General features: G+C 36.7%; 1 protein-coding gene, 1 non-coding gene and 2 pseudogenes across 2 annotated transcripts; 3 read left to right on the top strand and 1 right to left on the bottom strand.

The window, feature by feature from the left end:
• The first annotated feature begins 22,054 nt into the window (after positions 1-22,054).
• Positions 22,055-22,987, top strand: LOC132351805 (malate dehydrogenase, cytoplasmic-like; annotated as a pseudogene).
• Positions 22,988-34,182: 11,195 nt separating this feature from the next.
• On the top strand, positions 34,183-141,649 carry WWP1 (WW domain containing E3 ubiquitin protein ligase 1). Its single transcript, XM_059901670.1, has 25 exons — positions 34,183-34,382; positions 58,625-58,719; positions 67,792-67,882; positions 76,756-76,894; positions 77,540-77,664; positions 86,813-86,950; positions 87,048-87,114; positions 90,158-90,342; positions 96,215-96,551; positions 105,690-105,785; positions 107,138-107,312; positions 109,197-109,251; positions 109,337-109,421; positions 109,555-109,683; positions 114,226-114,301; positions 114,409-114,480; positions 117,203-117,291; positions 121,320-121,479; positions 125,353-125,486; positions 125,578-125,718; positions 126,442-126,562; positions 131,893-131,997; positions 134,515-134,611; positions 135,033-135,105; positions 140,956-141,649. The coding sequence occupies exons 3-25, from the start codon at positions 67,813-67,815 to the stop codon at positions 141,053-141,055; spliced, it is 2,769 nt and encodes a 922-aa protein (XP_059757653.1). The 5' UTR covers positions 34,183-34,382; positions 58,625-58,719; positions 67,792-67,812; the 3' UTR covers positions 141,056-141,649.
• LOC132351736 (eukaryotic translation initiation factor 4B-like) lies at positions 63,626-66,246 on the bottom strand (annotated as a pseudogene).
• On the top strand, positions 72,144-72,253 carry LOC132352141 (U6 spliceosomal RNA). Its single transcript, XR_009498608.1, has one exon. It is a non-coding gene; the product is annotated as a U6 spliceosomal RNA (small nuclear RNA).
• Positions 141,650-144,179: the final 2,530 nt, after the last annotated feature.

Below are 144,179 nucleotides of genomic sequence, written 5' to 3'. Positions count from 1 at the left end.
CAGGGTACACGTGAGATAGATTTCAAACACTTCTCAGTAGTCCCAAAGGCTTTGTAAATTTACTTGCATAATACTATTTGCAACAATAAATAATGTTAATTGAATACATTCTATGTAGCAGTGTGCCAGCCCCCTCACATGGGTAGCAGATTTGAAGTGAACAGTCAAAAAGCTCTCAGACGCTCCAAAAATGTTTTCATTCATTTCTCTAGAATTGAATACAAATTAGTCCATAAGTACCCATGTCCACTAATTGAGGAAAAACATAAATTTGCCCAATCAAAGTAATTCCAGGCACTTTTGGAAAAGAAGTAAATTCAGAATTTAATCTCAGTGCAAAATTTCAACCTCCCTCTTGATCTCATCTTTTCCCTGGTAATGATGTGACATAAAGATGGACCCAACCCAATGCCTTCCTATGGTGCTCAAAGGCCTCCACTAGGAAAATATAGTTTCTCTATCCTGGTCTTCAGGCTTTCACGTTATTGTCTGTATTACAGATGTTAACTTTCCATTTGGAAATTTAAAGATAAGCAATACTTCTTAATTCTAAGCTGAATCCTCCATCTCCATACTGACTCTAATAATGGAAGCCCAGGACAAGTAGGTAAATCCCAGGAAATACCAAGAATGAAGAAGGTCTCTGTGTTAATACTGCACAAGGATTCTTTCATTACACATGCATTATCATACTTAAACTTGTCCAAGTTTAAGTGGCTAGTGAGTAAAAAGTCTGGGATTTTCCTCAGAAGGGACTGACTGCAGAGCCTGAGCAATTGCTTGCCCCTATTTATACTGTCATTCAGAGGAACAACAAAACCACCATCGACTATTAACCCCTCAATTTTTATGTCATTAAGTTCAAAGATCTAACAAAGGTCTAAGACACAGAAAATCAAAAAAAAAAAGAAGAGGAGAAAAATATGCTATCACGTGTTATTCTTAAAGAGAGACCCTAGGTAGATGCTAAAATGCGAGACCATGGAAACCTTCCTGTCGAGGTGAGGTGCTCTTCAGGGGTTGTATCCATTTGGTGAGAAAAATCTCTGGGTGTCTCTCATACCCCTGCACTTGTGAGCAGAGAACCACTGATGACTTTTGCTCTGGACAGTCTTTTCAAGGATGTATGTATAGCAAACAGCTTTGGAGGATAGAGATGGTGTCTCCCTCTAGAGAAATACAGGTTTGTTTATTGTCAAATATAATAATGTCTTCCTCCAGGGCAAAAATTGGGGAGGTTTGCTTGCAATGTATTAAATAAGATACAGGTTTCTTAAGCTTGCGCTTTCAAACTTGTTGCATGTGCACCATCTACCTGAGCCACTCTACTTCCCTTGTGACTTTGGGAACAAGGGGAACAGACATGAACATGAAGCTTATGCTGCTTTTTGTGCTGTGAGTGATAAAGTACTTTGTCTCTGATCTGGGAGTCTCGTGTCCTCTGCCAGCAGCCATGAAACTGGCAGGCTAACTTGAAAGTAGGATAACATCTCAGAGTCTTCTCAGTTCCTGACACTCATAAAATCCTGATCTTGCCTTAATGTAGCACTTACTACAGTTGACCCTTGAACAACTCAGAGGGTTAATTCGTGTATAACTTGTAGTTGGCCCTCTGTATCAGCAATTCCTCTGCATCTGTAGATTCAACCAACCATGGACCATATAGTACTGTAGTATTTACTATTGAAAACTATCTTGATATTATAAGTGGATCTGCACATTTCAACCCATGTAGTTCAAGGGTCAACTGTATAATGCTTTCCTGTTTTGTCCTATTAATATCTACCACAGGTTATGAACTGTTTGAGAATAGTGTATCAGGCTAAGTTGTTGTGTGGTAATGAACAAACTCAACTATTAGTGACTTTAAACACTGGAGTACTCATAAACATTTAACAACAAGCTCTCCAGGAGTAAAAGTCTTGATCTGTAGTATTTGTCAATTTTCATAATGTAAATTCTCCCACCTTGGGCAATGTTAAGCTACTAATATGGCATCACCTAATGCAGAATTGGGAGGAGATGAGTACAATCATTTCCTACAAGCCAGTACAAGCCAACTCTAGCACACCACCACTGGATTTACAACAGCAAAGGCTTATCTCTTGCTCATGGTACAAACTCTTTGCAGTTCAGCTTCAACTTTGCCTAAGGTCATCTTCATTTCAGGGTATAGGCTGAAAGGGCTACCCTTATCTGGGACAGATCAATTTGAGGCAGAGGGAAAAGAGTAAGAGTGGAGCCAATTGTTCTGTTCAGAATTGATGTAAGTCACTGCTACTCACATTTTCTTGGCCAAAGCAGATTACCTGTCAAGATAGATCCAGTAAGGTAGGCGCGGCAAGTATTCTGACACTAATGCAGTCTACAATAAAGTGGATCATGTCTTATTTCTTCTTGAATCCACACTACCCAAGACAATACTTTGCACATAGTGCTAGGTTAAACAAAAGGTTAGCTAAAGTCTTAATGGTAACCTTAGGAGGGTAGGCTAAAATGTTTGCTGTAAGACCAGCTAAAATTGTGATTTGAACTTTGTTTTCCCTTTCCCCAATTGTTTCCCAGAGGTTTATACAGATAATCTCTGAGGAACACGGTATGTTTGGTAGTTAAGACTACTAATGTCTTAGAATTCTAAGTTCAAAAAAATTTCTTGAACCCATACTTTGAGTCAGGTGTTGTTTTAGAATTGTGAATAGATGGCAATATGAAGAAAATAAAGTTCTTGCTCATATTGAACTAAAAATCTATCAGGAGACCTATCATAAACAAATAAACAAATATAATACGCCATTTTGTGATAAGTTCTATGAAGAAAAATTACAGATATTTTAATGATATTTTTTAACCTGCTTTTATGAATATTTGTGAACCCACAGCAAGAATACAAATGGTCTTTGTTTAAATTAGTAGTTAAATCTTTATTTAGCAAAGAATATGCAGTTGCACAGATTTCATAACATGTATAATTTGTGAATTTGATGAAAATAATCTTCCTGCTTATTTTTACTATTTTGATCACTAATTAAATCTTCATTAAATAAAGAATATGCAGTGTGTTTTCATGAATTTTATGTGGGTTGTGCTTGACTCTCACTGTTTCTAGTTTTTAAAATTTTAAGCAGTCTGTCTTTTTGGGATATTTTCTATTTCATTTTTCTTTTCAGGTTTTTTTATTTGGGGTGCTCTATTTTGTATTTTTAAACTTCTGTCTTGCTTTCAACTTGTCCTCATTCTCATTGATCTAAAGAATAATATATATATATATATATATATATATACACATACATATATACATATGTGTATATGTACATGAAATTGTATTCAATGTGCTCATGGTTTGAATATATATTTATCCAAAAATATAATTAAGTAAATATAAAGATTAAAATTTTCATTCATGTTTTCAAAAGTATTATTTTTTTCTAACATGCTTAGAATTATCTATTAAAATTAAAGGGCAAAGTTCAAATTGTGACTAAAGAACTTCAAAATTTTTAATTACATAAATAAACATTTGAATTTCATTTTCAAAATTTTAATTAAATCTTATTAAATTTTTGTCAAAGAAAGAAAACTATTTGTAGTTATACATTTTATCCCTAATTGCCAATGTAAAGATTGATATTGCTTCAAACGTTGTGTTTAGACCTACTTACATACAAATTTCGGAGTAAATATAAATTGTTTAAAAATGTTCCTCAACCCCACCTGCAATTATTGTTCTTCAGGTCCCAAACAATTTTTCTGAACCATGAATCTAAACAGAAAAAAGATGCAGGGCACACTGGGAAACAGTACTTCATTATGCAAGAATTTTTGGTATTCACGCTATCTGAAAGGATTTGGGAAGTTAATTATTTTGTCTTTTCCCTTAAGTTCTTCCACTGCCTTTTGAAGTCATGTCACTCTCAGATGTTGGCAATAGCACAATCCACAAATATTCACAGCGTTTTGAAGACATAGGTAAAAAATGTAAAAAGACATTTCCCTGGGGCCTGTACAGTGTTAGTCACAAAAGTTTATGTTTAGGATGGGGCTGTGCTGTGCCAATGCTGAGAAATGGCTCCTGAGTGACAAAAAGGTTACCTGTGTGTCATCTAATGCATCTATTTTTGTGTGTTTTTGTAATATGTGGGCACCTCTAAAGCATGGAACCATGTAGTGCCTTGTAAGGAATGGTAAAAGGTCTAGATTTTATTTTAGATAGAAAATCTTTGGGGAGTATTGAGCAAAGAAATGACCTGATTTTACATCAATTTAAAAATTATTTTTCTGAATGCAATGTGAAGAATAAATTGTAGGAGAGCAAAAATAGAATCAGGGAGACCAGTTTGAAGACTATTGCAATGGTCAAGTGGAAAATGATGGTTTAGACAACAGGGATGAATGTGATAAAAGTGGTCTAATTCTGGAAATATTTTAATGGTGAAGCCCAAAGGATTTGTTGACTCATACCTCCCCACTTCTAAGATTAACTTTTTTCACTTTGAAATGGGGCCCTATTAAAATTGGACTTATATGAAGATTATATATGGTAATCTATGTAAAGGTATTCTCATGAAGCCTAGATATAATAAGCATATAATAAATATCAGTCATAAAATTACTTTTAAGGTATTACCTAATAAAATCACTTTTCCCAAACATCCTCTTCCATGCCTTTAAATTTTTGCACATTTATATTTCTATAATTAGGAACCCATTTGATCCTATTCTTTTCCTGTCAAAATCTTCCTATCTATCAAGGCTTTGCAGACCAAAAACATTTTCAGTCTCAAAGGAATGAGCATAAAATACTGAAAATGGTAGGGAATAGGTTGGTGTTTGGGGGACAGGAAATCTTCCTCTTCGCAAGCAGTTGCCTATTCCACTGACTACCTGCTAAATCTGAAAATGACTATTGAGTACTACAGAATACTATTTCACTAGCAATTTATTAATTTTTTAAAAAAAAATTTCACCTGTATGCATGAATAGATCCATAAAAATAAAAACTGATCTTCTTGTCAAGAGACTAGTAATGATCTTTGCCTAACTGCTCCAGGAACCATCTCACCTCTCTACTGAGAAAATATTTTGTACTGAACTACGGAGACCTCATATTGAATAGGGTTTATGTACGATACACAATAATACGCTGGAAAATTAGACCTAGACTATATTATCATTATATGTTCTACAAATAGTTGAGTTGTAAATAATTCTCCATATTGAAATTCTGAATATATTCTTTCAATATCATAGAGCTAAAGTTGTCTTTTCAGAGGACAAATTATAAAGCCCATTAAATTCTAAAACTGGTTTCTCAGTTTTAACAGTCTTATCATTAATTATGCAGTCCAAAGGGGATTTGCAAAGAGAAGATAGTTTCTCAAAGCAATTAAGCTGATGTGATCATCAAAATGGTCGCCACGATAGTCATTACTGATTCAGCTGTGGCTGAAGAAATGGGAACTCTGAACTTTGTGAATAATGAAAGCAGCTGGCCCTTTTGGCTAGCAGTTCTATTCAGTTTTGTAAGGAAAACACAGGAATCAGAAAGGCACTAAATTCTCAGGCAGAAACACCAAAAAGAATGACCCATGTTATTGAAGGGATAACTCTAATAAGAGTAAGACAGACACAGCATCTGCAGGGAAGAAGAAAGATACATTTGAAAAGAATTACTCAGTGATGTATGCTTTAACCTATTTCTAAATGATTGCAGGAAATTCTGCTCTGATAACAAAGAATATTGCCCTCTATGTTCCATTGCATTGAGTTGCATTAATTGCCCCTCCCTAAGCATACATAATATCTTGTGTCTAACTTCGTTAATGCACTATTACTGTGTCATAAATGTAGATTTTTATCTATTTCTTCCACTAGATTGTGAACCACTTACTAAAATAGGGAACATTAAGAAAGGTCCTAATAGGGATGTGAGTGGTTCCGTTCCGAACATGTTAAGTTTGGGATGCCTATGAGATAGCAGCCTATCTCACCAAAGGAATAAATATCTGTCGATTGACTCAGCCACTAATGAAAATTTTATTACTGGATTTTAAAGCTAATTATTTCATTCTGCAACTTAATAAAATTCATTCTAACTTCTTGCTTTCAAAGAAAGAGATCGTGTGTAAAGTCGTCATACAAAGTAGATATCCTCTTAATGACTACAAAACTTACTTTTGTTAACAGAATGCTATTTTTACTTGATTACACCCTCTAAGGAAATATGTATTCCCAGAGTGGCAGTGTTCATGCTAATAAATGGAGTCCCACTATTTCGAGAAGTGCTGGGCCAAGTTTGGACTCATTCAAGCAATCTTCTAAGAATGGAAAAGGAAATTGGGAGGAAGGGAGGCTGACTCAGCATGAGGCCCTTTGTTAAAGTAAACGCGTGCTGTACACATACTGAGCCACATGGCTGCTTTTCAAAAAGCAAAGTACAGAGAGAAATTTCAGCTGTTTCCTGAAAATATGCTCACTTACACTTCCTTGAGAGAGAGAGGTTTTATTACCTATGCGAACTGAGGAGTTTGTTTATTGGGAAGAAAGAGACAAAATGGGGGTGGGGGGGAGGTGCCAGAGAGTCATCTCAGAAGCAGGCTGAAAAGGAGAAAGCATTTGAGGCTGAGGGCTTGTTCAATGGGAAGAAGTAGATACATATTCTTCTCACCAGAAGGGCACGGTCACATTTTTTCCTCTTAGAAAATTTGTTAAATCAATTGACAACAGAATTTGGGTGTGGATGGCCTGGGAGGTCAGTGTCAGCTGTTGACACCCAGTCAAGTTTTCTAAGTATATTTAAAATGCAGACATTTTAATCAAGGGCTGTCAGGATCACCAGAACTTGGACTGTTGTCTAGGCCCTTGGCCCTCGACTCTGTCACTGAGTTCATGGACTTTTGTTTATTTATTCAATAAATATTTACTGAGAACATACTAACAGCTAAGCATTGTTCAAGGTGCTAAGAACACAGCAATGGGGGGAAAAAACAGATTAATATTTCTATTCTAAAGGAATTTACATTTTACTGGGGGGAGACAGAAGGTAAGCAAATAAGATTTCCAGATGGTGATAAGTACCATGAAGAAATTAAACTAGGGAAATGTGATAGAGAGTGACCTTGACATTCAGTAGAATGAAATCCTCTCCAAGGTGCCAGGCTGGCACCACTGGGGTGTGAACCATCAGAGCCCCTATGGGGATCATGGACTATTCAAAATCTGAGTCTGTGCAGAAGACGGCACGTTCATCCCTCTTGGACAACAGCTCTGAAGGCCCCTGACTGGTCCTTACTTTGTCTACAAAAGGCTCTTTATGCTCTAGAAGCAGGAATGTTGTCAAATACTCTGAGCTGCTCTGAAATTATAGGCCTCTTTTAACAAATGCTCTTGACTGAAATAACTACTCCCTCCAAGCATGCCCTGATTTATGGCCTCTTTGTTTTTCCTTTTTTTTTTTTTAATTTTTGAATTTAATTTTATTTATTTTTTTATACAGCAGGTCCTTATTAGTCATCAACTTCATACACATCAGTGTATACATGTCAATTTCAATCGCCCAATCTTTGTTTTTCTTGACTGCCTTAATATTGTTGCTATCAGATTCTATTTAACCTTGAGCCTTGCCTCCTTTTTCTACCACCATACCTACACTATCCTGCTTGTTTTCTGCAACAAGCAAGATTGCCTAATCCTCTCTAGGGCCTAACTCTAGTTTTAACTTGGATGAAACATGCTGCTGACAAGCCCCACAATAATGACATCCTGGCAGAATCTGGTCTTTGTTTTCCCTGTGCCAGCATCAGGACTTTTGCCAACTGGCCTATTCTCCAGCAATGCCTTTTAAATCTATACTATCTAGAATATTTTGCCAACTGAGATTCAGAAGTTATGCTTTGACAACTTAGTAGCAAAGGGTTCTGAATAAGACCAAACGTCTAAGACTGCTAGTTGGCAGAGAATAACTCTACCTATCAGTACCAAAAATGTCAACTGAGAGGTATAGCCCTGGGCACAAGAATTCAAAGTAAGTAGCAGAAGAGTTTGAAGAGTTTGAATAAGCAGTAGGGTTTACCGGAGCTGTAACATCAAATCTGTGCCAAAATGGCTCCAGAGCAGAACAGAGGCTCATATTAATCTGAAGTTACTCAGGAACAGGAACTAAGAGCTTCGTGAATGAAGCCTGGCTTCATTAAGGAGAATGAAATGGAGGTAAAGATAGAGAGATGCAGAAAAGAGACATAGTGCTGCCTGAAGAAAAAAGAAGAGAAAGTAGCTTGTCTGAAAATTTTTTCAGCATTTATGAAGCATAGTGGTACTGTTTGCAGTTGGATTATGGAGGTTCCCACATAGCCTTCAAATAAACTCCCTATTCACCTGATCCATTGGAATATCTTTCTCAGCTACCCAGGTGAATGACTTTGTAATGAGAATCTACAGAGCTATTTTAAGGCACCTCAAACTCTTTGGTAAAGCAACCTGACCCCTGGCCTAATAAGTTTTGGATAGGTATTCCTATGCTACCTTTGCTTCCTCTACCTGTGTCCATAGGTATACTTCTCAGACTGTTGACATTTTTGGCACTTATGTGTAAAGTTTTTCTCTGCCAACCAGCAGGCCTAGAGTTTAGATATCTTATTCAGGACTCTTTACCACCAAGTGGTTAAAGTATAGCATCTTAACATCAGATTCTCTTTCTGAGAAAGAGAATCTTATTGGCCTGACTGAGCTTTGGGTCATTTTAATCTGGGTTGTCTGTCTAGTCAGCTGTGGTGAGCCCCTGGGGTTGAGGACCTTAAGATTCTGTGCTAGGATTTCCTTATATGGAGGGCAGGGTGAGGGAGGCAATGCTTAGCAGACAGGACCAGTGAAGCTATAAAACCCAGTCACCACTCACAACTGCCGATGAGGCCACACTCTGTGGGCCAAAGCCTATAAAAAATCTGGTGCTTCCAACTTGTACAAATGTCCAGTGTTGGTATCGAAAGTAGTTCTAAATTTGTGTACTTTCCAAAGGTAAATCAGATTGTAGACATGCTAAAGGTAGACATTTTGTAAATCTTAATTTAATAGAATTTGTCTAACTAAGCAAGAAGTTGTGAAGTAATGGTGAACAAGACTGTGAATAAAAAATAGTTTGTAAGGGGCTAGAAAATGGCAGCAGGCTTCCTTGCACTTGCATGTGCTGTTCTCCTCCCTAGAATGCCTTTCCTTCCAACATCTTCTTGGCAAAGTCACATTCATTCTTCAAGACCTAGATTAACCATCACTTCTAGGAAGCCTTTTCTGATATGGTCCACTTTCCTCTTTCAGAAAAAGGTAGTTTCTTCTTTGATCAAAACAGCAACGTGCACCTTGTTTCATCCTTCATTGCAGCAATTCTCACACTAACTTACATGTGCCGCTTTACAACACTGTCTGCAACGTGACTTTAAGTCCTTCGAAGGCAGAAACAGTGTCTTATTTGACTGTTGGCATCTAGCTCAGTGCCTGAAACAGAGCTGGTGTTCAAGAAGTGTTGACTGAATGAGAGAGAGTAAAGGAAAGTATGACATTGATCTGGCATAAGGGTAGTCTGAGGAATGTTCCAGATAATCGAGGTTTATACCTTTAGCAATCAAAACTTTTTATATGTTTTATGAGGACAGAAATCTTTAGAAATTGTCTTTACAGATTTTTGTGCCTCATTAAACAAAATGAAACTATAATGAATACTTTGTAATTTATTCAGACTCCGTTTTATGAATCAATTATACTATAATATGGTCTCAAGAAAGCTTAGTTCAGGCTCCACCTTCTCCAGGTAGCCTCCTCTAACCCTATGCCATCAGACGTCACTAGATACCATCTTATATTATTCATAGAACCCCTCTGTATACTGCTTACAATATGTTATGGAAATTATCTATCTGTTCACGTGATTCCACTACTTCACACGGTCACACATGCTGTGTTTTCCCCATTAGAGAGTGGGCAGCTCTGGACAGGAGACCACATCATTCATCTTTTCATTGCCAGAGCCAAACAGAGCATAATAGGTATCCAACAAATGATGAACTGAAATGAATAGCATATCACATAAAGAGGGTTTTGAAAAGTGTAGAACTGTTGGTCTATATCCTAAATTATTCCCAGTTTTTTCTGTTTTAATAATATTAAAATTTTTTTATATTGCTTCTTTTATCCCTTCCCTATTATATCATGTTACTTTATCAGATTAACTATCTCAAGAAAGCCACCTCTGTCCCTTTTACCAATTCAATGACTTCCAAACTTTTTTGACAACATATCTTGATCAGTAGAAAATATTTGAACCCATACTTCTATTAAATGAGGGAGAGTAAATTTGTGAAAAATTTACAAACATTTCTTAAATAAATTGCATACATGTATCATTGTATTGATTTTTTGTGTACACTCATAACTCTAAGCCAAAAAATAATAATTGAAAGGAAAGGTTAGATAGCAATGAAATAAATATTTTAAAACCAACATGACATTTTATTGTGTTTATTAATAATATAAACATTTTTGTTCTTGCTTGGTGAAATCATCTTATTTTAATCTTCATATAACATTTGGTGATATAATATTTTGAGGGCTTGGGGTCTAAGTTCAATTGATTCAATGCTTAATTTTAACAGCTATCATAGATGAAAAAGATACTTCAAAAATATGCTGATACAAATGGATTAAGTGCATCATTATCCTTAGTTACTAAAATATGAAATTCATGTTTCATTCCCAGACACCAATTACGCCAAACTTGTTGAAATTCAGACAGGCAATTCAGTTCACCTTGATGTCACCTTGATGTAGACACTGGGTTAAAAAAAAAAAAAGATTAACAAAAGGATTCAAACTCTTCATTTGGAAGATGTTAAATAGTGTAGAAAATTCTATTTGAAAAGTTTGCAACTATAAACAGTCTTATAGGTGACACACGTATCCTTTTTCAGCCATAATGTCACATATTAATGGAAATATTTCCAAACATCTGTTTTCCAAATATTCTCCATAATATCAATTTTTCCCAAAATTGTTTACTTACTCATTCACTGTAAAAAAAGTTCCCTTTGTTTTAATGATGTGTAAAGGGTAAGTGTGCTTGTTTTTATATATCTGCTGAGTTGTACTCTGTCATCAGTGAAAAGGTCAACACATTTTCAGCACTAATCTTTTTGTAAATGAAATGCTTAATTTGTCTTTAAATTCAACGGCTCCTTTAAGTATTTTTCAATGAAATAACCAGTGAAATTCTCTGGTAGCAAATATTATCACTGTTATTCCCTATCTTTTTACAAAGTCTCGTAAATATTTGATGTCATTTTAAAGAGTTGTGTTCTTTTGAAATTAAAAACATCAGTGTTGATGTACTCCTGACTTCAATTTCTCTGACAAAAAACTTGCCTATCAATGATGCAGTTAAGATTTCACGTATGGAAACATTATATTAAAATCTGTTTAAATTTTTTTAATTCCATCAAAGCAGTATAACATATACTTCCCATAAAACACTTTTTTAAAGAAGATCAACAAGGATTCTCTTACTGTTGAGAATTTATCTTCTTCAATATATTCTTCCTTTAGAGGCACAAAATTGTGATCAATCATGAATTTTCTTTCTGAAATGCAATCTAGCAAATATATTTTGAGACATGGTAGAAATGCTGATAGATCCACTCAGTTCTAACACTGCATAAATTCTAATGCTACATAATTTGTTCTAATGACTGTTTCTCAAAGTCTTCAGAAAAGTTTCTATGTATCTTCCAACACTGCTGACAAAGGACTACGTATTAGTTTGTGGTTTATTGCTTCATTGCTTTTTTCAGTCTTACTCATGCTGGAAGGAAAACAGTTTTCCAAGGGGTCTTTTACTAATAAGTAAACTTCTAAACATTTGTTATTAAGTTCAGTGAAACTTCATTAAATGCCAGATTGAGTAACTCTTGTCTTTGAAAATTTCTGAAAAACTTGTAAAAGATTGTCCTTATGCTTTGGATGCTTGGTTTTTTTTAATGTCTTGTTAATCATGAGCACATCTTAAGGCACAATACATGCAGATAAGGATCTTTGTTAACAGTAACAACAAAAAATCCACATTTCAAATGGTTTCATCATAACTTTGAATCTCGGGGGAGGTGGCTTTTTGTTAGATCTGATTAGATCTTGTTTAATAATTTGGCTGCCAAAAAGCTTATTCACAAAAAGAAGTGTCACAGCTAAGATTTTCTTTTGTGTTCAATTGTGCTTGCATTATTAATTTTATCTGCTATTTCTTTGAGGGAATTTTTTAAGCGACTTGTCCATTTCATGAAATTTAGTTTAGTTAAAACTTAAGGCGGCCCCTATAACTCGCAATGCCTCACAGTGAAGGATTGGAAGGAGGTATCCCTTTGTTCTGGAGGATGTAATTTCCACTTTCATTTCCATGTGATACCATGTCAAATACTAATACCATACATCTATGGGCTACAAACTAATGGTTCATTGTCAATCTTTTTTATTAAATGTTAGTAAAGGCTACTTTCTTTTTTAAAATTATTTTTAAATAAGTAGAAGTTATAATATTTTCTTCCCAAACTACTACTATTACTACTACTAGATTGTCTTGTGCTCCCTTGAAGTACACACACCCTGCTTTGGAGTAACTGTTCTAATGTTTGGTTGAAAGACAAAATACGCCAATCCTTTAAGAGATTTCCATCCATTGAAGTCCTAAGACTTGCAGGATCTTCAGCATCAGAATGCATCATTTATTGTTTGGTGTTATTTTCATTTTAAGTATATTTGTCTTATTGCCTCAGCTAAATTATAAGCAAATTGAAGGCATGGAATACTTCTTACTCTTCTCTTTTTTTCCCTCATATTACCTAGCACAATACTTTGTCTAGAAGATATAAAATACATATGTTTTCTTGTGCTAAATTGTTTTTAACTTCTCACATGCTATTGTATTTTTGTCCTGGATTGCAATTTCTATAAGGGAACCTGTTCCTTGGATTCCCCACATCTGCCACATAACTTACATGAACTTTAAAAAAAAAATTTATTTATTTATTTATTTATTTATTTAGCTGCATCGGGTCTTAGTTGTGGCTCACAAGATCTTCTTTGCGGCATGTGGGATCTTTCATTGCAGCACGCGGGCTTCTCTCTAGTTGTGATGACTGGGCTCCAGAGCGCGTGGGCTCAGTAGTTGCGATGTGATGGCTCTCTAGCTGTGGCGCACGGGCTCTAGAGTGCGCGGGCTTAGTTGCCCCATGGCATGTGAGACCTTAGTTTCCCGACCAGGGATCAAACCTGCGTCCCTTGCATTGGAAGGCAGATTCTTAACCACCGGACCACCAGGGAAGTCCCAACTTACATGAACTTTTAATAAATATTTGTTGACTAAAATCAGATAACCAAATAGATTTGGCCAATAACCTCATTTTATACAGAAACTAAGCCAATAAGCTATAGATCAGTGCTGTAATGGAATGCTGAACAGTACAATTTAATGGTAGACAGTATAAATTACCTATACCATTCCCATGAACATTTCACTCAATTAACAGATGTGTCATCAAAAGAAAAATATGTACATCTTCCCACAAAGAGTACATGTGCTTTTGAGCAACAGTATCAAGATAATAATTAAATGATAAAAGGCAAATTCTATGAAGAAATATTTATTTATTCCTTCATTTATACAATCAAGTAATGTTTATAGTGTGCTTTCCACGTGTTACATATTAATTATAAATGTAGTATAATAAAACAGAAAGCAGAGAACACAAAGTAAAATGTGATAAAATACACATGTTATATAATCATCATGTAATAATCCATATTGAATAGAGGCTTAAAGAAGCTGTTACACATTCACATAAAGCTATTCACTTTTGTTTGTAAACTCAATGTGCTTGTAAATTCTTTGTTCAATATTGGCCTGTTTACCTCACTGGACTACATGCTCCACTGGGGCCCAGAGCAGGTCTGAACTATTACTACTCTTCCTCTAGTGTGTATCACAATGCTGGCATATAATCAAGTGTTCAATAGGAATATATAGAATGATAAGATAGATGGATGTATGGGGAGAAAACAACAGCAAGAGTTGCATATATTTTAAAATCCAAAAATAAGGATTATGTTGTACACCCTAATCTTATACAGTGCTGTAAGTATGTAAATTATATCTTAAAAACTGAAAGAATAAATGTGGGGAGAATTATAAAACTGAAGATTAAACTATCTTTATTGAAGACAATTTGAGAAAGATAAATTATTCAAGAAAATAAGTCTTTATGAGTAAATTTAAAAGAGTAATTTAAAGATAAATTTCTACTAGATTTTGGCAGAGACTGACACATTTGAGAATTCAGTCACTTGCTCAACATATAGGTATTGAATCCATATGAAGAGCCAGACACTGTGCTGGGTGCTGAGATGCAGGAGAGAATAAGATAAACTTGGTCTCTGTCCACATGGCATTTACAGAAATCCAGAAGATACTAAAAGGCTCAAAATTATTTTCCTAACATGTGATATAAAACAAAAACTTTATTACCAAAAAATAATTGCACAGTTGACAATATGAGCAAATACCTAACAGGTCTTTAATTATATTTTGGCAAGTATAACTCCTGATCCCACATGACGTTTTGTGGCTTCCAGGATAATCCATGTTGTTCCACCCTCCAGGTCATTGTTCATACCCTTGCTGTTTGCTGGAATTCATTTCCACCAAGGCCCATCTGTTACTTGTCTAAATCTATTCACCCTTTAAATTTCTCAAACACAAACACAGCCCCCCATCCAATATCTGACACCCCCTAGACCACCACATGTTTGGTGTGAATGCCTCATCACTGTGCTTACCATATTGAAATTGTGATTTATTTGTCTGTCTCTTTTCTGAACTCTAAGTTCCTCTAGGACAGAGGCTAACTTTCACTGATTTTGTATTCTTAATGCCTCGTACATAACAGGTGATCAATAAATGTTTGTTAACTTGAACTGAAGCCTCTGTGTCTTCTATTTATAAACCTATATCTGCCTAATATAAGAGCAAAGACTTCACCTGACAGCCTGTTTTCCAGATTTCTTTAAAAGTCATCTACAATCTATGAGACATCAGGAAAGGTCATAACTGAAAGCATTCACAAACTTGATTACATTCTCTTTCTTTTCACCCACAACTTAAATCCACATGAGAATTTGAGGCAGAGAATGTCATTATCTCTACTATCCTCATCACATAAAATCCTTAACTTCTTAACACTTCAAATACCAAAAGACTGCATAACGAGCAAAGTCAGACTTCTTTTTTGGCAAGTCTAGTGTCTAAAATGCTGCCATAGTACTGGAGGGGAACATTCTCTGGTACCATAACTCTTCCTGGGGTAGTAAATGGGCTTTTTCAGAGACAGAAGAACACAAAGAGAGATATGAACATATGAAAATATCTACCATCTTCGGCATCTCAAATACACAGGGAGTTCCCCTCATTGATTGATTGCTATTTTGGCATCTCGGTATTATCTATTGCCACAATAGTGTCTCATAACAAACCATCCCAAACTCAGTTAAATGCTTAAAATAACAAGCATTTATTTTGTTCACCACAAGTTGATGATTTTGAATGAGTTTAGCTGAGAGGTTCTTCCGATCTCAGCTGGATTTCCTCACATATCTGGGGGCCGGCTGGCAGTGGGCTGATCTAGGATGGCCCTAGCTGGGACGTCTGGAACAACTCGGCTCTCTTCCACATGCCTCTCACATTCTTCCTGCAGGCTAGCCCTGGTATGTTTTCAAAGCATGGCAGGGGGGAATAGTGAGCAAGCCCAATCACGCAAGAGGGTAATAAAAAATCATTTGCACTTTTCAAGTCTCTGCTTGTGTCAGGTAGGCTAACATCCTATTGCCCAAACCTAGTCACATGCTCAAGCCTAGAGTCAGAGTGGGAGGAAACTTTAAAGTTACAGGACAAACATTGTGGATTCATAGAGGCCATTAGGTGGAGTCATTAATAAAACCAATCTAAGGACACCTGGATTCCTGAACCTACATGACACTAAACTTTAAAAACCTGTTCAGGAGAATGCTTAACATTTCCACATAATGAATTCTGGATACTTCAGAAAGTAGAGTTCTCTAAGAAATATACTACAGTGTTTAAAATTTTTGAATTTTTATTTGGAATTTGGCACTCAGTTTCACAAAGCTACAGATTTAAATATATATATATATATATATATATATATATATATATATATATATATATATTCTCCATCTGAGGTACACTCCTCAAATATAAGGGTAAAGGAAAGCTATGCAATAATAACAATGGTAAACTGAAAGTTTACCAAATCCAGCAAAGTAAAACTGATTAAGACAAGTAATACAGAGGGTCCAATAGAGAAAGAAATAGGATGTAACAGAAAAAAATTTAACCTACACAGTGTGCACGTACAAGCATGCACATGCATACACACAAACACACAAAAAAGTATAGGCAAATCTTTGGAATGAATACTAAAACAAACAAAAAAACCCAAATGAAAACAAACAAACAAAATCCTGGAAAATTGAATCTAGCAATATTTTAAGAAAATAATTGCTTTAGTTGGGTTTTTTCAGACAGTAAAAAGTCACATGTAGGTAATGTCAGTTGATACAAGGGGATATATGTAAAAACAGTCTGCCAACAGTCACGTGGTCAGGTTTCCTGAGAAACTGGAATGCCACTCAGGATGCATAGGTGCTCAGTGTCTCTGCAACTTTAGTAATGCAGCTGCGGGTCCCGGTCATCCTATGATCCCTCAGCCCCAAGTACCTGTTGCTTTTTACTCCAATTCTCTTCCATATTCATGGCTAAACATCTTTGCTTCTACAATGACCGTTTCATTCCTTCTAGAAACTAGAAGTTTTATTTCACAGCCACTTCCATCTAACTGTTTTTACTTTTACCTCATGGTTTCTGATTACTGCTTCTTTCTGTGAAGCTTCTTTGTTTCCATGCTATTCTGTTATCTGTATCTCTCTCTGAGTGTCTGGTACTACACTTATCTTCCAGGAGACTGTTGGCAGACCACATTCCAAGGCATGTCTTCAGCTGCAGTCTAATTTAAAAATGAGTGTCTTTGGGTTAAGAACCCATCACTGCTCTGCTCAGCTGTTGTCAAGTGTTGGTATTATTGGGCAAAAAAAGAATCTCTCAGTTGGGAGTATAAGTATTACAAGCACTCTGAGACCTCTCAGACAGGGGTAACCTAGTTGTCAAGTGCTTTCCGTAGACCATTTAATATAAAAACCACTACAAACAAGAAAAGGCTAATACAAGAATGCAAGGACAATTCACTATGAGAAAACCTATTTATATAATTCCAAGGTGTGTTTTTTTAACACCAAGCAATTCTTCCATTTTCAGCAGACACTGACAGATGTCCTACAATTTAACTCAATTCTGACACTGTCTACCTGGAGATAGCATCAGATCCCATAGGTCAAGGGCTCAGTCTTACAAGACTGTTCCATCCCCCACTTCAGACGCCAATCCCAAGTTCAGGTTGTAACCTGTGTTGTGACTATAGATTGGAGGTTCCCATGACCCCCTTCATAGGTTCAAGTAATTTGCTAGAGTGGCTCACAGAATTCAGAGAAACACTTTACTTATTAGATTACTGGTTTATCATAAAAGGATGTAACTCAGGAACAGCAAGATGGGATACATAGGGCAAGGCTTGGGTAAAGGTACAGAGTTTCCATGCTCTCCCAAGCATGCCACTCTCCCCCCATCTCCACATGCTCACCAATCTGGAAGTTCTCTGATCCCATCCTTTTTGGTTTTTTTACTGAAGCTTCATTAGCTAGTCATGATTGATTAAATCATTGGCCATTGGCAATTGATTCAACCTCCAGTCCCTCTCCTCTCCTTGGAGGTCAAGGGGGTTCCAATTCTCTAATCACATGGTTGGTTCTCCTGGGAACCAGGCCCCATCCTTGGGTGCTGTCCAAAAGTCACCTCATTAACATAAACTTAAGTGTAGTTGAAAGGGGTTTCTTGTGAATATCAAGAAACCTTTTTGCCTTATTGCTTTTTTTTCCCCTTTTTTGTCGTGCCACATGGCATGCAGGATGCAGGATCTTAGTTCCCTGACCAGAGATTGAACCCGTGCCACCGGCAGTTGAAGCATGGAGTCCTAACCACTGGACCGCCAGGGAATTCCCCCTTTCTCATCTTATTACTTAGGAAATTCCAAGGGTTTTAGGAGCTCTGTGCCAGAAACAAATGAAGACCAAATATATATTTCTTATTATAAATCACAATATCTTAATAATACATCCTATACATCAATACAATACATTGACCATCAATGGTCAAAAGGGAAAAATTATAGATCATCTTGAAAGATATATTGAAAAAGGCAATTAATGTACTAGTATAGATTTAATATTATTTTATATAGTTTTCTGGTAAAGTTCTTAATCTGGTGGATCTCTATAAAAAAAACTATAACATTTTGCTGGGGAAATACAGATAGATGTAAACAAATCCCAAGAATACTATATTCTTTAATGACAAAACAGAAGTGATAGTGAAATTAAAGTGGAGTTACAGGTACCCAGGAAGATCTGAGTGGAGCTGTGATCCAGACCTGTCTCCTTCCTGAAGAGTCCTTGAGTAATATACATACAGGAAGAAAGGACAGAGCAGAGCAAAGTAACAAAGTAACAGTTTATTATTAGGGACCTTCCCCTTGCCACTAGTCCCCGAGTGTGTTCTTTTCCCAACAACCTGGCCCACCACTATGCTGTGTTGATGAAGAGAGGATTGGTGAAAAGAAGATAGAGAGAATAGAACAGTAATGATATCTAGGCCTGCTCAAAGGAAGCCACATTTGTACACTGAACTTTGAACACTCTGTCACTATATCTACATTCAGCATCCTGGACCTCCACCACACACATTAGTTGTTTTTTTCAGGAAGTAGTAGGAAAGAGGTGATAAGATGACAAAGCAAAGAGAATCAACTCAATAGGATTATGGTTAGAATTGCAATGAACCTATAGATTGATTTGGGAAGAACAGTGCAATTGCAATCACAATCCTGATGAGTTTTTTTTTTTAATTAGACAAAACGACTAATAAAACTGATAACAACAGTCATGTGAGAATAACCAAGAAAATTTTGGAAAAGGAGAGTAGTAATGAGGGATACTTCCCTAAAGGCAGCCTGTACACACACCCTTACACAACCCTATGGGTTGTGTTCAGCCCCCTGTTATGACTGGTCAGTTCATTTGTTCTGATTGGTTCATATTTGTGCTTTAGCAGTTGTTAAACATTTGGTATATCAACCCTCCTTATGGGCATTAAGCCATATACTATAGTGATAGTAATTAAAAATGTAATACTAATGGATGCAAAAAACAGAAAGGTGGATGAAATGAATAGAATAGATGGCCCAGAAATAAATTCTTGTTTAATGGGATGAAAAAAAATTTTTTTAACATTTGGTGCCAGATTTCTCTTGGGAAAGAAATCATTTCATTGAGAAAGATATCTTAATACATTGCATAAAGGTAAAAGGTGAGACCCTGGGGGCTTAGGTTGGAAGAAGATAATGTAACAAAGAGATAGACAAACCACTGTGCTCAAAAAATTTTTTTTAACTTGTATGACAAGACAGTGAAGAGAGGAAGAATCACCATGCTTGTAGAGAGAGGTGGCCAGTGAGAAGTTCCTGACTGTATGTTGGCTGAAGGCTTTTTGAAAGCAGGGAATTTCTAAAGACTTTAAGTTGTTTGCATTGCTGCATGCAAATCCGCTTTGTCTTCCTCTAACTGTGAGTGAAGAAGGCTACATACAAAGAACAACTTATGTGTGTGAGTTTTTTTTGAGGGGGTAGGGTGTTGAGAAGGAGTCCAAGGAAAAGAGTCTTGAGATTCACGTTTAGTGTGGGGCAGAGAAGACAGCAGCCATGTGGGATGAGATATGTGTGAAAGCAAAAGTTAATTTGAAGCTGATTCACACAGCCGAAGAGGCCGTTGAATAGATTCTCTCAAAAATTCAGAGAAGTTGTAGGAAGGAGGAAAGGAGATTGGACTTCTCATAGGATGTTTGCTGAGTGGTTAGAACCGGTTTTCTTTAAATATCAAAGGGTGGACCAGCCTCAGCTGACAACTGATTTAACTAGTACATGTAGTAATTTAGCCCATGATTTTTTAAAAAAAAGAAAAGTAGCCTTATGAATCAATGGGAAAGGAAGCATATAAGAAAGAAAGAAGCCACCTTTCCTTATTGGTTCAGCTAGAGAAGGATGGAGTCTTATCTGAGTTTAATCAAAGTAATTTGTATGGTCAAAGGATCATCCATTAAAAGTTATACAGCTTAGCACCTATAGTGTGTCAGGCTCTGTCTTAGGCACTGGTGATACAGCAGTGAACACAGTAGACAGAACACCTGCTTTCAAAAACTTTCTATTCTGGAGGATAGAGACAGACATTTTGAAAGTGAGTGGTATAGTTCTTAATGATGGGCTATTTTTGGTATGCTGAAAAGTATACTTTGAAAGCAGAGGATATGAATGAAGAGAACTTCAATGGTCAGCAAAATGACATGAAAAACTACCTTAAGGTAACAGTGGAGATAGCCTTGAAAATTAGAGAGTAATTAATTCATGATTTAGAGTAAGGGTCAGCAAACTCATCCTGTAGAGGGACAGATAGTAAATATTTTTGGCTGCCATTCAGTCTATGTTGCAACTACTCAACTCTACAACTGTAGCTCAAAAGAAGCCACAGACACTACAAAAATGAATGTGCTTGGCTCTCTTGGGATAAAACTTACAAAAACTGGTGGCACAGTCTGCAAGCCATTGTTTACCAATTCCTTCTCTAGAGTCAAGCTTGCTGTACTCAAACTTGGCTTCACCTGTTACTTAATGTATGACCTTGTACAAATTACCCCAATTCTCTAAGCCTCATATTTCATAAGAGGAAAATAAAAGTATTTGTCACAGTTCCTGGTTCATAATAAAGTCTCAAAAAAATCTTAGCCATTATTACTATGTTTTATTGTGATAATAAAACAGCTACTGATAATAAATTTTGTCCTTGATAAGTATGTGTGTGTGTATATACATGTGTTTGTATACATGCATACATGGAAACATATGCTTGTGTGAGACTGATCTAACATCCACTTTCCAGACTATGAAAAGATTAAAGAGTGTGGAAATAATATTGGTGAAATGACCACCAAAAGTGAAGGTATTGGAGTTTTCATGGCAGAGTAGTTTTGAGTACCAAGATCACCCCACCTTCTGAGATCATTCTACTGGATATGGAGGACCAAAAACTAACATAGATAGAACTTCTGGGGCCCCAGAGCATTATTTTAGACAGAATAACTTATGCTTGGGAATTCTACTGTTGCTGGGGCAGTAGTAGAGGAAGACTGAATGGATACTAAGGTGAAATTAACCCCCTGAGTTGATATGACAGAAAACATAGTTTGGGAAGATCACTGAACTTTGTAGAGCAAAGAACTGGAGAGGAGAAAGCAACATGAAGAATGAGACCCAGAATCCTGCATAAGAGTCACCATGAGACTGCTGCTGAATACTCAGTGACATATCATAGGGCGAATCCTTTCAAGACTACATAAAAAATGGACCAGGAAGCTGTAAAGTGGATGATTCTCAAAGCCCCCAAAGAACTTGGAGATGTTTGAGTTCTGGCCAGCCAGAACTAGGAATATTCCATATTGAATACCCAGAGTACAGTGTACTCTAAATCAATCCACCAAAAAAAGCTTAAAAACAAGACTTAAAAGAATCTAGCCAAGGCAGGTGTTGAAATTTTCCATGCAGTTCCCAATCATGTCAACAGTGTTTTTAAGGGTTTTTGTCACAAAGCCCTTGAAAACAGAAGGCCCTCGACTACAAATTCTGAACAAATCAGAGTCCTTGCGACTGGAGCAGCTGGTCAAATTGCATATTCACTGCTGTACACTATTGGAAATGGATCTGTCTTTGGTAAAGACCAGCCTATAATTCTTGTGCTGTTGTATATTACTCCCATGATGGGTGTCCTGGATGGTGTCTTAATGGGACTGCAAGACTGCCCATCCCTCCTGAAAGATGTCATCACAACAAATAAAGAAGAGATTGCCCTCAAAGACATGGTTGTAGCCATTCTTTTGGGCTCCATGCCAAAAAGGGATGGCACAGAGAGGAAAGATTTACTCAAAGCAAATGTGAAAATCTTCAAATGCCAGGGTGCAGCCTTGAAGAAATATGCCAAGAAGTCAGTTAAGGTTATTGTGGTGGGAAACCCAGCCAATACCAATGGCCTGATTGCTTCAAGTCCATCCCCAAGGAGAACTTCTGTTGCTTGACTCTTTTGGATCACAACCGAGCTGAACTGCTCTGTTAAACTTGGTGCTAAATTTGATGTGACTTCTGATGATGTAAAGAATGTCATCATCTGGGGAAACCATTCCTCAGCTCAGTATCCAGATGTCAACCATGCCAAGGTGAAACTGCAAGGAAAGGAAGATGGTACTTATGCAGCTGACAGCTGGCTCAAGGGAGAATTCATCACGGCTGTGCAGCACTGTGGTACTGCTGTCTTCAAGGCTTGAAACCTATCCAGTGCAATGGCGGCTGCAAAAGCCATCTTGTGACCACATCAGAGACACCTGGTTTGGAATCCCAGAGGGATAATTTGTGTCCATGAGTGTTATCTCTTATGGCAACTTCTATAGTATTCCCAGTGATCTGATCAATTCATTCCCTGTTATAATCAAGAACAAGACCTGGAAGGTTGTTGAAGTTCTCCTTATTAATGATTTCTCAGGAGAGGAGATGGAGTTTCTGCAAGGGAACTGGCAAAAAGAAAAGAAACTGCATATGAATTTCTTTCCTCTGTCTAACTAGACAATCATTTTGATGTTACTAAGTACCCCAACAATGAAGAATCTAAATGTTGTCTTTGACTCTAGTACCAAATAATAATAATGCTATACTTAAATTACTTGTGAAAACAACACATTTTAAAGATTGTGTGTTTCTTGATACAAATCTGTGACAGTTTATCATCATGGTGTTAGTGCTGCATTCTAAATCAAATATGTATTCAAAAAAAATCTAGACAATTATCAAGTAATCTAGCTAACAGAACAAAATTTCAGTTTAGCATCCTTTAAAAAAAAAGATAAAGAAACAAAACCCAGAACTCAGCAAGCTCACACTTATGATGTCCAGCATGCAATTAAAATTTACTAGACATGCAGAGAAGCATGAACATGTTTCTCATCCCAGAAGAATAATGTAACAATAGAAACAAACTAGGAAATGATATAAATGATGGTATTAGCAGACAAGAATGACAAAAGAGCTATCGTAAACATGTTCAAGTATTTAAAGGAAAATATGAATGTAAAGAAGAGGAAAAGAGAAGATTTTTTTAAAACACCAAATGTACTTTTCTAGGGTTGAAAAATACAATATCTGAAATAGGAATTTTACTGGGTGGTCTTAATAGTAGATTAGATACTACAAAAGAAAAAAAAATCAGTGAAATTCAAGATATAGAAATCGAAAGTATCCAAACTGAAATGCAGACAGGAAAAAAAGAAACCTCTAGAAATAAACAAGTTGAAATATCAACAACAACAAAAACAGAACCTCAGTGGCCTATGGGAAAAAATTAGTAGTAATTATTTAAATTATTTTATATATGTTTAATTACAATATATGTAATTGGAGTCCCAGGAGGAGCTAGAAAGAGGAGGCAGGAAAAAGCATTGGAAGAAACAGCAGCCAAAACTTTTCTAAATAAAACAAAACATAAACCCACAATTCAAGAAGTTTATCAAATCTTATGCAAAGTAAATACATAGCAAATTACACAAAAACACATAATAATCAGGTCGCTCAAAACCACTGATAAAGAAAAAAACATTCTAAAAGAAGTAATAACAACAAAAGGTGCATTATTACAAAGAAATAAAAATTACTTCAGCCTTTTCATCAGAAACTATCCAACCCAGAAGACAATGTATGGCATTGTCAAAGAACTGACAGAAAAAAAGTGATCAAACTAGAATTCTTTTTCCAGCAAAACAATTCCTTTAAAAAATGAAAGGCGAAATAAAACTTTTTGGGCAAATGAAATCAGAGATATTTATTGCCAGTAGAACTTTACTACAAGAAATATTAAAGGAAGTCCTTTAGGATGAAGGAAATTGAAATCAATTTGTAATTCAAATCCACACAAAGCAGTGAATATCACTGGAAATGGTATGTAAAAAACTTCTTTCGTTTTTAAATTTTTCAAACGATAATTATTTAACACAAAAATGCTAAGAATATATTATAGACGTTATAATATGTGCTGAACTTAAAATAATTATGACAACAATAGCACTAAGAAGAGGAAGGGAGAAATGGAAGTATACCATTGTAAATTTCTTACATTAAACACAAAGTGGTGTAATATTATCTGGAGTTAGACTGCATAAATTAAAGATGCATACTATAAACCCTAAGATAACCACTAAAAAACTACTAAGAGCTACAGCTAGTAACTTAATAGTGGAGATAAAATTGAACATTAAAAACTACTTGTCTAATTGAAAATAAGGAGGAAAAGAGGAAAAAGAAACAAGATGGTACAAATAGAAAACAAAATTTAAAAGGTAAATGGCATATACCCTGAGAAAACCATAATTCAAAAAGAGACATGCAACCCAACGTTCATTGCAGCACCATTTACAATAGCCAGGACATGGAAGCAACATAAATGTCCATCAACAGATGAATGGATAAAGAAGATGTGGCACATATATACAATAGAATATTACTCAGTCATAAAAAGAAATGAAATTGAGTTATTTATAATGAGGTGGATGTACCTAGAGTCTGTCATACAGAGTGAAGTAAGTCAGAAAGAGAAAAACAAAAGCCGTATACTAATGTGTATATATGGAATCTAAAAAAAAACAACAACAAATTGGTACTGATGAACCTAGTAGCAGGGCAGGAATAAAGATGTAGACATAGAGAATGGATTTGAGGACATGGGGTGGGGAGGAGGAAGCTGGGGCGAAGTGAGAGTAGCATTGACATATATATACTACTAAATGTAAAATAGATAGCTAGTGGGAAGCAGCAGCATAGCACAGGGAGATCAGCTGGGTGCTTTGTGATGATGTAGAGGGGTGGGATAGGGAGGGTGGGAGGGCGGCTCAAGAGAGAGGGGATACAGGGATATATGTATGCATATGGCTGAAGCACTTTGTTGCACAACAGAAACTAACACAGCATTGTGAAGCAATTATACTCCAATAAAGACGTATTAAAAAAAAAAAAAAGGCAGAGATTGTCCAGACTGGCTAAAATATCGAGGCTCAACTAATGCTGTCTACTAGAAAACTACTTTAAATATGAAAACATTGAATCATTAAAGGAAAAAGATGGAAAAAGGTACCACACAAACACTAATCATAAGAAATCTGGAGTGGATATATTAATACCAGAAAAATTAAATTTCAGAACAAGTAACTCTAACAGAGATTAAGAGGGAAATTATGTAATGATAAAGACTATATAGCAATATTAATGTGTAAACACCTAATAATATATCTACAAAATACATGAATTGAGAGCTGACAGAACTGAAAGGATAAAAAAGTACATCTAGATTTATAGAGATTTCTTTATTCCTCTCAGTAATTGATAGAACAAGTAGACAAAACTCAGTAAAACTATAGAAAGCTTGAACAATACTATCATCCAACTTGACCTAATAGCCATTTATAGAATAATCTTCACTCTCTCCAGCAAAAGAATACACACTATTCATGTGCAAATGAAAAATTCACCAAGAATACTGGGGGATAAAACAAGTATCAATAATTTGAAAAGATAGAAATGCTAGAGTATATTCTCTGACCATAATGGAGTTAAATTAGAAAACAATAACAAAAAGATATCTGGGAAATTCCCAAATATTTGGAAAATGTACAACAGATTTCCTAATAACTCATGGGTCAAAGAAGAAATCACAAGGACTATCAGAAAATATTTAGAACTAAATGAAAATTGAGATAAAATATATCTAAATTTTGGAGGTACATCTAAAGCAGTGCTCAGAAGGAAATCTGTGCTCTAAATGTTTATGGTAGAAAAGCAATGAGATCCCAAGTGAATAATGTAAGCTTTCACCTTAATGAGCTAGAAAAAGAAGAGCAAATAAGTCCCAAGTAAGTACAAATGTGGCAATAATGAAAAAAGCTGAAATAAATAAAAGAGGAACAGACAACAGAATTAATGAAACTGAAGCTTCTTTTTTGAAAAGATCAATCAAATGAAATACCTTTAACTAAGCTTATCAAGTGAAAAAGAGAGAAAACATAAAATACTAACATTAGGAATAAACAATGAGACATCAGATATTAAACAAATGTTAAAGAATAATAAATATTATAAATAACTTTAGGCAAATAAATCTGACAACTTAAATGAAATGGAAAAAAACCTTGACAGACACAAATTTCCAAAACTGGCACAAGAAGACATAGAAAATTAAATTGTCTTTTATCTACAAACAAAATTAAATTCATAATTTAATTTTTCTCAAAAAGGAGACTCCTAGCCTGTATAGCTTCATTGATGAAAGCGTTCATGTAAATCAACCATACTTCAACAAAAAGTAAGTTAAAAATTGAAAAAACCTTTCAAACCTTTAGGAAATAGATAATAAAAATCTTATACAACTTCTTCAGAAAGTAGATAAGGAGCTTCCAAACTCATTTTATTGGGCCAGACTTACCCTGATAACAAACCTAGAAAAAGACATTACAAGAAAACTACAGACCAGTATTCCCAATGAACTTGGATTTCTTAATATATTTTAAGTTTAGCTAGTAGAACCCAGCAACCTATAAAATGTATAATACACCAAGAACAAGTTTGGTTTATCTCAGGAATGTAAGGTTGGTTTAATATTTGAAAATCAATCAATTTAATCTATCATCTCAACAATCTAAAAAGGAAAAAAAAAACAAAAACAAAAACATAAGATCATCTCAGTAGATGCCCCTTGAAAGCATTTGGTAAAATTTAACACTCATTCATAATAAAAACTCTCAGCAAATTAGGAAAGGAAGGGAACTTCCTCAACCTGGCAAAGGACATATGCAAAAAATCTAGAGAGAACATCATATTTAATGGTACAACACTGAATGCTTTCCCTTAAAATCAGGAACAAGGCAAGGATGCTCTTTCTTACTGCTTCTGTTCAGCATTATACTGTGTGTTCTAGTCAGTGGAATAAAATGGGAAAGGTAAATAAAAGCATACAGAATGGAAAGGAAAAAGTAAAACTCTCTTTATTTGCAGAGGTATGATAGTGAACATGAAAACTCCCAAGAAATCTATAAAACACTACTAGAACTAATAAATTCACTAGCAAGGTCTCAACACACTCGGCCAATATTAAAAAAATCAAGTGTATTTAAATATACTATCAATGAACCATTAGAAAATGAAATTAAGAATCCATTTACAATAGCAGTAAAAGCATAAAATACTTAAGGATAAGTATATGCAATACCAGTACTATCAAAAATACAAAACATACTGGGCATGTGCCCAGAGAAAACCGTAATTCAAAAAGACACATGCACCCGAATGTTCATTGCAACACTATTTACAATGGCCAGGTCATGGAGGCAACCTAAATGCCCATCAACAGACGAATGGATGGGGAAGTTGTGGTAAATATATACAATGGAATATTGCTCGGCCATAGAAAGGAACGAAATTGAGTCGTTTGTTGAGACGTGGATGGATCTAGAGACTGTCATGCAGAGTGAAGTGGGTCAGAAAGAGAAAAACAAATATCGTATATTAATGCATGTATGTGGAACCTAGAAAAATGGTACAGATGAGCCAGTTTGCAGGGCAGAAGTTGAGACACAGATGTAGAGAATGGACATATGGACACCAAGGGGGGAAAACTGCAGTGGGGTGGGGATGGTGGTGTGCTGAATTGGGCAATTGGGATTGACATGTATACACTGATGTGTATAAAATTGATGCCTAATAAGAACCTGCAGTATAAAAAAACAAACAAAACAACTAATACTAAACTTTCATTGGGTTATTTGTATGGAAATATGTTAATATAAATGTTTCAGACATTACATGAAATTTCTAAAAATCTTATATTTGTATTTGTATGGAAATATGTATGGAAATATGTTAATATAAATGTTTCAGACATTACATGAAATTTCTAAAAATCTTAAAAAAAAAAAAAAAAACATTGCTAAGAGAATTTAGAGGAGACCTGAATAAACTGAGATCTATACCATATTCATGGATGAGAAGACTCAGTACTGTTAATGTGTCAGTTCTTCCTAAATTGATCTACGTATTAGCAATCCCAAATTCCTGGAGGTATTTTTTCAAAAGTAAAAATTAAATAGCTAATTCTAAAATTCATGTGGAAATGCAAAGAACCTGGTAGAGTCAAAATCATTTTGAAAAAGAACAGATTTGGAAGATTTACGCTTCCTGGTTTCAACACTTTCTAAAGTTATAGTAATCAATACAGTGTAATAAAGATAGGCTTATAGTTAAATGGAATGGATTAAAGAGTCCAAAAATAGACACTGAGTTTTCACCAGAGTTGCTAAAGCTAGTTCAGGGGGGAAAGGACTGTCTTTTCAACAAATGGTGTTGAAACAATATTATATCCATTTAGAAAAAAATTAACATTGACTCTTTCCTCATACCTTATGCAAAAATTAATTTGAAATGTATTATAGTCCCAAATGAAAAAGTTAAAACTAAATTTCAAGAAGAAAACATATTAAAAAAATCTTTTCTCTATAGGAGTAGGTAAACTTTCTTAAATATGTCATAAAAAGCATGAGTCACAAGACAAAGAGTTGATAAATTGAACTTTGGCAAAATAAAAACTCTGTTCTTCAAAGGACATTGTTGAGAAAATGAAATGCGAGTTTAACTGTTCCTGTGTAAAAAATTTCTCCAAAGCCTAGTGACTGAAAACTACAATAAACAATTATTATCTCTCACAGTTTTTATGGATTAGGAATATGTGAATTGCTTGGCTGGCCAGTTCTGGCTTGGAGTGTCACATGAGATTGCAGTCATCTGAAGGCTTGACAGAGGCTGGAGGATTCATTTCTAAGATGCTGCATATGGCTGGTAAGTTGCTGCTGGCTGTTTATCAACAGGTCTTAGTTCCTCTCTGCATGGATATTCCCAAAGACATTCTCTAGAGCAAGCAATCCAAGAGGGCAGGATGCAAGCTACAATGACTCTCGTGACCTAGTCTTAGAAATCACATGCCATCACTTTCACAATTCCTCTTGGAAAATCTGACATGGGTCCGCTCTAAAGGGGAGGAGACTGTATAAAAGTATAGACACTGGGAGGCCAAGATCAGTGGGGTCCTTCTTGGAGGCTGACCACCACAGCAAGCCACAGTCTGAGAGAAAAGATTCACAACAAATGTATCTGACAAAGGATTGGTGTATAGAATACACACCGAAGAGACAAAAACAATTTGAAATGGACAAAAAATTTGAACAAACACTTCGCAAAAGAAAATATACAAATGAGCCATAATCACATGAGAAGATGCTCAACATCATTAGTTATCAGAGAAATAGAAATTAAAACACAGTGACTTACTGCTACACATCTACTAGAATGGCTAAAATCAGAAAGGACTGACATTACCAAGTGTTGGAAAGGAAATAGAAAACTGGAACTCCCATACATTGGTAGTGGGAATGTAAAATGGCACAACCACTTTGGAGAGCAGTTTGGCAATTTCCTATAATTAAATATATGCTTACCATGTGACCCAACAATTCCATTCCTTGGCATTATTTACCCAAGAAAAATGAAAACATATGTCATCACAAAGACCTTTAACCCAATGTTCATAGAATCTTCAGTCATTATAGCAAAAAGCTGGAAACAAATTAAATGTTCAGCAAAAAGACAAATATAAAAAAATTTGGCAAATCCATACAATAGAAATAATAGTCAGCAATAAGAAAAGAAGCAACTACTGCTACACAGAACAACAGGAATGAATCTTTAAAGTATGCTGAGCTGAAGAAGCCAGACACGAAAAAGTGCACACTGTCTGATACCATTTACACCAAACCTTTGAAAAAGTAAAGTTATTCTCTAGTGACAGAGAGCAGATTGGTGGTTGCCTAGGACCAGGGGTAAAACACGGTAAAGCAGCAACCAGATGAGCAAAGGATATGAAACAAGTATATGTGAAAGAAAGAAAGTTTAAGGTGCAGGGAAAACAGGTTAGTGAAGGTTTTCTCATCTTCAGCATTATTGCCATTTTGGATCTGATAATTCTTCGCGTGCGCGCGCGCGTGTGTGTGTGTGTGTGTGCTGGCCTGTGCACTGAAGGATGTTTAGCACTCTCTGGCCTCTACCCACAAAATGCCAGTGGAAATCTCCCCCAGCTCCCTAGTTGAGATAATCAAAAATGTCTCACAACATTTACAAATGTCCCCTGGGATACAAGATAGTACCCAGTTGAGAACCACTGGGTTAGTGTATTTATTATGTGTTGCTGCATAACAAGTTATCCCTCAAATTTAGTGGCTTAAAACAATGAACATTTATTACCTCACAGTTACTATGGTCAGGTATTTGAGAATGATTTAGTTGGGGTTTCTGGTTCAAGGTCTCTAATGAGGTTGCAGTCAAGATGTCTGTATTATCCAAAGCCTGACTGAGGCTGGTGGATTCACTTCCAGGAGGGCTTCATATACATGGAGATTGGCAGGAGGCCTCATATCCTTGCTGGTTGTTGGCAAGATATTCAGTTCCTTGCTATGTGGGCGTCTGATAAGGCTACTTGATATGTCTTCATGACACGGTAACTGCCTTCTTCAGAGCAAGTGATCTGAGAGAGAGTAGAGAGGAGCCACAATACCTTTTTAAGACCTGCTCTTGGAAAGTACATACTGTCACTTCTGCTGTATTGTATCCATTAGAAATAAGTCACTAACACACTAATGCCTTTCCTTATGTAATCATGTGTGGGAGAAGAGAATGAACTCAGAGTAATGGCATTGCAATCCTGTTTCTACTTGAGAGTAAAATTCTGATGAAAGAAAAAAAAAGAAATAAGTCGCTAAGTACAACCCACATTCATTTGAAAGGGAATTAGACTCCACTTTTTGAAGGGGGAGTATTGATGAATTTGTGGGCATATTTTAAAACCATCATAGTTGGAGAAAGATCCTTTAACAAATGAGCTGGGGGAGACCATGAGCTCTTTAGAGAAAGAAAAGGTAGATCATCACACCAAAATAAATCTGAAAGGATTAAGTTATTTAATGGATAAAGCAAAATTGTCAAACATGTAGAAAAAAGTAAAGGCAGATAAATGACATGATCTCAGGATGGCAATGAAGTTGTGAAACAAAAAATAATAGAAGAAAACAAAAATGGAAAAGACTAATAATTTTATTTTGGATCAATCTCTACATTGTATAAAGCGACTTTTTGTGAATATCCTAGCAAGAAAATGGACAATGGACAAACAATGAGATACCATATTTGCCCTGTGATGAGAATATACCAAGATGAGAATATACCTTGATGATTTTGGCACAGTGAAGAAGGACAATCACATACTCTCATACAGCGCTGTGGGACAATTGAGAATGACAATTATAATATCAGTAATTTATTGATCATGTGCCACATAGTTCTAGGTATTTTATTTGTAGCAACTCATTTTCTTTTAACTACAACATCATATGGTAGCATTATACCTATTTTCTGCTTGAGGCACAGATTAAGGACTTTGGCCAAACCTCATAGCTCATAGGTGGCAGAAGTGTTGACTTACCCAACTGCCATGATAGGCACAGTGCCTCAGGCTCACCATACTTTTAGAGGCCCATATAATGTTTTAATTTCTTTTAAAATCAGAAAGAAAAAATGAATGCTTAGGTCGAAGAAAATGTTTTAATGTACAATATCAGTATGTTGTCTTTATAACAATGCAGATATAAATATAATTTTAAATATTATTTTATGGAAGAAGAGGCCCACAAAGTAAAAGTATCTAGGATCCATGAAAATAGGAATCTGGCCCTGGGTGGCAGAGCTGGGTTTTTATCCCAGGCAGTGTGAACCTAGGCCTAAGTTCTTCCTGGAAGGTAACTTGCCAATATGTTTCAAGAGGGCTAAAATTGTTCATACCTTCGATTACTTTTAAGGATGTAAATTAAGGCAGTAAGTAAGGACATGGGCAATGATGTATGAAAAGATATTTGTAATAGTGTTCATTTGAACACCAAAGAAATATTTAATAATGAAAGGCTGGTCCAATGTTTGCTGTCAATGTAAGGGCCTAGGTGAGTACAAGGAACTTCTGAATGGAGCTCACCTGAGGCAGAAACTGAGGACTTGGGAGAGCTGGAAGTAGAGCGGGAAGTGGGAGGAGGCATGTGTGCACTCTGCAGATGGAGCACAGACCTCTGCTGGGTATGCATAGGTTATGTCTGAGAGTGCACTTGGGAGCATGTTCTTGAATTTATTTTTAAAGGAGCTGGACAAGCAAAAAGTTGAGGGAAAGGTTAGAGGAAACAGTACCCTTCAAAGTAGAGATGAGTGAGCACAATCAGGAACTCTGAAGAGTTGGTCATAACAGGAGATACAGAGCATGTGAGCATGAAAGAAGCCTTGAAGACCATGTTAACCTTTGTCTTGAAAGCTCTGATGAGCCAATGAAAGATTTTAAGCAGTGGAGTGATGGGCTCAGATGTATGTTTTAGAATAATCATTGTGGATACAGTATGCATCAGATCCAGGTAGGAAGTCAGAGGGTAGAAACTGATGGAGTGGAGAGGAAGAGAATGTGCATTTGCATTTATTCAGTCAAGAGACATTTATTGAATCCTACAAATATTCACTGAGTGCCAATGTTCTTGGTACACAATTCTTTCAAAGGCTTAGTTATGACGGAAGAAGAGAGAGAACTAGAAAGAGGTTTACAAGTCAAGGGAAAGATTCATACAGAAAAGTCTTAAACATGTTATGCGGAAGAGTTGTACCCAACAGAAAGGATGAGGTTAAAGATACACCAGGGAGGGCCTTACAGGAGGGAGCAGTCAGTGGAGAGTTTCGGTTGGAGGGGAGCAGGGACAGCCAGCCTGAGATAGAGGAAAACTAGTAAGCTTGGGTGTGGGTGTAGGTAATTTGTGGGGTTTGGGTGAAGCAGCTGGGCAAAAATTGTAGAAATCCATGCTGGATGACCTTTATTATCACTCTGAAGTAGAGGAACAGGTCATATGATGAGTAACGTGGTCATTACTGATTTCTATTTGCAGGGTGGCCTTGGTTCTAAAAGCAAGGCACAGAACCAAGAGCTCTTCTCCAGGCTAATTGACTCATTTGTATAAATGGGGATAATAGACCCTTCTTTATGGAACTGCTGTATTCATTAATTGCACAGACACATGCACTTGCTCAGTATTAATTTTATCATCGTACTCTTGTGGGGTTGGGGTGGTGAACGTTTTGGTTACCAGTACAAGTGGACTGGAACTCTTCTGGTATGACCATCTGCTAAATGCAATTATTTACTCTTGCAATGGGTTGTAAGTCAAACACTCAGCTAGATCAAGGAGTATTTATTAACAGCCTCCTTTTGCCGTAAAGCGTTCAAGAAAAGAACGCCAGTGCCCCAAGGACCTTACTGGAAGTCATGCGCGGGACCGGCCGCGAACCGGAAAGTCAAGTCGGCAGCACCCACCACGACTTACTGAAGCCTCTTCCCAAATCTCGGCGACGGCCCCTCCCCTTCCACAGGTTCAGGCCCCGCCCCCTCCCTCCCATTGGCTGGCTCTCCCCCTCCCTCGACCGCTCCGAAGACCCGGAGAAGCGGAGTCTTTCAAAGGCATCCTCGGTTCTCCCTCGCTGCGCATGCTCGCGGGAAGCCGGATTCCGGGTCCGGAGTTGGAGGCTCTGGGAGGCCGCGGCGTAGAACGCAGGGTCGAGCCGGCAGGGAGGCGCGCGCTCCGGGCGCGGCGCGCTCCCGAGGAGGGAGGCGTGGGGTCGGCCGGAGGTGGCGCGTGGCCGGGGTGGGGGTGGGGGGAGGGTCGGGTGTCGGCGAGCGCGGCAAGCGGGTTCCGAGTGGCTGCAGGCGGCCTGGGCTGCCGGGGCCGACGCCTGGGTGGCTGTCGCCGCCGCGCCTGCTGCGAGATGGTGATCTTGGGCACGGAAGGGTGAGGGCGCCCGCCGGTGGAGGAGGCGCCGCTGCCGTGGCCGCCGGGCCGCCGGGAGCCGACGGCTTCGCGCCGGGTAAGGACGCCGCGGCGCTGGGCTAGGGGCGGGGGTCGCGGGCGGGGCGGGGGCTCTGGGGGCGCGGGCCGGGAGCCTCCGCGGCGGTGCCCTGAGCCCGGCACGGTTCGCCGCGGGGCGGGACCCTCCGAGGGCAGTCGGGGGCCGTCCGCACCGCCCTGGCTGCCGACTCCAGCCCGGGGGCTGGGAGTTTTCTGGGGTGGGGTCACGGGTCCTGCCCCGAGTTGGCCCTGGCACAGGCCTGAGCTAATGATACTGGAGCGGAGAAAAGTGTTTACGTGACACGGCAGCCGCAGTTCTCAAGCTTCCTTCCCTTCTTTCTACCTTCCCTTCCTTTCTCTAACACCTCTCCAAAAAAACCCTAATATATGGACTTACTCCCAGTGCCCTGACTTTCCCCGCAGTTCCACCGTCCCAAACCAAGGACTCCCCGCCTTAGAACGTCTTTTTCTGACATGTTTTTATCACTCCCGGTTCTTTACTGACTCTGCAGCCCCCCCCCCCCCTTTCCCCCCCGCCCAACACAACCCCCACCTCCACCTTTGTGACCTGGTAGGTCCCAGTGACCTTGCAGTTTTCACTAGTCCTTATCTAATCTGTGACTTGGACCTTCTCCTTTCATCCTTTAGACATTTAAAAAATTTTGTACTTTGCCCATTGCTTTTACAGGCTTTAAATGATTAGTCTTGTGCACAGCCCTTTCTTTGCTCCATAGATACGGAGTTGAGCCCCCTTTGCTCCCGCGATTATATGAAACCTTCATTACCAAAGAAGAGAAGTATCTGTTATTTTGACATTTTTACTCTTCCAGGATAAAATATTTTCCAGGGGCTTGATGTGGCTTTCTTTTTCTGTTTGATTGGTTTTTATCTTTTTGTGTAGCTAGTGTGCAAAATGTTGAGTTCCTGCCTTAAAATGTTGTTGGTAATAATAGTGTAAAAGAATAACGTCCAAAGTATCTTCCCCCTCTTTGGTTTCTTTTGCCTGAAATACCTGGTGTACAGTTGTATGCAGGTTTCTGCAAGAGTTCATGCTTATGTATAAACCCACTTTACCTGTCTCGTTAAGTCTCTGTATGTATTATGCAAGCGAAATGGACCTTTTAAAGAAGAAAAGCATTCTTTTATTTATGTGACTTGTTTTTACTCATAAAATAGATAATTATCGGTGGCTGAAATTATCACTTTTCATAAATGGTTAATATTTTTAAAATTGAATGCTTAGTGGCCAAGTATTGGAAGCTCTTCAAATTGAGAAGTGTAAAGTATGTGGGGGAACAGATCTTTCTGAAGTGGCTTATTAACACTTTCAAATAGTTCTTCCCTTAAAATGCAGTTATATGACCTGTAACATAAGGGCTTTGAAAAGCAGTAACTAAAGGTTATGTTTTTGGAAGCCTGGTATGATAGAGGATGTTGCATGTAAGGTCTCTGCCTTCAAGAGATAGTATTCTGCTTACCCCGCGAAGGCTGAAATTTCTTCTACTGCCTTACACAATTATTAAGCATCTACTGCATGACTGCGATGGATTTGGGGGAATATAAAGATGAGGGTGATAACAGTTTCTGCCCTCACAGACTAGTTAGGCAGGTAAGACTATACACAAATGCCTCATTTGTCTTTTAAGACATAGTTACGTTTCATACTGAATTCAAATTCAGAGGGGGTAGAGCTCACATCTCATAGGGGGGTTATTTCATAGAGCTTCTGGTTTTTGAAATCTTTGGTTTGAAGTATGACTATAGACTTTCGATAGGCTGGGAAAGGTAATCTAGGCAGAGAGAAGGGACTAAGAGAGCACAGAGTTCATACATTTAGGGAGAGGCAAGTATGTTTGGATGGAATATAACGTATTTGTACCAGTATAATGGGTGGTAAAGCTTAAAGTAAAAATTTGGACCAGTTTATGGATTGCTTTTAGAGCTGGGCTTATGACCTTGGATTTAGCAGGCGATGAGGGTTATACAGATGATTTTTGAGTTGGGAACGAAACGATTAAACCTTTGTTTTCAGAGGATTAATCTGGCAGCAGCTTGTAGTGTGAATTGAAGTAGAAGGAACCTGGAGGTAGAAAGACTTCTTCATTGCTGTGGTCATAGGTGTGAGGGTCTGAACTCTGGTGGCAGTAATAGGAATTGAGAAAGGAATGGAGGAAGGAAGTACAATAGACAGAATTTGATGATGAGAGAGAAAATGAAGAAAGTAAAAATAACTGAGATTCTGGTCCAGGTTGATGGGGAGAATAGTGGTTCATTTTGAGCAACATCGGTTGGAAGCTTTTATCTTCAGCGTATGTGTGTTACTTTACAGCGGTAGTTCTCAGCCTTTGGGGGATTAGTAACCCTTGGTGAAACTAAAGAAATCTGCTGGCCTGGAAAATTTCCATATGCACCTGTGCTTTGTGGATATAATTTTAGGGGAGTCTCTGGACCACCTAAATCTCATCCATGGAACCCAGTGGGTTGAAGCAGTGCTTAGAATTACTGGGGGCCTTTTAAAACTATTGAACCTTCAAATGCTTCCATTTACCAATAAGAACCTCTGCTGTAGAGACATATTGTATGTACACCTAGAGACAATATCTCCTTAGACTTGTGTTGTGGTTTACAGCTTACAGAGAATTTTGACTAACTTATCTTATTTGCTATTCTATTACAGAACAGACTAGTCCAAGAGGTTAAATGATTTGCCCCAAGCACTTCAGTTAGCAAGTGGGTAAAGCAGAATCAGGATTTGATTGACAGTGATGGTTTTCTTGTATGGAGATATGTGCAACAGATTTACCATCAATTAGGTGTAGTCACTGCCTTTAAGTGACCTCATCAGTAGGGACTACATGATCCTGGGAGGTTCCTTTCAGTTCTTAACATTTTGTGATTCTTGGGTTTTAGATTTTTATTGGACTATCTGTACCTTTCTTGTTTTCCAAGTGCAGGAGAGCTGGTGAGGCTGAGGGATGAATTGGGTGTATGGAGAGCAGATAGAAATATCAACAGTCATGTTCTCATTTATTCCCTTTGTATCTCAGTTTGGGTTGGAGAGGTGGGGCTGGAGGGGAAGTAAGTGAAATAAGAAACTTTAAGAACTTTTATCTTCTCTATTCAGGTATTCCCTACTTGAAAATACTTCTTCATTCAGGAACCCTTTATCAAGTAAAAAGTAAAACTTTACAGAATAATGAAGTGCAGAGACCTAGTCAGTGAATTTTTTCATTGCATTAAGTAGCTAACTCTGCCTATTATGGTTAAAGCATAATTTGATTAGTAAACAGTTGACTTTTCTGCATCTGTAGGATTGTCTTCCTGGTAGGGAACCAGAGCAAGTTATTACATAGTATCTGTTATAGCTCTAGAAAGTTTGATTCTGTAATTATTAGAAAGGCTAGGATCTTTTTTACTCTTTCTGTAAAAATGTGATGTACTTATAACAAGCAGTGGAAGGCAATAAATTAGCCTTAATATTGGTTTTTGAAGTAACCAGTTACTAATACATAGTGGAGGGAAAATGTCTAACAAAAAGCACATACATAGATGATTTTTTACTCTTTGCTGGCATTAAGAAGAATATCATATTTTATATATTACAGTATTTTACACTTTTTCAGCATGGTTGCATATACATCATCATTTGATTCTCATGAAAATTGATCAGTAGGTGTGTAAGGAGATAATTCCTTTTTAGATGAAGACACTGAAGCTCAAAGAAATTAAAAAATGTAAAATTTCCAGGGTATATGGCTAGCAAGTGGCCAAAATTAGAACTAGAGCTAAAACCTATTTTTTTTTGTTCCTGAGTCAGTATTCTTTTCCCACCAACTCTTCATCTAAAACGGAAATTTAACTGAAGGCTCTGTGTGAGAAGTTTGAATTTACCTGTTTGGAACCTGTGTTAAACTTTTTTACTGTGTAGATCTGAGCTTGTTTATTTCCTCCTCTGTGTGAAAATGGGAACCTCATTGTAGTGGCTCTCGGTAGGTAAATTTGAAAATTTTAAGTATTTATCACAGTTATCCTCCTATCAAGGAAAAAGCAAAAGGTGATTTCTTGTCTGAAAAAGTACATTGGTGAAATGTAGGGATTAATATTGAAAATCTGTTGATTTTTTGAAAATTTGTTGATTTTGAAAATTTGTTGATTTTTAATTCAGGTGTTTTTACAGATGAAGTTTGTTCGTTTATAAAAGTTTTGTCTATGAAAATTTGTATTTTTGGAACAATCAGGATTTGATTTTCAAAAGTACATATCATGATATTCCGTGGTTTTTACCAGTACATAAAAAGCTTTATCATTTAAAAATAAATTTACCTTAAAAAGCTCTTAGTATACATTTTAAATTCATATGTTTAAGTGACTTTTTTTGGAGTATATTTTGTAAAACCATTTGTCAGATAGTTCCTAAGGTATAAGAAAGACCAGCATCTGTCTTGATGTTCCTTAAATCATTTGTTCATAACCCATCGTGGTGTCCCTGCTGCCTGCCATCACACCCCTCCTTTTTTCCTGGGTTTTGAACAAATTAGGCAAAAAGACTAGGAACCAGGTGAGCATTGTTTTGGTTATTTATTGCTGTGTGACAAAAAAACCGGAAACTAAGTGACTTAAAACAACCAGGATTTTTGGTTTTTTGTTTTGTTTTGTTTTTGGCTCACAGGTTTGCTTTCCTGGGCTGGGCTCTTTTGGGCAGTTCTGCTGGTTTTGCGGGTGGTCACTTTAATAGCTGGCTTTCAGCTGCATGCTAGTCTTCTCTCTCTTTCTTTCTCTCTTTCTCTTACTCTTTCTCTTTTACCACATAGTCTTGTCTCAGGGCCACTTCTCTCCTTGTGGCCTTTGCAGAAGGATTGCTGGCCTTACATGGTGGCTTAGGGCTTCCAGGAGTGCAAAAACAGAGGCAACCTGGCCTTCTTAAGACATAGGCTTGGAACCAGCATAGCCTCATTTCTGCCACATTCTGTTGGTTAAAGCAAGTCACAGGTCCAGCCCAGATTCAAGGGAAAGGGACTAGACAAATATGTGAATCCCGGGATTACACCACACAGCTGTATTACCCCAAAATGGGGCTTCTGGAAAACTGTTTTGGAAGCTGAGACTTGAGCTGACTGGTACTTTTAGTACTTTTGAGTCTAGGCCTGTCAGAGGGAAAGCTGAATCTAAAGTGCAAATGATAGCATGTTTGGCTTATTACACAAATAGGAATAGTCAGCACTCCTGGGGTAGAGAAGAAGAGAAAGTTTTGGGTCTCTGGGGTTTGACCCAGTATGCTACCATAATGGGGCAGAACTGGCTTGCTGTACTTGAGGGCAAGAAAGTGCAGGACCCAGAGCTCAGGCTGCTCTGAAACGGTTCACTCTGGCCTTGACTAGCCTTGAGCAAACTGGTGCCTCACAAATAGTATTTTCTGTTTGCAGTTTCTGGGAAAGTTTGGGATAAGCCACCCTTCCTTGGGGAAGAGTCATTATAGTGGAGAAAATATTCTTTCCTTGTGGAGGCTGGAATGGAAGTCCTTCCTGTCTACTTAGCGAAATGTAAGGAATGAGGCAATGCTCATCCTTCCCAGGAACAGGTAGTTTCATTGATTGCTAGCTGGTGTTTTCTCACCTTATCGTTATCTCACTATCGCTTTATCTCAGTAGTATCTTTTTTTTAGTTCAGGTTATATGCTGAGTAACGTTATGGCTAACTGTGGAATGAAGAAAATGTGTGTTTTGTTGTTATTACATTATAGCTTCTGAGTGGAATAATGAATCAATATATTTCATTTAAAGAATTGAGGTGTAGATTTGGAGCATTTTTGAATTTTGAATAGATTAAAAGATGGGCCCCTGCCTCCTAGTGCAAATCTCTTTGCAAATTTCTGAATATAGTAGTATGTTGGCTGTTGCGGGCAGGACTTGGTGATTGAGTGTGCTGAGAAACATTTATATAAATAAGAGAGGCTGGGGCACAAAGAAAGGTGTAGATAGAGTTACCTTAAGGTGTTACTTCATGGCTCTCCTCCCTGCCCTAAATTACAGGAGTGGTTTAAAAATGTACTAGCATTAACAGAATTGTAGGTGTGATGCCTTTTTATTTAACTAAGGAAAACAAGATCTTTTGATAGCTGTTTAGTATACCCATAATTAGGACTACATAGGATGAGTAGAAGCAAACTGACTTGAGTCCTGACTTGAAGTAGGATATTCCTGTTAAACCTTAGCTCCAACTTGCCAAGATGAAATACTCTTTGTGTTTAGTTAGCGTGGGGAGGAGAATTAGTCAAATGAACTTGCTGTGTATAAATTAGGGCATACTTTATCTTAGAAGTAAATAAACTACATCGTTCTGCTCTTAAAGTTTAAGAATTAAAGGTATTCCCGCATGTGGGTCAAGAGCTGTAGCTTTAAAATCAGGCACAGCTAACTTCTGTCAGTGGTGCTTAATAGCAGTGTTGCCTCAGTTTCTTCTTCTGTAAAAGGTAAAGAATATCTTCTGTACTGGATTTTTGTAAGGATTCATTGAAATAATGTTTTAAAGCAGAAAATGTGATCCCTTGGACATGAGCAGCCCTTAAATCATTTTTATTGCTCTTAATTCATTATTATTAACAAGTTGAAAATTCAAACAAGTAGTCCAGTTTTCTGTGAGCCACTCATTTCTCAAGGACAGATGTAGTTTAGTTTGGCAAGAGCAGAGGTGCATATCAAATCTCATCTCTTAGCTTAAAAAATAGGTTGCCGAAAGGTTAAGAATGACTCTGAGAAAGATACTGACTCAACATGGCTGCAGTTACCAGCTGGTGATGGTTTGGCCGTACAGTCTGGAAACAAGAAATTGTTAACACCGTCATTGGATGAAATACAGGGTAGGTAAGTATTTGTCAAAGTGCAGTCCCTGCATCATGGTCATCTGGGATATTGGTTAAATGTGTAGATTCTTGAGTACTCTTCAAGATCTATGGTATTGTCCTTGATAGTGGAGTTCAGGAGTCTTCATTTTTAGTAAATACCTCAGATGATTTTATACACATTAGTTTGAGAACTGCTGGTATAAACTGAGTCGGTAATTTGGGGTTCTGGTGTTCTCTGAGACCATTTTTTAAGCTACACTGTTCAATAAATACACATGTAAAATGTAAATACAAAGGGAGCTTAACATCTGAACCTTTCAGATATTTAAAGAGGCTTACGATAATTGCCAAGGACTTGATCCAAACTATAGAAACCTGATACTTGGTGATAACAGTAAGAAGTAGGCAAGAGAAGTAACCCTGCAAGAGGCACCCATCAGGACTCCTTGTTCAAAAAATTACCCTATACTTCTACAAAATACATTTTTATGAATGAAGATGTTCCTTTTTAAAAAATGCTTTAGCTGAAACAGATAAGTTAGATATTGGATTATTTATCCGATAATCTTATGCTTTTCACTTAGTTAAGATAAGCTACTCAGAAATTGAGATTTTGATTGAAGTGTGTCTAATTTGGTTGGATGGGGACCATGATCTGTCTCTTGTGGGGAAAAGCCATTGCTTAGAATAAGGATATTGATTTGAGAAGAAAGTCATAAGAGAAGGTTTAAATTTTAGCTCGATCAATCCAAAAGAAAAAAAACAAAACCTTGAAGCTTATTTTCTCTAACTTTTGCTTAGGGCAGTGGTAGTGACAGCCTGCATCTACGTCACTTTAACCCTCCTCAGTCCTGTGATCATATCTGTCATTGGAACAGCAGATCTTTAAATTGGGGCTGTACTTGGAAAAACTTAACCTATGTTTGTATCAACCTTATTTTTATTGTGTTAGTACATTTTGTGGTAAAAAAAAACATGCTAAACCCATGATTCTTTCTAAATTTGAGTAGAAAGGATTAGTTGGCATTTGTTTGAGGAGCCTTTTGTTTTTGTTTGTTTTCCCTGACTGTGGCCAGTTCTTTGGGAAGAAAAGCAACAATAAACTCAGCTCTTTTTGTCCTTTGAGCTGTGAAATATGGTGTTGATGTTTAGATATGGATACCCAGAATGGAAAGTATACATCATACTCAGGAATTTCATTGTTCTATATTAAAATGTTTGGTAATTATAATTTGTTTTAAAACTTTCTTTGTGATTTAATTTTCCTGTGAACTGTTAGCTGTTTAAGAGCTTAGGCCTTCAAGTAAGACAAGCCTAGACTTGATTTCTGGCACTTACTTATTGGCTAAGTGATCTTGGTAAAGGTAACCTTAGATTAAGCCCTAGTTTTATCATATGTAAAGTGGATATTCACATGTAAAATGGTAATAATAATACCTATTCATAGATTTATTGCATGGCTTAAACCTAACACTTAGTATTGAGTAAATAGTCACTAGGATGGGTTTATAATACCTTGTTTTTGGTGTCAGATGTGTTACAGAAATAATTCTTTTTTAAAATTTTAGAAACGTAATACACTCCATATTTTGTGTGACATAAAACCCCAGTGAAGTCTTAGGGCAGCACTCTATACTTTCCTTGGCAATTGTTTAATTATGGATAAATAGGGACAATAAATAGTCACACATCTGTTCAGATGTTGCTGCCAAATGAGTTCAGGTCAGTTCAGTTTTTGTCACCATATGAATTAAGAAGGAGCTTTAAGTTTGTATAGTTTTTGGAGTTTTGGATTTGTGGATTGTGTCCCTGTGTTTTAAACTTGAGAAGAATTACATTATTCTAGGAATAAAGTCTTAGCTGTTTAACTGATTATCTCATTTTGGAAATTTTCTGTGTATTTTGGATTCTAATATTTTCCTCTAAGAATGGGGATATCTGAAAGTTCATACTTAGCAGCCTGCTTTAAAATGCTTAGGAAGAGTATTTGTAAATAGTAAATTAATATTGTGTTCTGTTACTGGAGTAGCTTTAAAATATCTTGAAATTGTGTATTTACAACAAAGAATTTAGCAGTACTATACTCCTCTCAAGTGTTTAAATGTAATTTTTTTTTAACATCTTTATTGGAGTATAATTGCTTTATAGTGGTGTGTTAGTTTCTGCTTTATAACAAAGTGAATCAGCTATACATGTACATATATCCCCATATCTCCTCCCTCTTGCGTCTCCCTCCCACCCTCCCTATCCCACCCCTCTAGGTGGTCACAAAGCACCAAGCTGATCTCCCCGTGCGATCCAGCTGCTTCCCACTAGCTATCTATTTTACATTTGGTAGTGTATATATGTCCATGCCACGCTCTCACTTCATCCCAGCTTACCCTTCCCCCTCCCCATGTCCTCAAGTCCATTCTCTATGTCTGCGTCTTTATTCCTGTCCTGCCCCTAGGTTCTTCAGAACCTTTTTTTTTTTTTTTTTAGATTCCATATATATGTGTTAGCATACGGTATTTATTTTTCTCTTTCTGACTTACTTCACTCTGTATGACAGTCTCTAGGTCCATCCACCTCACTACAGATAACTCAATTTTGTTTCTTTTTATGGCTGAGTAATATTCCATTGTATATACGTGCCACTTCTTCTTTATCCATTCATCTGTCGATGGACACTTAGGTTGCTTCCATGTCCTGGCTATTATAAATAAAGCTGCAGTGAACATTGTGGTACATGACTCTTTTTGAATTATGGTTTTCTCAGGGTATATGCCCAGTAGTGGGATTGCTGGGTCATATGGTAGTTCTATTTTTAGTTTTTTAAGGAACCTCCATACTGTTCTCCGTAGTGGCTGTATCAATTTACATTCCCACCAACAGTGCAAGAGAGTTCCCTTTTCTCCACACCCTCTCCAGCATTTGTTATTTGTAGATTTTTTGATGATGGCCATTCTGACTGGTGTGAGGTGATACCTCATTGTAGTTTTGATTTGCATTTCTCTAATGATTAATGATGTTGAGCATCCTTTCATGTGTTTGTTGGCAATCTGTATATCGTCTCTGGAGAAATGTCTATTTAGGTCTTCTGCTCATTTATGGTTTGGGTTGTTCTTTTGATACTGAGCTGCATGAGCTGCTTGTAAATTTTGGAGATTAATCCTTTGTCAGTTGTTTCGTTTGCAAATATTTTCTCCCATTGTGAGGGTTGTCTTTTCATCTTATGGTTTCCTTTGCTGTGCAAAAGCTTTTAAGTTTCATTAGGTCCCATTTGTTTATTTTTGTTTTTATTTCCATTTCTCTAGGAGGTGGGTCAAAAAGGATCTTGCTGTGATTTATGTCATAGAGTGTTCTGCCTATGTTTTCCTCTAAGAGTTTTATAGTGTCTGGCCTTACATTTAGGTCTTTAATCCTAAATGTAATTTTCATCTGATTCTTACTGTGGATGTGGGGAGTTTGCTTTGTATCACTTTGCAGCATGGTCATGTGATGGAACTGCTTCTTAACCTGCTGTCCTCTGTATTGTTGTGGAAGTATGGTAGAAAAATGTTGGAGTTTCTCAGAGTAATTGAGAGTGTGACTGGGGTGGTGGTGGTGATGGGAGGGTGTTAGGAAGTTATCAGTTATTGGGCACTTTTTATATTCCATTCTAGAAACAGTTCTGATTTCCTAGAGTTAATGTTAACACTTCTTTTCCCCTTCACAAAACTGAGTTGGTATCTTCATGTTACAGTAAGAAAGCAGACTCAGAGAGGTTAAATACACGTGAATAGTAGAATTGAAGTTTGGACCTAGGTTTGTTCAACTCTCTTACATTACCCAACATGCTCTTCTCACACTAGGGATTGGCACTTTGGAATTGAAGAGTTAGCAAATCTCCATGGCTACTTAAATGCTGGAAAATTAGAAGCCTTAATATATTTAGAAACAATCAGGACATGTTTTGAGGCAAATGTAACTTTGGGTCATGCTATCCTAGTGACCAGTGCAGTGTAGAAGAGTACTGGCCTTGTCAGCAGACCCAGGTTTGGCCTGACATTAAGAAGCTTTGTGTCCCTCAGTGAGTCTCTTAATCAGCTCTCAGCCTCAGCTTCAGCTCTAATTCATGACTCTGTGCTTTCTGCTGCTTCATGAGATGTAGCAAATACTATGTATTTGAAGAATACCAAACCTTTAAAATTTTTGGATTTGAAGGAAAAAAGTCTGGTAAGCACGTATTATATTATTAAATACCACACTTTGAAACAAATGACAGATTATTTATGGAAATGTTTGTGTCATTTTGAAATATGAGATGTTACATGATGTAATTACATGAAATTTAATCTTTGCAGAGTGAGAATGTTATGTTGCCCTGGATGTTTTTCCCAGAATACATGGAAATGATTTATTAAACACAGCCTGAGCAGCCTAACTTCTTCATTGTTAGTGTGTTTATGCTTTTACACATTCGCTGTTTTAGATTACTTTCTCAACCTTCAGGAAAAACGTTTTCAATGACCTAGCTTACAAGCCCCACAAAACCACCCTACTCTGAAGTTGCTTAAGTGATAAAAAAATAGGAACATCAGATTGGTACAGCAAACTGCATATTTTAAGGTTTGGGTTTAGCTCAGCATTTCTTTTTTATATTCTGTTTTTGTAGCGCAAATGTAGTGAAAAGAGCATTGGCTTTGATCCCAGGAGATCTGGGTTCAAAATCCTGACTTTCACCAGTTTTGTGACCTTGGGCAATTTACTTGAATTCCTGAAACCTCATTTTTCTTACCTGTTAGTAGAAATAATGACTCTGAAGGGTGATTGATAACATTAGAGAGAGTTTTTTTTGGCAATGTGACTGCCAAATAATAGGAGCCTAATAAATGGTCACTGTGATTTTTACTATTTTTGGAGTCAGAGACCTGATTCAGATTCCAGGTTTAAGATTGGCCGTGTTTCTGTGTCACTTAGGCACCGCACGTAAGTGCTGCCAGTCCCAGGTAGTTACGCTCTGTCATCTTATTCTTCTGCTTAGGGAGTATTTATGCAGCTCTTTTTACATATTAACTTAAGTTGATTCTATAGGTCTGGAACTCAAGTTTTTAGATGCTGTTATTTGATTTTTCTTTTTAATTGACATTATATAAGCACCACAGGAATGGGAAACCTGCCTTCTACTGATACTTGATAAGGTATGGGGAAAATGACCAACTGCAAACATTTTCTGCTTGAAAAGCTTTGGTAATTTGCCATTATAAACATAATATTGTATATTATAAGAAATTGAGAAACTATAGCAAATTAGTAAAGAAACGATTTCATTCTCATTTTGGTATAGTTTACTTTTGTTGATGGAAATACATTTTAGTATCAATTCTTTTAAAACAGAGAAATAGGAATTATCTCTCTAAATTAAGAATAATTATGAAAAAGTTAGTCAATGAATAAGTAAAAATGTAATTTTTTTTTTTTTTATGACCTGAGGAAGGAAGGGGATGGAGCAGAGAGGGAAGGAAAGATTCCTGTGATAAAAGACACGGTGATAGTGCCAGAGTCCTGTGTTTTTGTTTTGTTTTTAAGGACCATAACTGTTTAGCTTGAAAATTAGAATAGTTGCTGCTAAATTTGATGAATATATTTTCTTCTTCATTAATGTTTTCTAGTAAATAGAGTACAAGCATTTTTTTTATATCCTTTACTTGAAGTGGAGGAAAACTATTAATTTCATTTTTTGGAAAGTTGGTATAAGTTATTCCATTATATTTTTAAAAGGCGCATTTTATGGAGCAACATCACCATCTTGTGGCCTTCTAGAAAATTGTTGCCAAAGGTATGTTGTAAAAACTACAAGTGTAAATTAAATTGTTCTCTGAGGTTGGCCAAGGGCTCAATTAGATTTGTATTCAGCAGTTCTCACTGTAAATGGGAGGTGGGAGTTAGAAAATAAAATGATTTGTACACTAGGATTTCAACTTTGTAAAAAAAAATCTGTATTGGAGGAAAATAATGGTACAAAACTGGAAACAGTTGTGAGTTAGGTTGATGCAAAGATTGTGGATGGTTGTTACTCTCACGTTTTCATGAAATATGCAGTGTTTATAGTCAAGCAGTTCTAAGCTAGAAAATCTCAATATGTTCTGTCCTCCATTTCTTAATCAATAGGATTACCAAGGCCCAGAGAAGTTTAGATGCCCTCTCTCAATTCAGCCATTTAGTCAGACTGTTATCTAGAATAGTGTTTTCCAAGCCGGTGACTCTTGGAGGAATATTTTCTACATGAATTTTTACATTTTTTTCCTTCATCTTGATGTAGTGTTTTTTTTTTTTTAAAGATTTTTTTTTTAAAGCATTTCACTTTTATTTATTTTATTTTTTTATTTTATTATTTATTTTTGGCTGTGTTGGGTCTTCGTTTCTGTGCGAGGGCTTTCTCTCGTTGCGGCAAGCGGGGGCCACTCTTCATCGCGATGCGCGGGCCTCTCACTATCGCGGCCTCTCTTGTTGCGGAGCACAGGCTCCAGACGCGCAGGCTCAGTAGTTGTGGCACACGGGCTTAGTTGCTCCGCGGCATATGGGATCTTCCCAGACCAGGGCTCAAACCCGTGTCCCCTGCATTGGCAGGCAGATTCCCAACCACTGCGCCACCAGGGAAGCCCTTGATGGTAGTTTTAAAAGAAAAAAAAAATCAATTTGAGAAGTACCGTAGTTCATTTAAAAGAGCACCTAAAATCTAAATGAGGCTATTTGGTTTTAAGCCTGTGTTTACTTAGTTGTTTTTAAGATTCAAATCGTTGACAACACGTATCCAAATATAATCATCTAAATAGTATTAAACACTCCTGTGTGCCAGGCTTTGAGGGAGACATGGTGGATACAATGGCCAATGGCCAGGATTTGTCCTGCATGCTTGGAATTTATAGTCTAGAATGCAGTGAGAAAAATAAAGCTATTTTGATGAACACAAAAGTTTGAAATCAGGGACTCTGGGAAAAAAATAGCTATAACTTATGGCAGATACTCATATTTACCATGTATTAGGCACCATGCAAAGTGCTTTTTGTACTTTTTCTCAGTGTCAACAATTTATTTTGGAATTTTGCTTTCATTTTTGCATATGCACACAAATATGTATTTGTGGAAGGTCTGAAACACCTCTGTGGACAGTACAAGTGGTTTGGCCCTTAATGGGTTTGGTAGGCTTTTGTGCCTTGGTCTTGGTATCTTACCACCATTTATAACATTTCTGTTGGGAAAATCTGTACCATGTTCTAAGTAGCCATCTTTCCCCCAGACTTTGAGAGTCCAATTGATGTATAATTTGGGGATTAACTTATGACTTCTGAATTATTTTGAATATTTAGTTAGGGACAGAAAGTGTCCAAGTTTAATGAGCTTTTCTCTTGTATATATACTGTTGGACATTTGAGTATTTAATAAGTCAAATGAACATTTTAGGTAACACTTATCCTTTACTTTTGTATTGGACATTTTTGTATTGAGCCTTTATTGTGGGCTGTGGAGATAAAATCACATTGGTAAGGTGGACATGGACTTGGCGCTCAGAATTATCAGAGCAAAGATGGGAGAGGGTATAGGTGGTTTATCCCACCTGTATAGGATTTTCTTTGTAATATTTTAAAGTTTTAGTTCTGTGCTATATAGCTACACTTTTTTTTTAACGTAACTACTCTAACCATTTCTACAGGTTAAATGTTTTGTTGATTGTGAATCTTCATTTAACACACATTTTTTAAGTATATAGTAAGGGCTGAGCAGTGGGCCAGGGGCTGGAATTATAAAGATGAGTAGTAATAAAGAAATTTCTAGTGTGATGGGGGAGATAAAGAAATAACATGGTTATAGTGCTATGTTTGCTTGAGCTGAATCTTTAGGGATGATTAGAAATTAGGTAGATGAGCAGTGGGAATAACATGTAGGAAGTCATGGGTGTGTATGTGTATGTGAGATGTGTATGTGAGAATCACCTGGGGCCCCTGGTGGAGTCCCCAGGTAATTCTGACATGCAGCCAGGTTGAGGAAAACTGGTAGTGGATTAGAAATATGTGTCATTAGTGAGCTTTGGGTAAAGAGCTTTTTTGGAGAATACCAGTTATTTTATTTTCTCTAGCTGAATTTTAATGAACGAAGGTGGCAGAGAGTGTGTGTGTACATAATGCATCTGAATAACCAGAAATAGTTTGATAGTAGCTAGAGTATGCCTTTTTCTCTTCTGGATCCTATGTTCTAAACAGCTCTAACATATCTTTGCTTCTAAACGTGAACTATAAAGATGAGTTGGAAAAAAAATCACACATCTGTGGGGATTGGTGCTGCTACTGACCTGGGCCCAAGTCTCTGCTCTGTCTGCCTTGAATTCCTTACCTGCCACATCCCTGTTAAAACAAGGAATTTGGTCTATGTTTATTGACCATTGTATTCCCAGTGCCTCCTTCACCAAAGGAATTGGCAGGTAAAACCTCCTTAACTTTCTTTCCAGACAATTTCAGAGATATCTGCACTTTCACTCATTCTTTTCTCTCTCTAGTCTCAGTGTAAGAACTATGTCTGTACCTCTGCATTAAATCTCAACCAATCCTGACTTCTCAGAGATCTTGTCTTAGTAATCATTGTCTTTTCTGTGGCAGCTGCTTGCTGCCTGAAAGCATGTTCAAGTCTCTTCTGTCTTCAAAAACAAACCTATGTACACCTCCCTTTAAGGCTACATTCTCTTTTACAGTCATACATCTGAACAGAGGTTTCTGGCTGTTCATTTACTTCTGAAGCCTCTGGCCTCTGGGCCCCTACGACTCCCATTAAAATTGCTCTTGCTAAGGGCCTGGTAACCTCCATACAGTCCAGTAAACAGTTTTCTCTTTTTACTGATCTTACTGGGGTACTTGGTGGGCCTAGCCACTCTCCTTTTCCTTGAAATTCTTTCTTGAAGTTTTCTTCAGCCCTGTGCATGGTCCTCATCTACTGTTCAGCATTTCAGTATTGCTCTTCCCTGCTAATTGTATGCAATAGGCCTTTCCTGGATGAAAGACCACCTGTCGCAGCAGGTGGCTTCAGTTCACTCTTGCAGTTCACTTTTGAACTCTGCTTACCTTTACCTCCAGTATCTATTTTCTGAGCTCTGTTTCAGTCAGTCAGTAATACTTTTGGGGGGCCTTCCCTCGGCCAGGCTTTAGCCTGGGTTCCGGGAATGAATAAGATGGAGTCACTGCCCTTGGAGGTCGGCGTGGGGTTGGAGACAGAAGTAAGAGGATAAGATAACTGAACATAAGTCACTGAGAATGATAAAACAGGGTGAGGTGGTAGAGTTGAAGGAGTGAGGCTTTGGCTGTGCCTAGGCTGACTAGAGATTCTTTTGGAATGGATCATACTTGAGTGGAGCCCTAAGGCTGAGAAGGTAGCCAAGGGACTGTCAGATGGAGCAGTGAAAACAAAGGTCCCTCAGCAGCACAAGGTATTCAGGTTAGGGATGGCAGGAATGCCAGTGAGAGAGAAAAGAGGGGAGGAGAGAGGTAAGAAATTTAGGGGCAGCAGGTCACATGGGGCCACGTATGAGTTTGGATTTATTGTAGTTAAAATGAGAGAGCATTGAGTGTGAAACAGTTTTTGTGACACGTACTGTTTTGGAAAGCCCACTCCGACCGCTGATAGAGGATGGATATGGTGTGGGAGTAGGAGTCGAGAGGTGGTGGGGGCAGGGAGACCATGTGCCTGTAGTTTAGGTGAGCAGTTACGAAGCTTGGAGAAGAGGGTTGTGTTGGAGATGGTGAGAAGTACTCTCCCTTGCTTTTATCCCTGCATCTGACTAGTCCACCAGTTACAGATTCTGGTCCTTAATATCTCTGCTTCTTCCTCTATCTCAGGCCATTTCCAACCTAGCCCACTTTCAGGAGTTTTTCCCAAATGTAAGTATGTTCCTTCCCTGCTGAAGATGCATTGTCTCTCTGTGGCTTTCTTGGTGCTCCTCATGGTGCAGCTTCTTTCTGCTTTAAGCTTTCATCTCTTGCAGCTCTCTCTCCACATGCTTCCTTGAGCAGAACTACTTGTGTTTTTGCTGCCCATATTGATGGTCTCTCACTTCTCTGAGCACAGAAGGTCTTGATAGCACTTCTTTCCTCTCATGTTTACAGCACCTATGCAGGAGTCCTCCACAGCTCATGTCAATTGTTACCATCTCTCAGAAGCCTTTCCTGACAACTTTTTACCTGTCCCACAAAATCTGATTTAGATGCTCCTTTTCTGTACTACTGTAGTATTGTCTGCATAGCCCTGTCAGTGAGCTTGAAGCTGCTGATTTCCTTGTCTGTTTCCACTGCTAAATTATAGACTCACTGAGGGCAAAGAGCATATCTTAGATCATTTTTGTTTATTTATCTATTTATTTATTTTATGGCTGTTTTTTGGGTCTTCGTTTCTGTGTGAGGGCTTTCTCCAGTTGCGGCTAGCGGGGGCCACTCTTCATCGCGGTGCGCGGGCCTCTCACTATCGCGGCCTCTCTTGTTGCGGAGCACAAGCTCCAGACGCGCAGGCTCAGTAATTGTGGCTCACGGGCCTAGTTGCTCCGCGGCTTGTGGGATCTTCCCAGACCAGGGCTCGAACCCGTGTTCCCTGCATTGGCAGGCAGATTCTTAACCACTGCGCCACCAGGGAAGCCCTTAGATCATTTTTGTATTCCTAGTGTTTAACACAGTACCTGAGAACATGCCTAGTAGATACATATGCTGAATGACTTAAATCAGAAAAAGTGTTAAAAGAAGTGCCTGTTATCTACTTTGTTTATTGACCAGCTCTTTTTTGCCCCATGGTGAATTGATTCTCTTTTACTGGAAAGATTAGAGGCTTGAGTCAGGATTTCACAGGGAGTGCATGGAGGCCCAGTCTGTTTATTGAGTGCATCCTTGTCTGATGGTGTGGAGAGGTCCAGGAGAGAATGGGTATGAGGTGGCCACTGTTTGGTCATGGAAGAGGAGGGGAGATAATTTCAGCAGAGAGGTGAGGCAGCAACCAAATTGCATGGGTGGAGGAGTGAGTAGGAGGTGAAAAAGAAGGTTGGCTTTTCTTTCTTTCTTTCTTTTTTTTTTAACTGCTCATTTTGTCTTCTTGTTGTTTTTTAATAATACACAAACCCCAAGTCTGTTTGGTGGCTAAAAAGAAGAGGGTATAAATGTGGGGAGGGAGTATATCTTAGGAGGTGAAAGTTGTGTAGGTACTCGGTCACTTTGGAAAGTAGGAGGGTATACTTCATTTTCAGAGACTTATACTAGGACAGGGTTATGTAATATATTTTTATAAGAATCTCCATCAGAAATTATTTAAAATAAGGTAGTTGGCATGAGTGTCTCAGAAGGCTGAAGTGTTAGGTTTCTAAGTAACCTCCGTATTCAGAAAAATTAGCTGATAAAATTGCAATATAGTAAGACTGTGTTTTTCTATAAATGCTTTATTTTTCATTCTCATATTTAATATTGTTTTTTCATGTTATATTCTTAATAGTTTAGCATTTATACAGCACTTTATAATTCACAAACTGCTTATATGATACTAATTTCTTCTAAGACATCTGCTGCTGAGAGGTTAAGGTACTTGTCCAAGGTCGTGTCAATTTATTTATTAAGCATTTGTGTGCCAGGGAGTTTTCTTAGCGATTTGTCAATATTAACTCATTTAATTCTCTTAATAACTCTGTGAGGTAGGTACTATTGTCTTTGTCATTTTATAGATATAAAAACTGAGGCACTGGGACTTCCCTGGCGGCACAGTGCTTAAGAATCCGCCTGCCAATGCAGGGGACACAGGTTCGAGCCCTGTTCCGGGAAGATCCCACACGCCGCGGAGCAACTAAGCCTGTGCGCAACAACTACTGAGCCTGCGCTCTAGAGCCTGTGAGCCACAGCTACTGAGCCTGCGTGCTGCAACTACGGAAGCCCGTGCGCCTAGAGCCCGTGCTCCACAACAAGAGAAGCCACTGCAATGAGAAACCCGCACACCGCAACGAAGAGTAACCCCTGCTCGCCCAACTAGAGAAAGCCCACGTGCGGCAATGAAGACCCAACGCAGCCAAAAAATAAATAAAATTAGAAAAAAAGCAACAAACAAACAAAAAAACCCCGAGGCACTGTGGGGTAAAGGAGCTTGCCAGTAGTGGAACTGGGATTTGAACCTAGGCAGTCTGGCTGCAGAATTTACTCTCTCAACCACTGTTATGCTGCCTCTTAGTAAATGTGGGAGTAGAAGTTCAAATCCAGATTCACACTGGACTCTGGCACATGATAGTTTCTTCTTTTCAATTATTTGTTACTACCCCCACCCCACCTGTCAGCCAGGCTGCAGATCTTCTATAAGCAAAAGCTTACTTGTTGACAGGATCTGACTTGGGTTTCTTGTAATTTCTAACATTACTAGATGTTGACAGTTTTATATTAACTTTGCAGTAAATGTAATTTTTTTAAATTTGCCAACCTCTGACTTGGAAAAGAGCAAAAACCCTACTTCTGTCAGCTGAGAATAGAAGTAGCTTTGATATTTGATCTCTGGACTGGACTTTACTTTGGTATGTTGTAGTTACTGCTAGCTTAGCCTCCAGTCCTCTGTCCAAAGTCGATTATTAATTATTTATTGCTTTTCTGGGAAGGAATTTGCGTTCTGTATGGACAAGAAGACCTTGTAAATTTTGCTGGCTTGAAGTTCACATGAAACACGTTTTATTTGAAAGGGTAGGTTGTTCGTTTTGCTTTGGGTAGGTAACTGTAACTATTATTAATTGGGGGCAAGCACCTTGATAGGAAAATCAGAGCAAGTTAAGTTGCTCTGATTGTGTTTTGTGCTGTGACTGGAGCCTTACTGTGATGGAAAGCTGTTTTAAGGCAAAGAAGTAGATAGAATTTAAAGTACCCAGAATCAAGAATTACCTTGGTTAGAATTAACAAGAATGAGGAAGAGAACTGAGTAAGTAGTTTGACCAGCTATTGGACGTGAATTTTTAGTAAATAAATAAATTGCAGGAAATAAACTAGGAAATAAATTGCAGGGAATTAATGGGCAGCAGGTATAAGGGTGTGTGCCATGATAATTTGAGGAGGCATAAGGTTAAATTCAGCAAGGCTTTTGACTGTTACAGCAAGGGGCATGCAGTAACAATACAAATGTTTGCAGATTTGAGAAAGGAAAGGAACTTGTTTAATTATGTAACTGATGGTTTAAGAGCAGATTGATTACACAGAATAATTTTGAGAGCAAGGTGGTCACATAGTTTGGAAATGGTTAAAATTGGCAGTTAAAAGGGAATCTATAGATGGGTCAAGATTTAGTGCTTAAAAAATTAAAATTGTGATGTGTATGGTGCATTTCAGTGTAAGATTTTTTTGCTTATTAGCTTGAGGTGGCAGCAGATACATATATTAATGAGAGGCAAATTTTGAGACAAGTTAACTGTAAAGCAGACTTTCCACGTAATTGTTTGAGAGGAATAACACTTAAAAATAAAAAAATACGGTTGATTATAAACTCATCGGACACAAGAAAGTGAGATAGGTAAAGACTAGGAAGAGAATGAACTTACGAAAGGGGAGATATGAGATATATCTGAAAAAGAAAAGTCAAGGAAAGAGGCCTAGATTTGTGTTGCTGGAAAAGTAGAAGTAAAAATTGGAAGATGATTGAAAACAGAACCAGAAGGCTTGGGGAAAATTCATATACTTATTTACCTCCTCTGGTTGAAAATCTGAAACAGGGTGGGGATAAATAATAAGAGTTGGATATTAATACTGACTTAGGAAATTTGGCATTTTGAAGATAAATACATTTTCCTCATAAAAAATACTTCCTGTGTTCTTCCCATAAACTGGCATATATTGTGCACTAAAAGGAACTTTGAAATTCACTGGAAGTACAGAAAGATGGAGGAGAGAAAGTTGTGGTTATTAGATCCTATGATTAGATAGGCATTTTTACATGAACATAAACACCCAGACTATAGTTGGAGGATAAAAAGTACCTGTGGATGCCTGTCTTCATTTGTCCTTTGTCTGGTAGGTACTGCAAGTGCTCTTCAAGTCACTGGAATGGCACAGTTTAAAAGTGTTATTCCTTTTCACCCAGTGGCACTTGTAAATTATCAGGAGGGTAAAATTCCTAGGTTTTGTATTAAGAGGATTAATCAGTGAAGTTTATACAGAGAGGTCAGTGTGGACAAGTAAACTTTTTAAGAAATCACCTAGCTTCTATCCCAAACAATTAAAAGTATGTATTGAGACCTTAGCACCAACTTTATTTGAAGGTAGAGGAAAAGGCACAGTGGTTGAGAGCTCCTGGTAAGAAAAGCCCCATGGGAGATAGAGTAGGAATTAAAAATAATGTTAATGTTACACTATTAAAATTTGAAATGGTTGTACTTAGCCTACTTCCTTGAGATGGGAATGTGAAAATTTGGAACTGTGAAGTGCTGTGCAGGCATAAACTAGGGATGGTATTGCCACTAGGTGCTACTAGGACAGAGGAGAGGTCGGGGGACTGAAGGCAGACAGAATCTGAAGAGAGAGTGCAGTGCTGGAGATAACTGCTCGGAGATGCCGAGCAGAGTAGCGCCTTCAAGTCCAGCGTGGGGTCATCCCTGCTAGTCAGTGGGATGGAAGTGCGCAAGATACAGTATTGGCACAGATGCGGAGACTGGAGTGAGGGTGACTGCATGAGGTGAGGAAGAACAGTTGGACTGAGTGTTTGGAGGCTACGCAGGAAGTTGGAAGTGTCTTCAAATCCGTAGGATACCAGAGTGGTGATTATTTGGAGTTTGGTAAAAGTAAACAATTTTGAGGTTTAAAGGCATTGGGTATTGAGAAAGTTTTATTCCTTCCTCTTCCCTTCTCCCTACACGTAGTCCCCAGGGTTGTGAAATTGAGGCCTAATGATGAGTAATCCCTATAAAATTGATTTTTCCTTTCTGAATATTTAGGTCATATAGAAATTGTAAAATCTAACAGAATTATATTTTATTATAACAGGATTCCACTAGAAAAATATCCTTGAGATACATCCAAAAAGCTGTCTATGCAGTTAGAGCCATTACATTGTTTACTAAGGTTACCCTTAGTAAAAGATCTCAGCGTGCCCAGGAATGAGAGGTTCCCAAGAAGCAGAACTCAAAACCTAGATGGTCCTGTGCAAATCTGGATGAGTTGTTTACTGTCCTGTTTTATAAATTCACTGAAATGATCAACAATATATTTTTATAAATGATCTCTATATAGAAGTAATATGGGGCTTCCCTGGTGGCGCAGTGGTTGGGAATCTGCCTGCCAATTCAGGGGGTGCGGGTTCGAGCCCTGGTCTGGGAGGATCCCACATGCCGCGGAGCAACTGGGCCCGTGAGCCGCAATTACTGAGCCTGCGCGTCTGGAGCCTGTGCTCCACAACAAGAGAGGCCGCGATAGTGAGAGGCCCGTGCACCGCGATGAAGAGCGGCCCCCGCTTGCCACGACTAGAGAAAGCCCTCTCACGGAGACGAAGACCCAACACAGCCATAAATAAATTAATTAATTAATTTAAAAAAAATAGTCTTATATAGAAGTAATATTCTTGTATTGTTTAAAATTAAATCCCCTATTTTGTAGTTTATTTTTTTAATTCTTTTTAAAGGGGTAAGTTTTTGGTACTTTTTTTTTTTTTTTTTTTTGGCTGCGTCGGGTCTTAGTTGAGGCACGCGGGATCTATGTTATGGCGAGCAGGCTCTTTGTTGCGGTGTGCGGGCTTCTCTCTAGTTGTGGCACACGGGCTCTAGAGTGGGCGGGCTCAGTAGTTGTGGCATGCGGGCTTAGTTGCCCTGTAGCATGTGGGATCTTAGTTCCCCGACCAGGGATCAAACCCACGTCCCCTGCATTGGAAGGTGGACTCTTAACCACTGGACCACTAGGGAAGTCCCTAGTTTACGATTTTATGAAATACTTATTTTCTGCTTTAGAGTTGTTGAATCTTGGATATATTAGGGAGAGGGAGGCTTTGTTCATCTATCTTTATCTTTGCCACACTCACTGAGTTTTAAATTTTGTGCTGTTGCCTAAATGGAGGCTTTCTAACCTTTCAAGTTCCACATTCATTGGACTAAACTTCTTTAGCAACTGGTATGTACCATCCTGTCTTGTTACTGAGATGTTACCTGTGTATTAATATCATCTTTAAAACTAGAGTACCAGTATGGAAACGGGGGCTTTGTCTTGTACCATTTTTGTGTCCTTGCCATACCCACTTTACAGACTAGGCAGTCAGTCAGTATGTTTATTAATTGATCCAGGCAGATAGATATATGATGATATTTCTCTGTCTTTTCCAATCTTTAATGCTATGCATAGTATGCAAAATGGATCAGATCTTTTGTTGTTTTTTTAAAAAATTTTGCTTCTGACTTAAGAATCACATCGTGAAGTAAGCAGACAATTAAGATGTACCTTCTGAGTGAGGAGTTGATAGGTCTGTAACCTTGGAGGACTGGAAATGTATTTTATTATCTACATTCAGGACTCTTACTCTGTTCTTTGCAGTTGAATAATAATGAACCCATATTCAACTTTGTGGCATTTTTAAAGTGTTGAGCTGGACATAATCAGCTTACATATAACTGGCCATATCCTCTGGGCATAGGTTATGACCTAAATTCATTTGGATGAATAACCAATTCACTTCAAAGTTTGTTCAAACTCAGACTTTGTTTTTTCTTTTGCCACACTTGGTCACACAGCTGTTAAGTGGCAGAATTGGAAATGAAATTCAAGTAGTCTAACTGCGGAATTGGCTCTTGAAAACTTTGAGCCATATTGTCTCCTACAATTTCCTCCACTTCTGTTCCCTATCCTGGTTATGGCTCCATCACCCACCCAGATAGTGAAGTGGGTAATTTTGGTTGTTCAGAATCCTTCTTCTTTCTAAGCCTCAGCTATCCCATAATCATCTGTCAGAGATCTTACACATATGCTGAGCTTTTTCCTTCACACTACCAGTGCTCTGGTTCAGATAAACTCATTATTTTAAATCTAGACCCCTTGCTACCAAAGTTATTCTTCTAAAATGCAGTTCTTGCTGTGGAAACCTATCAGTGTCTATCGGTTACCTTCAGGATAATCTTTAAACTACTGTGCTTGCCATATTTTGGATACCGTATGAACTATCCCATAGGATCCTATACAGTTTAGATTACCGTTTGCCTGCTGATTACCGTTTGCCTTTGCACCAACCTTACCAACGGTTCTCCAGTGCTCCATACTTTCCCTAATTCTTTCTTGAAGAATTATACTTTAAGACACAGTTCATTCAAAGGTTACCTTCTCTGTGAACCTTTTCCTGATTCCTGTAGGTTGGACTATCCATTTCTCTTGTGTGCCTCAGATGTACTAGTTGACATTTTACATCTATTTTGGTAACTGTCACACTGAAAGCTGTTTATTTGTTTATAGGTTGTCTCCTCACTAGACTATGAGCTCCTTGAAAGAAGGAATCGTGTCTTACTCATCTTTCTATCTCCAGTATCTAGAACAGTTCCTGGTACAAAGTAAGTGATTAACAACTTTATTTAACTAAGACTGTATTTAGGAGTTAAACTCCATACATGCTGACAGTTAATTATACCTATGTAGACTGAGAAATTGTCATAGAAATATGGTTATAGACTTTTAACACTTCTGAGCCACAGTTTCCTCATCTATAAGATGGAAATAGTACCTCCCTACTCATATAGTGTTATTATAATGCTCAGATAAAAGAATATATAGATACGGAAGCAACCTAAGTGTCCATCAGCAGATAAGTGGATTAAGAAGACATGGCATATAAATACAATGGAATATTATGCAGCCATAAAAAAGAATGAAATTTTGCCATTTGTAGCAACGGATGGACTTGGAGTAGGTAATATGCTAAGTGAAATAAGTCAGACAGAGAAAGATGTACTGTATGATATCACTTATATGTGGAATTAAAAAATACAACAAACTAGTGAATATAACAAAAAAAGACCAGACTCATAGATATAGAGAACAAACTAGTGGTTATAGTTGTTGAGAGGGAAGGGGGAGGGGCATTGTAGGGGCAGGGGATTAAGAGGTATAAACTATTATGTATAAAATAAGCTACAAGGATATATTTGTACAAACTGGGAATACAGCCAATATTTTATAATAACTATAAATCGAGTATAGTCTTTAAAAATTATGAGTCACTATACTGTACACCTGTAACATATAATATTGTGTATCAACTATACTTCAATAAAAAATTATCACATTAAAAAAAGAATGTATGTAACAGTACATTACGTGTATTTTAAGTGCCATAACATCTTTGTTATTAAATGAAGTGTGAGAACTAATTGCATGTTGAAGTAGATGATTTTGTTTGCTGTGTATCTTCCCTTTTAAGGCAAAATGGCACCATTTTTGAACGATCTTTATCATTTGCAGTTTAAATTTGCAGTTATTGGTGACTGGAGGCATGCACTCTTGAGTCTGAGGATTGGTTTATATAGGACAAAGGGAGAAGTAGCTTGGAGGTGAGAATCTGGGTACAGAAAAAGTTTTAAGCTGTTAGAGTGAACAATCTTTTGCCTAGTTGGTATTTTCCCAGTCTGCACAGCATTTTAAACTTTACAATTCTTTTTATGTAACTTATTCTCAACCTCAGCAATTACCTTTCTGTCTAATTCGCTAATAAAGTCCCTCAATTTTCTTTTAATCTATCTCCAAATGAATTCTTATCTTCACTTATCCTTAGGTCCGTCATTTAAGAGGAAGAAGTGCCTTTTTCTTGGAAGACTAATTACACATCATCTGTATGAAAGCTCTGGCTTTTCCTTCGTTTTCATCTCCGGCTGCATACATACTCCCTCACCACCACATTTGATGAATTAGTGCTCTACACTTTCCTGTGTCTACTTCCTTGCCTTCCATGCATTCTTTTTTTTTTTTTTTTAATTTATTTATTATTTATTTATTATTTAGTTTTTGGCTGCGTTGGGTCTTCGTTTCTGTGCGAGGGCTTTCTCTCGTTGCGGCAAGCGGGGGCCACTCTTCATCGCGGCGCGCGGGCCTCTCACTATCGTGGCCTCTCTTGTTGCGGAGCACAGGCTCCAGACGCGCAGGCTCAGTAGTTGTGGCTCACGGGCCCAGTTGCTCCGCGGCATGTGGGATCTTCCCAGACCAGGGCTCGAACCCGTGTCCCCTGCCTTGGCAGGCGGATTCTCAACCACTGCGCCACCAGGGAAGCCCCCTTCCATGCATTCTTTACATTTTTTAAAATTCTGTAATTTGAACATGCCAATTCCATATTATATGTAACATATGGAATTTAATAATAGAAACAAACATTTGGGAACCAACCACTCGATTTAGAACTAGGTCAGTACTAACAACAGTTAAAGAGCTACCTGTGAGCACCTCTGTAATTCCTGTCTTTCCCCAACCCCTGAAGTAACTGCTATTTTGAATTTGTTTTTTTTAATCTCTTTTTTAAAAATAGTATTACCACAAATATAGTTCTTTGTTTTGAGTTTAATGTCATGTTTAGAGTCTTTTTAAAGCTTGCACAAATGGTATTTTATTATAGAGAAATGTCTAATTTATAAATCTTTATACATTTCAAAGAAAACATTCAACCATCATAAAAGAATAATAGAAAAATCTCAGAATGCATATTCAAATTCATAACAAGAAAATAATCATGGAGACTTATTTTTGTACTGTGTGGATATTGTTGTACCATATATGAAAGAAAGCTCCTTATTCAGAGTGTAGCAGGTGTATTTCCACACACTAATTTCTTGAGTTTGGCAGAAGTGTTTCAGTTAGATTGACAGTGTACTCCTTGGAGGAGTCACAGCTTGTCATTTGGTTGCCCTTTGGACCTCAGCAGTTCTTCAGTGGGCTTCATTCAATTGTTTATTGATAGTATAAGCTTTTGAGACTCAGGATCCACAATGCCCCCATGTTTCTGGATTTTTTTTCAATCATGGAATCGTGGCATTTTCAGAAGAAATGCATAGCAAAAGATGAGGCCATGATAACCGCCAGAAGAATTCATTTCTTTCTTTGTCATTAGGAGTTGGAAGCATTTCTTGATGCTCAATGTAGAATGTTAAATCTTGGAGTTGGGACTAAGTGAGAGGCAGATGTTAATACTTAGAACTCCTGTTTGTCTTTTTTCATTTACTATTGTGTTTCTAAGATCCATTCATGTTGTTCCTTACAGCTATAGTTCGTTCATTCTCACTACTGTTCCGTTGTGTGTTAGCCTAATTCTTTTAACCATTGTTCTACCAGTGGACATGTGAGCATTTTTATTGTTGTTGTAATTATTAAGAATGCTTATACTTGGCACGCAAGTACAAAAATTTTTATAGTATGTATCTAGAATTGCTCATTGAAGGACATGCAAATGTTGAACTTTACATAATAATGCCAAATTGTTTTCCAACAATTTTACCAAATTTAACACCTACCAGCAGGACCTTACCAATTTAAACACCTAGTAGCAGTGTGTAAGAGCCACCACTGCTCCAGTTTTTTTTCTTTTTGCCGTTATTTGGTACTGTCAAAACTCCTAGTTATTACCATTCTAGTGAGTTTGAAAATAACATCTCACGTGGTCTTAACTAGTATTTCTCTGATGAATAATGAGATTCTATATCTTTTAAAATACTTATTGGCCAAACCAGTTTCCTTGTGTATAAAATTTCTGTTCAGGTTTTTTGACCATTTGCTTCCTGTGTTTTTGTTTTTTTTGGGGTTTTTTTGAGGTTCTTAAATAGTTTAAATAATAATCTTTAATCAGTTTTAAGTTTTGTAAATATCTCCCAGTTTGTGGCTTGTCTTTTAGTTTTTTTTTTTATGATGTTTTATGGTAAACAGAAGTTCTCAGTTTCCACATAGTTAAAATATTCATTCTTTTCTTCTTTGGTTAGTATGCTTGTTTAAGAAATCTTTCCTTCTGGGAGGACACAGAACAACAGTTTTCTGCTGTAATTTCTTAAAGTTTTAAAGTTTGCCTTTCATATAATATCACTAGTCCATCTTGAATTGATTTTGTATATGATGTGAGGTGGAGATCCAGTTTAATTCTTTCCATATCGATATTATCAGGACCATTTAATTGTCCCTCCTTTCCCACAGATCTGTATTGCTACATCTGTTACCTGAGTATGTCCTTAGATACTTGGTCTTTTGGGGAACTCTTTATGTTGTTTCATTTTATTTAACCTTCTTCAGTCTTGCCAGGCATTCATTTGTTTTAGAACTATGATTTTGTTGATCCTTTCTGTTACCTTTTTTCTACTTCATTAGTTTCTGTTCTTTATTATCTCCTACATTCTTTGGATTTACTCATGATTATCTTTCTAACTTAACAGATTGGCCTGTGAACTCATTCATTTTCAGCCTTTCTTCTTTTCCTAGTATAAGTCATTAAGGCTATAGATTTGCCTCTAAGTATAACTTTTACTGTATTCCGAAAATGTTTGTATGTGGTATTTTTATCATTTAGTTTTTAGTATTTTTAGAAAAATTTCCAATGTGGTTTCTGATGACTCATGAAATATTTAGAAGTGTTACTATTTTCTATTTGTATTTTAAAAATTTATCTTTCATTATTGATTTTTAACTTAATTGCATTTTGATCAGAGCCTGGGAACAGTATGATACATATTCTTTGAAATTTAGTGACATTTTCATTATCTCCCAGTGTGTGTATTATTTTTCTATATGTCTCATGTATACTTGAGAAGAATGTTTATTTTCTAGTAATTGGGTATAAGGTTCTGTTAATTAAATCCTGCTTGTTAATAATTTTGTTTTTATTTATTTATTTATTTATTCTTTTTTTTTTTTTAAATTGGGGTATAGTTGCTTTACAGTGTTGTGCTAGCTCCTGCTGCACAGCAAAGTGAACCAGCCATATGTATACACATATCCTCTCCCTTTTGGATTTCCTTCCCATTCAGGTCACCACAGAGCACCGAGTGGAGTTCCCCACACTATACAGCAGTTCCTCACTAGATAATCTGTTTCATACCCAGCGGCTTATATATGTCAATCCCAATCTCCCAATTCATCCCACCCCGCATTTCCCCCCTTGGTGTCCACACATTTATTCTCTTCTTCTGTGTCTCTGTTTCTGCTTTGCAAATAGTTTCATCTGTTTTGGTCCACTTGATCCATGGAAAATTAGTGTGTGTTGAAATCGCCCAAGGCAATGGCCAATTTGTCAGTTTCTTTCTGTGGTTCTAACAATCTTTGGAGGCTTTTCTCCCCCCAGGAGATGGTGAATTTTATTTTGCCTTGTCTGGATAGAGATTTGATTTGCTTAGAAATGTTCCAGGGTAAAGAGAGACTAGGAGAAGGCACAGTATGTAGAATTCTATTTTAATTTTCACTGTCAACTGGGAGAGCAGCATACTCACAGTATTGAACTCAGAGGCTGGATTCTTCAGGGTTCTTTGGCTCAGCTGCAGATTGGAGTTCTTGATCCTTTTTGTTATGTTTCCTTTCAGACTTCTTCCATTAGTCTTTGTTCCTTCATCTCTTGGTCCATGCTTGAGTTCCCACTTTCACCTTTTGGGACACTCACCAAATCTGTTTTATTTTCATCTTTCCAGGTTGATTCTTCCTGAGATGGTTGAGCTGGAGTGACTTTTCCTCCATCACTTGTAGGGGATTGCTGCTCTATGTTTGAGCTCTGAGATCAAGCAGAAAGATTAGCACTTCACTTCACCCAAGCATTCTCTGTTGATGGAGCGGCCAGCATTACCTTTAGTAGCTAATCAGGTTTGGGAAGCTTAGAAGTTGGAGAGTGACGACAGTCTTTTGCCGTACTGAGTATTTCATTTTCCAGAGACATCTCACTCTCTCTCCTTCATGTATCCCGGTCTGACTTCTGGCAGATGTGGCAAGGTCCTAATCTGAGATGACGCACTTCCTGTCCTTGGCCATCACTGTTCTAAATATTCTTCACGCTGCCAGTTTGGGTGTCTCTCCTGAGGCTGTCATTCTAGTTGTGGTTCATCGAACTGATGCTGCGATTTCTCCCATTCCTTCTGTAGCTGGTCTTCTACTTGCTGTCTCACAGGTGGGTCAGCAGGCTTTGCTGCTCCAAAGATAGAAGCTGCTTGACTAAACTGGGAAGTACCAGCAGAGGAGTCATCTTCCTTAGGAGTACTCTGAGGCTTTAGATTCAGTTTGGGTCTCTGGGAGGGTCCTCTATCATCACACCTGTAATCGTCTGGAGAGCAGTTGTCTTTGGTGCTCCACGACTGAATGTCCTCCTGTCTATCCATCTTCACAGTGGTCCTGCTTCCTCTGTAGTCATCATCCCTATAGTACCCACTACGACATGCATCTCTGCCACTGTTTATCCTGAAGTCATAGCCTCTACCATGGTCTCTGCTGCCTTAGTCATGATAGCAGTCCTGGCCTCCGTAGTGACTACAATGTTTGCCTTCAAAGCTGTCTTCACCTCTCCTAGGTGGATAGTCAAATCCAAGCTGTCTATGGCAGGACAGTTCCTCCAGTCTGTATCGGTTTTGTGAGAAACCTGATTTCTTTTTCAGCCAAAAGAATGATCATCCGTGTCTTTTTCCTGTGCTTGATTAGCAGTGTCCCCTGGAATTCTGTTACCTAGAGATTTTTTTTTTGAGGTTGAAGATACTGAGCAGGGACTCCAAGTTCTCAAACTCAGCATTATTAAAACCTTTCAGCCTCTCTGGATTACTGGGTTCGCACGGTAAATACACTGCACTGATATTTAATCCTCTAAAGAATTCCTTAATGGAGACTTCTGTCTATCACAAGTTGGGTTCCCCAGAAAAGCAGTGTAGGGTGGCAGATGGGGAAATGGCTCTGGTTCCCAAGCAGCCTGTGGAGCAGTGGGCAGGATGTAATGGTGAGTTGCAGGTGCCTTATACCTGTTGTCATCATAACTGTGCCACGTGCCTGAAACATCCTCCAGATCATCTGTTTTATCAGTCCAGCTGACTGGTTTGGGGATAGAGATGCTGCTTCCACCAGTGTTACCATCCTCAGCCTGTAAGCCTGTGAGGGAGATAGTGTTCCCATTCTTCTTGGCTCAGGTCACTTTGCTGGGCTGGGGGAAAGAACCAAAACGAGGCTTTTTTTTTTTTTTTTAAGCATGCAAATTTAGAGTTTTATTTCTACTTAGTAGATTGGATCTTGTATCATTTTCTTTGTTCTCCCTAATAATGCTCTTTTTCTGCTATTATAACTAATCCCAGCTTTCTTTTTGTGTATATTTGCCTAATATGTCCTTTTCCATATTTTTGCTTTCATCCTATCAGCATCTTTATTTTATCGATGTCTCTTATCTTACTTTTGAATTTGTCCATATACATTTATTGTGATTATTTCTGTATTTGAACTCTCTTTGTGCTTTCTGGCAGTCCTGGTTGTTTATGCCTTTTTTTTTTTTTTTTTTCTTTCCTTTTCTAGCCTTTTTTTGGGAATTGATTTTCTTTAAATTGTATTCTCTTCTCTACCAGTTTGGAAATTACGCTCACTTATTTCTATTCTTTTATGATTACCCTTGAAATTCTGCTGGCATACTATTAATATATAGGCTAAAGTTAAACCAGATCATAATCCCTCTGCTGGACAATGCAAGAATTTACATCATCAACTCCTGTCCTCTCTCTTCCTGCCCTGCTTCTCCATTGTATGCTTCTCTTCCTTATTCCATATTTGAATGTTTTATACTGGTTTTATTTAAATACCATAATAAGATGTTGTTATTGTTATTTTATTCAGACAATGTTTATTTAGATTTATTTGTATGCTTACTAATTTCTTTACTCATCTTTTCCTTCTTGCATCTCAGATCATCCCTCTGTGTAATTTTACTCTTTTATGAAACATGTCCTTTAGATATTGTTAAAGTAAAGGTCTGCTGCCGGTAAACTCTCTTTTGGTTTATCTGGCAAAGTCTTAATGCCTTCTGTGTCCCAAAGAGAGTTTTAGTGGTTGAATAATTTTTGTCTCAGTTCTTTGCACATAGATGCTTGTTCTACCTTTTGTGCTTCCATTGCTGCTGTTGAGAATTCTGCTGTCACTTTACTCTCTTCTTTTGTATGTAACCACTTTTCTCTCTGGCTGCTTTTAACATGCTCTCTTTTGGTGTTCTGCAGTTTGACTGCTTTGTGTCCAAATGTGAGTGTCTTTATGTTTATCCTGCCTCTTTTATATATATTGTATTTCTTAGAATTGTGAATAAATGTTTTTCATGGCTCCAGAAAATTAAGTCATTTTCTCTCCTGGTATGACCTCCTCTTTCTTCATTTTCTGAGATTATGAGTAGAAATATATTTCAGGTCACGTTTTATCTTTCACGTCTTTTAGCTTCTTTTTGGTATTTTCAAGCTGTTTATTTCAGCATTACTTCTAAATTATTTTTTTAGGTTTATGTTCAAGTTTACTGATTCTTAAGTTCTGTCTAATCTGAATAAACTATGGATTTTAATTAATAATAATATATTGATATTGGTTCATTGATTATGACAACTGTAGCATACTAATATAAGAAATTAATAGTAGGGGAAACTGGGTATAGGGTATATGAGAACTCTGCTATCTTCACAACTTTTCTGTAAATCTGAAACTATTCTAAAATGAAGAGTTTAAACAAATTCTATATGACTCTTTTTCAGATATGCAATGCCATTTTCATAGTCTCTTTGGTTGACCATGTTTTATTTTATCTTTTATTGCTAAAATTAATTTTTAAAAATTTATGTTTAATAATCATAACATGTAAAGTTCATAAAGGGTAAGAAACATATTTGTTAATATTTCTGAATCTTGCCCTGAATGTTCTACTTTATCTTAGTAGGTTAAAGGTGAATAGAAGGTTATCCTTAAAATATTTGCCATGCAGAAGAAAGCTGCTTTGTATTTTATTTAAAAAGTAAAAGTTGGGGGAGCAGTGAAGCAGAACTTCAAAAAAATTATCTATAAAAAGAAACATGCAGGATTTACTGGGGACATGACAACTTAATGTAATATATAAACCTGTTCTAGGTACTGTATTAAAGATCATGATAAAGGACATTGTTGGGACAGGTGATGAAATTATAGTATATGGACTGTATATTAGACAATAGTAATGTACTAGCTAAGTTCCTGAATTCTGTTATTGTATTGTTACTTAAGAGAATATTTTTATTCTTGGGAAATACATACTAAAATATTAAAGAGTAAAGGGACAGTTTACTTAGGTGGTTCAGGTAATAAATAATGTATAATATTATATAATATGTAAAATAAATATATAAAAATTGTTTATGTATTTGTTTGATTTATAAATCAACACATGACCCTGGATTCTTAGTACCATCATTTATTTTGTTGCTCAAGTTGACCCAGATATGGTTACTTAGCCATATTCTCTTGTAATACTTACAATAATACTAAGTCTTAATTTTAAATGGGGGGACAGCTGTGGCTATATCAACATGTGATAGGTTGAAAATATTCTATTAAGTGTGATTTCTTAGTTATCAAGTAAACAGTGTTAATCATATTGAAAATTATAATCTCTAGTCTAATATATGAATAAATTAACTTTTTTGTAGGTTTAAGCTGAATTTTGGGACATGGCCACTGCTTCACCAAGGTCTGATACTAGTAATAATGACAGTGGAAGGTTACAGTTACAGGTAACTGGTAAGTTATTTTCACAGTAATTTAAAATAGTAGTTCCTTGATGAAACTTTCTTTTTAATACCTGATTCAGCAGACTTATTTCATAAGTATATTTTCTTTTAGATTCATGCCATGGTGTATTTGTTGCAATAGGCCTCAAAGCTAGAAACCCTCTAAAAATGTTTTATTTATTCAGTAAGTGTTTATTGAACCTGTGCTGGATGCAGAGAAGCTGTCTCCTGTGGTGGTAGGAGAACCTGTGTATTGGAATAAACACCACTGAGCTGGTCCTTAAATGATTATTAGGATGGACAAGGATGCTAAAAGCCTTTTTTCATCCATTTAAGCTATTCGTTCAATCATTGGGCAAATACTTGTTAAGTGGAATTCTATATATGAAAACACAAGGCCCTAGTACTCCAGGAGCTTACTATATAATGTTGAGACAGGTTTGTTTTGCATGGACAGTTACCATGCAAAGTGATCATTAACTGGATGCAATGAGAACTTGGAGGAAAGTGTCATAGGTCTGCTTGGGATTGGAGATGGCCTATAGATCTAGGAGAATAGGGTAAGAGAAAGACTCACAGAGGGTAACACTTTGACTCTTGTAGGAGGGATCAGAGTTCATCTCAAATTAGATTGGCAGCTAAAAGCATGAGAGAGAGAGGGAACAGCATATGTAAAAGCATGAAAGAGCCTTTTTTTAGGTGACTTCAGATAATTTATTTTAGCTAGTTGGAGTAATGATTCAAGGAGTGGTCCTTAAACCAGCAATTTTACTTGTAGAAATTTATTTTGCGGGTATTTGTATTATTTATTTATGCATATAAATAATGTCCATATATAATGTATGTATATAGTTTTTATATATATAGTTTATATATAAATATCTACAAGATAAATTAGTAGAAGTAACAGAGAGAGTGAGAGAGAGTTTTTAATAGCAAAAGACTGACAGTGGAATTCTAGATAAACAATGACATGAAATAAATGAATACGTGTACCAGTAGGAGCCAAGTTCTAAGATAATATTGTTAAGTGAAAGAGCAAGGTGTGGAATAGTGTGTTTAGTATGTGACCATATGGATGTGAAAAAGGAGGGGTGTTTGTATGTACCTCTATGCTTATAACATTAGAAATAATATTTGCCTTAGGAGGGGCAGGATTGAGCTTAGAATAAGAAGGAGATATACTGTAATTCCCATGGTACTCATTACTGTGAGGTCAGTTGTTTCTAGGAGTTTTCAGTGAACAGAGCTAGGAAATGCTTATTGTCTTAGAAAGCAAAAAACAAATCCTGAGTTCATGCTGATATTTGCAATTCAAAATAATAGCTATAGCCTCTAAGTAACCATTTTCCACTAAAAGGAGAAAAAAGTTATTTTTACTTCATTTGACTTTATATTTCTATCTCTTTTCTCTTAACCTCATAATTTTAATTCTAAATGACATTAACACAGTTACATCTGTTTTATCCTAACGTACACAGAATAGCAATGTTAAAATTACTGAAAGTAACAGGCCCACTCATCACAGTTTTAAGATTTCTTTGTGAGCTTCTCCTCCTTAGGATGTATAGTCAGAGTACCATGTTTCAAAGTAACTTAATTTTCCATTTGGTTATGCCACCAACTGGATTAGTTAGATTCACTGCTTTCAGTTATTTATTTTTTATTTAATTTATCACCATGTAAAGCATTTATACAGTTGTGGAGTCAAAATTATTAAATTAAGGTATATTTGGAGAAGTCTGGCTACTTTATCCCATTCCTCCCCCGTCTCTCCCTTGCCCTTTTGGTAAACATTTTTATTAGTTTTCATTTATCCTTCTATTTCTTCTTTTTGAAAATATAAGCAGATATGCACAGTGTATGTATTCACATCTCTCCTCCCAACCCTGTAGTTCTTAGCACCTAGTTTCTGCACCTTGCTTTTCTTCATTTAACAGTAATATCCTAGAGTAATATCCATAGCAGGGTATTCCATACACCTTTTTATCGCTACACAGCACTCTATTGACTAGATATACCAAAATTAATTCAGCTAGCCCCCTATTGATGGACATTGGGTTCCATCTTTTGTTATTGCAGATAGTGCTATGCTACAGTAAAGAGCTTTGTGCGAATGTCATTTCTTATTTTTGCTCATGTGTCATTAGGATAGAATCCTAGAATGAGATTGCTGGGTCAGAGAGTAAGCACATGTAATAATGTCAATCACAGTTGGTCCCTGAACCGCAGGGTTTATGGGTGCTGACTCCTGTGCAGTTGAAAATCCGTGTATTACTTCACAGTCAGCCCTCAGTATCCATGGTTGCACACCCGTGGATTCAACCAACTGCTGATCGTGTAGTACTGCAGTATGTCCTTATTTTTAAAAAACCTGCGTGTAAGTGGATCCACGCAGTTCAAACCCCTGTTGGTCAAAGGCCAACTATGTTGCCAAGTTCCTCTCCATAGGATCTGTACTATTTCTGTGTTCCCACCAGCTGTCTATGAGAATGCCTGTTTTCCTATAGCCTCATCAGGATATGCTGTCAGGCATGTTGACAGTTAGGTCAGAAGTGGTATCATAAGTGTCATTTTAAATATCATTTCTCTCATTGTAAGTGAGGTTGAGCCACGTTTAAGGGATATTTGTATTTAGTTTTCTGTGAACTGAGAACTTACATGTTTTGAAGCAATTCCCTGGTGATTCTGATGTGTATTGCCCTTAAGAACCAGTTATAAGTGTAATTTCTAATACTTCTGCTTTTGCTCTGCATAAGCTTAGAGCCATATATTTGGTTACAGTGTTGCTTGTGCAGGACCTGTGGCCTGCATATCTGAGGTGTGACTTTCTTCCTGTTCTTTACCTAACGTATGAGTACTTAATTGAAGTAGCAAAGACCTGATCTAGCTGATTTGAGCCAAAAGGCAACTTATAGAGAAGCTATCAGGCAGCTAATAGAATCACCGGAAGTCTAGAGAACCAATTGGAAAATAGATACGGACCAAAGGATGTAATGTAATTAGCCAACATAGTGCCTCCACAGTATTTATCATTTCGCATATCCGTTATTATTCTCCTTTGAAATACAGTGATGCTCTTGGGAAACCAAACTTGGACCTGTGCTAAATGGCACCAGGTTTTAGTGCCTTGCTTTTCCTCTCTTCTCATTTCCTTGCCTTTGCCTTTCTTTCATTTTGTTGATCTAGTTTTTTAAGTTACAAAACACCTTAAAATCCACAATCTTATTGATCTAACAGTACCTTGTGGAATAAATATGTACTCCAGTTTTACCAAGGAAGGAACTGAGAATCAGATTAAATGCCTTCCATTAGTAATAAGAAACCAACCAAGGTCTTAGGTTGTTGTTGCTCCTTTTATTAGGTAACAGTGACCTCTGTATTGATTTTTCTTTATTTTTAAAATTATCAGATAGTACCAGAATTAAGGTCCCCTCTGCTTTTGCAGTCTGGCAGGTCATGGTCTGTAAACTGAGACACTCTATTAGCTTATATATTTTTATTCTTATTTCTGTTCCTAACCCATATCTGATTGGCAGCAACAGACAAGAATAAGAATATTGGTCATGAAAGCAGGAAAACTATAACAGAAAAAAGCCAAAGCGAAAACTACCTACCATAACATGCTATATAATGTGTACTATAGAGAAGTGCCTGTACATAAGGGTTAATAGTACACAGAAGTGTATCATCTTCATTAGTCTAGATTTCAGGCTTTCTACAGGAAAGTGACAGAAACAAAGTGTGCAAGATGGATAAGAAGATAAGATTTGAGATTGAAAAACTAATGGGCTGTTATATGCACATTTATAATTTTTTAACCATAGTGTATTATAGTACCTTAATAGTTTAATTTTTAAATTAAAAAATGTAATGATACGTATCATATATTTTGTATGAGTGTTGTGAATTATGGGTTTATTCTTTTCAAACGCTTCAGCAGTTATGGAATAATCTATCTTTTCCCATTGATTTGAAATGCTACCATTATCATGTACTAACATCTTATTTGTTCTTTTCTTTTCACTTCTGCCCTTATAGCAGTCAGGCTGTTTTAATTATTTCCATTTTACAGTACTTTTAAGAAATACATTGGGGGAGAAATCTATTATTACTTTGCATTTTAAAATATGCCTTTATTACTCTCTAATTTTCTTTACATTTCATTTGAATTTTAGAGTTTTCTTCCCTTCTCCTCTGTCCCCCCCGCCCAAAAAAAAAATCCCAATATTAGTGTTTTCATTTAGATCACTTAAAAATAATGTATTAAAGTGCTCGCTTCAGCAGCACATATACTAAAAAAATTGGAACGATGTAAAGAAGATTAGCATGGCCCCTGCACAAGGATGACATGCAAATTCGTGAAGTGTTCCATATTTTTAGTTTATCAGTTGTAACAAATGTACCACTTTGGTAACGGGGAAGGCTGTGCATATGTGGGAGCAGAGGGTTTATGAAAAATCCCCCTCAATTTTGCTGCCAACCTAAACTGCTCAAAAAATAAAGGTTTAAAGTAAAATGAAAAAAAATAAAAATAAAATGTATTAAATTGGTGATAATTGAAAGCTTTCAGTGTTAAAATTTCCAAATCCAGGAATAATCATGTCATTCCCTTCAAGTTTTTTATGTTCATCAGTAAAGTTTTATAGGTATCTTCATGTATGTACATTTCTTATGTTTATTACTAGATTCTAGGGGGGTGGTATTGTTATGAATGGGGTTGTTAAATTAAATTCTCACATGTGCACAGAGGACTCTCTTTTTCTGATAGATTTCCCATATTTATATAACCTTACAATAGAGGATATTCTGGTATAACACCAAAGGAAACTCATGAAATAGGAAAATAAAATCTATCTTATGTATTGCACTGATTAGAATTCTTATTTGAATTAATGAGGTTATCTTTTGGTTATTTAAAATCATAGTATTCTCGTTATTTATTATATATGCACATTTTTGCCACCACATTATGAATTCCTTGTGAGATTAAAAATTAGCTTTTAAAAATTACTTTCCTTACCCTGCCAGCATCTGGTATTATTGAAGACTGTGCCAATTAAAAATATACAATGGATATATTTTGAATATGTCTGCAATTAACTCAGAAGAGTTAATACTATACAGTAAGTCATAATAGTTATAGAGTAATAGTCACTATTGTTGGGTGCTAGGCATTCATTGATAATAATAGTACTTTGGATCCCTTCACTCACCAATCCTAAGAATCAGGTACTGTTTATTGTTCCCCTATTTTTCAGATGAGAAAATTGAGGGTCAGGGAGGTTCATTGATTTACTTAAAGTCAGACGTCTAGCCAAGTGGCAGAGTTAAAATATGAACCCAGATGTGTCCAACACTTTTTAAGACTATTTTTTTAAGAGCAGCTTTGGAACCACAGCAAAATTGAGAGGAAAGTACAGAGATTTCCAGATATGCCAAACCCCACATATTCACAGCCTCTCCCATTATCAACATCCCTCACCAGAGCGCTACATTCATTACAAGTGATGAACCTACATAGTCACCCTAAGTTCATAGTTTACATTAGGGTTCACACTTGGTGGCGTACATTCTGTGGGTTTGGACAAAAGTATAATGACATGTATCCATCATTATAGTATTATACAAAGTACTTCCACTGCCCAAAAAATCCTCTGTGCTCCATCTATTCATCCCTCACCCATGGTCCCCCAGTCCCTAGCAACCGCTGATCTTTATACTGTCTTCATAGTTTTGCCTTTTCCAAAATGTTATATAATTGGAATCATGCAAGGTACAGCCTTTTCAGATTGGCTTTTTTCACTTAGTACTATGCATTTAAATTTTCTCCATGTCTCTCCATGACTTGATGGCTTATTTCTTTTTAGCAGTGAATGATATTTCATTGTTTGGATATACCAGTCGTTTATCCATTCACCTACTGAAGAACATCTTGGTTACTTAGAAGTTTTGGCAGTTATATAAATAAAACTGCTATAAATATCCACGTGGAGGTTTTTGTGTGGACATAAGTTTTCAAATCCTTTGGGTAAATACCAAGGAGTGCAATTATTGGATCATATGGTAAGCCTATGTTTAGTTTTTAAGAAACCGTCAAACTGTCTTCCGAAGAGGCTGAACCATTTTGCATCCCCACCAGCGATGAATAAGAGTTCCTGTTGCTCCACATCCTCCCCAGCATTTGGTGTGGTCAGTGTTCCAGATTTTGACCATTCTAATAGGTGTGTAATGGTATCTCATTGTGTTTTTAATCTATATTTCCCTGATGACATATGATGTTGAGCTTTTCATATGCTTATCCATATATCTTCTTTGGTGAGGTGTCTGTTAGGGTCTTTGGCCCATGGGGTTGTTTTCTTATTGTTGACTTTTAAGAGTTCTTTGTGTTTTTTGGACAGTAGTTCTTTATCAGATATGTCTTTTGCAAATATTTTCTCCCTGTCTGTGGCTTGCGTTTTCACTCTCTTGACATTGTCTTTCATAGCGCAGAAGTTTTGAATTTTAATGAAGTGCACCTTATCGGATATTTCTTTCATGGATCATGCCTTTGGTGTTGTATCTAAAACGGCATCCATTGCCATACCCAAGGTCATCTAAATTTTCTCCCGTGTCATCTTCTAGTTTTATAGTTTTGTGTTTTGCATTTAGGTCTTGATGCATTTTGAGTTAATTTTTATGAAGGGTATAAGATCTGTGTTTAGATTTTTTTTTTTTTGCATGTGTGGATGTCCAGTTGTTCCAGCACCATTTATTGAAAAGATATCCTGTACTTTTAACACCATCCAATACTGCCTTCCCCTTCTTCCCCTTCTTCTAGTGTGTAGATAAGTCCTGCATATACTGAGGAAATGACTTTTATTTGGAGTGAAGAACTTTGATTGGGGGATTTCTTGGGAGAGGTCTGTGCCTTCTGTCACTTCAGTGGTGTTGAATTTAGCGCAGTTTGGAACAGAGAAGGATGGAAGTGAGTTTTGCCAAGACCCTGATAGTAACACTTCAGACATAACATTGAACACTCTTTGATTGCTTTATGTTGCCAGTACTTAAGTAGAGTATTTCCTTTGAATCTTTTCCTGTTCTTCAAATGTGAATTAAGGACTACTGTATTTCAAATACTCTACTTCTGCTGCAGCATTTTTCATATCATATTTCAGTGATTTATTTGTGTGACTACTGGTTTACATTACTGTTTGCTCGCGGTAGAATGGAAGCTTACATCAGCTTGTTTATGTTCATATTCTTAACATGGGGTACACGTATGGCATGGAGGGGGCTTTCTCCTTTCTCATCTCAGACCCACAGTGTTCACAGGTAGTTGATTATAGATGTGATCTTGATAAGTTCTTATTACTACTTGGTAGTCAGTACTTTGCCCTGAAAGTATGTATTCCCCATTTGAATTAGTAGTTGTAAACATTATTTAAAAATCAAATGCTTAGCCTAAATTAAACAAGTCTTTCTCCAAGTCAGGTAAATTCAGTTTAAAATTCACTTTCTGTAAAGGGTTATGATTAACTTCTAGTGACATTTTGATTTTAAAGCTTTTCTTTGAAAAGGCAGATACCTCCTTTTTTTTGAAATCAACTTTCTAGGAAAAGCATTTTTTAAAAAATTGCCAAAGTTTATGTAATTTCAGATAGGTAAGTTGTGAATTCTACCTGGCAGAGAAATTAATAGGCCAATTGAATCTGAAGACACTTCCCTTTCTCTTGATGCTTGATGCAGTTCAGTATTAAGTTCAAATGGTTGGCAAGGATGTGGAGAAATCAGAACTCTTTTTTTTCTCATTTTTATTTATTTATTTATTTATTTATTTTTGGCTGTGCTGGGTCTTTGTTTCTGTGTGAGGGTTTTCTCCAGTTGCGGCGAGCGTGGGCCACTCTTCATCATGGTGCGCGGACCTCTCACTGCCGCGGCCTCTCTTGTTGCGGAGCACGGGCTCCAGACGTGCAGGCTCAGTAGTTGTGGCTCACGGGCCCAGTTGCTCCGTGGCATGTGGGATCTTCCCAGACCAGGGCTCGAACCCGTGTCCCCTGCACTGGCAGGCAGATTCTCAACCACTGCACCACCAGGGAAGCCCCCTAGAAATCAGAACTCTTATACACTGCTGCTGGGTATGTAAAATGGTACAACCACTGTGGAAAATAGCCTGGCAGTTATTCAACAGAGTTACCATATGACCTAGCAATTCCACTCCTAGATATATGCCAAGAAAATGAAAACATACGTCCACACAAAAACTTGTACGTGAATGTTTATAGCAGTATTATACACAGTAGCCAAAAAGTGGAAACAACCCAAATGTCTATATCAACTGCTGAGTGGATAAATAAAAAGTGGTATGCCTATACAGTGGAATATTATTTGTCAATAAAATGATTGAAAATACTGATACATACTACAACATGGATGAACTTTGAAAGTATGCGAAGTGAAAGAAGCCAGTCACAAAAGACCATTTCATTGATATGAAATGTCCAGAATAGGCAAATCTATAGAGACAGAGTAGGTTAGTAGTTGCCTAGGGCTGGTGGGGAGGAGGTGGGATGGAATAGGAAGGTGACTGCTTAACGATATGGGGTTTCTTTTGGGGGTAATGAGTATGTTTTAAAATTGCTTGTGGTGATGGTTGCACAACTCTGTGAATATATTAAAACTATTGTGCAGTTTAAATGGGTGAATTATATGCTATGTGAATTATTTCAATAAAACTGTTAAAGTCAGATGGTTCTCAGGCATTAACAGTAGCCCTTTTATATTGTTTCTTCATCCTGCCAATGAAAAGAGTTTGAGTTGCGCAAGACGCACAATTCCATTTTTATTGATTTATACTACTTTGTGGCTAAATAAATTCACTAGTGATTATCATGTTTCTGTTAGTTTCTAGTGCCAAACTAAAAAGAAAAAAGAACTGGTTTGGAACAGCAATATATACAGAAGTAGTTGTAGATGGAGAAAGTAAGAAAACAGCAAAATCCAGTAGTTCTTCTAATCCAAAATGGGATGAACAGCTAACTGTGTAAGTATCTGGTATATAAAGAATGCAAAATTTTCAAAAGAGAGTGTGCTTCTTGGAATGTTTTTCTTTTGGTGGTGTTTTTTTGGGTTTTTTTGGTAAGATGACTTCAGAGTAAGGAATGCTATTTTTTAGTGTGACTAGACAATTTTAAGTATGAAAAAAATTTTGGTTTATTTTATTTTATTTAGAAATGAAGCATTAATAGTCCTTGTTTTTGCTTTACAAACTAATGTTTTCCATATAGCGATATTTTTTCTTATTGTCTTATAAAAATAAATAGGGCAGAAAATCATTTGCCATTTCTGAAATATAATGTTATAAATTTGTGTATAGTAAAAGTGTTATAACCAATGCAGTCAACTGTCTTAAATCTTTAGGTATTAGTTCGGGTAGAAATTGTGTTATTTTGAAGTCTTAATAAGACTTAAGATGTATTGCTGGTGTTTTGATTTGTTAATTACAAAAACTTTTAATCTGGGTATTAAAGTCCTAATGTACTTGAAAATAAATATTTTATTTATAATTCAGGTAGTTTACTGTTTCATGTAATATTTTTTCCTCAAATAAACTGGATTCATGGCTTTTTCAAAATTATTGAAGTAAATCGTACTCTCCTGTATATTTGTTATAATTTTACCCTTACAGAAATGTGACCCCACAGACTACATTGGAATTTCGAGTTTGGAGTCATCACACTTTAAAAGCAGATGCTTTGTTAGGAAGAGCAACAGTAGATTTGAAACAAGCTCTGTTAATACACAATAGAAAATGTAAGTTTTTTGTTCTAGTCTTTGTTTCTTTAAAAGTTTATTTTAGACACTTTGAAAATATTCTGAAGTCCAAAAGCAAAAAAAAAAAAAGTTTTGTATTTATAAAGGAGTACTTCATTTATTGCCTATGATTGCTTTTAAGTTTATAGCATTATATGAAATAGGAAATATTTACCCTGGCATTTCTCTATCCAACAAATTTATACAAAATAATCCCAGTCATCCATGAGTATGCCCGGTTATCAGTGACCATCAGTGATTTATTGTATACTTAAAGACTTGAAAAACAATGATCATTATCTGAAGCTACTCTACTTTGTTTCTTGGCTGATAACAATTTTGTTTGTACAAAATAAATTCTAACTCTTAAATTTTCTTTTTTCATTATCTAACTAGTTCATTTTAGAAAATATGGAGAATATAGAAAATCACAGAGGAATATAAAAATTATCTGTAATTTTTACTATCCAAGGATAACCATTCCTAATAATTTGGTCTCTCATTCATAGACGTAAATTTTTTTTTCTTCTTTGTATCTACTGGTTTATCCTCTTCTTTTTTTCATTTAAAAATATAATATGAGCGTTATATGTTTCCATCATATTAAATTTTTCTAGTGTGAGGATTCTTAAAGTAGTTTAAGCTTCAATTATTTGTAAACTTCCTATCATGGTATGCAAAAACTTGGGGATATATACATGTATTTTTGATTCTGAGGAGAGAGTTCATTGCTTTTATCAAATTCTCAAAATACTGTGTGATCCAAAGAATTTTAAAAACTGGACTCCTAGTTTATGATTTAACTAATTTATTATTTGATATTTAGGAGGTTTCTAATAGTTCACTCAAACTAATACCACTCTAAATCTTTATGTTCATCTTATTTCCTTAGAAATTTTCTTACTCCTAACAGATGTGCTAGGTTAAGGGTTAAAATGCTAATTTTTAAGATAAGTTAATTTTTTTAAAGTTTTTTCTGTTTTTAACAAAAAAAATTCATGTGTAACTGAAAAATCTGTTTTTGATGTAGTTTTTGGACATAAAGAGTTATGAGTCAAGAAAATGTAAAAGCCACACTAGTTTTTATGTACAGTGATTTTTTTTTTTTTTAAATATTCTTTTAAGCATTGAAAGTTTAATTCCCTGCTATGTCATGGCTTTTGGTCATTGAATTCATCTTGGTTACAGAAATAAGTAGTAGGTCTTGTAAGCATACAGTACCTTGCTCGGTCTGATGGTGGCTAGATTTGTACTTTTTTCCGGGCTCTATGACATTATTGGTATAAATATGTCATACCTCAGTTAACCTACGTTATTTCAGAACTGAGTATTTGGTTTCAACTATTTATATGCTATTTCTGCTCTGGATTAAGCTTTTGCATGGGACCTCTTTTCTAGTACAAAAGTTATTTCTCGTAACCTCACAACCCAGAGATAATGAGTGCTAACATTTTGATGAATTTTTGTCTACATGTGTATGTGTGATAATAATCTAGATCATACTCGATTTCATGTATTCATTTCATCATACTTGATGACCACGTTTCATGTTCTTCTTAGCTCTCAATGTTATATCATGTGCATTTCTCTGTGTAATTCAGTGGTATTCTTTGAAAGCTAATTTAATAGTTTCATAATATTTTGTCACAAACTGTAATTTTTAAACCATGCTCCTACTGTTGCCATTTACTGTTTCCAAATCTGTTATATTAGACTGTACTGAGCCTTCTTGTAAAGATTATAATTACTCTCTATATAAAGATTTTAATATTTATCTGCCAAAGTAATTTTGTAGGAAGGTTGTAATGTCTGTATACTTGGAAATGAAACTCTTATAAATTGTATAAACTTAAAGCTATCTCTCTTGATTTAATTGAGCAGAATATGCTCAGAGGAAAAATAAAATTTTATAAACATTTGTGCATGTCTGAAGTCAGTGGCTTCAGAAATTGTAGTAGCAGCATCTTATACACCCTAGGCAGTCAGTAATTTTTTTTTTTTCTTTTTTTGAAAATTGAAAAGTGTATTAGTTTTCCAGGGCTGCCATACCAAAATACCACAGACTGGGTCGCCTAAACCAGGGGTCCCCAACCCCTGGGCCACGGACCAGTAGCGGTCCGTGGCCTCTTAGGAACCCGGCCTCACAGCAGGAGGTGAGTGGCGGCGGACGAGCTAGCGGAGCTTCATCTGCTGTTCCCCGTGGCTCGCATTACCGCCTGAACCATTCCCCCACCCCCACCCCACCCCCCAAGTCCGTGGAAGAATTGTCCTCCATGGAACTGGTCCCTGGTGCCAGAAAGGTTGGGGACCGCTGGCCTAAACAACAGAAATGTACTTTCTCACAGTTCTGGAAGCCTGAAGTCTGAGATCAAGGTGTTGACAGGGTTGGTTTCTTCAGAAGACTCTCTTCTTTGCTTGTAGATAGCCATCTTTGCCTTATATCATCACATGGTCTTCCCTGTGTGTGTGTGTATCCCTGTCCAAATTTCCTTTTCTTAAAAGGACACCAGTCATATTGGATTAGGGCTACCGTGATGACCTCGTTTTAATTATCTCTTTAAAGATCGTGTTTCCAAATAAAGTCACCTTCTGAGGTACTAGAGGTTAGGACTTAAACATATGAATGGGATGGCATTGGGGGGTACACAATTCAGCCTATAACAAAAGGGAAGTAAATTAATTTCAAAAATTTAAAGCTGTGATAGAATAATAGTGCTTTAAAGGCAGACTTAAATGCCTATGGGCATTAATCCCATAGGATTATGGCCATGACAAAAGCCATGACAATTTATTTATTGATTAAATAAATTAATCTAAGTGAATTGCTGAAGCAAGAAGTAATTGCAGTTTTGACTAGAGCACAGGTTTTCTTATTCTTAGTTGCTTAATTTTGAATAGAAGTAATGGGAAGTTAACATCGTTCTAGACAACCTGTAGAATTTATAAATGTACTCATAATTGATAAAGTCCTTGGTTGTCTTTGATTCAGCCTCTTGGTTTAGCACTTGGACATGTCCCTCTTCAAATTTATGAGGCTAATTTCTTCCTATACTCAGGGCCTTGACATTTTTTTCTCATAAGTTCATGTTTTTATGTATCCCTTCTCCTGATATATTTGGGGTGAGGGCAGAGGATTAATTCATTTGAATAGGCTTTTTTTTTTCTGAATATATTTACTTTCAGCCTTCATGGTATAGTATGAATTGTTACAGTCATCCGTAACCTTAAATAAAATTCTCAACTAATCCAACATAAAACCATCTGTATTTTCCCAGTAAAAATCCAGCTGCAGCTTACTAGGGAAGTTCTTTCACTTCTTCACATTTAAATCCTAGCGAGCCTTCGAGTCCTTAACCTTCATTTGTTTTGTGTAATAAGCCTAGTTGGATGGCGTCCAAACCCATGCAATCCTCTGATACATTGTCTCAGAACTTCTGTGGATTTAACTCATCATTTGCACCTCAGCCTTTAGTAAGTTATGTGTTTGGATCACTTGAACACTGTTCTAAATTATGGAAATTATTTCGTTGGCTTTGCAGAAATATGTGGTATTTTTAGCTCTTTTTCTTTATGTCAGTAGCATTAGATACTGATATATGAGGTATATTTCTTCCTGTCAAACCTACTGTTTCTTAAGTTGCAAAGGAAAAATCCTTCTGTTGTCAAAGAAAAAGCCAAACACTAGTGGTAAGGACATATTTTAATCAGTAATATACTTTTGCAATAAGGAAGAGGGTCCAGCTTGATCTGATCTCGGCTTCAGTTTATACAGAGGTAATTGGGCCTTTCAAAGGAAGAATGAGGGAGTAGAAAGAGGGGTGAGTGGAAGCTAAGTGGAGTTAGGGAAGTGAAAAATGACAAGAGTTGATCAGTGTGAATGCAGTTAGGCCAGCTTTCTCTATTATTTAGAATTTTATTCTCCCACAGAGACTAAGACTGACTAAGACCCATCCTTCCTGGTGATTACATTTCAGATGAATAACTTTCAGGTCCCTGAGTAGGAGACACATATACATCTTAAAGGGACAGAGGAAGGATCCACCATTATAAGCCGTTTTAATAAATGCTTTGAGAAAGGGTGGCCTGTCACAGGTGTTGCCTTGAGCAAACAGTAAATTCTTTCAAGGCAGGCTAGGGTCTCCTTGAGTTGTTAGAAGTCTTTTAACTTTGGGGAAAGTAGGGTGGATAAAATCTTTTGTGCTGAGAGTTTGCAGTTTTTATGGGCCAAGGTTGAGGCCTAGTGGAGAAGGTGGCTCAGAGGAGCCTGAATTGAATTTGGGCCAGGAGAAAATCTTTGTCATCACATTCATGCGTGAACAGTGTAAGAGCAGTGTAGCTAATTCCAAGGTTGAAGTGAATACAGAACTTCACTTTATATTTCAATTTTGAAACTGACAGAGCCACTTTAAACACTCCAGAGAGGAGTCAGATGGCTGCCTTTCAAACACTGGCATTACACTGTTTTTTTTTATTTTTTTTCATTTTTTTATGGTGTTAGTAGCTTTTGTCAACAAAAGTATTTTGAAATCCATTAAAATCACTTCAAATTGAATTATGTCCAAAATGATTTACAGTGAAAATTATCTCTTTACATTAAATGGTAGGGAAACAGAGCAGAGAAATGTGTCATTTATGATAGAAGACAGAGCATAGTCAAATTTAAGTTTATTAAAGCAGTTGCCTTTAGCCTTATTTACTTAGTCAATACTAGTTATTTGTTTAGTTTACTAAAAGTCTTAAGTTCTCTTTTTAAAATTCACTGAGCATCGGCACAAACTAAGATATTTTAAGCCAAGGTTTTGAACAAACAGTTTTTTCATTACTGGTGATAAATGCATTTCTGTTCTTTAGAAAGATTTTTAGGATTGAAATTACTAGGTGAAAGGGAATGAACAGTTTTAAGCCTCTAGCTATGCACAGTTGTCTAGTTGCTTTCCTGAAAAGTTATAATAATTTGTACACAAAATGTAGCATCTGAGAGTGCCCATTTGGAAATATACGCCCCACTAATAGATAAAAAAAAAATGTATATTTTTCTTACCAGAGTATTTCTTTAACTATTAATAAAGTCAGATGTTTATTGATCATTCATATTTCATCGTTTGTGATTGTCATGTTCTTTGTACATTTTTTATTGATTTCTTTTTTTTCTCACTGATTTATAAAAGCTCTTAGTTTTTTCTCCCAATCATTTGCCTCTATTTTTTGTCCCCAGTTTTGATTTATAGAAGTTTAATATTATTTCAGTCATTAAAGTTTATTCATTTTCCATTGTTATTATGCTCAAAGAATCCTTTCCAGTCCTTATACTTAATAGTTATCTATTTTCTTCTACATTTTTTACTTTATTTTTACTTTAATTTCTTTTATAAATTCTGAAATTTATTTTGTTACATGATAGAAGATGGGAACCTAACACATTGACTCATAGTATGATATAATGGAAAGACTTAGGATTCAGAAGACCTAGTTATTCTTGGGATTGTTACTTACAAGCTTTTGTAACCTAATGTACTCGTTCTTTTCTAAAATTCTGTTATAATCATATTTATGTGTATGTTTGCCAGCCTCCAAAGTGACCCTTATACATTCCTACCTTCTGCTATTTGGTACATTTGTGTAGTCCCCTCCCACATTGAAACAGAGATGGTCTGTGTGACCAACAGAATATGCAGAAGTAATGGTATATGACCTCCAAGACTTGGTCAGTGAAGACATTTCAGCTTTTGCCCTGGGCTCTTAGATTACTCACTCCAGGAAGAAAGTCTCCGCCGTGAAGACTCTCGACAGGTCTGTAGAGGGGCCCAAGTGGAGAGGAAATGAGGCTTCTTCTCAGCAGTCAATCCCAATTTGTCAACTCTGTGTACGAGCCACCCTTTAGGCAGATTTTTCTACCCCTCGCAAATTCCTGGCCCACAGAAACTGTGAGCAGTATTAAGTAGCTATTGTTATTTTAAGTGACTGAATTTTAGGATAATTTGTTACTTAGCAGTAGATAATACTGTGTGCAAGAAAAAAATAGCTTCAGAATGTGATTCTGAGTTAAATCTAATTCTGTAAAATGCCTTGAAAACCAAGATTTTTGAAGATCTCTTGTTTTCTGTGGGGACAGAAAGAGTGTGTGTTTTTGACAAGTCCATGATGAAAGAATAAATTGTCTAGTCATATATGTAGCTTCCTAGAAACTCAGGTTCAGATTGTTCTTTTCCCCAGTTAAAACTAAGGAAGAATGTCCAGGCGGTAGGAAATAATCAGCTACTGCCTTGTAAGTTTCCTGAGGATGGCTCTATCTTAATAGTTTATTTTAAATTTTATTAAGCACCTACCTTCTGTCAGATACTGAGGATACATCACTGAATTAGCTGAATAAGATCTCTGCTCTATTGGAGACTTCAGTTTAGTTGGGGAGATGGACCCCGCTGCCCCCCACCCCCCGGTTCTGGTGGTAAGTCCATTGAAGGAAATAAGTGGAGCAATGGTAGGGAGGAGGTCTACTTTAGGCTGGTCAGGGTTTATCCTGCTTTCCCAGAGTGCACTATCTGGCACACACTAGGCAATCACATATTGAATGGATGAATATGTCTGAGTTGGCTTGTTTATACTGTAATAAAATAATACCCTCATATTCCAGCCCCCCCCCCCCCAACACACACGTAGAGAGAATTATTTATGTGATAGTCCTCCCAATTTTATGACTCAGAAATGTTATATCTCAATCTTCCATGTTATAATTGTGAAAGGCTAGATGTTGTGAACAACCTCCCACTGCAGAAGTTAGGTCCTGGATAGGATGAGTTTCTGTGTCATTGATGAGTTTTGCAAAGAGGCAGGAGTGGTCTCCAAGGGCCCCCTTCTTCCAAAAAAAAAAAAAAAAAGACGAAGAAAACCTTATGAACTAGAGTTAGATTAGTGGATGATGCTGATAGCACTTTTGGTTGACAGCCAGCTAGGGAAGCTGAGCTTAGACTCCTGTAGTCTTGACTCTTGGGGTGCCCTCACACCACTGAAAGAATAAGAAACCGGCCCCGCCTTTACTAAAGCCCAAAGATTACCCTTAGATTAATATCAGAAAATGAACTCACCATCAAAGATTACAAATTATAAGAAGCCACCCATAAGCAGAGGTTGGCAAACATTTTCTGTAAAGGACCAGATGGTAAATATTTAGGCTTTGCAGGTCATATAATCTCTGTTGCACCTATTCGACTCTTCCATTGTAGTTGGAAAGCAGCCATAGAAAATATGTACATGAATGAGCATGGCTGTGTTCAAATAAAACAGTATTTACAAAAACAGGTAATGGGCCAGATTTGGCCTATGGTCTATAGTTTGCTGGCCCCTGGATTCATTGTTATCCAAAGCAGGATGATAAAGAGGAAGTCATGCTTTCATCAAAGTGAAATGCATGACACCAAAGACAAAAAAAAGCAGCTATGGGTAAAAACAGGTCATTTGCAAAGATTTATAAATCAGGCTTACATAATTAGCAGTAATAGGATAAGATGGTGGAAAAATATCTTCAAAGAGTTGAGAGATCATTATCAATACGGAGTTGGCATGCCCAACAAATCTTTCAGGATGAGACTCCAAACATTTACAGATTTTTAAAAATGAGAGAATTTACCACCAAGAGACCTACTTTAAAGTGATTTTGAAAGACTATTTTTTTTTTAAAATTTTTACTGGAGTATGGTTGATCTACCATGTAGTGTTAGTTTCAGGTGTACAGCAAAGTGAATACATATATCCACTCTTTTTTAGATTCTTTTCCCATATAGGCTATTCTTTAAGAATCTACTCAAAGCCTATTGAGTAAAAAGCTATTCTTTAAGAATCTACTCAAATAGCTAAATATTTTAGGAATGAGAGCTAGACCTCCAAATTCTAGATACTTTAAATAGAGAAAGGTGACAAAAATGAAATAGAATGAAATAGAATGGTGGTCAATATAGTTTTCTTCAGACATAGATTATTAGAATCTAGATAAAACTGAAATTCATGCTTTTGTAGGGTTGGGTTTTTTTTTTTTTTGGTACTTTAATATTAATATTTCCTCTAGTTTCTCTGTTTTTATTAATGTTGATTTTGTGATGTGGAGTGGAAATGAGGTTTATGGTGGTGAAAATGATTGGGGTAGGTCTTCTACAAGGTTTTCTTTATTACATGGTTCTTAAATTTTTTGCAAAGAATTCCTGTCTAATGGCTAGTTGTTACAGATTTTTTTTTTTTTGTCTTGTATTTTCTGTACTTGGGTAATTAGTCGATATGTTTGTGCTAGACATTTGGTAAATGGAAAAAAAAACCCAACAAATTTGTTAAATATAGGAGGGACCAAAGTCAAGGACATAATCTAAGAAGAAATATGTTTCATGATTTCAGAAGTGAAGATCAGACTGAAGTAACTGGCCTCATTTTGGATAATAATGGAATCACTAATACTTTTGATATGTATTCTGTGGGATAGGAGAAGTTGAAGCAAAATGACTTTGAGTTTAAGTAAGAATTAGATATCCTAATAATAGGAAGAAATATTTGGCCTTATATGAAAAAGAAATAATAAACTATTACCATTTATTGAGCACTTACTGTGTGTCAGATGTGGTGCTAAGAACTTTCTCTGTGACTTTGCATTTGGACCTTATGACAGTTCCTTTAGTTTGTTGCTTCTGTTATCTCCATTTTGTAATGAGGAAACTGAGGCTTTAAGTAGCTTGACTACTTACTCAAATACAGCTAGAAGTTCCTGAGCTGGAATTAAGAACCAAACCCCCTGACTCTCCTGCAGAAATTTTGCCTTAACCACAAGTCTTACGTGGTACCTTGGGCCAAAGAGCAAGTTTAGGCAATTGCTGAGCTTATTATCTAGATATATTTGTATATTCTCAGAGGTTTATACTGTGCAAAGGGACAATGAAAGATGATCTTGAAAGTATGTGGTAGAGGGAAGGAGTTATTCAACTAGGTGAGAAAGGAAGTGATTCTGGTGTAGTGTAGAAGGGCCTATAGATAAAAACGCAAATAATTCTTTCCACATGTAGCCGTCAAGCACTGAATTAGAGTAATTCTTGATATGTAGTTTTGATTTCTAAAATGTATTTTTGTATATAACAAAGGTGTTTAAATTAGGTTTGTGTTTTTTTCCCCCTAGTGGAAAGAGTGAAAGAACAATTAAAACTTTCCTTGGAAACCAAGAATGGTGTTGTGCAAACTGGTGAATTAACTGTTGTGCTTGATGGACTGGTGATTGAGCAAGAAAATAGAACAAACTGCAGCTCATCTCCAACCAGTAAGCTAATAACTTCATGTGTTTTCAAAATTTGAAGGAAAAAAGAAAACAGCAAGAAGTATATAAAAACCTAGTGTCTTTCTTTTCTGTCATTCAGGGGAAATACAGCAAAATGGTGATGCCTTACATGAAAATGGAGACCCTTCGGCAAGGACAACCACCAGGTAGAATGTTTTATTTTAGTATTTGTGACAAAGTAATGTAACATTTCCCACATATGAAGTTTTTAACCTTAGTTTAGAGTTTGCCATAGAATTTAAAAGCTTATATCTAAGCATATCATTTGGTTGAATTCTTATCAAAGTAGTTTTTAGAAAAATAACAGCTTTAATGAGATAATACACATATCATAAGAATAACATGTATATTTCAGTGGTTTTTAGGTTAACAGAGTTGGGTAACCATCACTGCTGTCTAATTTCAGAACATTCTTACCATCTTCAAAAAGAAACTCTGTACACATGAGCATTCTCTCTCCATCCCTCTTTCCTCCCAGCTCCTGGCAGCCACTAATCTTCTGTCTCAGTGGATTTGCCTGTTCTGGCCATTTCTTGTAAATGGTATCATATAATATATGATCTTCTGTTACTGGCTTCTTTTACTTAGCATAAGGTTCATCCATGTTGTAGCAGGTGTCAGAACTTCATTCTTTTTTATTGGAAATGGCTTTTAAAAATCTGTATTTAGGCATATTTTATCAGTAAATAGAGTCAGATAATGTGGGAAAATGGTTATCTTATTGCTGTCTGAATTGGCAGCTTCCTGTAATCACTAGAAGATAGATGGTGCACAGATTGCGGTCTCCCCTCAGAGATCATCCTGCCATCTCTGTGATTCCCATACGTTCACGTTTGATGACAGTTAATAGAGACTTTCTGTTTGAAATAATTTGTATTAGAATAAAAGCATGTTAAAGCTCAAATATAGTGGAATGAACACCTGAAAATATGAAAACATATTGCTGTGAAATTGACTTGTTGCATTTGAAAAAGCATGCCGGTATATGACAAAGTGTGACTTTTATTAATCTACAGTTACTAATATTACTCCTAAATTGCCATTAAATGATTTTCATAGAGCACTTGAACAGATCAGTATGTCTTCTGAATATATATTTGGCTTAAATTTATTCAGTATCCACATTATAATTTACACTGAGAAAATTCAGGACTGAAAAGGTACAACAGGTAGATTAAAATGCATTAGCGTGTGTGCATGTATATGTATGTACATATATATATCTGTTCTTAATAATTTTTGAAATACAATTTTAGATGGGTAAAGGAGCTTGAATCACTACCAACCTAAAACCTAATATTGTTTATTATATAGTAACACATTCTGAATCAAAGATTAGTTCTACAGCACCAGGAGAACTTGAGTTGGGTTCTTTTACTTGGACTGCCAGATCACTGATCCTTGCTGTGTGGCTTGGGAGGGGTGTACAAATCAGAATCACTTGGGAAATTTTTCAAAACTTTACCTGCCTGAAGTTCCTCAACACATCTCATTCCAAATATATAAGTGACAAGGGAAAGTATCGTTTATCGTCCAGATACTTACTGAGTGCCTGTTTGGTGCCAGACACTAGTCCAGGCACTAAGGATACAGTCCTGTTCCTGTGAAATTTTCATTCTGGTGGGATAGAGGTAGTTAGTAAACAAGTGAAGAAATAAATTAGCTAATTGGAGATAGTGGTAAGAACTATGAAGTCATTGAAACACAGGACAGGGTGACAGGAATGTAAAGGAGCCTGTTTTAAAGAGAAATGTCAGGGGGATCATCTCTGAGGAAGTGCCATTCGAGCTAAAATTAAAAGGCCAAAAATGTACCATCCATGGAGAGATTTCAGGGAAGAGCATTCCAGACAGAGGAAATAACAAGTAAAAAGACCCTATTTCTAGTTAATTTATGCTCTGCAGACTCTTCTAACTCTAGAATATATTTAACCTTTCTTTGATAATCTTCTAAGTCATTATAATTTTACTCCCTGTATCTAATAATTTATAATAAACATTTGAAGACTTTTCAGCATGATTTTCGTATAAAATTGATTTACTAGTATATCTGCTGCAAGGTGGGCAAGGAAGAACTTGGAGAGAAATAGATCAGAGAGATAGATTGGGTGGGACAACTGAGATGTGATCTGATTTATATTTTTTAAAAATTTAAGGCTGCTCTCTGGAGAAGAGATACAGGGTGACCTGTGTATATGGAAAAGCTCTCTTGGTCACTTACATGGTATCGCCTAACTCCCTGCCAAAATGTTTGATTTTGTAGCTGTAGATATATTTATTTATTTATTTGCAGTAATGAATACACTGTAAATTCTTCTAACTCTGGGATATAATATCTAGCTTTTTCTGATCATCATGTACTCATTATTTTAGTGCTGGTACATAATAACTTGTGATCAATTTTTTAAGAATTTTTTGATCTTTCAGTATTCAATAAAATTCCAATAAACAGTTTGGAATTGATTTTTATAAGTTTCATGACCTTTTTGAAAATACTTTCAGAGCATTTTAAAATAAATATTAATATTCTTAAGACCATTTAAGTCTATTTAAAACTATTTAAAATGTACAAATTGAACATTGGTTTGAGGGACTGAATTCATTTTGACTTAGTGTATTTGTATATCTCAATATATTGATACATTTATCTGACAGTGTGGATACATTAGAACTGAAAGTAATTTAAACTTTAATATAGCAAAGTATGTAATAAAATGTAAAAAATAACCTGTTAAAAAAGTAATCAGGGTATCTTTTGTTCATTACTCTTTATACCTATCATTTTGCTTCAGTGTTAAGAACTTGGTAAATATTTCTTAGGCAACTTCTGATGAAAAGTTATTTAATTGTGGACTTCCCTGGTGGCACAGTGGTTGGGAGTCTGCCCGCCAATGCAGGGGACATAGGTTTGAGCTCTGGTCCAGGAAGATCTCACATGCCGCAGAGCAACTAAGCCCATGCACCACAACTACTGAAGCCCGTGTGCCTCGAGCCCATGCTCCGCAACAAGAGAAGCCACCGCAACGAGGAGCCTGTGCACTGCAACGAAGAATAGCCCCCGCTCGCCGCAACTAGAGACAGCCCGCGCGCAGCAATGAAAACCCAACATGGCCAAAAATAAATAAATAAATAAGTTATTTAATTGTACTTAATTCATTGAAGTAAGGCTTCTTTTCTTTTTTTTTTATAGGTTGGCTACTGAAGGTACTAATGGAATAGATAATCACGTACCTACAAACACTGTAGTACAAAACTCATGCTGTTCATATGTAGTTAATGGAGACAACACACCTTCATCTCCATCTCAGGTTGCTGCCAGACCCAAAAACACACCAGCTCCAAAACCACTCACATCTGAGCCTGCCAATGACACTGGTAAGCATGGCTACTTATGACACATTGTTTAAATGAAAACTAAATTAAATTTTATGTATCTATACCTGTACTTTTCTTATCGTACAATCTTTCTTAATCTTCAGTTTTATAAAAGGAACGGGAAGATTACAATACCTGAGATTTTTTTCTAGTAATTTGAATTTTTCTAGATTATTTAGGAAGATATTCCAAAAATGTATTAGTTTAGAAATAACCACACATTTCACTAAGCAAGTACTTACTTGATAGCTAGATTCTTAGGCTGTATGCTATAAAAAATACTATTTAATTCATAATATAGAATATATTTCTAAAAGAACTTGAGGGAATTCATTGATTTGTTAGTAATGAATGGTTCCTTTAACCTGTCTTTTACCATACAAATATTTACTTCTTGGCACGTAACTTAGTAGTAAAATGTACTGTGAGCTGATATAACTCTCCAAAAGTTTTATATTTTCTAAGAGTAACTGTTATTCTATTATAGGACTGCCTAAGGAAGATTCTTTTCTATAATCGTGTCTTTCAATGGATTCAGCTGTAATATTCATAAATCATTTTTTTGTTTGATCTTTATAAATTAACTCAGATGAATTTCTTGAAACTCAAATCTTAGGACTTGCTTCAGATTACTAGCATATGTCTTGGGGCTAGAGTTGGAATCCTATTCTTTTCATTCCAGAGCCTATATTCTTTCCTTCGTCTATTTATGGGAAAGTATTAAAAAGTAGAAACATGTACGGAAGTAATTTAGTAATTAAATGAAAATAGATGGGTTTATAGATAAGACTATTGTATATTTATACCCAAGATTGGGGGGATATTTACCATGCATTTTGTGAGTTTTTTGTAAACGTGGGAACTGACATGAATGGTTTTTTAAAAATTTAATTTGTTTGTTAATGCTGCCCTTTTTTAAAAAAGATAGACTTAAAGATCCTAAGTACCCACAATAAGTAGACTTATTAGTCATTAATTTAAGGTGTCTGGAAAATGCAGAGAAGATAAACACAGATAACCAGGGTGAAATTAGTGAGCAGAATGCATTTATTTTCTGATTCTGGTATCCTTTCTAGTAAGAACATTTGCCTCAGATTTATTAGCAGAAGGGAAAAGGAAACATTTTATATTATTCAGAATTGTCTCTAAATTAAGAACAGACCAGTTAAAATAGCTCCTATTGGGAATTTCCTGGCAGTCCAGTGGTTAGGATTCGGTGCTCTCACTGACGGGGCCCTATTTGATCTCTGGTCGGGGAACTAAGATCCCACAAGCCTCGCGGCCAAGAAAAACCAAAAAGCAAACAAAAAAAACAGCTCCTATTCCTGATATTCTATCTTTTATGAATCTATATGAAAAGGTACCATAATGTGACCAACATCCTCACTAATTCCAAGAGAGTAAATACAATAGTGAGTTTCCTAGAACTCTGACTTATATTATCTCTCCTAAATTAAATTTATAGTTTTAAAAAATAGTCTGGGAAAAGTCCCTATGGGAAGGACAAATAATTTATTTTTTTAAAATATCACACATAGAAAAATGGCTTATCTGAGTACCAGAGTTCTTAACAATGAAACATAAGTCCAGTGCTTTTAGCCTATGGATTTTTAGGTTATCAAATAATTACCCATACCAAAAAGCACACACACACACACACACACACACAAACTAGTTATCTACCCATAAATAAATTTACATTATAAGCATTGTAACTTCCTTGACAACACTCCATAGAGCTGTAAAAAATAAAAATAATACCCTTATGTGACCAGGCTTGATTTGTTACATGGGATTATCATTGGATTCAGAATGGTAGATCCAATTCCATTATTTCTGGAAGTAATTAGATAGCAGTGCCAATTCTTGATTAAGTCTACGCTTTATTCACGAGAAGTATAAGAATGTTGAATGCTCATTTCAGAAAGGCTTATGCAACCATTCTGTTTTGTTCTCGTTATCACCTTCCATTTAAAGTATATGGAATTTGGGGATTTATCTCTTCTTTCTAAAATATTTAGCTGCTAGAGTAGATTGGCCAAAGTATCCATTGACCACTACATAGTTGCATGTTTCAGCTTTCAGGCTTATTCAGATGTTGATGCAAAAGAGAGAAGGACTTACTGAGTTCCCCCCTCATTGTAGAATCTCTTATTTATATTCTACAGCTTGTTAAATACTTTATAGACTGTTTCTGTTGGGAACAGATTCACTTTCCACATTCTTCTCTTATTTATCCTTGCCTGAAATTTCAAGGTGAAAGTAAAACACACACATGGGCGACTAGAAATGAAGGCGCCATTGTAAATAATTCCCAAGACATTCACAATAATTGCAAGGAAACCTAAGACAATCAGAATAATAGCTAATATTTGTGCTGCACATGTTCTAAACACTATATGTTCATTGACTGATTTAACTCTCACAATAACTCTTCAGAATAAGTACTAGTATTTTTCTTGTGAAGGAACTGAGGCACAAAGAGATTCCCAGCTAGTAGAGGAGCTGTAATTGACATCCACCTCTTTGGCTCTCACCTCTCTGCTTTCCTGTTCATTTAGATGTGTGTGATTTTTATAGTGTCTCAGAGTTGCGATGTTCATCTTTTATACCATAATAAGCTTCAAATATATTCCCCCAGTCAACTTAGTGATTGTGTTTGCATGTTCTTTTTGTCGTTGGTGACATCTGACCAAACAATCCAACTGTCATCATTCCATTGGCTGGTTTACAAAGGCTTCTGGAACCTACTCTGTTGGTAGCAGTCACTTAACCAATGTCATCTGTATGATCTGTCATCCCTTAGTAGGATGATGAATTCAGGTATCTTTTCAAGGGGTAGTCTCCTTTAAGGTGTTGGTGTAAAAATAGGGTTTTTTTCTAATCAGGAACTTTAAAAATCAGTTTTCACTGTTGGAGTGCTGATGGGGTGGAAGTGTGCATGTTCTGTGTATAACACATTACGTGTTTTTAATCCATTACTTGTGATCCCAAAATCCTAAAATCTTTTTTTCTTTTGGTTGTGTTGGGTCTTTGTTGCTCCACGCAGGCTTTCTCTAGTTGTGGCGAGTGGGGGCTACTCTCTGTTGCGGTGCGCAGGCTTCTCATTGCAGTGGATTCTCTTGTTGCAGAGCACAGGCTCTAGGTGCGTGGGCTTCAGTAGTTGCAGCACGCGGGCTCAGTAGTTGCGGCACACGGGCTCTAGAGCGCAGGCTCAGTAGTTGTGGCGCATGGGCTTAGTTGCTCCGCGGCCTGTGGGATCTTCCTGGATCAGGGATCGAACCTGTGTCCCCTGCGTTGGCAGGTGGATTTTTAACCACTGCGCCACCAGGGAAGACCCCCAAAATCCTAAAATTTTTAAAACCAAAAGCTTTTTTGGTAAACTCATTTGATGGCAAAATGACTGGGACTGACTTGAGGGTATTTATAATTGTTTGTGCTTAGTACGAGTATCCTTTTGTTTTGCTACAGAAGTAATACTGTGTTTAATTAGTGTGTAGGCCCCAATCTGACTTGGTATTAGTGTAATAGACAATATATGTGCCATACTATCTTTCTGAATTCTGAAGTTATGAATTCTGGAAGTCACTTGGTCCCAAGAGTTTCAGATAAGGGATTGTGGGCCTGGAGCTGAATACAAATGATTTCTTTTCACCAAAGACAGTATTGTACATGAGGACTTTTGGAGGGGAGGGCATTTTCCCCTCACCCCCAACCTGTTCTTTTGAGTCTTAAGAGGATCCATTTTGGGATTTTCCTTTGGTCCCTTACATGTCATTTTTTTCTAAGAATTCTTAGATTGTTTGGATGGAATATATATATAATGGAAACTCAAAACTACCTCTCTAGCTCTGTAATTTAGAACAGGTGTATTGACTGTGTTATTAAATCCTTCATATACTTAATATTTCTACTAATGCTCTTTTTATCTGCCTAGTTTTGACAGAGGTATGTTCACTTCTTCCTCTGTGATTTGTCTTTATTTAACATTTATTGTTTTAGTATGCCAGGCATGTTGTAACTGTTGAAAATACAAAAGTGAACAAGTCTGACAAAGTGTTTGCATTCTGAACTCAATGAAAAGGAAATAAAAACAAATAAAATATTTCAGAACGTGAGAAAACAGTCTAATATGTAGCCTGGGGGGACGGTGGGGCAGGTGCAGCATTAAGTAAGATACCCCAGCACTGCCTTTCCGAAGGAGTGGTTGAGTCTGGACTCTGCGTGATAAGAAGCAGCCAGTCAGGAGCTATTCTGAGATGGTGGGAACAGCAAGTGCACATCCCTGAATGGGAGGGAGTTTGTTCTATTCAAGGAACAGAAAGAAGACCATTGTGAGAAGTCAAGTGTAGCTGTGGAGTAGACTGTGTAGAGTCTTTGTCATGAGCTGTGGTAAAGAGTTTGGAATTTATTCTGGTTGTAATGGGTATGTTTAATTAGGGCGTGAAAACATCTGTTGTATGCTTTTGTAAGATTACTTTGGCTGCTATTTGGAGACTGGATTGGAGTTGGACCGGAGAGGAAGCAGGCAGACCAATTAGGACGCTATTGCAGTAGAGTAAAAAACAAGGAACGGTGGACAGGGGTAGTGGTGTAGACGGAGAGAAGAGCTGAGAGCACTTGCAGTTGAATTGTTGTAGGAGAGAAGTTTTTGCCTTGAACAACTGAAAGGTGCTATTTAATAATTAATTTTCTTCCTCTGTTTTTAACAGTTTGTGTAGCATGTGCTGTGTTTTAGTATGCATAAGGGTTTATGATTCTTTCTTATTGGACTGGATTGTCTTTTGTCAAATATTCCTCTTTTCCCATTTAGTGTTATTTTGCTTTGAAAATACTATTGCTAATCTTTTCTTTTTTTGGAAATTAATTTCTGCATTGTTGAAGAGTGAAAATTAAATGAGAAAATTCACTTTGACCATCATATATCAATTCTGAACATCATGTAAGAGACCCAGAATTTAGTCTCTCTGCACATTCTCTTTTCTTCATGTTGTCTAACAGTGTTGAGTACCGGTAGCACTATAAACATTTTATTTTTTATATTTTGTTATTGATTTTTTTTCTCCCAAAGCTACTCTCCCCTGTAGTTGGTACAGAACTTCAGTGTTTCTGTTGTTTTTTGTGCTTACTGTTTGATTCCTTTAATAGTACTCGTTTCTGTCCTTCCCACTATTTAAATCTCTTTCTTTAAAAATCCACCTGAACGTTCCATTACTCTTAGTTATGTCTCCCTTTTCTGTTTCAGTTAAAACTTTGATGTGTGATTTTCTAATAGGTTTTGTTCAATAATCTATTCTCTTTCCAGTTTTAATTTGACTCACTTTTATAGTGACACGTGGTTGAAATGGATGAATCACGTTTAAAATGAAAATCAAGAAAATTGTATCACTGGATCCCAGTGCTGGGTTATTTCTTTAGCAAGTGTAGAACGAGTTCCTGGATCTTTTTGCAGTCCCCTGTAGTACTTTCTTAAGAATTAATGCCACTTTATATTCGGCAAGAGTTCTTTTGATATTAGCTGCATTTGCATAGGAAAGGGAGCTTGAATGGGGTCATTTTAAGGTTTTTATATAACCCATGCAGATATTCAGAATTGATTCTTTGGAGGAAAAACGTTTGTTCATGTTGGTTTCTCTTTCTCTAACTTAGGGTTATTGGTATATATATATATATATATATATATAGTCTTAAGTTTTATTATTTAAACGTTCATCTCTAAAATGTGAACAACAAAAAGTATTGTCTGTCTTATTTCTGTCAGTACCTGATACGTTGCTCAGTATAAATTAGGCTCTGAATAAATATAATTGATGAGTTAACTGGTTGCTTTGTCATTCCTTGATAGATCATCTTACTAATTTTCCCCTTTCAGTTAATGGAGAATCATCCTCATCTGCACCAACTGATAATGCTTCCACCACGGGTACTGCAATAGTATCTGGAGAAACCGCCTTGTCTTCAAATTGCACTAGTACTACTGTTGAAGATCCTCCAGTTCAAGAAATACCGACCTCCTCAGAAAACAATGAATGTATTCTTTCCAGCAGTGCAGCATTTGGGTCTGAAGCTAGAAGTACGTTAGATCCTTCTACCTCCAGTTCTGGAAGTAGCTCTGCCTTCGAAGCAGCCAAATTAAGACAGCCAGACGTCTGTGCGGAACCTGTCCGGCAGCAGTCTGGAAATGCCAACACAGAAACTCTGCCATCGGGGTATGTTAAATTAATGATTGATGGTCTCTGCCTCCAAGAAGCTTGTTGAGTGGCTCAGGTTTTTAAACATACCTACAATACAGTTTGAGAATGCTGTGATAAAAGTACGGTGTATGCAGTGCTGTCCTGCACAGCTTACAGCAGTTAGAGTTTCTACTCTCTAGCTGTGGAAACTGCACCTCTAGAGGTCTCTACCTCATTGCCATCATTTTCTCATCACTGTCACTGTGTCCGTACCCTTTCTTACTTTCTGAGCTGTTTTTTCTCAGTGCTCTTTACTGGCTCATCTGATTTTGCCTATTGCCTAATCGTGGTTTCAGCCTTTGGTCTTCTCCTGAATGTGCTGCCTCTGTTGAATCTTATACTCTCCCATCATTTTAACTATTAAATCTATATGTCCAGACCAGACCTTTCTCTGAGCTTATTTTTATCTACTTACTGGAAATCTCCACTGCTTCCTGCAAGCATTTTTGGCCATACAGTATCTTCCCTTTCCTCTCAAAAATCTCTCATTGTCCCTTTGTCTTCTATCTTTGGCAACTTAGTCATTTATCTTAGTCTCATGTGTCTGCCATTATGACACCGATATGTAAGAAGCTCTTCTTACTGTCAAGAACCTCATGATCTGATGGGGGGTAAAGATAAATAAATAGTCATTGTCTATACAGTTCAATTAAAGCTAAGCTAGAGGTCTAAGTTTAGGGTGCTGTGGGAGGGAACATATGTAGAGGGAAGTTAGTGGGGAGTAACCTGCTATACTGAGATAAAGAATACTTTCTGGAAGAGATGACCCTTGAGTGGATTTCTGAAAGAGTCGTAGGAGTTAGCAAAGCAATAATGGAGGCACAAGTGGTGAAAGGTTTCATTCTCAGTGGAGCTAACTGCACATTCAGATTTCTAACATCCATAAACGAGTAAACTGAACTCAGGAAATGGTATTTTGTTACAGCTTGAGTTGAGCGTTGGAGGAAGCAAGCTATGTAGTACTGAAGAATAAACAGTCCTCTGAAGAATTTTGTACACCTGCTAAAAGTTTGGGAGTTTTTTCCTGAAAACCATGAATAAACATTAAAGAATTTTAAGCAGGGGAGTGCCACAGTCATATTTGCATTTTAGTAAAATTATTCTAGGAGTGGTATAGACAGATTAGGAGTTAAGGGACAAGCTAGAATAGCAGCTAGGCTGTTTCATAAAAGAGAGAAGTGGGCACATTCCTGTTTAAAGTGGTAAGTACATAAACTTAATTCTGTGCGGCCAAGTACATGCTTCAGCGTGCCTGTAGCCACCGTATGTGATCTTTGCATTAGGAGAATTTTGTAGGGATCTAGATGAGTGATTTTCAAATTGCAAGTTGCAGCCTATTAACAGATTGTGACCAGCATTTGAAAACATAATAAAGTAAGTCAACATGGACTAGAATGGAAAACTGAAGTGTGTTAGGTAAACATTGTTTTGGGAAAGTTTGTTTTTCTGATGTGTGCTTGTGTGTATAAAATCTGTAGGTAAATAGCAGTCTAGGGTGAACAGAGGCATTTAGGTAAAGTGTATTCTTACTCTGTGAGCTGTTACCTAGAAGATTGAGATGCTACTTATCCAGGTGAGAAGTAAAAACAGCCTGCACTAAGGTAGATGCTAGTCTCCTGGGGCGACGTTACGATGGGTGTGGTAATTAGCTGTGGGAGGTAGAGTCAGAGGGTGGAGGCAAGGGTGACCCTTCTGGCTTATGCAGCACTTGGCTTGTGTGACCATCTGAGCCAGCAGTTTCCAATCCATGTCATCTTCCCTCTTTCCTCAACAATCTTCTTAGTTCCCGTGTGTCCGCTCCTGGGTAACTTACTTGGCTAACTACACAGTACATTCGTAGGTGCTAGAATCATGAGTGTTCTGAAGGAATCGTATTCCAGCCCGAGTGAGTGTTATGCCAAGCATGGTCTTATTACCGAGAGCCCTTTGCTTGTTCTCTGACTGTTGTGCGGAGTGTTATTCCTCAGATATCTGCGTGTCTCTGCTCAAATGTTACCTTGCTCCAGAGGCCTTTCCCAATTCCCTCTGTCCAAATCAGGTCCCTCTGTCCCCATCCCCTGCCTTATTTTTTCCCAACCTTCTGTTATGAAAATTTATAAACACGCAGAAAAATTTAAAGAATTTTACAGTGAACACCCATATATCTATCTACCACTAGGTTCTGTAGTTGACATTTTACTCTGCTTGCTTTATCACACATCTCTTCATCTCTCCATTTGTCTAATGTTTAAATATAATTTCCTGATAACTGAGTTGCAGATACCAGTACATTTTGCCCCTCGAAACTTTGGCTTGCATATCGGTAACTAGAATTCAATATTTGCTTAAAGATTTTTTGGTAAAGTTTACATAGAAGGAAATGCATGAGTCTTAAATGTGCCATTTTGATGAGTTTTGACAAATGCTCAGTTGTCACACCTTTATTAAGACTAGAGTATTATCATCACCTGAGAAAGTTCTCTCAAGCTTTCAGTCAATCCCTGTCCCTACTTTGAGGGAGGCAACCACTGTTCCTCCCTAAAAGCTTTTTTCCACGATAGATTATAGATTCGTTTTCCCTGTTGTAGAACTTAACATAAATGGAATCAGTATGTACTCTTTTGAGTAGCGTTCTTTAAATCAGCATGATGTTATTTGTATTACTTTTCTTTATAACACTTTAATCACCATGAGACATACATTTGTGTGTTTTTGTCAGTTTTCTCTCCACTAGACTGAAAAGGGGGCTTTATTTTGTCCATTTCTGTATTCCTCGTGCCTAAAACTATGCCTGCCATGTAGCAGGTACTCAATAAATATTTATAAGTGAATTAGTGCTTGATTAAATGATTTTGAGTGAGTGAGCAATTCGGCAAAGGCCCTGGCTTGTAAATGCTTCGGAGGAAATGGTTAACAAGGTTGAAAGCTACTGAAAATTCAAGTGAGATAAGAACTGAAAGGCACCCATTGAATTTAACAACAAAGAGATTATTTATTGTTGATCTTTGACAGAATGATTTCTGGGAAATAGAGCTGTATTCAGACTGCTATGTGATGGAGTGAATGGAAGGGATGGAAGTGTGATAGAAAACTCTTTGAAAGAGTGAGAACTAATGCATAAAACTTTTTCCCTGTGAACACACAGGGAGAGAGGAGTGTTTGGTAGAAGCGAGCAAGAAAAGATACAGTATTGAGGAGTAGTTTTTTGCTTTAAAAAATGGCAGTGACCTAAAGGGTGGTCAGTTGCTGATGGGCAGGAGCCAGGAGAGAGATTGGCAAGCCGTACAGGAGAGAGGGGCAGCTGTTGATCGTGGTTTATGAGAAGGCAAGTCTTACCACCTACCCCATTATCCAAGTTTGAAACCAGTAGTTATCCAATCAGCAACTAAATTCTATCATTTTTATTGTAATATGTTTAACAAAATTCTTCCACATTTATTATTATTATTATTTTAACAAGGTCTTTCTTCAGCAGTAGGTTTTGGAGATTTATGAGACAGGGAGGCTACATCTGAATACTAGGAAGGGAGAGTATTATGGTTGAAGGTGAGGTGTAGCGGTTATAAATTAGCACTTATCCCCATGAAATTAAAGAATTCTACTGAGAAGTTCTCATCAGTCAACCTGGTAATTTGCAACTATTTGAGGGGTACTCATGAATTTCCACTGCAGGGATAATCTAGTCTCTGGCCAGTTCCAGCCCATCACTTTTATAGGACCCCCGGGTACAGCTCTAGTTGGCTGTCACTGTGAGTCTCCCACACCAAGCCTGAGACCACGCCCCTTTATCCCTGTACCGCCTTTTTCCCCTGCCAGCACCTTCCTTCCTCGTTGCTGCCCAAGGCCTGCTCTGGTCACCACCCACACACTGGGGACTCATTCTTGGCAACCGTCATGCCCCCAAAGGTAGACTCTTACTCTGGGAGTGAAAACTCAGCAAGTTGCCTCCCCGTGGATCGGCTGCCAGGGCAGGAGAGAAAAGCACACTGGGATCCTAGAGTCACTGGGTCAGGTGGTGAAACTGACCAGGCTCCTCCCATGTGGGCCAGGAGTTCTTTGTCCCAGGAATGTTGTCAGCAGAGGGCAACTGGGTACGTGGCATGTCCACAGCCTGGGATGCCCTACCCCAGGAAGACAGGGTGGGGCATGACAGGAGTTTTTGCCCTTATGTAAGTTCCTACATAATGTTCTTGATTTTTCCTTTTGGCCCACAAAGCCTAAAATATTTACTATCTAGCACTTTACAGAAGAAGTTTGCCTACCCTTGATCTAGTGAATAGAATGTAGAAAATTCTAAAGATGATATCCAGAAGTAGTTCTGAATATGATGTGTGTTGCAAGCAATTTAGTTTGAGAAAGATAAATTCTCTTTGGAGCAAAAACACTGAAATCTGGAAGTGATCCCCTGTTTTGGAAAAATTAAGAACCAGTGGCTAGAATTATGCTTGGAACCTAAGTGCTTACTGAATATTGAATATTAAATTAGAAATATTTGCAACTAAGGATAAAACTAGAAAATGGCTTCATAACCTATTTTATGGATGGTATACTTGGTTATATTTATTTTTTCCCCTAATTTAAAATTTGTTTCTGATCACAAAACTAAGACATGACCAAATAAAACATTTAAATGATACAGAAACCTTTAAAGTACCCCTTAAGCTTACCACAGAGAGAGTGGTGTCTAAATATTATTCCAGCGGCATATATTTGAGAGCTTCTCTCGGTCATTGTTCTAGGCACTGGGTGTTCAGAGGGGCAGGAGACCCCAAGACTCTGCTGCTGTGGAGCTTGTGTTACAGCAGGCTGACCAGCAGTGGCCTTGCATTAAAAACCTACTCAATAATGTCAGATAGTGACAGGTTCTATGAGAGGAAGGATAAAAGTAGGTGAAAAGGATAAAGAGAAACTATGTAAATCACTATTTTGCAAAGACTTGTAGAATTATTTTAAGAAAATGGAATCACACTCTACATACTGTTTTTCAGTTGCTTTTTAAAACTTGGTCATATATCCATGTCAGTACAAGTAGGTGCACACATTCACCAAATACTAATAAATGTTTAGTAAGCATCTCTTCTGTGGCAGACACTGTGCTATGTGCTGTTAGTACACTGATGAGCAATAGAGATCAAGGCCCAAGCTTCGTGAAGCTTTTGGTCTAAATGTGTAGGTTTACCTTAATCCTTTTGAATGGGTTTATAGTATTTCCTTTTGTATTAATTATTGCTGTGTAACAAATTACCCTAAAAATTTAGCAATTTACAACAACAAACATAATCTTACACAGTTTCTGAGGCTCAGGAATCTGGAAGTGGCTTAGCCGGGTGCCTTTGTGCAGTGTCGCGCATGAGGTTGCAGTCATCTGGAGGATGACTAAGTGGAGCTGACTTTGCAAATCCAAGAGAGCTGAACTCTGGCCTGTCAGTGGGAAAAGCCAAGTCTACGCGTTGGTGCTCCCAGAAGGCCCAGGAATTGGCAGCATCAGATACCTTTGGAAGTGGCTGTGAAGACAGCACTGTAAACAGCAAGATTGTTTGAAAGTCACATTGAGAAATGAATCCCTACTTTTCCTCCCTGCAGCTAGGACTGCTACCTTGCCTAGGGGTTTCTTCTCTGGAGGTTCTCTGCATTTGGAACACCAGGCACAATTGAGGGCAAGGTACTGTACTACACCAGGGGACATAAGTGAACCTTTATGATGTTAATAATTGAATAAAGTTATAAGTGAATTTCCAAGCCCACATCCTTCTTTCATACCCAAATCCCAAAATACTGACAACCAGGATTTTACTATTCCACCCAGGAGACTGGAAGTGTCTTCTGTCGAAGGAACCCCCCCGCAAAGACTAAAATACTGATAATCTGTTTGTTCGCCAACAAAATAGCCTCATTATATCGCCCTTCAATTAATTCCACAATCCACAAGCCCCACCCACAAAGCTCCTGGTCAATTTTTTTGGTGCCCTACTCATTAGACATCTGAGGGAAACCTTTTAATGTGAAGGGTAAAGATCAAAACAAACACCTAGAAAATGCTCTTGAAGAAAACAGACTATTTTAATATTCTCAGAGGGACAAGAGTAGATGTAACATATTAAGGAAGAATGAGGTTTGTAAAAAGCTCTTGGAAATCTAATTCACTGGAAGATGTGGCTAATAAAGGTAAATGAATTTCCCAGAAAGTAGAACAAACATAAATTTATAAAGTAAAAGAAATAAAATAGAAAAATTAGAGGACCAGTTCAGAAGGTCTGATAAGAGAAGTTCCAGAAAGAGAAAATAGGAGGAAATATTTAACAAAATAACCAAAACTAACCCACCTTTTACAAACAAGAAGGAGGAACTTCCTTATGGAAAGGGCTCACCAAAACTCAGGATAATAAGTGAAAATAAATCTATATTAAGATAACTTGTTATGAAAATTTTAGTACATTGGGGCCAAAGAAAAAAATCATAAACATTTCCAGAGATTTTTAAAAAAATGGAAAAAAAGCAAATCTCATAATCATCAGAACAGCATTAGACTTTTCAGAATCAACACAAGAAGCTAGGAGACTATATGCCTTAAATGCTGAGGAAAATTATATTCAGCCTAGAATTCTGAATCTAGTCTCACTGTTAGTGTGTACACAGAATAAATACATTTCAGACATCCTAGGTTTCCAAAAGTTTACTTCCCATGTAAGTTTACTTTCTGAGGAAGCTACCAGGATGCATGTTCCTCCAAATTTAGGTAAGTAAAAGTGAAGGACGTGGGATCCAAGTGAAAGGAGTTACCAGCAAGATGATGAAAGGAAAGCTTGATGGCAGGTGTGACTGATAAAGTACCCAATGAGCTTGAATATTTTGAGAGGAGATTTATGCAACTAGAAAAGTATTTGTAGTTAAATTAATAAGTACGAAGAAAATAAGGAAATGGGAGGAAAGGAGGCAGTTAAAGAAATCATGGTGTGTTCATAGCCCAGCTGTCAGGAGGGTTTACACAGTCATAATAATTATAAGGGAAGGACACAGCATATGTGTGTATTTGGAACAGTTGGAAGGAGGGTCCAGGTTACAGTGTATATGCGTACATCTGTGCAGGAAAGAGACAGCTTTACCTTTCATAGTGAGAAATCAATAAATTATACTTGAAATTAAATTAGTAGAGTAGTAAGCTTGTTAATAAGAAAAAAGAGGTAAATACTAAAAGAATTGGCTAAAACAGTTGAAAATGTTGCCTTTGGGGAGTAGAAAATGAGATTAGGGGACAGTAGGCACTATTGTTTTATTGTAATGAGCCTCATAAACTATCTGAAGGTTACATAATTATATAACTGTGAGATATATATTAAATAGTATGTGAAAGTATATATAATTTTGATAAAAATTAAAGCTAAATTAAAAGTAGTAAAGAACATTTGTAAAGAAAGGTTGGAAACCAGGAAATTTTGATATAGAATAGCAGTACAAATTCAAGAACTGATTATAGGAATTAATACCTAAAAATAGCAAAAGTACCATTATCAGGAAGTTCTTGAAACTTGATATATTTTGTAGGTATTTGTTTTTGGCTGTTAAGCTTTCCTACAAATCAGTAACTCACTGGTATGTGTCCTAGGTATTCCAGAAATGTGTTTAAAATGAAATTCCATATTTAAATCCTGCCTTTCCATGAACATTTATTATTATATAAAAACATATGAAGTAAATCTGAAATTTCAGGTTATTATTTTTAGTAAAATACTTATGAGGAATATCTAAATTTTTGTAGTTACAGGGTAGCATGAATGTTCCAGTGTAGGATTTTATACCACTGTTTCATAATAGATAATTTTAATAATCTATATGATCCTGAATCGGTTGTGAACTTGGGCATCTTTATTGTTCATGGTTACTATTTAAGCTTGTTTTGGCTAATGTTTGTCAGATGCAGCTTAAACAAATGATTATTTTTTGCATGCCATTTAAAATATGTATGTATGTATACACCTTGTTAGGGAATAACTTTAATACGTATGGTCATTGTGTAGGAAAATAATTTAAAAATTAAAGGCCTCTCTAATCAAAAAGAAGTCAAATTAAATTGGATCCTTGTGTTTAAGAGAAAGGAAAATATTTTCCATTTATTCTACTTTCAGGTGAAAACAAGAATATTAAACTCAGAAATACCAGGTTTTTATTGTGTATGTTTAAATTTTTTCTTCTATACCATTTTAAGGAAAGACTGGAAAGGAAGAAACGGGGATCACAGAGGAGAAAATGAGGGTGGGGAAAATAAGAGATTGAGTGTCTTTGAGATAGAACAGAAAAAGATAAAATTGGATGTCCATAAACTCAGAGGCTTACCAAAGACAAGAGAGGGATAGATGTGCACAAAAAGAAGACACTGTATGCAGATAGAAGAAAGAATTTTGATGGAGCTGTGTCACCACATACTTTAAGGAGATTTCTGCTAAAATCTTTTAGATGTTTATTTCTTAAATTGCAAAAATGGATATTACTTCATTGACATTTTGTGCTCTGGGCATGATATTAGGCTGAAAGTTCCTCTGCTGTTGATTAAATTTCTGTTTTCTGATGATTTGGAATTCTGTAAATTAGTAACTTTTAAAAACTTTACATATTATTCTGTCTTCCTCTGCTAACTGTACTTACTGAGTTGCCAGTACTGTTGATGAAAGGTGAATAATTAAGAACTTAAAAGGCACAATAGGGACTTCCCTGGTGGTGCAGTGGTTAAGACTCCACACTCCCAATGCAGGGGGCCGGAGTTCCATCCCTGGTCAGGGAACTAGATCCCACATGCATGTCTCAACTAAGAGTTCACATGCCACAACTAAGGAGCCCGCGTGCCACAACTAAGGAGCCTATGTGCCTCAACTAAGGAGTCCTCAAGCCACAACTGAGGAGCCCACCTGCCGCAACTAAGACCCAGTGCAACCAAATAAATAAATACATACATAAATAAATATTTTTTTTAAAAAAGATATCTTCTTTAAAAAAAGCACAATAATTGAGAAAAGAAACAATTTTATGTATATATGTGACCTTTTAAAGTAAAACTTATCTGTAATTTTTTGGATTATAAGAAGGAACCATTTTTCAGATTGTCTTAGTTTGCTATCTTTTATTTTTGCTTTTTCATTGAAGGTGGGAACAGAGAAAAGATCCTCATGGTAGAACCTATTATGTGGATCATAACACTAGAACGACCACATGGGAGAGGCCACAACCTTTACCTCCAGGGTAATGTAGCATCTTATGCATCTTCAGTTGTGTTTTATACATGTAATTTTAAAAGTTTATTTAATACAACCTAAAATGATTCATTCTACATGTTATGTTTCCTTGATTTGCTTTTGTGAATAATGAATGTTCAGTAGATGAGATTTGTTACATTGTGTCTCTTTTACAGTTAGTCTGAAGGGCTTCCAAGAGATTGTCAAACATTGGCATGAGTTTACTGAGAGTAGTTGCAGAATTTTGATCTAATTTCAGTCCTTGTTATTTTTTAAGGAATGAAAGTCATATTTAGGATAGTTTATATGTATGGTTCTCCATAGATAGGGATCTAAACTATGCTATTGAATGACACTTATGTAATAAATATTAGTGTCATTCAAAATTATTATCTAAAAGATTGCTGCAAGTAAAATTGTATTACATTATGACTAAAGTTATAGAGGGTTTTAAATGAAAAAGCATTTCTATTACATACTAAATAAAGTTTATGCTCTTAAGCGGTCATTCAAGGCCATTCACAAACTGTCCTTCCAGATGCAACTCAGGGTCCACCAATATAAAACATATTCAAAGTCCAGAAAATTCAGGACAAGAACTATGTTATTTTTGTGAGATTGGTTGCTGAAAGGATACTGAAATCATATAAATTAATGACACAAATTGGCTTAAGGTGAACTAAACTCTGGAGGATGGGGAGAATTCTGGCTGGTAGAGAAGGGCATTCTGTTCTGAGGGGATATTAAAACAAAGTCATGACAGAATGAAACACATGACACATTTGGGGCCAGCAAGTAATTGATTTGGCTCTCATATGGGTCCCTTGAAAGACCTTAAGGGAGGTAAGGTTGAAATGGTGAATGGGTTCATTTTTATGCCATGCCAGGGAATGGTGATAGGTGGAACGGCATGCCTCGATCTGCACTTTAGTTCAGCAGCAGTGTAACCGTGAAAGGTAGGTTAAAAAGCCATATAAGTTGAGTTAAAACCCTTTACATGAGCAGGAATGATAGAGGCAGATTGCTAGGTATACAGTAAACACTCAGTAAATGTTTATCAAAAAAAGAGGGAGAAAGGATAGTCATACTGTTACTGTTCAGTCTATGGCCTCTTTTTTTAGACAGCCCTTAGAAATCATATAGGGAAGAATGGGAAGGTAGTTTAGCTAAAATAGATAGCAAGTTACGTGTTCATAATTTTTCTGAGGAATATCAGTATTTACATTCTTTTAAACTTAGCTCTTGGACTTGATTTTTAAATTGTTTGAGTGAAGTATTACCTAACTACTTTCCAGTTTCTTATAGTAAGAGATTATTGTTTATTTTCATTTTCACTATTGCTTATTTTATGTTTGGTAGTTGGGAAAGAAGAGTTGATGATCGGGGAAGAGTTTATTATGTGGATCATAACACCAGGACAACCACCTGGCAGCGGCCTACCATGGAATCTGTGCGGAATTTTGAACAGTGGCAGTCTCAGCGGAACCAACTGCAGGGAGCTATGCAGCAGTTCAACCAACGATACCTCTACTCGGTAATTAGGAAATTATAAGATGTTAATACAGCTTTTCCTCCAAGCATTTGCCCTTTTCTATCTTGGTGATTTTTCTTAAATGTTATAGATTACAAGGTGTTTTTTAGTTGATCTTTAGTAAATAATTAGCATTTCTGATATACATAAGCACTTTTAAGTTTTTTTAAAATTCTAGTTTACTATCATAACTATACAATCAGGTTTTTGTCCTTATTAAGTGGTAGTTTCATAAATGCAATTTCTTAATAAAATAACTTGTCTTTACCAGTTCCCAGTCTTCTATTTTTAGTTATAATCATTTGGTTTGCTTTAAACAAAACCAGTTACCTCCTGATTTTACTTAAGGCCAGTCTTGCCATATTCCAGCTCTTCTGATTCCCATCCCAGATTCTCAGAAATGCTTTCATCTGTTTTGGCCCACCAAATATATATTCTTGGGATTGGAGGTAGTTTTGTCCAAAAAAAAATCTAATGCTGTCTGAAAATTTGACCAATTGGTGATCTGTTTATTGCCATAAGCAAATATCCACAAGAATTGGGGGTGGAGGGGGCTTCTGTTAAATAGGTTTGTTTGCAAGAAGTAGAAAATATAAATTTTAAGTTCTGGGCATCTCTAGATAATGTTTTGAGGCAACTTGAAACCCCAAAATGTAGAAAGGAATTAGGAAAGATACAAAAAGGAAACTTAACTCTTCAGAATCCTACCTCAGGATGGCTCATTCAACTCCACTTTCTTCGGAGGTTAAATAATAAGTTCTCACTTGCAGGTTGATCCACTCTCCTGGTTGTCTATAGCCGGCAGAGAGAGAGTGGGCCAACTCAGCTTACACAGCATCTTGTGCTGTAAGTTGCTGGTTCTTCAGCAACTTATACAGAAGTCTGTGGTCAGGTTCCATCGTTAGCTGTATATAGTAAACAAATTATGTACTGTGTGTGTTTGTTTTGGTTGGACTTTGTTGTATATATGAAAACCTTGGGGAAACAGGGCAGAATTAGGCAAGTTGTGTAACAGAAGTGTGTTCTACAGATAACAGAACATCTTTAGACAGATTGAGGTTTATTATCTAAATAATATTGAGTACAATTAACAGTATCTATTACAAGGTTATAAAATGTTTATCAAGATACATACACTTTATCATTAAGAAATGATTTTTCAGGTAATGATTTTTATATTTGACATTCTTTAAAAATTGATGGTAAAATGTTTATATTTTCTTTTGAATATATTTATGGGTTGTAATAATGTGTACGTATTAATGTATGTATGAATATATAAAAGATATTAATACTAAGGTAAAAGTTTATTTGTATAAAGATAATACTGGTGTTTAATATTATTTATTAATAGGCATTTGTTTTAAAGAGAACTGTGATAATTATTTTATTTTTAAACAAATAATGTTACCTCATTTTAACACTACAATTTTCTTTTCTTTTTTTTTTTTTTTCTTCCATTTTTAAAGAATTTGTTACAATATTGCTTCTGTTTTATGTTTTGGTTTTTTGGTGGCGAGGCATGGTTAGCTCCCCAACCAGGGATCCAACCCACACCCCCTAACACTACAATTTTCTATATGCTCTTTTCTCATGTCGTTTCACTCCTGTGGACTATTACGGAAGGGCTAAGAGATTAAAGTACTGATGTCGATATATTATTTCTAAATCATTTTAGAAAAACTATTAATTTTATCACTTAATTGACTCCTCTTAACTCATGACATTCTTAGGTCTTTGTGTCTTGAAATTACTATATTCACATTCCTTTATCGTGTTTTTTAGAAAATTACTATAAAATGTGATTCTGCCAAGTGCTTAAGTTTATGCTTTTATATTAAAAACCTGATTTTTAAATTTCTCCTCCCAACCCTTTTCTCCAATTAGGCTTCAATGTTAGCTGCAGAAAATGACCCATATGGGCCTTTGCCACCAGGCTGGGGTAAGCTAATATGTTGTTGGTAAAAATATCTGAAATGTATATATAGCAAATAGTTATTAAATGCTACGCTCGCTCTGTTTTTTAGAAAAAAGAGTGGATTCAACAGACAGAGTTTACTTTGTGAATCATAACACAAAAACAACCCAGTGGGAGGATCCCAGAACTCAAGGGTATGTATGTATATACTGCAGCCTTACTTAAGTGATCTTACACATGTCTGAAGATGGAATCAAGTAAACCTTGATTCAGACATTTTTAGCACCTAGAAAATGATCGCCTTGTGATTGTAACTTTATCTTTTAGCTTACAGAATGAAGAACCCCTGCCAGAAGGCTGGGAAATTAGGTATACCCGGGAAGGCGTTAGGTACTTTGTTGATCATAATACAAGAACAACAACATTCAAAGATCCTCGCAATGGGAAGTCATCTGTGTAAGTGAAGTTCTTAAATGCTGTTTAATGAGGATATAAAGTTTCACTTCTAATTTAGCGTCAAGTTTAGCAACAAATTTTACTTTGTGTGTTAAGAAAGTCTACACAAGTAATACCCTAGTATACCTGCCTTTGCTCTACTTTATTACAGAATGGATTTGTGGCACATAATTCCTTAATAAGAACAATAGCAAATATTTAGTGATTACTATGTGCCAAGGATTCTTCTAAGCACTTTATATAAATTAGCTTTTTATCTTCCAAAACTTCCTTGAGGTAGATGCTGTTATTTTCCAAGTGTAGAAACTGAGGCTTAGGGAGCATAACTAACTTATGCAAAATCATGACGGCAAGTAATGGAAGTGGTTTCAGACCGAGGCAGTCTGTCCGCAGAGTCTGCGCTCTTAACAGTGATATCTTTGCATCACTAAGAAAGTAGAAGCAGCCATAAAGTTTTTTACAAATTCCTACCATTACATCTATCTACCTATCAGTATCTGTCTTCCCTCTTCATTCTAAAGATGAACTGTCATTGTTCCTATCAAAGGCCAGTCCCTCTGGTGACACACTAGATCTTTCCCCCTCTTTTCCAATTAACTGCTCCATCAGTGATCATGTTTCTATCTTCCATCTTTCTCTGATGAATTATTCTCATCATCTGTTAATTCTCTTAGATTGAAAATGAAAAAGTAGAAAGCCATAACTCTTCAACTTATAAATCCATTCAGTGAAAATTCATTTTTATTGCCACCCTTTACAAGAAAACTAACTGAAGGAGTTCTCTCTATACTGCTGTTTCTAATTTCTCTCAGACCGACAACAAGGAAGTTTCACTGACCCTGACCTTACTAAGGGCACCAGTGACCTCCACATAGTTGAGGGGTTGTTTTGCAGTTCTCTTTTGACACAATAAGGAGGATTTGACAAAAATTGCTCTCTCCTGGCAAAAGTATCAGTAGTACAGGGACTCAACTTTCATGATTTCCTTCTGCCTTTTTGGTCTTACTTCTTCCTCTGTTTTTTGGGGTCCTCCTTTTCAGCCTGTTAACATTGAAGTACCCAGAGCTCTGTCCTTAGATCTCTTTTCTTTTCTGTCCGTGCTCATTCTCTTGGTGAATCTTATCCAGTGTCATGCTTTTAAAAACATTTCTATATGCTGATGACTCACAAATGTTATCTCTAGCTTTTCACTTTTCACTTGAAATTTTCTTTCATATATTCAGCTGCTTACTTGATAACTCTGTTCATAACTCTTTCCTGATAACTGCCATCAATCAGGCTTGTTCTACCTGGGATATTTCCATCTCAGTTGAAGGCAACTCCACTCTTAGGTGTGCTTGAGCCAGAAATCTTGGACTTATCCTTGACTACTCTTTCTCTCTTACCTCACATACAGTCCATCAAGAATTCCAGTTACCTCACCTTCAGAAGGTATCCAGGACCAGCTGTGTCTCGCTACATCCACTGCCACCACTTTGGTCCAAGCTACCACGCTCTCTCACTTGGAGTGGTGCCTCTAAGTATTGCTCTGCTTTCTACCCACACCTCATGTAATACTATTCTCCATAAAGCAGCAAGACTTTTTAATTTGTTTCTTTTAATTTAGGTAAAAAGTTATTCCTTTGCAGAAAACCCTTCAGTGGTTTCCATCTCAATCAGAGTGAAAAGCAAAGTACTTATAGTGGCCTCCAAGCCCTTATGGCATCTGACCCCTTATTATCTCTTCAACCTCATCTCTGATACTTCTTCTCATTCACTCTGCTTCAGCTTCCCTGGCCACTTAGCTGTACCTCAGACATCTGAGGCTTCCACATCTGGGCTTTCATTTCCTCTGCTTGGTATGCTGTTTCCCTCAATATTATCTATATGGCTTATGCCCACCATGTTTTTGCTCAAATACTGCTTTATCTGTGAACACTACTCTGTTTACTCTTTTCACAATTTAAAAATTCTTCCCCACTTCACTCCTTGTCTTTTTTACACTGCCTTTTCTTCCTTCTTGAGGAGTGGGAGTAGTGAGATATTTATCCCCTTCCAACACTAAATATATATTGATAGTATACTTATTCATTCTGTTTCTTGTCTGTCTCCTTCACTAGTACATAGGCTGCACAGAAACAGGTATTTTAATCTGTTTTATTAACCAGTAATACTCTCACTATCTAGAATAGTGCCAGGTACATACTGTGCATTTTGTAAATATTTGTTGAATGAATTCACTTGAACCTGACAACAAAAGAGAACATTTTCCATCCATTCCAAAATGTTCCCTAAGACTGTGAAAGTTCTTTATGCCTCTCTCTTAGGCTATCACTCAATAGACAAAAGACCCAGGCCTTCTCAATGTGACTAGAACCTATCCCTACATGCCACCCACCCTGCTTCTTCCCTCACTGACTAGCTGAACTGGGTGACCGGATATCACTTCTTCCTAGGAACTCAATTTTGCTTTGCTTACTCTCTCCAGTAATACTTGTTTCGATTTCAGATTAGTTTTAAGATGTGGTAGAATTTCCTTTCGTGTCTCTTCTATCTATAGAGCCTTTCTCCTCCTTGGATTTAAGGGTTGTCAAGAAGTTTTCTTTGAAATAGTCAGTAGTAGACTTTAGTATTTTATTTAACTAACTTCTTTCATTTTTTTAAATAACATAGCTTTTTATTTTTGCAATCTAATATATGGTTGAAATCTAAAATGCGGTTGAAACCATGACCTCCCAAAAAGTGTAGAAAAAGCAACATATACCATCCACAGACATATACCATCCACAGACAATTCCTGTTGCCAGTCCTGGTGTTACAACAAAATTCAGTTTTATATTTTTATATTGTAGGTATCATGCCTACATGATGACATGTATCATGCCTGTTGGTTTTTTCCTCCCCCGCAATCTACATTCCTGCAAATCCTAATGTCAGTTTATTTTTGTTTTCTAATAATAATGTAAATCTCAATATGCTAGTGAGAATTAACCCTTTGAAACATTTTTTTTCCCCTACAGTACTCTATTAGGACTGCTGGATTATTTGAAAATCTGTCAGGTTTTTTTTAATATCTCTTTAAAATTTTTTAAAATTTTATTTTATATTGGGATATATTTGATTTACAATTTTGTGTTATTTTCAGGTGTACAGCAAAGTGATTTAGTTATACATATACATATATCTATTCTTTTTCAGATTCTTTTCCCATATAGGTTATTACAGAGTATTGAGTAGAGTTCCCTGTGCTGTACCCTTGTTGATTATCTATTTTATTTATTTATTTTTTAATATTTTTTTGCCAGGCAAAAGCACTTTTGTGTGGATTTACATTTTTTCCCCCCCAATGGAAAGGTAGCTTTAATGTGCTAAAAGGATTCTTTTGACCTCTAGCTAAATTTGGGATGTTACAGAAGTTCCCTGAAACATCTCAAAGAGAGAGATTAAACTAATTAGATTTATTTGGTATGTTGAATTACATGGAAAGCATTGTCAAATGAGTGATGATAAACCTTCTTAGGTTATATGGGTAAATGTTATTAATATAAATGTTCTAGAAATTATATGCAGTTCCTAAAATTGGATATGTCCTGGTATAATGTTATGTCATAATTTTAGTTATTATCTTAAGATGTTGTATGTTGCATAAATAACCAAATTTCGTGGTCAGTTGCATTGTAATCAGGTCTTTAACCATGCCATTTTAAGTCTTTGACATTTATATTACTCTGATGCTTTTACAAAAATGAAGATCTTCAAGAAGGTTCATAGAAAGGACTTTTTTACAAATACAGGTTTCTGATAACTTTTAAATCATACCACCAAACTGGGTAAGAAATTACAGAATTCTAGTGGAAAACCTGATGGCTTCATAAACTGCTAACAAGAGATCAGGATCAATAAGAATTAATTACATGGGACTGAATGAACTGATGAATACGATTTATGTTTTATGACTTTTGTCTCAAATAGTACTGGCTTTTAATATTTGTTTTCCAAATATGAGGAAACCTTTCCTGTTAAGCTAACTATGACTATGTATCATATACATAAATATTTAAATTCTATCACATACTATCACTGTTTTATACATTTTTGTTTTATTTGGAGTTACCAACATATTTAATTTTGTTCCTGCTTCTCCACTCTGTTATCTGGGATTGTACCCCTTCTTCTTAAAAAAATATTTTTTACTATTACCCTTTAGTTTGTTATGCTAATGACAAATTGGTTTTTGTTTTTCTATAAATGTTTTCATTTTTTTTCCAAAAGATGCTTTTGCTTGCATGCAATTCTTAAGTTTGCTGTTACATCCTTTTGGCACATTAATTAACTTTCTTTACAAAAGATCCATCCATACACATGATCTCCCTCTTTGTGTATGTTGTGTGTCCTCATTGCTCAAGTCTCTGTTGGCCCACTAAATATATCTTTACTTCTGTCCCAACAAGTAACCTTCCTGTGGTCATTTGTAGGATCCTGGTACACTCCAATTTCATACTAAATGTTAAATATCTAGCTTTATTATGAATTAACATATGGTTTGTTTTTGTTTTTCTTTAGAACTAAAGGTGGTCCACAGATTGCTTATGAACGCAGCTTTAGGTGGAAACTTGCTCACTTCCGTTATTTGTGCCAGGTACTACGGTGGTAAATAAATCTTCTGTTCATAATCATTTAGTTTTATCTTTATCCAATACATGTCCTGTAACTTACATGATATTACGATATTATTTTTGTTTTTAGTCTAATGCACTACCCAGTCATGTAAAGATCAATGTGTCCCGGCAGACATTGTTCGAAGATTCCTTTCAACAGGTAAGAAAGATGTTATCAGAATAAAATTGTACAGTCAGCCCTCTGTATCTGCAGGTACAGCATCCATGGATTCAGCCAACAGTGGATAGAAAATATTCCAGGGTGGCATGGAAGGGGGGGGACTCCAGAAAGTTTCGAAAGGCAAAATTTGAATTTTCTGCAGCCAGCAAATTCAGGCATACCTTGTTTTATTGTGCTTTACTTTGTTTCGCTTTGCAGGTACTGTGTTTTTTACAAATTGAAGGTTTATGACAGCCTTGTGTTGAGCAGGTCTCTTGGCACCATTTTTCCAACAGCATTTGCTCACTTGGTGTCTCTGTGTCACATTTTCATAATTTCTTGAAATATTCCACTTTTTCATTACTATTAATTTGTTATGGTGATCTGTGATCAGTGGTCTTTGATTTACTAATGCCAAAAGATTATGACTTGCTCAGATGATAGTTAGCATTTTTTTTAACAATAAAGTATTTTTAAATTAAGGTATGTACATTGTCTTTTTAGACAAAATGCTATTGCACAGTTAATAGACTATAATACAGTGTAAACATGACTTTTATATGCACTGGGAAACCAAAAAATTCTTGTAGATTGAGTTATTTTGATATTCTCTTTATTGCAGTGGTCTAGAACCAAACCTGTAATATCTCCAAGGCATGCCTGTATTCATGTAGTGTTTATATTGTATTAGGTATTATAAGTAATTTAGAGATGATTTAAAATATATGGGAAGATATGCATAGGTTGGGCATCCTTATATTTTGGTAACTGTGGGGGTGTCCTGGAACCAGTGTACCTTGGATACTGAGAGAGACTGTACAACTTGAGTCACTGTATTCTGTATATCTAAAGGGAGTTAGGGCTTAGAAATTTTAAACCATTCAGAACACAACTGTAACAATGACTACCACTTACTGAGTGTCCATTACAATAATAGTCATAATAAACCCCATCATGTATTGAGTGACTGCCATATGCTTAGCACTGGCACCTTGGATTTATCATTTCATTTACTTCATCCTCACAACATCCCTTTGAGATAGCTCCTGTTATTATCTCCATTTTGCAGGCACAGGTACCTAGGCTGAGAGACAAAATCATCCTGCCGTGAATTAGATTACTAAAAGAAAGCTTAAAGAGCTTATGGAACAAGTTGACACATTTTGACACTTATTTACTTTTGTAAGACTTTATTAACTCAAACAAAAAAGACATGATAATGCTACTAAACTATTTAAAATTAGATTGCTATAGGTACTGTATTCCATTTAAATGTTCCTCTAATAATCCTAATGTTAATTCTCACCTCCTCTCGGTTTCTGTTTAAGCGTCATGATCTCAGACCTTGTCGGAGCACTCCATTTAAGATGGCAGTTCTCTGCTCACCTCCCTCACAGTGCCATTCTAGCCATTTATGGTACTTCATTCTTATTAACACTTAACACTGCCTGACACACTTCGTTTATCTCCCTTACTAGAATGAAGCTCCAAGAGATCACAACTCTTAAATTTACTGCTGCTGTGCACAGTACCTAGAACAGTGTCTTGCACATAGCAGGTATTAATAAACATTCTGTGCATGAATAAATGAATGTAATAGGTCTATCTTTCCTGAATCATCTACTGAATAAAGATGAAAAGTCAAAATATTGTCAGTTCTTTTTTTTCTGGTGAGGTCGAGAATTTTTCTTCTCAGTCCTCTCCCGAAGTATTACAATGATGAACTAAAATTCCCTTTGTGTACAGGTACATAGGGACTTTTATGTATACAAGCCAAAATGGAATAACAACTCTCTCAAGTCAGTGATGTTCAAACCCTAGCTTCATTTTAATAGCTGTTGGAGTTTGGACAAGATACTAATATAGCTGTTTATTATCAAAACTTTTTTTGGTTTGAGTTGATAAATTCTTAGCTAGTCCCAAGCTCTGTGTGAACTTTGTTTTAGTAAGTAAGTGCACATCTAAATTCATGGTAGGTTTTACTTTGCTTTGTCCCCTGGCTTGGGGAGAATTGTGCTGTGCAAGACTGAGCCAATGACTTCCTGTGAAGTGGAGGCCTGCTGGTGAGCTATGCCCCAACCCAGACCAGTCTTGGCTTTGGGAAGTAATTCATTTTTATCCAGAAGTAAAGCCTATTTACTAGTAACCTTAGTATAAGCCTTTAAGGATTATAAAAATTTGGTACAGATACTATTTTAAGATATACTTTTTTATGCTTAAATTTATAATCTTATAAATAATTCTTCACAATAGCTGAGTTCCGTTCCTACTGAGAAATGGAATGTGTGGTATAAGTAGGACCCAGGGCAATAACTTTTGCTTCTCATTAAGTGTTGCTAGTCAAAAAAATTTACAAGTCACCTTTTACAAGATTCTGGTAAAATTTGGAGAGTGACAGAGGAGGGAATATTTTCTAACCTTAAAAACTTTTCTGTGTCAAACTGTTCCTCTCTTGCTACTAACCCAAAGTAGAACTACCATTTAATACCAGAAGAGGGGAAAGAGATTTATGAAAGTGTATCAGAGAAAGCTTAGGAGAGTAAGATACATCTTTGCTAGTTTGTCGAACAAACCAGTTATCTCTTGAGTTAAAAGCATTGTTGTATGAGGTAAGGAAATGTGTAATTTTTGAAAATACAGATGAAATTTAAATAAAATTGTTTTGGAGGAAACTTGTGTTATACATGAGTGATTAAATATCCTTGTTTTTGTTTTTAATTAGATTATGGCATTAAAACCCTATGACTTGAGGAGGCGATTATATGTAATATTTAGAGGAGAAGAAGGACTTGATTATGGTGGTCTAGCAAGGTAAAATAAAAAACATATCTGCTTTGAAATAAGTGTATCTCCATTGTGTGCAGTGGATATATTCTTGAAATGATACATTTTTTCAACAGCAATGCAAAATTATTTTTAAAAACAAAAATTGAAATATTCACATAAGTCTAGCAGTAACCATTATTATTATTATGTTGGTTACCCTGTACATTTTCTCTGCCTATTTGGTTGACCCTTGAAAACATGGGGGTTAGGGATGCCGACCCCTACATTGTCAAAAATCTGCGTACTGCTGTCTCTGCTTCAGAAACAAAGGAGTATGGGATTAATAGATACAAACTACTATACATAAAATAGATATGCAACAAGGATTTACTGTATAGCACAGGAAATTATATTCAGTATCTTGTACAAACCTATAATGGAATATAGTCTGAAAAAAATATAACTGAATCACTTTGCTGTACACCTTAAGCTAACACAATATTGTAAATCAACTATATTTCAATTAAAAACAAAACAAAACAAAGGAATTGATAAGTGACTCACCCAAGGGCAGGAAGCTGAAGCAGTTTGGATAGAATCTGGACTCAAACCCTAGTTCTTTTGATTCCACACACTGTTATCTCTAATTGAACACAAACTTTTCCCCACACTTAGTTAATTTAAAGATTTGTAAAATGAAAATACAGGTACTATGTTTATTGAAAACAATCCACATATAAGGGGACCTACAAAGTTCAAAGCATGTTTTTCAAGGGTCAACTGTATATAAATTTGAATATATGTGTGATGTCATACATATTTGCTGTTTTTTTAAACAGAATTGATCATACAGTATGCACAATATAGCAGCTTGATTTTGTTATTTTGTATATCATAGACATCTTTCCATATCACATATAGAGCTAATAGTAATGGTTGCACAGTACTCCGTTGACTGGAGATAGCATAATTAATGGATCAGCATCCATAAGGTTGTTTCTTATTCTTTGCTATTATATCAGTTTATGCTGGTTTTATGTTTGTGTTTTTAATCCAGTTTGAGTCCTTTTGAGAATAAAGTTTTCCACATTCACTAAGTATATTGTTAACAGGCACTTGTGAAGCAATAAGAATGGGCAATCCTTTTTATTTAATTTTTTCCCCTCAGTTGCTTTGCCCAAACCTAATTTGACAGCAATTTATTTTTTAGTAAAACACTTGCATTAAATATTTGCAAAGTATTAAACTTTTCATAGAAACAATTCTCTTTTTGAACTGATATTTCACAGGTGTACAGAATTACATAATCACAATTTTAGTACAGCTGGCTTTTAAAAAAGATATGGGACTCGGTACAACTGGTGGAGGTATATATGTGGGATTATCAGAACTGGTTGTATTAACATATTTTCTCATCTAAAACATTATTAAGTTTTTTCAGAAAAGAAACACTACCTGTCACAGTGGATATTCATATCACATCTATTGTGATTTGTCTCAATTTCAGAAATGTTCAGACATTAAAAAGAAAGGTATATCTTAGAAATGAAATACGGTATTATTTTTACAGTGTCTGACTTTATAACAGTCACATTCTTATCTGAACCCTTTTTTACCTTAACTGTTTGGGTTTTATTTTATATTTTGATGGTTTTAATGCAGTCAGTTACTCCACACCATGTTTTTCTTATTCCCAAATTCTTTATTTTGATTCATGTATTGGTTTTGGTTTAGTCAGGAGTTCACAAGGGTGATGTATTCCTGTAGTTTTTCATGCTTGAGAACGTGTTTTCTGTTGCTTTTGTATTTAAACAACAACTTCACTAGATATAAGTTTCTCACACAACACTAGTTCCTCCAGTACTCTGTAGACATTGTTTTCCTGTCTTCTAGTATTGAATGTAAGCACTGTGAAGTGGGAGGCCAGCACCTTGTAGGAAGCTTTTTCCTCTGGGTGCCCACATAGGCCTTTTCTTTGAAGTTCATTAATTTCATTGTTGGTTGTTTTATATCTTTTTTTAGAAACATATTAAGATCTTCCTTAATTTAAGGGAAATTTTCTTCTATTATGTCTTTGAATATTTTTTCTGTTCCATTTGTTCCATTTTTCTTCAGAAACATCAATCATGGGTATGTGGAATCTCCTTTGTCAGTCTTACATGTCTGTCAACTTTTCTCTGATCATTTTTATCTTTGTGCTTTTTCATTTTGTTTGATTTTTCTGAAGCCTATCCTCATGTCACTGTTTGCAGTACTGCCCTACATTTTGCTGCTTCTAATGTGATTTTTCATTGTTAGTGGTTTTACTGTTTTCTTCTATAGGCTCTGCTAGCTCATTTGTCGTCTAATAATTTTTTCAACCTCTTGTAACTCTTTAGTTCATTTGAGAGTATATGGAAGAATATGTTAAAAGGGAACTCTTTGCCTCTTGCTAGTTAGAATTTTTCCTTCTTTTTTCTTACCATTAGAGTATAGGTTAGATGCCATGTTGTAGTCATTCTTTTTTTGAATTTACTCAGTTTTCTCTGGGCTGTTGTTTGCTAAAAGTGATCTGCAACAACTGGGAATTTTATTTCTAGTTTTTGTGTCTAAACACATTCTCACTAGATCTGTTCCGTCCTCTTCCCTGGGTACATGTCTTACTTCTGCCTCATTACAGTGTGAAGTCGACTTGGTTCAGCTACTTATGTTGGGACTGGATTTCGTTTTATAAATTGGTGTTTATCATTTTTCAGTTGATTTAGACTCCCTTCTCTACCCTTCAGTAAGTTTCCAAGATTGTGTTTTAAAAGTTTTAGAAAAACATTTGTAAACAGGCTGCCAGGCCAGATCTAGCCTGCATAGTGATGGCCCCCCATTGTGATTTTAAATTTTTTTACATTATTTAACGACATTAAAGGAAATCACTAGATTTTGCCTGTGAATCAAGATTTCTGGCTTATCTTTAAAATCACTTGCCCCACCTTCTCACATGGCATCAATTGACTGAATCAGAGTAGCTTCTTCCCCTATAGGGTAGCATACACTCTTTTTCACTTCCTGCCCACCACTGCCAAGTTGTCTAATGACTATGATTATATGCCTGGAAGTAATTCTTCCTTAAGACTGATCATAACTTTTATCAGGGATACAATGAGGAATAGGGAGTTGTGGCTAAGTAGAGAATGTCAGCCCATGCAGAGAAGGAAGCCCCTTGTACTCACTTACTGATACCTGTAGACATTTGAGTTTGGAACCCTGCATTAGAAGAAATTGCTGTTGAAGAGAGTATTTGCAAATTGAGTTCATTTTGTAATATAAATTGTTAATCTTTTATCTAGTTGGGTTTTGTATACTGGACTTTTTTAAATGAGGCAAACTAGGTGGTAGTAAGTTAGAGAATGCCTATCACATTTAAAGATTTCATCTTTTAAAATTTTAGTTCCATTTTTAATGCATTGGCAAAAAAAAATTAAAACTGTTCCATAGCAGCAGTGCTGTGTATCTCAGTATCACCAGCAAATATTTATTAAAACCTATTGCATATAGGTTGTAGGATGCCTATGAGAGTTAAAGATATAAAAAACATATAGAGGTATGGCTTTTGTTTTTGACGAGCTTACAGTCTGGTGGATGTAGTGGTCAAGTGGGCCAGTCAAGTGCAGAAAAATGACTACTGTTGTGAGGTTGTTACCACAAAGTATTCAGTGACTGAGACACTGAAATACACTGAAAACTGCTTCAAAAAATTGCTAAAGGGGAATTGATCTAAGCTGGACTTGAAAGAGAAAGTGGGATCCCCATAGGCTGAGCTGACGTGGAGGATTCATACACAAACAAAAATATGGCATAGGAAGAAGCACACTATATGTCAGAAACACCAAGTTTATAGTTTGGCAACTCAGGAACTGGTAGGTAACTTGGAATGGAGGGCTATATTGCAGAGAAACTTAAATAGAGGGCTAAGGAATTGGACAGCGGAGTTGTTAAAGGCTGTTGAGCAGAGGTATGATGTATGTATGGATGTATTTAAGATCTGTTTTTAAATTCATACATATGGGTGCTAAAAATAATGTTGACCTATTTTCTTGTAGAGAATGGTTTTTCTTGCTTTCACATGAAGTTTTGAACCCCATGTATTGCTTGTTTGAGTATGCTGGCAAGAACAACTACTGTCTACAGATAAATCCAGCATCAACCATTAATCCAGACCATCTTTCGTACTTCTGTTTCATTGGTCGCTTTATTGCTATGGTGAGTCGTGACTTTCCATTACCTATTTATTTATTTAAACTTTGCTTATTTCAAAAGTATTTTAGAGAGGACTTTATAAAAAATTATATGCATTATCCTTGATTATGTGTGTTGACAAATTTTCTTACCAAGGAAGTTTGCCCAGAGGGTATCAATATATAGTTTATTTTTTGAGTACCTGTGTGAAATCAAGATTATGAATATGAAGATTATTGGTATAGCCACTTGGTCTTTAAAAGTCCTTTCATTTAAGCCTAATTATAGTACGACCACTTTTCTATAACAGGAAAATCTGAGTTGTATAATAATTGAACTCAATTAATGTTTTTGGAATTTTCAGAGCTTTGCAGAAGGTCTTGTGGGACTATGGCCTTCTTAAGAAGTGTTTGTGTTTATTTATTTGTACTTTATTGTCTGTTCATTCACTCAGCAAATATTTATTGAGTGCCTACTGTGGCATCATAGTATGAGAGGGATGAAACCATGAAAAAAAGACACAGTCCCTGTTCTCAGGGATCTAAATTCTGTTAGAGGGAGGCAAAGAATAAATAAGTAGGCACTGAAGGAAAGGCAGTGTTGCTCTTTTATTTAATATGATTAGAGGAGGCCTCTGATGGGTAACACATGAACAAAAATAAGAAGAAAGTAAGGGTTTGAATCATGCAAATATTTTGGAGAACAATATTCTAGGCATAGGGAACAGCAAGAAAAATGGGTCTTGGGTGGAAGTACGTTTTTGAATGAAAAATGTCATAGCTGGAGCAGAGTATCTGAGAGTGAATGTGGTAGGAGATGAGGTTGAGAGGTAGTGTGTGGAATCTTTGGGAAATTCCCTTAAGCGTTTTGAGCAGGGAGTGACATAATCTAAGTAACATAATGTGACTTAGGTTTTATTTTATTTTATTTTTTTTTAATTTATTTATTTATTTTTGGCTGTGTTGGGTCTTCGTTTCTGTGTGAGGGCTTTCTCTAGTTGCCGCGAGCGGGGGCCACTCTTCATCGCGGTGCGCGGGCCTCTCATTATCGTGGCCTCTCTTGTTGCGGAGCACAGGCTCCAGCCGCGCAGGCTCAGTAATTGTGGCTCACGGGCCTAGTCGCTCCGCGGCATGTGGGATCTTCCCAGACCAGGGCTCGAACCCGTGTCCCGGGCATTGGCAGACAGATTCTCAACCACTGCGCCACCAGGGAAGCCCGTGACTTAGGTTTTATTAAGCTGACTTTCCTGCTTTGTAGAAAGAGACTATAGTTGAGGGCAGAGGAATGCAGGAGGAGAAGCAGGAAGACCACTTGCAGCAACCCAGGTGAGCGGCAGTAGTGGCTTGGACTTGAATGGTATAGCAGCGGAGGTAGTGAGGCGTGCTTTGGATTCTGGATATATTCTGCAGGAGCCAGCAGGGTCTCCTGACCATTTAGATGCAGGGTGTGAGAGGGTGTGAGAGAGAGTCAAGTACGGCACCAAGCTGTCTGCTTGCAGTTGCCATTTCCCAGGACGGCAGGGTTGTGGCAAGAGGACGTGTGGGGTGTGGAGGGAGTCCAGAATTGGAATTCAGCTTGTTTAAGATGCCTGCGGACACTCAAGTGGAGATGTAGAATAGGTAGTTGGATATACAAGGCTGGCCATGAGGGGATATCTAGGTAAGGCGTGTGACCATTTAAAGAATAAGTGGACAGAGAAGATGTTTAAGGACATGTAAATTGGGGAGACAAGAAGGAACCAGCAAAAGAGCTGAGGCAGAGGAGGAGATAGGAGAATCAAATAAGAACGGTTTCCAGAAGACAAAGGAAGAAGGAAGTGTGTTTCAAGAAGGAAGGAAGTGGTCAACTGTGTCCACTGCTGGTAGGCTGAGCAAGATGAGGTCTGAGAAGTAACCGTTTGACTTGGCCAGGTGAATGATATTCAGGGGCAGTGGAGAGGAAAGATTGGAGGGAGTGAAATCAAGAGAGAATGGAAGGAGAAATGGAGACAGCAAATATAAGCAGATCTTTTTAAAGAAGCTTGCTATAAAGGATTATAGAGAAGTTGGGCAGTAACCAGAAGTACGTAAGGAACCAAGAATAGGAGGAGGATAAAACATTTATATGCTGATGATGATAAGTAAGAGAAGAAAGAATTTGAGGAGGTCAACGAGATAGGGAATATGGGAGCAATGACCTTGAATAGGAGAGCAAGGAGGAGATCTGTTTAGTGCACAGAGAAGTAATAGAGAGCTTCTTCATAATAAGAGTACATAGATTCAGATGCTGTTAGTGAGCAGATGTGGTGGAACACACAAAAGTTCTCTTATGATGGCTCTGTTTCCTCAGTGAAATAGAAAGCAAGATCATTAGCTCAGAGAGAGGAGGTACTTGAGGAATGAAATAGTCGTCTAGGAGAGCGGGAGACTGAATGCAGTGGGCTCCCACTTGAGGGCGTTGGTCATGAACCAGTCAGCATGGTTGCATGTTCACTTCTGGCATGTTCCACTGCCCAGGCATAGGCATGGAGTGGGGGGACAGTTGTATGTAGCTAGGCTTTGGATTTTGCCAGAAATACAAAGGTATTGATGTATTGTATTTTTATACCAGGGAGACAGGATTTGAAGGTACAAGCGAGTAACTTTAATGACTGAAGATGGAATCTAAACTGAGTAAGGGGAGAGAGAACTTCACGAGGGGGCTGAGAGAGAGAGTGATAAGGTAACAGGTTCCCTGATTTTTTTAGATCCCAGTGGAGTCAAACGTTGCTGGTGTTACTGCTAAGGGCAGTGAGCTGGAAAATTAGGTGTTTGGAACTGAGTTTATGCAGGATTGCAGCTAGCAATCACAGTGTCTAGGGTATGGTGTTGAGAATGTTTAGCTAAGTTAAAGACTAAGATCTTGGAAAGGACTATAACGCCAGGGTAGTAAAAGAATCATCAGTGTAGATGTTGAAATCTTCAAAATGGTGGTGGTCATGTCTAAAAACACAGCATTGAAGGAGTAAAGGGGAGAAACCCAGAGACCTAAGGATGACTGCAGCAAGGAGGCGGGGGGTGGTGAGCCACGAAGGCAGTGGGGTGGCATGGGCTTGAAAGCTGGGGCGGGTTAGGGAGGTGACATTAGTAACGAGAAGCAACACACACCCCATTCCTAGGCCTGGTGACATGAGGGAGGATAGGAGAGAAACAGCCACCCCGCTGAGAGGATTTGAAAGGAAGCAGGGTCCTCAGAAAAATGCCAGATTTGTGTTACAACAAGATGCTAAAGGATCTTCAAAGAATGAGTGGAGGATGTGGGGGATTTTGCTAATACGATGGATCATGAGCTTCAGAGGGCAAAACACAGTAGATGGTTTTGAGAGTTTGGGGAGATGAGAGACATGGAATCAGATATCAAAGTGGACAGGCAGATGGTGGTGAGAGTCAAGGTACTGCAGGTCTGGGACTTCCTGCGTTGACTCTTGTGAATAGGAGTGAAGGCATGACGGGGTTAGTCTTGAAGATCTCTTAGGCAACTGTGGGATAAGAAAGCGGGGGTGGGGTCTTTCCAGGTGCATGCACGGGGGCCCTGAGATGCCTTCATTTCTCCATCCAGTGGGGTTAATGTAATTTGTGAAACATATTAGAAAGAGTGGGGGTTTGATAAAGCTCCATTGTCATCCTCTTTTACAGTTTTGGGTAGGACATGATAGAGCTAAGTGTTTGACCTCAGTTAAAGAGATGCTGTTTTAACTCTGTAAATTTGTTTTTCATACTTAGCATTTTATATAATATTTTAGTTTTCATGCTTTATGCTGATTACTTATTACTTTTTTTGCCTGTAAAGCCTCATGATTTCTCTGTTATCATTGTGCTCTGAATAAGAAAATTGTTACTTTGTAATTTTTTAAATAACATTTTTTGTTTTTCTTGGCAGGCACTTTTTCATGGAAAGTTCATTGATACTGGTTTCTCTTTACCCTTCTACAAGCGTATGCTAAGTAAAAAACTGACTATTAAGGATTTGGAATCTATTGATACTGAATTTTATAATTCCCTTATCTGGATAAGGTTTGAAGATTTATCTTTCAATAAGGTATTTTCATGAAATCAGTTTTACATATTTTGTTAATTAGTGGTTGTATATATTTATATCACCCAGAGACAACAACATTGAAGAATGTGGCTTAGAAATGTACTTTTCTGTTGACATGGAGATTTTGGGAAAAGTTACTTCACATGACCTGAAGTTGGGAGGTTCAAATATCCTGGTGACGGAGGAGAATAAAGATGAATATATTGGGTAAGGTGATTACCTGATTGACCTTAATTTCTATAACTACTAGAGCATGTTAGAACTATCTATACCCTTACCTTTATCCCTTGTTTGCGCCTCTGGGAAGATGTTCCACATTCATTCCCTCTTTCACTTATCCTTTTTAATCATTTTCTCTCTACTCAGTCTTCCTCTCAATTCATAAACATGCTCTGACACCGCTCCAAAATCAAATGTAGTAAAAAAACAAAAAAACCCACCCCAGTTCCTTTGCCTCTGACATACATTTAAGTTCTTCTCAACAGTACCAGTGTTCTTGAAATAAGAGTATGTATGATGACCTTCACTTTCCCACTGCCACCTGCTGTATGCATCCTACCTTTGTCCTGATCAAAAATCAGAGAACATTGGTGCTAAAAAAGGAATTTACAAAGCCCATGCAGCCTCTTCATTTCTAGATGAGGAGACAGAGGTGCTCTGTTCGATCGTAGCAAAACCAAGTCTGGAGCCACACCTGCCTAAGCACTCTAACGCTCATTTCCTATTCCATCTCACTTTCCCTTTTTAACTTACTCTTACTAGTGCTCACAACTTTTGTTTTGAAACTGTGTTCTCTTGAATTCTACGATTCATACAGCATACTGATTTTCTTCACTTTCTTTTTTAATGATGGTTAAGAAGTACTCTGTGTTTTTAGCCTTTTACCTCACATACAAATTACCTGTTTTTAAATACCATCTTTATTTTCAGTTTAATGACAGAGTGGCGTTTTTCTCGAGGAGTACAAGAACAGACCAAAGCTTTCCTGGATGGTTTTAATGAGGTTGTTCCCCTTCAGTGGCTGCAGTACTTTGATGAAAAAGAATTGGAGGTTAGGATCTTTTATTATGCTATTATAGGGAATGTTAATGGGAGGAGGAACTGTTGTTACACTTTTACAAAAGAATGTCCACAGGTTTTAAAATCCTGTGGCACAACCTTCAATTCTCTCTCATTCATCCAAATGTTCAGGGGGTACTAAAATCCCAGCATTGGGTAAGGGTCTTAAGTTCTCCAAAATGTGCTGATGTCATGAGCACAGAATCATCAATCAATGCCAACTGTTAGGGCTCCTAAAGAGTGAGTGCAACCTTATTAATAATTTGGGGAACTCCTGGTTTAGTAGTGAGTTACCCCAAAGATTAGATTTCTAAGTCATGAGTTCTTAGTGGTCTTAACTGTACTTTAGAATTGTTAGAAGTACAATATATCAGAAATGCTTTTTTTCTTTCTTTTCTTTTCTTTCCTTTTCTTTTTGTTTTGGTGATAAAATACACACAACATAAAATTTACCATCTTGAATGTTTTTAAGTGTACAGTTCAGTAATGTTAAGTATATTCACAGTATTGTGCAACCAATCTCCAGAACTTTTTCATTTTGCAAAACTGAAACTCTATACTTATTAAACAACTCCCCATTTCCCCTTCCTCCCCAGCCCCAGGCAACTACCATTTTACTTCCTGTTTCGGAGTTTGACTAACTCTTGTTACCTCATATAAGTGAAATCATACAGTATTTGTCTTATTGTGACTGGCTTATTTCAGTTACCATAATGTCCTCATGGTTCATCCATATTGTAGCATATGTAAGAATTTCTGTCCTTTTTAAGACTGAATAATATTCCATTGTACATATATACCACATTTTGTTTATCCATTCATCAGTCAATGGATCTTTTGGGTTGCTTCCACCTTTTGGCTATTGTGAATAATGCTGCTATGAACATGGGTGTACAAATATCACTTTGAGACCCTGCTTTCAGTTCTTTTGAATATATACCCAGGAGTGGGATTGCTGGATCATATGGTAATTCTCTAGTTAATTTTTTGAGGAACTGCCACACTGTTTTCCATAGCGGCAGCACCATTTTACATTCCCACCAAAAGTATGTGAGGCTTCCAACTTTTCCACATCTTTGCCTATACTTGTTATTTTCTGTTTTTGTTTTTAATAATAGCCATTCTAATGGATGTGAGGTGATAGCTCACTGTGGTTTTGATTTGTATTTCCCTAATGATTAGTTATAGTGAATTCTCCAAGTCTTCTCCACATAGATTAGAACACAGGCAGGGCGTTAGGAAGGTGTTTGCATTTCCCCCCACCTCCTTTGGGGGGCAGTATTTTAACTTCAGCCATCTTTGGTTCTCTATTAAGAAACTTGGTTTGTTCGTGTAATCAAATGTGCATATGAAAAATTAGCATTTTAGATTTTATACAGTAATATCCCTATGTAGGAATTAGCCTTCTAGAAACTCTGATGTGGGAAGTATATGAAAATCAGGACTCTGAGCCTGAATTACTTGTAGACTCTGTAAACCTGGTTAACATCTCTTAATAGCTTGCTTACACAAATTAGCAGAAATGCATTAGTAGAATGGAAGATACTTTTTTTTTTTTTTTATAAATTTATTTATTTATTTTTGGCTGCGCTGGGTCTTCATTGCTGCGCACGGGCTTTCTCTAGTTGCGGCAAGTGGGGGCTACTCTTCGTTGCGGTGCGCGGGCTTCTCATTGCAGTGGCTTCTTTTGTTGCGGAGCACAGGCTCTAGGCGCGCAGGCTTCAGTAGTTGTGGCACACGGGCTTAGTTGCTCCACAGCATGTGGGATCTTCCTGGATCAGGGCTCGAACCTGTGTCCCCTGCACTGGCAGGCAGATTCTTAACCACTGTGCCACCAGGGAAGTCCCATGGAAGATACTTTTTAGAGTAGTATTAATCATATTTTAAATCACCGACTTCATTAAGAATCTGAAGAAAATTAAACAACTCTGTATACTCGAAATGCATATACCTAAAATATTCCATACCCCTGATTAAGAACTCCTGCTTTAGAGGCCCACTCAGTGAAAGAGGGATGTTACGGCAAGAGCCTGACATTAGAGCTGAGATGAAACTGAAACAGTAAATCGAGAAGGATATTAATAGGTGCATACTTTATATCACCCTTGGCAGCGTTTACAGTCTTTACATAGAGCCTTGTGAAATACTTCGGCCATATGATAATTTCCTTACACAGAGAAGGAGACTAAAGCCCTTATTGATTACTGATTTACCTTTAGCTCATAGTACAGAGCTGTGAGAAAGTGGACATTTGTGTTGTTTTGTTTTGCTTTGCCTTGACTTTTCTCCTCTTATTCTTCTACTCCCATTCATTATCTCTCTTAACCATGAATAATACCACAATAAGGGATATTCACACCATTATCCAAAATAATGGTTATTCATAATCATGCCATGCCCCTTTTTACAGGTTAAAATCTGTTTTAACTTTAAGAAGATAAAACAGTCATTCTTTATTAAAAAACTCTCATCACACTAGGAATAGAAGGCAACTTTCTCAGTTTGATAAAGGGCATCAACAAAAAAGATAAACCCTAACATCATTCTTAATGGTGATAACCTTGAATATTTCTCATTGACATTGGGAACAAGGCAAAGATGTCCACTCTCACCACTTTTGTTCTACAGTGTACCAGATTCCTGAGCCAATGCAGTAAGGCAAAAGTAGACGCAAAAAGCAAAAAAGATTGAAAAGAAGTAAAACTGCCTTTATTCACAGATGATAACATGATTGTTGACTTAGAAAATCCTAAGGGGTCTACCAAAAAACTACTAGAAATAATAGTGAATTTAATAAGACTGTAGGGTACAAGGTCAGTGATTTTAAAAATCATTTGTATATCTTCTATATGCTAGCAGCAAACAGTTAGAAATTGAAATTTGAAAGTTTCATTTACTAAAGCATCAAAAAAATGAGCAAATTTAGCCAAAGGCCTGTAGGAACTGTACAGTAAAAACTTAAAACATTGCTCAGAAAAATTAAAGAAGACTTTAGTAAGTGGAGAGATATACCATGTTATGTATTAGAAGACTCAATATTGTAAATATGTCAGTTTTCTCTAAATTGAGCTGTATATTCAATGCAATCCCAGTCAATATCCCAGCAGAATTCTCTATAGAAATTGACAGGCTAGTTCTAAAATTACAAGGAAATGCAAAGGGTCTAGATTAGCCAAAACAATTTTGAAAAAGGACAAGCTTGTAGGATGTTAACTACCTGATTTCAAGAATTATTATAAAGCCATAGTAATTAAGATAGTGTGGTATTTGTGCAAGGATAGACAAAGAGATCAGTGGAACACTTAGAGAGTCCAGAAGTAGACCCATATGTATATTGTCGATTGGTTTTCATCAAAAGTAATATAGTTTGATGGAGAAAGGGAAAGTCTTTTAAACAAGTGATGCTGGATCAACTTGATATTCATATGGAAGAAAATTAATCTTAACCCCTACTTCAGCTCATAAACAGATTAATTTAAAATAAATCAAATATAAATATGAAAGCTAAAAAGAAAACATAGAAAAATCTTAGTGTAGACAGAAGTGTCTTAGGAAGAACACAGTAAAGCAGTAGACCACACACACCCACAAAGGATGTTGGACTTCATCAAAACTAAAAACTTCCTGTCAAAATACACTGTTAAGTAAATGAAAAGGCAACCTACACACTGAGAGAAACTATTGAGACAAAGGTCTTGTATCCAGAATATATTAAAAACTTGCAACTCAGTAAAAAGACAATTTTTTTAAAGTGAGTAAAGACTCACTTTACAAAAGAAGCTGTGTATTTTTTTTAATAAATTTATTTATTTTATTTATTTTTGGCTGTGTTGGGTCTTCGTTGCCGTGTGTGGGCTTTCTCTAGTTGCGGCGAGCGGGGGCTACTCTTCGTTGCAGTGCGCAGGCTTCTCATTGCAGTGGTTTCTCTTGTTGTGGAGCACGGGCTCTAGGCGCGCGGGCTTCAGTAGTTGTGGCTCGCAGGCTCTAGAGCGCAGACTCAGTAATTGTGGCGCACAGGTTTAGTTGCTCCGTGGCACGTGGGATCTTACCAGACCAGAGCTCGAACCCGTGTCCCCTGCATTGGCAGGCGGATTCTTAACCACTGCACCACCAGGGAAGCCCAAGAAGCTATACTGATGGCACGTAAACATTCGATGCTCACTAGTCATTGGGGAATTGCAAATTCAAACTAAATGAATTACCACTTTGGGATACTGTTGGTAGTTTCTTACAGTGTTAAACATACATCAGCTTTATGCCCTAGCAGTTCCACTAGTAGGTGTTTACTCATGTGGAAACGAAATATATTTTCACACAAAGATTTTTCCATAAGTGTTCATCACAACTTTATTCATCAAAATCAAAAATTTGAAGTGACCTAAATGTCCATCAACAAGGGAATGGATAAATAAATTGTTGTATATTTATATAATGAAATACCACTCAGCAATATGAAAGAAGTACTGGTACCCACAACAACGTGGATGAATCTCATAAACATTGTGCTAAGCGGGAAAAGAAAACAGAAAAGAGGGGGGATATGTTTAGTATTGTCTCATATTCTCAAAAATCTAGTCTGTGGTGAAATCGTTGATCACCTAGAGCCAAAGATAAGGATGGTGGTTTTAACTGCGACAAGGGACACAATGGAAATATTCTACCTCTTGATTACGGTAGTGGTTACACAGGTGTGTACATCTATCAAAGCATCTAACTCTGTACTTAAAATATGCACATTTTATTGTATGTAAATTATAGATCATAGTTGACTTATGAGAAATAAATTAAGTATTATACTTTTTATTTTATTATGCCAAAAATAGTTTTCATCCCATATATAATAAATTGGAGTTATTTGAAAATTTCACGTATGTAGAATATTTTATTCCCAAAGCCTGGATAGATGAATAACAAGAGGTTAGTATATTTTTAATTTTAAATAGATAAGGTAGCATAGATTTATAAAAAAGAACTAGAAATTTATGTTTGAAACTTATTTGTAATTTTTATATCTAATTTGGGATATATTTATAGTAAAAGAGATTGTTTTGGCACACAGCTGATGTTTTTCTTGATGAATAGTTACTTTAAATGTTTTCAGTTTAAGTTCAATAAACATGGGTAAGATAAAGTACCATAGAATTCTGCATGTTAAATTGCCACAAATTTTGTTGGATTAGCTTACTGTGACCTTTATTTGATGTACACATAGCTGTTTACATAATTATGCATGTGCATAGCTGGACATTAGCAGATTTCAGTCATATGGTTACTCTCTTCACTAAATCTTTACTGTGACCTGATACTGTGCTCCTTTCCCAGGTCATGTTGTGTGGCATGCAGGAGGTTGACTTAGCAGATTGGCAGAGAAACACCGTGTATCGACATTATACCAGAAACAGCAAGCAAATCATCTGGTTTTGGCAGGTATTTGCTTTTATCTTTTTGAATCAAAGTACTCAAAATATTTTCTAATGAAACGGGGGTTTGAAAACAGTTCACTTTTAAAGTTGAGACTGCTTTTAGACATGGTATTTAGTCTTTGAATTTTAAGTCAGAAGTGGATAGTGTGAATACTTGTTAAAGGATTTTCCATTGCTTATTTCCTAAATGAAAGAATAAATGACTGTCTTCTTTAAATAATAGTTTAATGGTAATAGTTGTAGGTATAACATTTTTTTCTAGTAGTATGAAAGTATTCTATAAATTCCACTTAATTCTAGAAGTAAATGAGGAAGTATGTTTTTAATGAGAAAGTCAGTGCAGATACTTAATTCCCTCTAAAGGTGATAATATGCCAGGGAATTAGAACAATCTAGAGGATAATGTCCAGGAATGACTTTTCTTTCCTCTCTCTCCTTTCTCTCTCTGTCTCTCTCTTTCTCTCTCTCTCCCTCTCCTTTCTTTTGTTTGTGTTTGTGTGTTGTTTGAAATTTAAAATCTCTAGGCCAGGGATATTATCCACATAAATTTACTAATTGAGACTCATTTGAGCAACTTAGTAACTGAACATCTGGTGTACTTGTGCTTAACTGTTTCACTTTCAGGTGAAAAGCCTGGGTTTTTCTGTTACTATAGAAAGATTTTCCAAAGGTTGCATCTTTTCATAAGGATATGTCATGTGTTTATTGCTCCATACTTTAAAGAAGTGTGGACACTTGTAGAAATTTATCTTATGGATACACTTCACATATGCAAAATGGCTCATACCAGAGTATTTATTGCTACATTATTGGTACACTAATGAAGACTTGAGACACCTAAATGTCCATCAGGGGGAACTGAGTAAATAAATTGTAATATATCCATTATGTAATTCTGTACCTTGTCATCATTCTTTTTCTTAATGCAAATTAACAAAAATATTGGAGAATAATATTTTTCAATACAATATTAAGGGAAAAAAGGTGTGTATATTATTTGGTTAAAAGGAAAATATATATTCTGTATAGAGAAAGGGTCTGCTAGTGTATGAATACAGCATCTGTAAAGGTAGAGGGCACGTGAGCAGCAGTTGCAGAGGAGAGCTGACATTGAGGCAGAGGTGCATGTGTGGGCTGCTCTTCCTGCTATGCCCTTCTACTGCCTTTGAGTTCCGCACTATGTGCATGTATTATCTATTGTAAAAAAAAAATAAAGAAATAAACAAAAAGGTAGGAATAACTGTATTTTCAAGCCTAAAACATCAGAATTGCATCCCATACAGAATATGTGCAGGTATCTGTAATCTTCCCTTTTAGGCTTATTACCAGCTTCCTTACTCCTTTTGTTCCCTTACTTTCCCTTTGGACTTTGTATTTATATACCCGAGGAGCTTAAGCCTTGGGTTATGTAAATCCAAATGAATAGTTGTGTTTTCTGAATTGGGTTTGTTTTGGGGACAGTGGTGAGGTTTATGCCAGACCTGGTAATAAGCTGTATTTCTTTGTCTGGATGAAATATGTTGCCTCAGCACAATTCTGTGCAGAAACAGTTTTGGTCATAATTAGCACAACATTTTGTCCTATTGTTAGCTAAAGTTTAGTCCCTGTTTTTAAGATACATTTCTACTCTCAGACTGTTCCCTAAGTTCCTTGCCTTCTGTTGTAAGATACTCAGACCAATTCAGATCAGTATTTCACATTACCCATTTATGTCCACTTTGAAAAGAGATAGTCTGTGAACTAGATATATTTTTAGAAGAATGCATACTTTAGGTTTTCAAGTATGAAGAACAGAGTTGGGAAAATGGTGTTTAGTGGAAGAAAATACAACAAACTATTGAAAGTGGCAGTTGGGAAGTATTTGTTCATCTTTGGTAGCTTACAGCGGAGAAGGGTAGTTGGCTCGGGTCAGGATAACAGTGGTTTAGAGCTCAACCAGACCTGAGTTCAAATGTTAGTTCTGCTACTTATTAGCAGTTTGAGAAGGACAAATTATTTCACCTCTCCAGGCTTCCATTTTCATACATGTATAGTGCGGATGCTAATGATAGTAGCTATCTCATAATATTGTTGTGAGGGCCAAATACACAAAAAGCATATGGCACAGCACATGGCAGGAGCCCTCAACAGGTGATAGCTGTAATAGTGTAGCCCAGCCACAACATCTGCCCTGGTCAGTGGTCTGACTGTGGACAAATGACAACCTTTCTAGGCCTCCATTTCCTCTCTGTAAGATGGATATAGTAATAACAATAGTGGCCAACCTATGGTGTGATTGTGAGGATTAATTGAAGTAAGATTGATAGTGTACTGAGCATAGTGCCTAGCCTGAATAAATGATAAATGCTGCAGCCACTTACCACATATGTTTTAAAACTAGTTTGTGTTAAATTTCTTCTTCAAGTTAAATTCTTAAGTTTCCAGAAGAAATTTAAGAATAATTTAAGGCTCTACTATTTTCACTATTGAAGATAATCTAGTATTTATTTTATATTAAAGTAAATTTGATTTTGTTACACAGTTTGTGAAAGAGACAGACAATGAAGTAAGAATGCGACTACTGCAGTTTGTCACTGGAACCTGCCGTTTACCTCTAGGAGGATTTGCTGAGCTCATGGGTAAATGCAGTTTCTCTGTAGATAATTTTGGGATAATAATGGCATTTAGACATACAACAGACTTGAACCTAAGGATTATTCTTCTGTGCTTTATGTAGGGCATCTACCAGAAGAAAGACAAATTAATGGTTAATATTGAATACACTTGTAAGACAAAAATGAAAGTCTGCTCACAAAGCCTGGTTGGCCATTGCTTTGTGAAGGGAGCAAGATTCTGTAGAAATACTTATCTTTCCACTTTGTAATTCTTATTGCTGGATCTTTGCAGCAATAAGAAGCTTCTCTAGGCAGAAGTAACTTACATTGTAGTTTATTCTGTATCATTCAGGTTGACTATGTGACAAGTTCTATTATTTGACTAGTTATCAAAACCAAAAAGTTTAAAGGACCAGATAAATTTTGTCTTATTTTCCTGATTTAGGAAGTAATGGGCCTCAAAAATTTTGTATTGAAAAAGTCGGCAAAGATACCTGGTTACCAAGAAGCCACACATGGTAAGTTCAAGAATCTTAAATAGGAAGGTGAAAGCCAGAGTCTTTTTTTTTTTTTTCAATGTAAGACCCAGTATAATTTCTTATTCATTAAAGTAGTCAGAATTTCAATTTTGATAACAGGCTGATTAATATAGTATTCTATAACTAAACACATTAGAATGATTGGTTAATATAAATACTTGAGAAATGTATCCATTGATTCAACAAATATTTAGCATACCCACTATGTATAGAATGAGATTGAAGTGCTCCCTGGCTTTTATGAAGTTTGCGCTCCACTGGGGATGGGGACACAAAAGACAAACAGGTAAACAACTCTTTGCAAATGCTAGGAGTCCTTCAAAGGAAACCAAGAGAACAACTAGAGGGGAACCTCCTCTGGATTGGGTGGTCAAGGAGGTTTCTAGGAAACAGTGATGTTTAAGTTGAGTTTGATAAATAGCATGCTGTAGGAAGAAACAGAGGAAGTGCACTCTTTATACAGGGTCGTTTTTCAAGGAAATAAGAGATGACTTGGTGTGAATGGAACTTAATGAATCAGGGGAGGGGATAAAACAATTTGGAAATGTAGGCAGGGGCTAAATTATGTAGAGCCTTATCGGCTATTATAAGGAATTTGTTTCTAAGAACAATTAGAAGCCTTTGAAGAGTTTTAAATAGCAGATAATGAGATCCAAGAAAAATCAGTCTGGCAACAGAGGAGAGAGGGAATTGGATGAGTGAGTGCGGGGAGATTAGTTATAGAACTCTTATAGTCATCCAGGCAAAAGATGGTGATGGCTTAAATGTACGTGGTTCTTTGAGGAGATCAAAACTATTTTCACACTGTCATTTTTTGCCTTTTTATTGTTTTGACATTTGCACTTGTGGTACCAAAGTAATGGTGGGTCAACTGCTGTTGACTTAGCACAAGTCAAGGCAGTGGCACAAAACTGCTATCTCTGTATTTTTCAACACTACACATTTGAAGTTTAAAGCAAAAAAAAAGCCAGGCTTGTTGAAGGTTGTTCTTTATGAAGTATTAAAAACTATTAACTTTATTAAATCTTGATGCTTGAAGTATGTATGTAGCTTAACATTCTGTATGACAAAATGGGAAGTCTGCATAAAGCACTTTGGTGGTTGTCTTGAGTGGAAGCTCTTAGGCAGTTGTTGAGTTGTAAGCTGAACAGCTTGCTTTCTTTTTGGAACACTTTTTTCTACTTGAAAACATGACAGACAAACTGTGTTTATTCAGACTTTTTTCCTTGAAAATTAATGAAGTAAAACTTGTCACTTTAAGGAAAACAACTAACAGCATTTGTTGGTGATGATAAAATTGAGGTTCCATGCAAAAACCAGAATTTTGGAAAACTTGTATATACCACCTTGAGCTTGACAGCTTCCCAAGACTTTTTTTTTAATATTTGAAAATTCTTTATAACTTGGTGAACCAGTATTTCCAAATGACCGATGCATGATGTTACAAACTCATGCATGGGTAAAACATGCATTCAAAGTGTAAAATAAACCAGTGGATTTCATATAACAGAGTACAAAAAGTTCTTTGATATGATTTCAAAACCCATATTATGCATAACCTTGTCAAATTTAGTATATTATCAAAGAATAATATCCACAATTATCTGAAAAAAATGACTTGAGTACATCTCTGTTTTCTAACTGCATATCTGTATGCGGACAGTTTTCATATGCTTAATCCAAAACAATATAGTCCCACAGAATAAATGCTCACATAGGTATCAGAATCCAGATGTCTTCTGTTAAGCCAGATATTAAAATGATTTGCAAAAATATGAAACAAGGTCACTCTTTTCACTACTTTTTTGAAAAGTCTTTTTTTTTCATAAAAATTTTACTTTTATTTCAAAGTAAATTACTTTTAAAATTTGCTTTAACTTATAATATGGTAAATATCAACAGCTATAATTCACATAAACAAAAGCTCTTTGGGTTTCTCAGTATTTTTAGATGTGAAAAGGGATCCTGTGACCAAAAACATTTGAGAACACCAGGTTAGATTAAATTGGTGAATCCAATTAATTGTTGAGAGATTGTTGAGGCAGGGACAGAGAGTTCATAACCAAAGAAGATAATTCTTTAAGAAAGATGAAAAGAATTGGGATTTTGAGTGTGAGTTAAGGAATTCACCCTTTATAAAAACAAGAACATTTCCTTTGTTGTAACAGAAGAGGAAGAAAAGTTGGATGTAAACTATAGATAGATTTTAGATTTTGTGAAAGAATAATATAGTTAATCCACTGTTGGTTTGTTTTCTCAGGGTATAAGGTTGAGGTCACTGGCTAACAGTGAAGAAAGGAAAGACTTGAGGAGAAAGAAAGGGAGAGCTGTCAGAGAGTAGAAATATGGCTGAGAATGCTGGACAACATTAGATTGCCCACTTGGATCTACTAGTTCATCTAAAGTGACACTAATCTACCTAAGTTGTCAGATTTTCCCCGCAGTAATTTTCAACTGTTAAGGTACAAGGAATGAGAAAGTAGAGGTTGAATTCATTCAGGGTTTGACTTTGAGTAAGTTCAAAAAGGAGAGAGAGGGTTTTAAAATATTTGCAAGGTAGTGATTATAATGATGGACCATGACCTCTAAAGTAATTATAATGATGGGCTGTGGCTTAAGTAAAAAGTGAAGATAGGAAGAGTCTGAGGACAAGATAGGATGTTGAGAAAGTAATGGATTAATAGGTTGGCATTTTAATTGAAATACGTTGGGAAAGACAGATAATCAGAGAATAGAGTGTTTTAATTAGTAATTTCCTTTACTGGTGATGACAAGGTTCAAGGTATGATACTGAAGTAGAGGAACAGGTCACTGAGGAAGGGCAAGAATTGAGAGGCTGTGGCATTGCATGTCACCCATGTGAATGAGAGGACTATGAAGCAGGTGCCAGAGCTTTCAGTGAGTGAAGGAACATGGTCAACAGGTGATAGCAAAAAGTGCAGAAAGAAGGTTGCATAGCCAGATTGTGTTTGCCTCAGAGGAGGAAAGTTTGTTGACTGGCTGCAGAGGAAATAGAATATTTCAGACTAGCTGGATTTCAGTTAAGTCAAGAGAGGAGTTGTTAAGACTATAGAAGCCTGCAAATCATAAAATGTAAGTCCAAAAGAATGGATTGGAAAGGTCTGAGATGGAGGACACAGGTGGGGATTTAATTCAGATCAGGGGAAATATTGATCAGTATTGGGATGAGAATTTAGATGAAAATAGATGATCCAGAAAGACTTGAGTTTTCGGTAGTGACTGAGGTAAGCAGTGCCATAATCTATGGTGGAAGCAGTCTTGATTATTCTCAGATTGGGTCCTAGTGCTGTCATCCCCAGTGCTTTGCTTAGTGAGGTGGCAGCTTTCAGGGCAGGGGTGCCACAGGCTATATTCAGTGTATAGCAAGCCAATAGCGTACTGTTCCCTTAGAGTCCATGAGAAAAGTATTGATGTCTTCCCTTTTTATATATAAGAAAATAGAAGTAGCAAACTTTACTCAAAGCTGAAACTAAAACAAAAGCTAAAATAAAACTTAAAATAGTATTCTGATATTCACATAGTAAGTACTCAATAAAAGATGAATAGATTTTAGTATGTCTTTGTCCTTTTGTAAGCCAGCACAAAACATAATGGCTGATGTCTTAAAACAGAACCCTGTTTTGGATGTTTTTAAGTAATACATTTTCTTATGTGGTTCAGCTCAACATTTACAAAATGTCTACTGTATACAGAATGGATTTGTGTTAGGAGAGTAGAGATGACTCTGCCTTTGTGGGTTTTGGAATCTAATGGAAAAAAACAGTCAGTCATAATACAGAGTAAAGTAAATGCTAAAACAGAAATAAAAAGAGCTTATGGATTACAAATGCCAACTCTCTACATATATTCACCTTCCATATTATATACATGGATAAACATGACCATAATTTGTGTATAATGTTTTAATTTTCACCAAATCCAAGAACTTACAGCATTTGCTAGGTCCTCACATGTGAAAAATAAAATTTTTACTTCGTCCTTTTGAAAAAAAAAAAAAAGAGCTTATGGAGAGGTGGATTATTAAGTCTGTTTAACATGTTCAAGGAGAATTCTTGGAGGAAGTTGTAGCATTTGGACTGATTCTTAGTAATATTATCATAGGCAGAAAAGGGTATTCCAGAACATAGGAGAGCCATAAGAGCATGGTCATAGAACAGAAAAGTGTGTGGTATGCTTGTAGAACATTAATAAATAAGTTAATAGGGGCTATACCAAACAGCATAGGCTTCCTTCCCCACTTCCCCATCCATAGTCATTAGAAGCAGCAGAGGTTTTTTTAAACCATTATGTCTTTTTAAGAAAGTACCCCTGGCAGTGATATAAGGCTAGATAGGTTGTGAAGAAGTTAAAAAAAAAAAAAGGATGCAAGATGAGTAGGCAGGAAATACTGATGGTCTAGATAAAAGATGATGGGGAAGTATATATAGGAGAAATATAGCAGCAATAGAAATGATCAGGAGGGAAAAGATGGGGGAGATTTGGTAAATAGAATGACAATTTGACAGAGGCAGGTGACTGGTTAGTATAGGGCTCTATTGAAAAATTTTCAGTTTTTTGATACTCAGCTCAGTATCAGACTACCTTGAGGCATAGTTTAAATAAAATAAAAATTAAATAAAATAAAAAATTTTCAGTTTCTGATACTCAGCTCAGTATCAGACTACCTTGAGGCATAGTTTAAAGGTGGGGGTGGGGAGGGGGGCACATGATGGGAAGATATATAGTCCTCTTAATTGTTACTGTTAAATTAACAACTTTTCAAACAGAATAACGTGGTCTGAGAAGAATACCATTTTAATTGGCTGCCTTGTTTCAAAAGGCTCTTTCTTGATTTACAGGTTTCATGACTCTTACAAGGGCAGATAACTGGTAGGAGTAGTAGAAGGGAACTGGATAATCTATAGAAACCTTCCACATGAGAAAATGAAAGTACAGAAAGGTTTTGACTTTTCAGAGCTATTTCACTAGACACTAATAGTGGGGACCAAAACCCGAAATCCAGAACTCCTGAATCTTAACCCACCCAGCTACTCAGTGCTGTATCTTAAAAAATTAAATGTTATTTCACACCTTTGTAAATTGTAAAACAATACATTGATGTTTTAAGCATTTTCAATATTTTCTATATTTCATCAGTTAATCCCAGCAGGGAAGTCTTTGAGTCTAGCAAGACTGTAAGCATATTATTTTAGAAACGGTTATACATATGACGACGTTATTTGAAAAGACAAAAATATATATTTGGTTATTGACTGTCTCCACACTAGAATGTAAGTTCAATGAGGACAAGGACTTTACTTTTTCATCATTGTATCACCAGCTCCTGGAAAAATACCTGATATATTAAAGATTCTCAATAAATAACTGATGAATGAATTGGTGGGTTGAGTGAGTGAAAGAAATGGACTCTTTAACCCAAGAGAAGTTAGGGGGACTCATGACACAATGTAACAATAATAGTATAGAAAAGAGAAAAATTAGTGCTTTTTTAAAAAAAAATTCCAGCGGTTTTATCCACATTGCTACAATTATTATTTGTAATTCTAGCTTTCTCTGGGAAACGTTAAAATATTTTTGTGACTAGGTCTTAAATTTGAATTGACTGCTGTAAGAAAATTTGTATATTTAATATTATATGTTAAGTAATAATACAGTAGTAAATTGTGTGTTAGAATACTTCTGGCAAAATTTTTACATTCTTCCTCTATTTAGTTTTTCAAATGTGCTTTAAAAAAATATTGTATTAGAAGTCTTTTCAGAGTTTGTTTTATTGAAAACACATCTGATTTTGTTTTTGTTTTTGTTCAGTTTTAATCGCTTGGATCTACCACCATATAAGAGTTATGAACAACTAAAGGAAAAACTTCTTTTTGCAATAGAAGAGACAGAGGGATTTGGACAAGAATGAATGTGGCTTCTTGTCTTGGAGGAGCTCTTGCATTTAAATACCCCAGCCAAGAAAAGTTGCACAGATAGTGTATATAAGCTGTTCATTCTGTACAGTGAATTTTCTGAACCTCTCAAAGTATAAATGTTTTCCGTTCTTCCACAGAAATATACAAAACAGTTCATCCTTTTCTACTTTATTTATTGTTCCCTTGAAGTGACTGACTAGGAAAAAAATCATCCTTAAATTTTGAAGTTGAAGCAAGCAAGAGACTTTATTAAAAATAAGTATATATCTATATAAGCATATATGATAGTGGCTCTAGTTTTATAGAGCTCAGAGTGTATTAAACGTGACAGCCGTTCATCCAAAAATAATCTGGATTTGCTTTACCTTGTTTCTGTTATCCAGGGGAAGAAGTACAAATTACTCCATGTTTTTTTCCCTTTGTAACACCTCTTGAGGGTGTTTTGTTGCATGGCTGTTCAGGAAGGTATTAAGGGCTTAGGCCAAAATCTTACTTTGAATATGTTAAAAAAAATGCTGCTGGCTTTTATTAAGATGGGTGCTTGAACCTGTCAGTTTGTTTTAAATAAATACAGTAGTTGAAAATTTTCCCTCTTTGCTACATCTCTAATATAGTCAAAGTCATGAATGAAACCATAACTTACATGAAAGTCATATACTAGATCTACTACCATTTAGTTTATTCTAAAAATTGGAGAGAATTCACTGAGTAGCATAGAGGTTTGTTTACATGTTACTTTGGGATGCTAAGTATTTGTGGAATTAAAAAGAATCAGGCACTTCTGTACTTTAGTTTTAAAATATGTGATGTTCTTTAAATTCATAATAAATTGATGCAATTTGATACTTAGGAACATATAAAAAGGTAATGTGAACTTTTCTGCTTTTGTTTGTGTTCAAAGTTTTGGTTTTATAAAACCAGATGGATTGAAGACTTACATAAGCATTTGAAAACTCAAATGAGTCTACTGATTTTCTATTACTGTTTGCATATCTTCATTCCTCTTAAATTCATGAAAATTCCATGTATCTGAATAGGCTTATAAAAAATATTTTGGTCTTCCCCTCTTTTTTACACAGATTATTATTTTTGTCCCAATAACACTTTTTGTTTTTCATTATCAAGGACCTTTACTGAACTACAAAAATGTATAACAAATTAAAATCTGATGTGAATATTAATGCTGCTTTAGCAAGCTGGGCTTCCTTATTAATATAAAAATTTAAATTTCTACTTGTATCATTTCAGTATGTACTGTAAATTTCATTAACTTAAAATTTTTTTTTACAACCATGGAACTGACGTCTTAGAATGCTAACTGTAACATATTTCACTACTAAGTATATACAGAAGATACTAGTATACAATTTAACTTCCCTAAACAGTAGTTTTTGTTTTGCCAAAATTTTATTTTTCTACGTATTAATTTAGATGGTCTTCTGCATTTTTATTCAAAATCCATAGTAAAGATGAAATAAAGTCAGTGATCCACTTGCTTGAATACTCTTTTCCCAAATCCTCACTATTAATGTTCTAGTTATTTTCATGCCTAAAGAATAAAAAACAAACAAAAAACAAGAAAACTGATGTACAGAACAGACTATGCAATAGAGGGTGACCAGTCTTCAAAAGGGCTGCTTAAATTATACCATGAAAGTACCACTGCTGATGAAGTTTGCGGACAGAAGTTACTGTCATTCAGTAGAAGTATGAGAGAACATCATGTAGCAGATTGGAATGAAGACAGGAAGCTTTCAGGGTGCCCATCCCCCCTTCTCACTTCAGGTAAGAAATTACCGTACAACAGATGAGGCTACACAGAGCCTACAGAGAGACCAAACCAGCTTTCTGGAGAAGGCTGGTTTGGAGAACTCATCAGGTCCTTCTATCTTTCATATTAATTATAGAAATCCAGACCTATAGGCAGGATTTATTGTCTTGCTATACCTACTCAGTGGCAGTGAGAGAAACCTGAGACTTGTTTTTCCCCCCTCTTCCCATCCCTGTCCTGTGCTGGGCCAGGCATAGAGAAATTAGAAGTGCAGGGCTTGCTTCGCCTGAACACAGACACTTCATGAGGAAATCAGCAAACGAGGGAGGCTCAGAAACAGGTTCATACTGTCACTTCATTTCAGTGCCACTACCCGCCACCACCACGGTAAACAGCCCAGTCAGTGGGTCACAGGTACAACACAGTTTCAGCAATCAGATTAGTTGTCTTCCAGGAAAAGAAGCTACAAGTGGTGGTTTTGTTTTTAGTACTTCCAGGGCAGTTAAAGCCAAAAGTATTAACAAAACTCTTTGCCCTCCAGCCTTAGGTCAACCACCTAGCTTTTCCAGCTCTCAAAACTAGATAGAGTGGTGTGGGCCAACAATGTCAGGCAATGCTGCTTCTGTTTAAAATGGCCCCTGACTGGTGTGTTGCATCTGGACTGGGAAAACTCCAGGCACTTGATAGGAAACCCTAGCTTTGGACGTCCCAGAATGTGGACACTTGTAACTGTACTTCCCTTTGAGATTCCTGAGCTGTCACCTGGGGAGATGATACTCCTGGGAGCTGCATGGATATGCTGCTACACAGACTGCTGCTGTAAGGTCATCTTTTGAATGTAAGGAGGCCTGACAATGACCTGCTGGGTGAGCTATGGTTTCTGTGCTTCTGAGTAAATTGGGGCCAGATGAAGCCTACTATGGGCTTTTTGAGTCTGAATATTTGGTTGAACCTAAGAAGATCCTCTAGTGGGCATTACGGAAGTCAAACAGAAATCTCCGGTTGAAATAGGCAGGTGAGAGAATAAAGGTTCTCTTATAACAGTCCCCACTTTCCTTAATCCATTGAACTTAAAAGCCAAACTTGAAGTCTACTGGGGATTTGGTCTGTCTCTCAAGGGAAAGGCCCAGACCACATCAGAGGAGCCTTTACCTTAATGAGGTTCCTTTGTACCTACTGTATATTCTTCAGTCACAAGACAGAAACATACAGGGCAGTGCAATGGGCCAGAACAGGACATTGGTTAAATAAAAACTTCATGGCCCTTGCCAAAGTAATCAACCCCTCCTATTTTTTCTTCCCAATAATGCCCAGGCACAGTCCAAACAGGTTGTATAGTGAACACC

The sequence above is a fragment of the Balaenoptera ricei genome, chromosome 17 (assembly GCF_028023285.1).
Source record: "Balaenoptera ricei isolate mBalRic1 chromosome 17, mBalRic1.hap2, whole genome shotgun sequence".
Classification (NCBI taxonomy): Eukaryota; Metazoa; Chordata; class Mammalia; order Artiodactyla; family Balaenopteridae; genus Balaenoptera; species Balaenoptera ricei.
This window is presented reverse-complemented; position numbering and strand designations above follow the sequence as displayed.

Bases quoted from the DNA above. Each gene is read 5' to 3' on its own strand.
- WWP1 (XM_059901670.1), top strand. From the start codon at position 67,813: ATGGCCACTGCTTCACCAAGGTCTGATACTAGTAATAATGACAGTGGA. The intron at 86,951-87,047 runs GTAAGCTAATAA...TCTGTCATTCAG, and splicing joins CTGCAGCTCATCTCCAACCA to GGGAAATACAGCAAAATGGT. The intron at 125,719-126,441 runs GTAAGGTGATTA...CTTTATTTTCAG, and splicing joins AATAAAGATGAATATATTGG to TTTAATGACAGAGTGGCGTT.